Source organism: Medicago sativa, chromosome 8, assembly GCF_051527215.1.
Source record: "Medicago sativa cultivar Bolivia chromosome 8, Bolivia_mono, whole genome shotgun sequence".
Lineage (NCBI taxonomy): Eukaryota > Viridiplantae > Streptophyta > Magnoliopsida > Fabales > Fabaceae > Medicago > Medicago sativa.
In genome coordinates this window covers 69,399,015-69,526,297 of record NC_140756.1, presented here as the reverse complement: position 1 = coordinate 69,526,297, position 127,283 = coordinate 69,399,015, and the positions used below count along the sequence as shown (strand labels likewise).

General features: G+C 33.8%; 8 protein-coding genes and 1 pseudogene across 9 annotated transcripts; 3 read left to right on the top strand and 6 right to left on the bottom strand.

Moving 5' to 3' along the window:
• The first annotated feature begins 7,799 nt into the window (after window positions 1–7,799).
• On the top strand, window positions 7,800–8,605 carry LOC146900978 (LOB domain-containing protein 25-like). The gene has a single exon (XM_085738393.1). It carries the CDS (start codon window positions 7,800–7,802, stop codon window positions 8,454–8,456), a length of 657 nt encoding a protein of 218 aa, XP_085594519.1. The 3' UTR covers window positions 8,457–8,605.
• A 9,447-nt stretch (window positions 8,606–18,052) lies between these two features.
• Window positions 18,053–22,587, top strand: SNRK2.3 (sucrose nonfermenting 1(SNF1)-related protein kinase 2.3). The gene is made up of 9 exons (XM_085733791.1): window positions 18,053–18,428; window positions 19,144–19,218; window positions 19,300–19,401; window positions 19,511–19,564; window positions 19,711–19,803; window positions 20,461–20,553; window positions 21,447–21,551; window positions 21,638–21,736; window positions 21,956–22,587. The coding sequence occupies exons 1-9, from the start codon at window positions 18,252–18,254 to the stop codon at window positions 22,247–22,249; spliced, it is 1,092 nt and encodes a 363-aa protein (XP_085589917.1). The 5' UTR covers window positions 18,053–18,251; the 3' UTR covers window positions 22,250–22,587.
• Window positions 22,588–26,856: 4,269 nt separating this feature from the next.
• Window positions 26,857–30,365, bottom strand: LOC146900976 (putative disease resistance protein At5g66900). The gene is made up of 5 exons (XM_085733790.1): window positions 29,627–30,365; window positions 28,946–29,358; window positions 28,182–28,543; window positions 27,848–28,047; window positions 26,857–27,764 (listed from the first exon to the last, which is right to left on the bottom strand). The coding sequence occupies exons 1-5, from the start codon at window positions 30,219–30,221 to the stop codon at window positions 26,959–26,961; spliced, it is 2,376 nt and encodes a 791-aa protein (XP_085589916.1). The 5' UTR covers window positions 30,222–30,365; the 3' UTR covers window positions 26,857–26,958.
• A 5,806-nt stretch (window positions 30,366–36,171) lies between these two features.
• On the bottom strand, window positions 36,172–42,622 carry LOC146900975 (putative disease resistance protein At5g66900). The gene is made up of 6 exons (XM_085733785.1): window positions 42,501–42,622; window positions 39,480–40,082; window positions 38,340–38,743; window positions 37,834–38,195; window positions 37,430–37,701; window positions 36,172–37,299 (listed from the first exon to the last, which is right to left on the bottom strand). Exons 1-6 carry the CDS (start codon window positions 42,526–42,528, stop codon window positions 36,485–36,487), a joined length of 2,484 nt encoding a protein of 827 aa, XP_085589911.1. The 5' UTR covers window positions 42,529–42,622; the 3' UTR covers window positions 36,172–36,484.
• A 10,663-nt stretch (window positions 42,623–53,285) lies between these two features.
• LOC146900974 (putative disease resistance protein At5g66900) lies at window positions 53,286–57,629 on the bottom strand (annotated as a pseudogene). The gene is made up of 7 exons (XR_015023236.1): window positions 56,759–57,629; window positions 56,259–56,511; window positions 56,137–56,214; window positions 55,594–55,954; window positions 55,260–55,459; window positions 54,392–54,588; window positions 53,286–53,411 (listed from the first exon to the last, which is right to left on the bottom strand). The product of XR_015023236.1 is annotated as a putative disease resistance protein At5g66900 (transcript).
• Window positions 57,630–61,727: 4,098 nt separating this feature from the next.
• Window positions 61,728–63,767, top strand: LOC146900973 (uncharacterized). The gene has a single exon (XM_085733789.1). It carries the CDS (start codon window positions 61,790–61,792, stop codon window positions 63,464–63,466), a length of 1,677 nt encoding a protein of 558 aa, XP_085589915.1. The 5' UTR covers window positions 61,728–61,789; the 3' UTR covers window positions 63,467–63,767.
• An 809-nt stretch (window positions 63,768–64,576) lies between these two features.
• LOC146900972 (putative disease resistance protein At5g66900) lies at window positions 64,577–68,186 on the bottom strand. Its single transcript, XM_085733788.1, has 5 exons — window positions 67,267–68,186; window positions 66,551–66,963; window positions 66,032–66,396; window positions 65,627–65,826; window positions 64,577–65,525 (listed from the first exon to the last, which is right to left on the bottom strand). Exons 1-5 carry the CDS (start codon window positions 67,865–67,867, stop codon window positions 64,711–64,713), a joined length of 2,394 nt encoding a protein of 797 aa, XP_085589914.1. The 5' UTR covers window positions 67,868–68,186; the 3' UTR covers window positions 64,577–64,710.
• Window positions 68,187–70,632: 2,446 nt separating this feature from the next.
• On the bottom strand, window positions 70,633–74,303 carry LOC146900971 (putative disease resistance protein At5g66900). Its single transcript, XM_085733787.1, has 5 exons — window positions 73,664–74,303; window positions 73,076–73,479; window positions 72,257–72,618; window positions 71,862–72,124; window positions 70,633–71,742 (listed from the first exon to the last, which is right to left on the bottom strand). Exons 1-5 carry the CDS (start codon window positions 74,262–74,264, stop codon window positions 70,928–70,930), a joined length of 2,445 nt encoding a protein of 814 aa, XP_085589913.1. The 5' UTR covers window positions 74,265–74,303; the 3' UTR covers window positions 70,633–70,927.
• Window positions 74,304–96,833: 22,530 nt separating this feature from the next.
• Window positions 96,834–101,136, bottom strand: LOC146900970 (putative disease resistance protein At5g66900). The gene is made up of 5 exons (XM_085733784.1): window positions 99,875–101,136; window positions 99,287–99,690; window positions 98,468–98,829; window positions 98,064–98,335; window positions 96,834–97,944 (listed from the first exon to the last, which is right to left on the bottom strand). Exons 1-5 carry the CDS (start codon window positions 100,473–100,475, stop codon window positions 97,130–97,132), a joined length of 2,454 nt encoding a protein of 817 aa, XP_085589910.1. The 5' UTR covers window positions 100,476–101,136; the 3' UTR covers window positions 96,834–97,129.
• Between the last annotated feature and the right edge of the window lie 26,147 nt (window positions 101,137–127,283).

Here is a 127,283-nt window from a genome sequence, read left to right as displayed (position 1 = left end):
AAAAAGAGTTGAATGTAAATAAATGTTCACATATTTGGTCAAAAAAAAAAAAATGAGAACATTTAATTATAAATAGCACAAGAAGGCTTTGCTTGTAACATCTCATCCTTCATAGCACTTCTCCTTCTCTAAATTAAGTTTTCCATCGCTGTTTTGTTCTCCTACAAATTATCATTCATTTTCAAAAACATTTTTCTTTATCTCTTTTGTAGTATCCTTTGTTGGTTTTTCATGACAATCTCTTCTTCATTTCATTTCAAGATCTTCCCTTTTATTTATTTATTTTTTAAATTTTGATCGTTGAAAATTGAGATTCCGTCATTGTTATATATACATGGTTTTGATGCCATTTTTTGGGCCACAAATTTATTTAAAGTGCATGGCACATCAAGAAAATGGCATCAAAACCATGTATATATAACAATGATGGAATCTCAATTTTCAACGATCAAAATTTAAAAAAATAAATAAAAGGGAAAATCGTGATATGAAATGAAGGAGAAATTGTCATGAAAAACCAACACAGGATACTACAAAAAAGATAAAGAAGAAATGTTTTTGAAAATGAATGATAATTTGTAGGAGAAGAAAGCCGCAATGGAAAACTTACTTTGGAGAAGGAGAAGTGCTATGAAGGATGAGATGTTACAAGCAAAGCCTTCTTATGCTATTTATAATGAAATGTTCTCATTTTTTTATTATTATTTTTTGACCAAAATATGTGAACATTTATTTACATTCAACTTTTTTTTTTATTAAAACAATATCACATATCTAGAATGGTCGTATATGCAATGTAAAAGTAAAAGCAAACATTTCATATTTTAAAGTCAAATTTAAATATCCTTTGAAGAAAAAAGTCAGATTTGAATATAAAATTTGTACTCTTCAATTTTTTTTTTTATCTATTTGAATCTTTAAATATAACATGAACTTTTAATAAATTATATACGATACAAGTTTACTTGAATATAAAAAAATATTAATAAAATAATTTTGGGAAAAAAAAAACAGTGGGATGGAGAGAGCGAGAATGAAAGCTGGATTTGTTTTGTTTCTTGACACACCCCATAAAAAATGTTGATTTTATTGATTTTTTATTAAAAAGAATAGATAATTAATTTTCAAAAATATTAGTACTAATTATAATTAGTAAAATAATAATAATAATAATAATAATAATAATAATAATAGATATAAATTATGAACAATAATATTAATGCGTATAAAATAGTAAAATAGTAGTAGTAGTAATAATAATAATAATAATAATAATAATAATAATAATAATAATAATAATAATAATAATAATAATAATAATAATAATAATAATAATAATAATGTGTACTCCATGTCAAAATAATAATCGTTTACTCAAGAGCGCGTAGATAAGATGACACAAAATCTTATAGCTTAACCAAGATCTTGGATTCGAATCCAGCATTGAACATGCAGCAACGTTAAAACTCTTAGGACGAGTATGCCGTCCATTTGCCTCCCACAAAGCACGAGAGATTAGTCTCCGCAAGTTGCGTGGGAGGATACCCGGTTTACACAAAAAAATCGTTTAAGATTTATGCACGATTTTTAAGGAAATGATTAATTGTGTTGTTTTGAATTGTAAAATTAGAATCATTTACTAAAATACATTTATTAATTTTAGTTAGTGGAGTAATTAAGTTTGATGAAATTCAATAAATAAGGGTATAATAATGGAAAAAAATTATAAAAACGGCATCGGTATCCTAAAGTGTCAATTATCTTGAGACAAGTAAAAAACAATTATTTTAAGACGGAAAGAGTATAAGTTTTCATTACCAATATTATATTTACATAAGATAATTATGAATGCATACTTTCAATTCAAGGTGTTGTCTCTATTGATTTTCTTCATGTGACTGTAATTTTTAAGTCGTTATTTATGAATTTTTAAGTCGTTAATTGTGACTAAGTTATACGCCAATTCATTTAGTTGAACCTTGAACAAACACCTTCTACAGTGTTTTTATTTGAGCAATTTGATTGTAGCTCTATCTTAATTCGAGTAGTTTAAAGCATCTGAACTCATAAATTGAATGTCTTGCCAATTTGATGCCACTTTAAAATATTGTCTGTGGCTTTAGAAGAGATTTTTTAATTTGTGCTCTCCAAATAATACTACTCTTGGTCTCTGCTCCTTTAGTTTTCTCATATATAAGTTTGAATTTGTTTATTCCAAACTTCACGGATGTTGTTGAGCTTTAAATGCATATTTTTCCCGATAACATGTTTCCACAATTCTAGATGCATATTTTTCCGATAACATGTAATTTCGGTGAAAAACATACTACATCCGTCCCATATTATAAGCAAAAAAATAATTTCACACTTATTAAGAAAACTAAAACATACTCCATCCGTTTCAAAATATAAGCAAAATTCACTTTTTAGGTTCATTCATTTAATGATGTATGTGGTCCATATTTAATGATGTATGTGATAATATGGACCACATACATCATTAAATGAATGAACCTAAAAAGTAAATTTTGCTTATATTTTGAAACGGAGAGAGTAGTAGTTTGTAACATAGTTTTTTGTGTTATCCTTGAAATAAGTTTTATAGGAAGATGTAAAAACAATTTTCATTGGTTGTTGATTATAAAGAAAATGAAAGGGAGAGCAAATTGAATGCAAATTGCATTTAATTTTCATTTGGAAAAGATGATTTTTTGAAATAACATAATTAAATATGATAAAAGTTGATTTTTTTTTGCTTATAATTTGGGACAAAAAAAATGAATTTTTTTTGCTTATAATTTAGGACGGAGGGAGTAATTGTTATGCATCAACTGTTCAAGAGATTAGTCTATGTAGCTGCGTGGTGAGGATAACCGGTACATACTAAAAAAGAGGTTTTACATTTAAATAAAGAAAAAGACTAGTCACAAATTAATAAACTATCAATAACTTTTTTTTAACACTTTGTTAATGAAAAAGATAGGATTGGCTCCTATTTTCTCTTTAGAAATACATCGTTTTATGGTTCGTTTTTCAACATTCACACTTTTAATGGATGAAATCATATATGTCATAACACTCTATCTGAGGTCCAATTTTAAAGTTGTATGAATTTTACCCGATAAAAAGATGAATATTTAAAAGAGAGTGTTCTTAACATTTTCTCATTGCATGACTCATGTTTTGTGCGAGGAGCAACCGGAATTTGGATTACCTCTATTTGCTAGGTGCAACCTCACCTTTTCAGTTTGGTATGCAATGTGTAGTTGGATTTACAAGAATTTGTAGCTTTTTTTTTAATATTTTGTTTAGAAATTTGGCACATGTTGTCAGAAATGTTTATTAGGAATCAGAGGACCATGAGAGGAAAAAGGATGGTAAGTTAATTATTTTGAAAGATATGTAAAATGTATATAAGATGCTTTCTATTGTGAAAATCAAGATCATGGCATAGGTTGTTACACTATGGTTTCCTAACCCTAATATAGTTCTAAGTTAGGGTCTACTACAACTGCCATGAGGCCGCAATATAAATTTTTTAGAGGTCATCAACGGTATCACAACTGCAATTACAGCCGCACCGACTATATTTGCTAGCATTTTAATGTAGAACTGTAAAGGGGAATTATGATATTAATATGATTTATTCTGCAGGCAATGTATGTATGCCCAGGATTGATACTTTTATCAATCTTTTGCAAACATGATTATAAGTTATAGCATGTTCTCCTGAATATTTACGAAAATAATTCTTAGGGAAATGATATTCATAGCGAACCAACACAACCCGACGATGTCACGACACATGTGGCATGATTTCCACTCACCACCATTTACTGTGTTCCAATTTTTACTCCCAACCTACCGTGATAGCCGCTCAACCCTGGATTTTCATTGGCTGGATATTGGTTCGGGAACGGTTCCCATTAAATGTTTCGGGATGTATAGCATTGCTGTAATTCTTAAACACCTAATATTCAATCTACTACTAGAGAAAGAAAGAAATAAAGAGAGTAAAATGATAAATGTGATAAATTGATGATGTGATAAGAAGAGAAAGATAAAGAGGAAATAAGATGTTGAATGTGTGTATGAAAGTAAGTGCTCGAATATTTAATTTCCTCATTCATGTGACACTAGTTAAAATAGATAGTGATCTACACGTAAGATCTACTTTCAATTTTTTTTTAGTTAGATATTTTATTCTCCTTAATAAGAAAGTTGCAGTGGCTCACAATAAGCCAGCTTCTTGTTGCTGGTGCACTTCGGAACTGGAAAGATCATTAGCAGGCTCTCCTTTGGTAGAGGATCCTAAATAGATAAAACAAAATGTATGAGTACAAAATGACATATAACCTCATTCACTAAAAGCAAAAACACAAATTTAATTGACATGGGTAAATACGGTATAACCCAATGAGTTAAGAATTCCAAATGGGTAACTCATACAATACGATACAAACATATAAGAGCTAATTCAAATTCAGAGCTAGACACCCATGCACCACATGCATAATCTACCAAGTTGGCATATGAGCACAAAACGAAATCGTAAAAAAATGTGTTACGTAAACTAATCGAACTTTGATCCTTGGTTGTTCACCAGCATAACTTACTATCATCTAAGGTGTCGTCAAACACAATAGAGTTGGTATCGATACATCAAGACATGGCATGTATGTTACATGATTAACCTATGCATATTGAGAACTTACCCATGGCTGTTGCATCGGGTAATCGAGAACCAGGCGTTGAATCCTGCTGCTGGGCCGCAAGCGTATCCTCCAGCCTAAGTGCTCATTTGCATAGCACTGCCAAAAGGCGAAATTTGTAGCATGTCAATGTGTCATACAACCTCAGTTGGCATCCATGCCATATGGATCGACCTTCTTGTAGGTTAACTTGATTATAAGCATCATTCACCACTTGGTGTCCCACCAGGGTTAGCCGTGTCAAAAATTCATCGTTGGGAATAAGGTGTAACATACGCTAATTGTAAAGGAATCAGATGAACCTGTTGAGGTCCTACCGATGCAATAATCATCTGTGTTTGACCAACAACGTCTTTATGATATTGGCATCCTTGCGTACCTTGATGAATATTTGTTATTGAATTGTCACCATAACTGTCCCGCACAACCACCTAATCCTTGGCTTGTTGAAATTCATTTTGGACCAAGGGATGTCAGAATGTCAGCAAGTTGTTTGGAGACTTGTTACATGATGTCATGTATCCCCATGTTAATATGTTGTCTGTTGAAAGACGGTGTCATTACAACCAAAGTCTCATGTGTTTCAACCGGTTGTCCCTAAAAAATGCTAGGAGTCATGGAAATTGGCATTCCCAACATTGCGAAGGTTCGTTCGGTCGAGAATGTCATGACTTTCTGATTGAGGTCGAGAATGTCATGACTTTCTGATTGAGGAAGATGACGATTGTTCCATACTACTGAAATCTTTCCAGACCTTAGATGCATACATTAGACGTAATCCTAACCTAGGGAATTAATTTTTTTTAGTGGTAAAGGTCGTATTGTCCTACTAGGGATGCCAAATTTTGTTGATAAAAGCTGAAATTAGTTGAGGTCAGCTGAGTTTCCTCAACTGTGATACAATTTGCTTCAAGAAAATGACTCTGAGAGAGGAACTTTGTCCCTCATCTATGGGTTCCCTAACTTCTCTAATAGAGTGTTAGGAAAGATTTTGTTTGGGTTTAAACTACACAAAGAAATGCATAAATAAAAGCATAAAGGTAAATAGATAAACAAAACGTGAAATGGGCTTGTTCGATTGATTGGATGTGTTAATTATGATATATGAACAAAGTATTTATAGAGTGACTATTATCTATTAGCCAAACGACACTGCGTAACGTTCTTAAACCTTTGTTCGGCTTGTTTTGTGGGTGTTGTGTAATAACTCCATTATTAGTGGGATTGTGGCACTTCATGTTCCACTTCAGTCTTACTCGTCAACAAGTTCCTTTTGTACACAATTCCTCTAGATGTTGTGTCTTCCCCCTCGTTTCTCGATGTTATTGACGTTGAGAGTAAGGATCGTGGATTTGTCACATCATTTTTCAGTTCCATTACTTTTTGACTCAGTTCTAAGCCTTTATCGACCCATGTCTTTAGTTAATAGCCTTGACAAAGAATCATCTCTCTTGCTAGGCTGCTCTAGCAACACTAATCTTTCACTCGTCTGAGTGACTTTCTCGCCTAATAGTTTAATTGTCTAACATGATAATTATTTTTTCGGTGTAAACACACACACGCGCGCACACACACATAAGTCAAATATAATTTTAGTTCGTACAAAATCACAAGCTATTAAGTTTAATCCCTCACATATTTTTTTCCACTTTTATTCCATATTTGAATTTAATAAAAACTATTTTGAGGACTAAAAAGATCAATTTTTTTTTTGTAAAAACTTTATAAAATATGGACTATTCTTAAAAACTAAAATATTATAGAGCACCAAATTTGACTGATATTTTAATATTGAAAGCTCTTGATTTAATAGAGATTAAAATATATTTAACTATATTATTTATGTGTGACAATATGCTTACATCTATATCAAATGTATGTGTGTCATAACTACTATTTGGATTAGAGAAAACTTATTTTTATGTGTATATAAGTTGATTGCACATGAGGTGCTAGCTCAATGTTAAGAGTTTAGCCTTATAATTTTATATGAGGTTCCTACAAAATAAAAATTATATGAGGTAAATATAAAATTATAATCTTGACCAAAAAAATATTAAAATTAATAATTTTTATTTCTTTTGTCAAAAAAGAATTAATAATATTTATATCGTGTTTGATAAATTATAATTAATAATATTATAATCTTTAAAAAAAATATTCAAAATAATTTTCGGTCAAACCAAAATTATAATCTTGAAAAAAAATATTCATAATAATTTTTGGTCAAACCAAAAAAATTATAGATTTTCACTATAAATATAGGATAAGATGAAGGCTCACCCTCACTTAAGATTTTCACTATAGTCAGAAGAAATATTATTGTACTTCTCCATCGCTTAAGTAATTTTTTATCTCGCTGCTTTCTTTTCCTTCCTATAAATTCTCATTGCTAGGAAAGTTGATATATTTATCGTTTAAAATTGAGATTTTCTTCTTTTCATTTCGTTGAAAATCTTGATCGTTGAACGTGACATATTTTCTTCTTTTCATTTAAAAATTTACTCTTATTCGTTTACTTTTTAAATTCTTGATCGTTGAAAGTCAAGATCCAAGATCGTATTGAATCGTTGCAAATTATGTCAAATCCACAAACCTCAAATTTTTTATATTGTAGTGATCACTTGTGTTTTTTTTTTTTTTTGGTCAAGATCACTTGTGTTTTCACTGTTGCTCTTTTGTATGACACAGTCGGTTCGAGAAAAAATATGTTTATTATGGTCACACATTTAATTTATTTTTCTTTATTCAAACATTTTCGTCGACTTCTTTAAAATCCTAAAAATCAATCAAATACTTTGAAATTTTATAAATATCCCGATTGTAAAATGTTTTTTAAAAAAAATCTCTTAAAATATCATAAAATCAATATAATCTCACAAAGTATTAAAATCTTAAAAACTTTTTCTGTACCAAAATAATCATTTAAAATTGCAATCCAAATGCACCCATTAATTAAATTATTACTATAATTTATTATATCACTCATTTTGATAACATAGATTTTGTATTCGCTTTTTGTGTGTTTTGTTGCTGCTATTGTTGAATGAACTGAGTAATTGAATTTGTTATATTTAATTTGCAGTTATGGCAGAAGAGATTATTCGCCCGTGTGCAGCGTGCAAGCATCAACATCGAAGGTGCAACGAAACAAGCTGCAACCTAGCTCCTTACTTTCCAGCGGACAACCCACAACGTTTCAACCTCGTACACTTGGTGTTTGGAAGGAGCAAAGTGTCCAAACTATTGCAAGAACAAGACATTTCCCATCGCAAACAAGTCGCTGATTCTTTGGTGTATGAGGCCGAGGCACGTTTGAGGGACAATGTTTATGGATGTGTTGGTTCTGCATCCTTTCTTGAAAAGACATTGAAGGATGTTCAAGATGAACTCAAGAAGGTGAAGAATGAACTGACTAAATACCTTGATCCTGAGATCATTCAAGAGGTTCTGTCCAATCCTGATCGTTTCGGCTTTGCACCAAGCCCTAATCAAAATCCACAAGGAAATCTTGTTTCTCAGCAGCCGCCAACTCTTGATCAGTTGACGACTTCTCTGAAAGAAAAGATTGTTAGGCCCGACACCAGGATCAACTCTATTGGTGGTGGAGAGGGACACCATGTTGGTGCTCCTGCTGATGCTGTCATTGCTCCTTCTTTTGACAATGGCAGCACTAGCGGTTGCCAGATTAAAGTGCAGGGGGAACAACAACAAGTTCAGCAACAACCAGATCAACAAGAATAGTTGAAAACATATCGGTGTAGTAGTTATTTTGTAATATTTACCGTCTTGGCTTAAGTGTTTTAGTTAATTATTATTGTCTTAGACGCATATGAGAAAATATATATTTGAACATCTAAGACTAATATGTATGGTAAAATAAATAAGCTAGCTTATAAATTTGTATTATTGATGCTATTTTTAAGGATATGAAATAAGTTTGTTTTGTTAAATAAAAACCTTTAATATTATTTTTATAAAGAGAAAAAAAATGTTCAGCTTATCATTTTTTTTTATAAACGAACTCTTTGTATATTGTATTTCTTTTCTTCATTGTTATTTTTTTTTTTTATCGGGTATATGTATGTGTAGTTGCAAAGACTAATCATTTAAATCGGATAATACTTTAGTGGATAACAATGTTCTCCCTCAAGATATTTAACACAACCCCAGGGATATATTCGAATCTATAACCTCTGGTTAAGTTGAAAAGGTTCTTTTATCATCTAATTCAAGTGCTCTTGAGTCTTTCTATTGAATTCATATATATATATATATATATAGGGGGTTGTTAACTTGCACCCACCTAAAAACACTAAGGTGCAAGTTAACAAGCTGCACCTACTAGTTATTTGCCAAAACACCCATGTTTTTCTATTATAAATAAATATTATTTATGCTATTTACAAAAATGTCCTTTTAATTAAAATAAAGTTTAATAGAGACAAAAATGTGTTTTAGTAAAGTACAAGTAGGTGCAGCTTGTTAACTTGCACCTTAGTGTTTTTAGGTGAGTGCAAGTTAACAGCCCCATATATATATATATATATATATATATATGATAACGAAGTCAAACAATATATGTTTAAAGAAGTCAATTTCATATATCACATTTATGACAATGAGAAACACTTTGAAATAAATTCAAATATTTAAGATATTTTAATTATTTTGTTTTTAAACATAATTTTAAAAAATTAAACATACATGTACTTTTAAGTTATTTTTTTATTCATCCGTATTTGATCAAATATTTTAAATTCAATCAATTAACTTTTTCAGCTATAAATCAGCTTTTCAATTATCTTTATAAGTTTGCTTAGCTTATAGCTTAATTTTATCAAACGGACTCTAAAACTATGACACCATATTTTGATACGGTTTTGACTCTTATATCATTTATTTTTTCTCCTTACATCAAACCAGCACTAATTCTAGATGAATTTTATGCGGTGTCCAACATGTTGTCTCCATTTTTCATCTCAAAATAACAGTGCTCTGAGTTCATTATCTTGAACACATTATGAAAATACTTATATTTTTTGGTAGGGTCCTGGGTTCGAACCCCAGACCATGCATATATTATGTATTGGCCTTATCAACTTAGATAAGCTCACGGGGACATGAAAATACTTATATATTTATAAGTTTTTTTATTTTATTTCTTTATAATTATTCTCAATAAAAATAATAACAAATAACAACAAAACATAATAATATAATTGAAAGTAAAAAAAAAAAAAGATTCAGTGACCAATACTAAAGTGCAAGGACCAATATCAAAAAGTACTGAAAGTGCAACGACCAATATCATTTGTACTGTCAAAATTCATCAAGGGGGTAGACCGGAAATCTTTAAATTACAAGGATGGAATCTATCTTTTATAGAAGGGGTAAACCGAAAATGACATATACTACGGGGAGATAAAATATTATTAACACAAAATTTTATGTATCGATATGAGAAAGTTGGTATGATAAAACTTTGAAAACTCATGATATATTTTATAAATATCCACATTAATGTAGTATTTCTCCTTAAAAAATGTAACAGCCCGATTTTTCGCTAGATTTGTTTTATTATTTATTTATGTGTGTTTATATGTGCTCGCATGTGATTATTTGCCTTTGTGTGTATCCTTGGTTGGGAATTGTAGAATTCAGTGTTAGAGGGTATTTTAGTCATTTTGGACTCAGGGGTATTTTGGTCATTTTGCGAGTAGGGGTAATTTTGTGATCTTGATAAGGATTATTTTTAGTGCTTAGTGAGAGTTGTTATTTTACTAAGTTACTAGAGAGAGTGTAGTAATTATTTTATTACCGGTAAGTATTAGTATTACATTTTACCGTTAGGTGAGTAGTAACATTTTGGATTAGAATAGAAATGGGTTAGGTCCATTAAGGATTGTGAGTTGAGCCCAATTAAGTAAAGTCTATTTAAACACTAGTGTTAGTAGGGAAATAGGGTTTACCAACATTTTCACATTTGGGAAGAGATAGAGACAAGAGAAGAGAAATGGTTTGAAGGAGGAGAGCTAGAGAGAGCTAGAGATCCAAGCTTTGGGAGCTAAAGTGAAGCCTTAGCTTGAGTTGTGGAGAATTAAGGTAAGGGAGTTAGTCTTTGATCATAATCACTTAGTTGTAGCTCCTACCCTAATTTTCTACATAAGTGTTTATTTGAATAATTGATTATTTGTGAAATTAATTGTGAAATTCGTGCTTATGTTGTGATGCAATGTTTGAGTATGTAAATTGAATGTTAATTGAGTTGTTGATGATGAAATTGCAAGCTTAAATCATGTACATATGTATGCTTTGTGTTTTACCCAAAAATTGTTGATAGGAGATGTTGTTGTTGATGAATTGTAATGAATTCATGATTGGTTGTTGTTGTTGATGTTGTGAGGTGTTGTTGTTGATGAATGGAACCCTGGGTAATCATAATCTTTGAGCTTGTGATGATTTGTGTTGTTATTTTTGAAGTTTTATGAAATGGGTCAAATGGTGAATTTTGTTAGGAGAATATTTTGGGTCAAATTTTATATCAATTTGAGTGTCTTTTTATGTTTGGAAATGTTTAGACAAGCCTTGGGATCAAATTTGGGCATTGGGAAGTCAAAATTGGGGTTTTGGGGTGAAAATGGAGGTTTTCCCGAGACTGAACTGTCACAACTCGCCACAGCGCTTGCGAGGCGAGTTGGACTCGAGCAAGGAGGCCTCCCTGGAGCTTACTCGCCTCGCGAGTAAAGTTACTCGCAACGGCGAGTTACACAGGGCAGCACCCCCCTGTTTCGCATTCTTGCGTCTTTTTCCCTCGTTTCTGTTTTGATTTGGGTTTTTGTGTAAACATGAAAGTTTTAGATAATCTTGTTATCTTTCCAAAGGATTTTGTTTGGCGTGAAAATGATTTTTTGTTTCTAAGTTATGGGGAAAATACTCTTAGTAAATTTTACGGAACTTCCGCATAACTATTCCTAAGTCGACCCAAACCTTGTGGATTGTTTCCTAACTTCAAACTTATGTTTTATGAGTTCATTTAAAGTGTTTAAATGGTTCCTAAACTGTGATATAGTGGACCTAGCTTGTTTTGATTTGAAAATGGAAAATTCCTTAAAGAGTGAGACGAACTTTGAGTTTTTATGATTTCGTCACATTTGGCCGGTGAAACGCCAAAGTATCCTCTACTGCACTCACATGTGGCCTAGAGGTATACTTAGTTGAGGCATTGAATCTTATTTACTTGGTTTGGTTCAATAATTTCAATTATTTTGAAAACGGGATAAGATAGACGAATTTTGTTGAAAATGGTTCCTTTGGACCAATTGCCTTGTGAATCTCTTGTGAATGACTTTATATGATTAATTGAGGATATATGACTGGTTGTTGAAGGTTGAATATGATGTTTATCCTAAATGTTGAATTATTCCACTTTGCTTGGTTTATGAGAAGTGTGTGGATTGTTGTGGGATATTGTGTAGTTGATGATGATTTATGTGATGATGACTCATATGTGAAATGTGATTGTTGAATATGTGGACGTGTATACTTGATAATGCAATGTTGTTGAGATAGTCAATGTAATTGGAGGTGTACTTTTACATTGTCGTTGTTGTGGTGAAGTTGTGCATGGTCGTTGTTGTATGTCCATGCATCATAATCATATCGAGTCATAAGTGAAATGTAAAAGAGGAGGTGTACTTTAACATAGGTGAATTGTAAGAGAGGAGGTGTTCTCTTACATATGATGTTTTTGTTGCATCATGGGTGACGACCTTGAGGAGATTTGGTACCACATGCATATACGTGTCGAGTCTAGACGCATTGCATATTATAATGATGTTGTTGTGGCATGTGAATGATATGGTTAGTGATGAATGTGTTGATAAATGCTAGTTGTGATACTTGAGTTGTTGTATGAATGTAATCATGGGAGTTAATTGTTCATGTAATCTAATTGAGAATTGAATTTGAATTAATTATGTTATTTATTGTTTATTGATTATGATTAATGTAATGCTTACCCCCAGTGGTTTTTGCCGCCTACCTGTCAGTATGGATGAGTAGACGCTGTGCAGGATTAGTTGCTTGGTGGATGTTTGGATGGCGGGAGCTTTCTCCGCTGTCAAGTCTTAGAGTCTAGGACAGGCTCTGATTAGGCTAGTGTCTTATGTCTGTTTTCGATTCTGGTTTATTTGTTCATGTGTTTAGGACTTGGAGGATTTATATGTTGGTGTATTTTGACCATGACATGTATTTGGGGAGTTATATGTTTTGTTCCGCTGAGACTGCTGATATATATATATATATATATATATATATATATATATATATATATATATATATGCATGTTGAGTTTTGGATTGTGTTAGACGTAGCGTCTATTTCTTGAATATTTGTTATATTCGCGTGTTTTATCGCTTTAATAGAAATAGGGCGTTACAAAAAACATTAATGTAGCATTTCTATTAATTACTTTTTATTTTATATGTAAATTAGTGAGATTAAGTGATTTCACAAAGGGTCAGTTTGATCCTTCTTTGTGTTGAAACCGTGGACTACTCCGTGTTCATGAATGAGGTGCAAGTGGGTCCTCTTGTTCCAGGCCGTGGTATTAGACAAAGAGACCCCTGATCTTTGTATCTTCTTATTTTGTGTGCTAAATATCTTCCAGCTTTAATTCATGAAGTAGAACGGTCCAATGCCATTCGTGGTACTATTATGTTTACAAATGCACCTACTGTATCTCATTTATTGTTTGTAGACGATTGTTTTATCTCTTTTTCAGTGCTCAGGAAAGTTGGGCTTTAGCAATGAAAAATTATTTGGCTACGTATGAGGAGGCTTCTGGGAAAGCAATCAACTTGCAAAAGTCATATATTTTTTGTAGCAGAAATATGTCCGGCGAACTTTGTGCAACCATGATGCAAATTCTTGGTGTCAGACAAGTCTTAGGTACCGATAAATATCTTGGCCTCCCATCTATGATAGGTCGGAGTAAGAAGCTACTTTCAAATATGTGATGGATCATATTTGGAATATAATCAATTCTTGGAGCAGTCGATGTTTGTCTTAGGCAGGTAATCTAATCAAAATAGTATTACAATATATTCCCCTTATGTAATGAGTGTGTTTCTTTTTCCAATAACTCTTATTAATGAAATTGAGAAGACGCTAAATTCCTTTTAGCGGGGCCATACAAAAAGTAATTCTAGAGGACTACATTGGCTCTCATGGAAACATTTAACTACACCTAAAGTGTTTGGTGGAATGAGGTTTAACAGTATGAAAGCTTTCAATTTGGAAGTGCTTGGCAAACAGGCTTGGAAATTTATTTCAAATCCAAACTTGTTAATGAATCGACTACTAAAAGCTAAAGATTTTACTCTAAATGATTATGTTAGTGTAGGTCTTGGTCATAATCCAAGTTATGTTTGGTGTGAACTCTGGAGTGTGAAGGACGTTCTTCGGTGTGAATTCAAATGGAGCATATGTTCGAAATGAAAATGTACTATTGTGGAATCAGTCATGGTTGTCTGCTGGGGGGGCGTATCTCTTCGGTTTCCCAGCAGGAATTTACATGGCCACATATTATTCTATCATAGCTATTAGCTCAACATGCTAAGAAATGAAATACGGGGTTGATCAATACTATCTTTGTTTATGTTACAACTAATTGAATCATCAAAATCCTTTTGTTTGAATATGTATTGTCTGATGCTCCAACTTGAAAGTTTGAAAGGATGAGGAGTATACAATGCGTAGTGCTTACCGTCAGATAATGAATGCTAATAATGATGCAATTAATGCAACATAGGGTGGTAGGACATTGGAATCTCATGTGAAATCTTAAGCTACCTCCTAAGGTTAATTTTTTTTATTGTGGGGAACCTGTCGCTATTGTCTACCTACTTGGTTACGATAGCAAATCCAAAAAAGATCTTTGCTAAGGTTTTTATGCGGTTTGTACGGTTAAGGACGAAGATAGCTTCCACCTTATTTTTTGAAAGCAACAAAAGTGTTTGTTGTTGACTACATACTGGTATTTTATCCTCCCTTCTTCCCCTTGTTGATCCTACTATTAGTCTTGCTTTAGTTGTGGTTTGCTTCTTTACAACATCTAGATGCCCAACAAAAGCAAATTTAGGGGGTGACTTTGTGTAGTATTTGGAAGCATGTAAATAATAACGTTTTAAGCAATACTATTGAATCTACTTCGATGATTTATGAACGGGCGAGCACTCTTTTCAATAGTTGGGTCAATGCCCAACTTTTCAGGACCCTGTCCCTCATCAGACTCATCACACTGAGACAGTTGCATGATGCAAACCAAGTGTGATTCGCTATAAATGTAACGTGGATGCTTACTTCTTTCATGTGTTGAACAAAGTTGACCTTGGTGTGTGTATTTGGGATGATGAGGGTCATTTGTGTTGGTTAAAATAGAGTGACCATCACCATTACTTTATGTTTACTTGGGAGAGGGGCTCAAACCGTTGTTTGCTCTTGAGTGGATACATGACCTTCAGTTGACCAATGCAGATTTTGAGATGGATTGAAAGGTAGTGGTAGACATTACCTATGGTCGTACACTCGATGTCTCGAATTGTGTCAATTATTAATGATTATCGACACCTACTTTCTTTCGATTTAGCAACCTCTCTAAAGTTAAGTTTATTAGAAGACAAATTAATAAAGTTGTTCATAGTTTAGTTAGGATAGTTTCATGTCATGCTAATTTCCGAATTTTCATTTGAATTAACGGAAATTAATTATAATTGTTGGTCTACACCGGTTTTTTATTTTACATTAGTTGTAGATATTACTCAAGCGTGTGCGTGGCACTAAATCATTATCAATTTTCTCATTTTCTAACACGTTGACCACGAGACCGTCCTCTTATCTTTCCCAGCTCAAAAGCCCCTTTTTCTTCTCTCTAATCCATTAGAAGCCAAAAATCCCTTTAATTGGTTGGTTGTTGTTGCCGTACCTTGACAGTAACACACACCCAACCCATTCCCCAATCTAATTAATCCACCATTTTCTTAAAAGTAACCAAAAACTAATTAATACTTGTACTTACTTCATCCGGCCACTATTATAAGCAAAAAACTACTTTTTAGGTTCATTGAATGAGTGATGTATGTGGTCATTAATATAGACCACATACATCATTTATTCAATGAACCTAAAAAGTAGTTTTTTTGCTTATAATAGTGACCGGAGGGAGTAATTTTCAACAGTGACAAAGTACATATCATTCCCTACAAATATCTTTTTGGGTATTGACCAACTATTTACTCTTAGAAATTAGAGTCACTACCTATGAAGCCCGGATACGTAGTGTGATACGGATACGATACGATACGGGTACGCAAATACGCGAAATTTTTAAAATTTAGGATACGATACGGTTAAGATACGTTAACAAAATATTTATATTAAAATTTATATGCGTGTAAAATACTTAAAAAAAACATTGATTACTCATACTATATAATCATAAAAGTTACAATTTACAAAAAAAAAAAAAATACTTATGATCAAAATAAAAAATGTAAAGTTTTTGTATAAATCATATTCTATTTTCATTCATATGTTAGGATATCAACAAATGTATCAATAAAAGAACTCAAAACAAAGTTTGTTTAATGTTGATTGATTAAATCTCCCCTCTCTCGTTACTTTCATCCACCAAAATCATAATATTTAATTTGTTAATTGAAAAGTAATTATAGTGATTCGTATATTAAATTTTCACAACACAATCTCATTTTTATAATATTCATTTTTTGGATATTCGTATCTTAAATCATAATATTCGTATCTTATAATTACAGTGATTCGTATCTTAAATTTTCACAACACAATCTCATTTTTATAATATTCATTTTTTGGATATTCGTATCTTAAATCATAATATTCGTATCTTAAAGTAATTATAATATTCATTTTTTTTGGATACATCTGTGTGAAGTATCTTATAAGTATCTGTGTGTATCCGTCGAGTATCTTTTAAGTATCCGATAAAATATATATTTTAAATTAAAATAATTAATTCTGATACTTCTGGGATACGGTATCCGGAGTATCCGCGGAGTATCGGTATCCGATACGTATCCGACACGGGTACGACACCATTTTGGAGTATCCGGGCTTCATAGGTCACTACACACTCGAACTAAATGAGATTTTTTTTCCTTTCCAATGACATAACAAAGAGCTAGTACAAAACTCATTTTCAATAGTTTTAACACTACAACATTTTGTGTCTGTGTTTGAATCACGTGCTAAGTTGAAAGAGACTTAAACTATCTCATTTAAATGTTATTAGATGTTTTATAATACTCCATCCGTTTCACAATATTTGTTCATTTTGAAGAAATTACACGTATTAGAATCAAATAAATGTTGTCATTTTTGATGAAATTCTTTATGTTTTTTTATAATACCCTTACTCATTTATTATTTCATTCTATTATTTCTCTCTCTCTCTCTATAATAAATAAGTAAGGGTATTATTAATAAATCAATAATTAATGTTGCATTGAAACTTGATAGTGATAAGTAAAGTGAAACAAAATTATTCTCCAAAATGAACAATTGATTACCTTTATTAATAGATATTTTCTTTAAGAATACCTTTACTAATTTATGATATTTGATGAATTTACTTTATTTTAAAAATGGATAAATAATTAAAATAAATTATGACTCATGCTAAGAATTGTTTGTCAAAGAAGCAAAAAATAAAAAATTTGTATTAAAAAATACGATTTTTAAAAAGCAGATCACATATATTTCCTAAGTTAATATTTCTATGAATTATTTAATGAGACAAAGATCATTTTTTTTTGGAGTAGAGACAAATATCATTAATAGAGAAATAAAAATGAAGTTATGCAAATCATCAAAATTTAAAAGTAGGCAAACTTACGTACCAAAAAAAAAAAAAAAGTAGGCAAACTTAATGTCCTTTTGCTCTACATTTACTTGAAAAAAGAATATAAGTTACTACAACAACTAATTTGATTAAAGTTTATAAATTTAATCAACTAATTTATCCACTATCAGATTTCTACAACTTTTTTTTTAAACAAAACCTTAATCTAAATTTTTGCATCAAGAGGAGAATTCTAACTCAAGCCTAATCCCTTACTACCAAAAACTAAACCAATCTTAAACAAATAATTCATCTTTTTCCAATCTATTTCACACTTCAAATAAAATTTCACCATTAAAAAAAAACCAAGCAAAGAAGAAGAAAAAAATCAAGAAAAATAGAAAGAAAACAAACAGCAAAAAAAACGTCATAAAACCAAAACGGCGCCGTTTTCTTCTCCACTTCTTCCAGTTGCTTACCTTTCGTTCCAACCCAATCCATCCAAATATATTTTATCTAAACCAAACCACCATTTCTCTTTCTCTAAAATAAAAAAGTCTTCTATTCTCTTAAACGATGCCGTTTTCTCACCCATAACTCAACTCAAATCACAAAACCCTTTCTTTCTCGTTCTTTTTCCCGGTTCGGTTTTTTTCTTGATGGATCGAGCTGCGATGACGGTCGGACCGGGTATGGATTTACCGATCATGCACGACAGTGATCGGTACGATCTGGTTCGTGATATCGGGTCCGGAAATTTCGGTATTGCTAGGTTGATGCAAGATAAACAAACCAAAGAGCTTGTTGCTGTTAAATATATCGAACGTGGTGATAAGGTTTTAATTAATTTTTATTTTTTTGGGTCTTGTTTTGGAAATTTTTATCTTTTTCACGTTTTTTTAGTTAGTATCACATGATCATCGTTTTTGCTTTAATTGTTCGTTGGGTGAGTTTTTAGGTTGTTAGTTACGTGACGTGGAATGCTATTTATATCATGTTTTCTGTTTCCATTTCTGTTTTAAGTTTTACCTAATTATGAATTACTATTTTTAATTTATTTTTTATATGCAAAAAAAATTAATTTTTCTTTTTATTAGTTTATTTATGTTTATGAGGGTTGATATTTCATTAAATTAAGATATTTAATTTATGTATATATTGCTTTTGATTTTGTAAATAATGGATTTTTGTGTGTGTTAAGTCTTTGGTTTCGAGAGGAAATGGACCCTGGTAAGCCGGAGTTCGGTTTGGAAATAAAAACTGACTAATAATTGTTGTATTTACGAACTGAAGTCGGGTTCTTTCGAACAATTCGTCCTTTGCAGTTTTGTAAATTTGCTCATTTCAGTTGGGGGGAAAAATAGCCTGGTTTAGGTGTATTTTTTGTTTAGTGTTTTAGAGTTGAATTTTGGAACATTTAAAATTGTTGAGAATCACTAGGATCATTAAGATGAAACTAGTATTATGCAATTTTTGTTGTAATTTATTAACTTTATGTTATGACTGATGGACTAATCTAGTATTTTTCTATAATGTTATTGTGTTTTGCAGATTGATGAAAATGTGAAGAGAGAAATTATTAATCACAGGTCTCTGAGACATCCTAACATTGTTAGGTTTAAGGAGGTTAGTATGCATTTTTATATTTCTATAGGCAGAAGAAGGGTAATCACATTTATGTGTAATGCTCTGTAAAATTTTACTCAGGTCATTTTAACACCTACTCATCTTGCTATTGTAATGGAGTATGCATCTGGAGGAGAACTTTTTGAGCGAATCAGTAATGCTGGCCATTTTTCTGAGGACGAGGTTCTCATTTAATTTTCTTACTTTTGCGGCACTTGTTATTTCATAGAGCGTGAATTTGTACTTGTAATATGTTCTCTGTAGATCATGGTAATTTATTGATATGATGCAGGCTCGTTTCTTCTTTCAACAACTCATATCTGGGGTCAGCTACTGCCATGCAATGGTAATTAAACTTTTTCTGTTCTCCACTGTCTGATGTAAATCATGTTTAGCCTATACCGGAATGTAGTGTAGGTAATGAATTAATTTTCTGAATATTATGCCTGATGCATCAGTCTTATCTTATGTGTAATGTGTCTCTTCATGAAGCAAGTATGTCACCGGGACCTGAAGTTGGAAAATACTTTGTTGGATGGAAGCCCAACTCCTCGTTTGAAGATATGTGATTTTGGTTACTCCAAGGTAATCTCACTAGTACTACATGGTTTGAGTTCTGTGCTTAAACATTTTACTAGGATGTGTTTGGTTTAGTAATGTTTACCTCCAACTATTTCCTGCATCTGAGTGTTTTGTTGCTTTTGTTCTTCCTATGTGGACTCTAATAACGATCGAATTAAGTAGCTAGCTCCTTAAGTTACTAAATTGTATTTTCAGTAGTTTCTGCTTCATTTTGCATCCTCATGTGCTAGAATTTAGCTTGTCAAAAGCTTTATGCATGTAAGGTTGTCATATATAGTTTTCATTAAAAAACTAATGATCCATCTATTACCAACTGATGAATGGGGTGATAACCCACTTGAGAGGAGGCAAAATAACTTTTGAATTTTGATGAACACTTGAATGGTTGTTTGGTTCAGCTTAGTTTTGTGGAAATAATCGCGTGTCTCTTTTAAAACCTTTTCAGGAAGCTCGAAAAAATATTTTCCCAAAACAAACAAATCTAAACACCTATGATTTACTTGAATTTTAATGTCACCCTTTTAACAATTTTTTTCGATTTTCTTCTCTTCAAACTCAAATTATTTTAATTAAGTTATATATCTTATTGCTATATGTTGCAATCTGAGTTATATACTTCTCAAAAAAATCTTGCAATCTGATTGCTGGTGTTATTTTCAGTCTTCAGTGCTTCATTCACAACCGAAGTCAACTGTGGGAACTCCGGCATATATTGCTCCAGAAGTATTACTGAGACAAGAGTATGATGGAAAGGTAGAGTGTTTAACCTCATGGTATTATTCTTTTTCAGTAGGACTATTACTGTCAAATTTGATTAGATGAAGAACTCTTTTGTCAATAACTTGTCATAGTTTGTATGCTTGTGAGTTCTTGATTTGCTCTATATAACTAAAACCATGATATTTTGATAGCCAGACTGTTTTCACCCTAATCCAATGATCATTTTGGTCTGCAGTCGAAACAAGATCATGTTTCTGTTCTAGTTTTCATCTCCATGTAATTCAGGTCTTTTGGCACTAGTTGAAAAATCTTTACTTTATTGACTGTTTACAGTATTGTCGTATATTATTAATTAATATTAATTACTCCCTCCGTCCCTTAATATAAGCACCTATTGCATTTTTCACTCTTATTAAGACAAGTTGGTAGTGTCTATTTTATGTATGAATGTACCTAAAATGCCCTTTGTAAATATGTGTAGTAAATTTTGACTTTTCCACACCAAAGCACTTAGTGGTATTAATTAGGGGTTTACTTGAAAAAGAAGCAATAAATGTATCTAGTAATTTGAAAAGAGGCTTATATTTAGGGACAAATTTTTAGTAAAATGAATGCTTATATTTTGGGATGGATGGAGTCTTAATTAAGGGAATGGGAAGTAAGTTTCATCCTAATCATTTTGTGCTTGAAAACTATGAAGCATGGACTTTGACACAGACACAAACACGACACCAACTCAGACACCTGGACACACCCATCAAGGAGTGTCCGTGCTTCATAGCTTGAAAAGCTACTAAAGGTTCTTATTCTGGTAGTAGTATCTTCTGGGTAGATCAAAATAAAATTATGAGTTTTTTTTTTTTTTTTTTAAATGTAGGGTTCTTGTTCTACTAAAAATGTTTGTGTTATCTTGCATTTAATATCAGATTGCAGATGTTTGGTCTTGTGGGGTAACCTTATATGTGATGCTAGTGGGATCGTATCCCTTTGAAGATCCTAACGAGCCAAAAGATTTCCGGAAGACAATACAGGTACGTCAGATCTGTCTGAAGATAATATTCATTTTCTTAACGAGTAGTGTCTGATTGATAGAGCACTTGTGGTTGCTTCCTTGCAGAGAGTACTCAGTGTCCAGTATTCCATTCCAGACAATGTTCAGATAACTCCAGAGTGTCGCCACCTTATCTCAAGGATCTTTGTTTTTGACCCTGCAGAGGTAATTCTATTTCAAATAAATAACCTAATTTTGCATGCATAAATTTGAGACTACTGTATGTCTATCATAATTCATAGCACAGGAACATATTATAGGCATAATGTTGAATACATATTGTGACTTAAGCCTATGCCCTATTGACTGCAATATATAGATTTAATTTGTAATCTTGCTAGTAATTCTATGTCAATCTTATGCCTCTGGCCGTGTACATGACAGAGAATTACCATGCCTGAAATCTGGAAACATAAATGGTTTCTGAAGAATCTTCCCATGGACCTGATGGATGAGAAGATAATGGGTAACCAATTTGAAGAGCCTGAACAACCCATGCAGAGCATTGATACAATCATGCAGATAATTTCAGAAGCTACTATACCAGCAGCTGGAACCTGTTCTTTAGACCAGTTTATGGCAGATAACATTGATATGGACGATGAATTTGATGACTTGGAATATGAATCCGAGCTTGATATAGATAGCAGTGGGGAGATAGTGTATGCTATGTACTAATTTGATCATTACCAGTACTTGAAATACATGTTAAAAGGAGAGCATTCTTAATATTGGGCTATATAGAATTTTCAGCCTCAAGAGAAATGTGTGGTGCATGCATTTTCTGTAGATTATAGTATGAACAACAAAGAAGTACATGTTAATTTTTATGTGTGCGTGCTTCTTGGAGGTTCCTACGTCCACATGATTTACGAGTATCACCTTTCTAGAAGCGAGGTTGGATGTTTTCTTACATACTAAAATGGTTGCTACTGGTTTAGGGATGAAATGATTGTTATACTTTACTCACTTCCTGGTGAATACTTGCTTAATATATTATATTTACATTTACACTAGTTTTGTTGTTGTTGCTTGTCCAGTTAAAACTGCATTAGGTGAAATCATATTTCATGTCGATACTTATATTATATGCATCAACTCCATGTAAACGGTTGATTTTTATTAGATACTTCCTTAGTTCGTGTATGCATGTTTTAGGCACTTTTTCTTTCATGTGTGATGAATTATGAAGCCCGGATACATAGTGCGATACGGGTACGCGAATACGCGAAATTTTTAAAATTTAGGATACGATACGGCTAAGATACGTTAACAAAATATTTATATTAAAATTTATATGCGTGTAAAATACTTAAAAAAAAACATTGATTACTCATACTATATAATCATAAAAGTTACAATTTACAAAAAAAAAAAAAAATACATATGATCAAAATAAAAAATGTAAAGTTTTTGTATAAATCATATTCTATTTTCATTTATATGTTAGGATATCAACAAATGTATCAATAAAAGAACTCAAAACAAAGTTTGTTTAATGTTGATTGATTAAATCTCCCCTCCCTCGTTACTTTCATCCACCAAAATCATAATATTTAATTTGTTAATTGAAAAGTAATTATAGTGATTCGTATCTTAAATTTTCACAACACAATCTCATTTTTATACACTTCATTTTTTTTTTGGATACGTCTGTGTGAAGTATCTTATAAGTATCTGTGTGTATCCGTCGAGTATCTTTTAAGTATCCGATAAAATATATATTTTAAATTAAAATAATTAATTCCGATACTTCTGGGATACGGTATCCGGAGTATCCGCGGAGTATCGGTATCCGATACGTATCCGACACGGGTACGGCACCATTTTGGAGTATCCGGGCTTCATAGGTGATGAAGCATATTTTGATCTAGTATACTTTTTTGATGCTTTGCTCCATTAATAGATGTACCTCTTCTACTCGATTCCTCTAAATTCACTGAAGTTATTATTACGAATAAGATGGAAGTTGTAAATATTATTTGCCAAACCACAAAGTTTAGGCAAAGAGTAGAATCAGACTTTTTTGTTCACCTAAACTAAAACCATGTTAGATTGTTTATAATATTTGGTTGGTTGTGTGTCTGTAAGGTTCAATTAAGTTGTTCACAAAAAGTTATAATGTTTGATTTTTTTTTTTTTTGAACAAAAGTTATAATGTTTGATTGTTTACATCTAGTTCCTTCCCTGCTTATTTATAATGATAAAAAAGTTGAAAAGACATGATGATAAAAGGTAAAACACATTTAGTCAAAAAAAAGGTAAAACACATGAAGGAAGCATATTTCCTGCTGTTACAACAGGATGTTGTAAAGCATGTAAGCCATCCAATCAAAATTATACGGTCATGATCATTTTAATTAAAGGACACAGTTTTCAATCTTAACCGTTCGATCTCAAATGAACGGTCGAGATTGAAAACTGTGAGTAACTGCGTGGATTTGTTACAACGCCAAATCCGGGTCCAATTCCACACAAGTCCTCCAAACAACATTTTCACTAAATTAATACACGGGTCCATGTCCAACTGTAGGAAGCCACTTCAAGCTAACATCTGTTTTGGGGTGAGGTTTAGTATGGGAAAGGAAAGTTCTTTCCCATCATGGGAAAGTTTAACCTGGACCGTAGATTTAATAGTTTTTTATTTAGATGGCTGAGATCTTTTACTTGGTAATTGTTGCAACTTTTTGATGGTTATTGTGTAAAAAAAAACCGACCCCACCAATTCATTATAATTCATCATCTCAGGAAAACCAGCTTCCTCCTCTTCCTCTTGTTCTCCATTCACAAAACAAACCTGATTTAAAACTCAAAATGATGAAGAAGAAAATAACTCTGCATCAAGAACCAAAACGGTGAAGAAGTTTGGTAAAGAAGATGCAAAGAAGATGCAGAAGCTGATTTAAAGATCCAAAATATTGAACCCAAATCTGTAAATATTGAAAGCCAACTTCAATTTGTATTTAAGAATGTTAAAAATAGTCCACCATTAAAATTTCTGATTCAACAATTTTCTGCATGCTGAAAAAAATTAAGCAATGTCCTGTTGAGAAACATCAACACTCACTGAGAAATAACAAAGGTACCCATAAGCATTTCTCTATTTTTCTCCCTTTTGATTTCACTATTCTTTTTGTATCAGAATCAATTTGTGTCAAAAAAATCAGAATCCCAATTTTATTGTGCCTGAAACAACAACCGCCGGATCCAAATTCTGATGAGTGAAATATGGTGGAGGAAGAAGCAGAGAAGAGGAGATAAGAAGGATGCAAACATTGAACCGTTAAATATATCGCTTTCATTAGAACCGTTTTCTTTTAATTTTTTGTTTCAATAGTGTGCAATTGGATTGGGATTATGGCAACAGAGGAGTAATTTGTTCTCAGGAATGCAATTGGATTGGGATTATTGGCATTTTAATATGTTTTAATTAATTATTATTTTTTATTATTACAACAGGTCATGACTGTCAGCTGTAGGTAAAAAGCAAAGTTTCCCATGGTGGGAAACAAGTTGCCTTACCCAGGCTAAACGTCTCCATATATTAGAAAAGCTAGATAAATTTTCACACAAAGCAGTCACTTCATCATTACAGATAACATACATTACATGCTTTAATAATCCACAATTCATGACAGAATGTGGAACTTCGCTTAACCTTCAGCAACCCAACACATAAATTTTTTCAAGACTAGATGTAAACAATCAAACATTATAACTTTTGTTCAAAAAAAAAAAAATCAAACATTATAACTTTTTGTGAACAACTTAATTGAACCTTACAGACACACAACCAACCAAATATTATAAACAATCTAACATGGTTTTAGTTTAGGTGAACAAAAAAGTCTGATTCTATACTCTTTGCCTAAACTTTGTGGTTTGGCAAATAATATTTACAACTTCCATCTTATTCGTAATAATAACTTCAGTGAATTTAGAGGAATCGAGTAGAAGAGGTACATCTATTAATGGAGCAAAGCATCCAACTTCAGTGAATTTAGAGGCATGGTAATTCTCTGTCATGTACACGGCCAAATCCACAATTCATGACAGAATGTGGAACTTCGCTTAACCTTCAGCAACCCAACACATAAATTTTTTCAAGACTAGGAAAATCAACTGGTAAAGTTGATTTCATGTGACCGTAAGGTCACGGGTTCAAGTCCTGGAAACAGCCTCTTGTGTAAAAACAGGGTAAGGCTGCGTACAATACACCAAATGGTGGGACCCCTTCCCGGACCCTGCATATGCGGGAGCTTCAGTGCACCGGGTTGCCCTTTTTAGGAAAATCACCAATGTCTTTGGCCGTGTACATGGAGAGCATTCTTATTATTGGGCCTTATAGAGGAATATGTGGTGCCTGCATTTTCTGTAGATTGTAGTATGAATAATAAAAAGAAGTGCATGTTAATTTTTATGTGTGCGTGCGTGCTTCTTGGAGGCTCATACGTCTACATATTTACGAGTATCGCCTTTGTAGAAGTGGGGTTGGATGTTTTCTTACATGCTGAAATGGTTTCTGGTTTAGGGAAGAAAATGATTGTTATACTTTACTCACATCCTGGTGAATACTTGCTTAATATATTATATTTACATTTACACTAGCATTGTTGTTGCTACTTGGTCGGTTAAATTTGCATTAGGTGAAATCATATTCCATGTAAACAGTAAATTTTTATTAGACACTTCCGTAGTTAGTGTATGCATGTTTTAGACACTTTCTCTATCATGTGAGGAATAGCTGTCCCTCTTCTATTCCATTCCTCTATAAATTCACTGAAGCTATTAGTAAGAATAAGATGGAAGTTGTAAATACTATTTGCCAAACAACAAAGTTCAGGGAAAGAGTATAGAATCAGGCTTTTTTGTTCACTTAAAATCGTGTGTGTGTGGGTGTCTGCGCATGCATGCGCGCTCGCGCGTGTGGTTTAATAATCTACAATTCGACAGAATGTGGAACTTCACTTAACCTTAAGCAACCCAACACAAATTTTTTCAAGACTAGGAAAATCACCAATGTCTTCAGGTAATTATGCGATGTTCAGAAGTTCGATACATCACAACATATAGATTCTTCCAATTGATTTTGGCATCTCTACCAAATTAAAACATGAACTACGCCTTGACTCTATCAAATTCTCTAGATTTCCAATTTCTTGTGGCAGTGTAGAAAGCTTGTGAAGTTGGTGATGCCAAGTTTCTTCAAGGTGGTAATTTTACAGATATCAGAAGGAAATTCTAAAATATCATTACATTAGCATACTCAGATATCATGGACGTTATTGATACAATCATGCACAAGGATATATACAAATGGAAATTGAAATCATTGAGTTCAATACAGATATTACCATGACAGCAAACAAATGAAATAATATATAGCATCATACAATAATGAATAAGTTAACTGCAGCCTCTTCTATTTTCAGATTGGGAAGGCTAGGCTTGAAATGTTCCCAGCATACAGCAGTCTCTTGGTCACATATTAAATGCTTTAAATTCTCGAGTTTTGTGACTGACCCTGGCAATGTGTCTAATGAGAAACCAGTCATGTGAAGCTCTTTTAGATTATGCAAGTTTCCGATTTCTTCTGGTAAATTGGGAAGGCTTGCACAACCTGATATATCAAGAAAATGCAGTTTAAGAAGCTTTTCAATTGAAGCTGGTATCTCTCCCAACTCAGCACAGGAACTAAGTCTCAATACTTTCAAATTCTCGAGGTTTCCAATTTCTTGTGGCAACGAAAGAAAATTTATGCACCTTGTGATACTGAGCTTCTTAAGGGAAATAATATCACAGAGTCCGGAAGGAAGTGCCACTAAATCTTTGCAATAGTCAACACATAATTCTTCTAGATTTGGTAGTATGTCCGAAATTGAAACAGTGTTACTTTGAAAAACTTGTTTCGTTTCGCAAAAGTAAAGGGACAATTTTCGCAGATTAACCAATTTGCAAAGGGAAGGAACTGAAACCTGTTGCAACCTGATTCGTCTAAGGTTGGGTAGACAGCCAAGTATCTCAAAATTGTCTAACTCAGCACATTGGAAACCTTTATAATTGGTAATTATCAAGACTTTTAGTTTTGTCATTCTCTTTAGGCACTCTGGTAAGGTGTACTTATCAGTAAGGAGATTCAAGATCAGAACCTCAACTTGTTCAACATTGCTCCAATCTGGAGTCACCATTTTGTCTGCAAAAACAACATTTCATTTGGTGTCAAGAGTGAAAATAATATATATGTGTATGCATTTTAGAGAGGAGAGGTTAACTAACCAGAGTATATTGACAATGTGCGGGCAATGGCATTTTGTTGGTTCTGTTGGTCCCAACTATTTTCATTGACGTCGAAAATCAACCTTTTTCTTAGTTCAAATGGTTCCTGTCTAGCTTGATGAACAGCGATCTCCTTAAGAAGGTCATGTTGAGTAAGGAAATGGTGGTTGTAGTAATGGTCAACGTGAGTTGTCACTTCCCTGGTTAATGATCAAATGTTATATGCAGAGATATAACTATACATAGCCCTAAAATATATTCTCTAGATTAACGTTTTCTGTTTCTTGATCGGCATGATTGTTATAAAATGAAAATAAATAGTTAGTTAATGTACCTTGAAACTACAAGCTTAACCAAATGCCGGTTGGTTAGCTTATGAACAATGTTCATTCCTTTTATGTCGTCGTCTAGGTCATACAGTTCTGTCCACATGTCAATGAGAGCAGCCACAGGTATTTTTTTGTCTTCAAAAAATAATCCAAGGTCCATGAAGCACTCCTTGATGATGTGATTATCTTGCAATGCATTCTCCAAAACTTTTTGCAAGCGATCACGCAACTCATCATTAGAATCGACAATAGAACCACCTTTTGACAACATGTTCACCATTTCTTTCCACGCCTCAATATGTTGCCCATTGAGTGATCCACCAATCGATTCAAGTGCCAGTGGAGAACCCCAGCAACCCTTTGCTATCTGCAAATGAGTGCAAGCAAATTAGGTTAGCTACGAGGACTTGATCATATTGACGTCTTGCTACAATTTAGTAACCACCAACACTTTCTTTTATTATATATTTGAGAAAACAATTATATACACACAAGATGAATTTGACAAAATCTGATGGGACAAATATAACAAACCATGAAAATTACTTATTATTAATGATGAAATACAAAAGAGGGTGTAACTCTGGTTATAAAATTTGACAAAAAATGTTAAGACTATGACTATATATACTTTTTGAAGAAGCCAGACTAGTCCACCAAAATTGGCACTAGGGAGAATCAAAACCTGAGACCTTGAGAGGAGCACACTCCAAGGTTCCAAGCCGGCTTTGTTAAGATATTGACTATTACTAGGATGAATATAACAAACCTGCTGTACATCATCTTCATCAGGAACGTAAGATCCTATGGTTCCATCATTTGGTAGTGCAAAGTGACGGAAAACGATAACTGCATCTTCATCTCTAAGTGGCTTTAAGAATAATGAAGTTCTAAACCGTGGAAACTTAACTCTAGAAGTTATCAGAATTTTATAATATGGAAGTTGAACCTTGAAGGCATTAACAAAGGATTCTGAGTCTTGGAAAACATTATCTAGAACCAACATCAATGGACAACTTCCCCCAATTTTGTTGAGCAAACATCTCAAGTTCTTAACCGCATCATCATGGTCTACAAGGTAAGGCTTTTTATGTCCACAATGTTTAAACAATGTTTGCACGATGTTCTTCAAATCTGGATTTTTTGCCACAGGAATGAACAATATATTTTCCCCAAATTTTCCTAGTCCAAACAAACAAACAAGATTCTTAAATATCAAAGTCTTCACGACAACAATTGAAGTTACATCAGCTATTTTCAATAATATCAAATATCGCGATGCGACCACAACAATTTCTGCAACTTTGATTTAAAACCTTATGAATGAAGTCAGTTGGCGAGTTAGTTAAAAGGTATTTATGAAGTACTAACACATATACAAAGATCAGACACTACACTGATACGTAGAAACAAGTAATAAAAGTGAAGCGTAAATAGTTATATATGTTACCTATCACTTTGTCATCCCAACATAGCAACGTCGCCAAAGTGGTTTTCCCGGATCCAGCCAAGCCAGTTAACACATGTACAGAGTCTACAGACACATCACTACTGAGCACCCATTTCTTCAACTCACGCAGAGGCACATCCAACCCAACAGTGAAATCAGGTTTTACAGGAGCATTGAATTGTCTACCCTGCATATCTTCCATTCTATACAATATCTCTTTAACATCCCTTCCCATGATAATTGCGTTAACAAGGGTAATGGACCTAGAAATTCTCTCTCCCATAGCATGAAGTTCTCCTTGGTAAATAGATAGAAGAAAAAACTTCTGCCAGGGGACATTGGAGTATTTGTTAACTAACTCTCTCCCTTGTTTCAGTTCATCTATTAGAATATCTATCTCTACGTTTGAACGATTCGATTTCTCGTTTAATAGTTTCGTTTCTTCGGCAACTGGCATGACAAGATCTACTAGATATTTGAGGTTTTCACGAGTGGTTTTGAAATTCCAAGCTTTGGATATCTGGTTTGTGAATGGTTTTGCTGCTTCTTGAAAAACTGCTCCAAGAGCAGCCCCTTCAATCAACCCTCCTATCATAACTGGATGAAGAAACTTTGAAATTCAATTATCTCTCTAGATTTGGAAAGTGTTCTTTTGATTTCTCTGGGTTTTTTCTTCCTCTCAACTCAAGCTAATAAAACCAATATTAATTGTGAGAAAGGTAGCTTCCAGGAAATGATTGTCTATTTCTTCTCTATTAAGTAAGATATACACTTGTTTTTGACAGAATTTCGTAAGTGGAAAGAAAAAAAGAAAGTAGTATGTGTGAAAGCATGAAACATAGTCAACTAATGTGTGAACTTTTGAATTTTTTTTTTTCGACCCTGTTCCCAAAAAAATTTCCAAATCTGACCCCCTTTGACAATTATATACAGAAATGACCCCTTTCTGGTATTTTTTTTTTTATTTTGTCGTTTTCCTCATTACCGCAGTTTCAAATTGCGGTAATGAGCCACCTTTCTGACACACATGGCAGGCTCGGCAGAGGGGAGCAGGTTTTGTCTATTTTTTTTAATTTTTTTTATTCGTTACCGCAGTTTGGAATTGCGGTAATGAATTTTCATTTATTTTTCGTTTTTTATATTTTTTGCACAATATTTTTTTTAAAATTAGATGCAAATAATAATAAATAAATATAAATGATAATTGTAAAAAATATAAATTTAAAAACACTAATTATATTATTCATTGTGTTACAAATAAAAACTACTTTCTCCGCGGTAACCATTTACGCCAACCTAAATTTAAATTATGACTTCCTGTAGCACATAATTTATCTTTTTTTCTTCGTACAAGTCGTTGGTCTTGCTCTTCCTCTTCCTCGGGCTCTTCCTCTTCCTCTTCCTCTTCCTCTTCCTCATCCACCTCCTCATTTTGAATTTCAGCATCATTAGTTTCCATATCCACCTCATTTTGCACATGTGGAACAGAGTTCGTCCAAATTCCATTAACGAAATCATCTTCGTTAAACCCTGCAGCCAGACTTTCTATGGTAGTATGTGGTTGTGACCATTGGGGTACGTAGTTTGTTTGAGGATAGTGTACATTTTGTGGAGGGGTTGGTAGGTTGAAAGAGGTGTATTGTGATTGGTCTGGGTAATTGGTTTCTAAAGCGTTTTGAGATGGATTAAAGTCAGCAAAAGAATAGTTTGATATTTGGGAGCTTTCTCCATGATGACTATGTTGAGAGTAGGTTGGATATGGAATTGGGGAGTTTTGAAAGAATTGGTTTGTCGGTTGTGGTGGTGGTTGATAAGTTTGGTCGTAGTTGTAGTTGGTGGATGGGTTAAAGCTTTGGTCAAAGTAAGGGGGCGGAGGTGTCATGAATAGGCTGTTAGGTGGATGTGTATCTGACCACATGTCTGCATCTGGCACATATTGGTTTCTGGTGTTGCAGGATAGTTTGACGGTATATCTCCTAAAATTCTTCCACATCGTGCCATTGGGTTTGCCAATAGTGCTTCTCTAGAAAGATACAGGCGTTCTCCAAAAAAGTTCCAATACCATTGAAAGTATTGACGATTGGGATAAACCTCATGGGTATATCGGACTCCGTCTAGTGCAAACTCATGGCGTTGGTTCCACTTGTGGACATGATACTGAAATTTATCTCCCCACGAGCTTTTTATTTTGTTTTTTCTGCAACAAATCTTGTGGAGATTTGTCAAATCATCTGGTATGGCAGGTGGATATTGAGGTAAGCCAAATTGAAGCATTACTCTATCTGTCTGATGTCTTTCAACTATCTCAAAACAGATGAGATATGTGTTTGCAGACCATATCTGGCTTTCTTCTTCGTTGGTGTAATGGAAGTGGAGATATGGCCTCCAGGAAAACTGTTTAAAAGGAGAAAAGTTAGTCTTTTAATGTTGAGAAAAAGCATTCACGAAAATAAAAAAGTGTAATACCTGAACATATGTCATCTTGTCGATTTTTGAACGTGTCGAAATGAGATTATGCCGAGGATTTTCGGTAAATTTACTCCCACGTTCTAGCCATCTAAGTATTTTTAAATTGTTATAAATAATATACTTGATAATCATATTTAAAAATTAATAACAAATGACATATTTATTTAACTTACATATTTGCCAACGGAGGTTGTGTTCCAACTTGTGTTGGATCCCTGGGCACGGGAGATGTATACCTTCTCTGTTCGTGAGATGTATACCTTCTCTGTTCGTGAGACCATCAACTACAGGGAGGGAAGGCCAATGTGAACTTTCAAGGTTGACCTACAAGCGGAGTGGTGTGATTGTGGGAAATATCAAGCCTTGCATTTACCTTGTTCTCATGTCATAGCTGCGTGTTCTTCTTTTCACTATGACTACACAACCCTAATTCCAGACGTGTTCAAAAACGAGAATGTTTACGCCATCTATAACAAAGCATTCAAAGTAGTCCAGGACAAGAGTTATTGACCCCCATACGAAGGTCCCGAGCTTTGTCATAATCCAGACATGCGAAGACTAAAGAAAGGTCGACCCAATAGTACTCGCATTAGGACTGAAATGGACGATGAGGTGGAAGAAAGAACACCGACACCGAGACTGTGTGGGTTGTGTCGGCATCCTGGTCATATTAGGAGAAATTGTCCGACCATTCAAAATCGGTAGTTTATATAGTTATGTATTATGTGTTCAACCAATCTTTTATAAGTATTTATGACCTTTGTTTTTTTTACCTTTAATCAAATTTCGTCATTTAAAAAAATTAAGCAGTTTTGTGATTTTAATGTTTATTTTTACTATGCAAAAGAAGTAGAAATGTATGAAAAAATGATTGTCAATTTGGATGAATTTTACATTGTTTTTATAATGCCAAAAATATAAAAAACGAAAAATAAATGAAAATTCATTACCGCAATTCCAAACTGCGGTAATGAATAAAAAAATTTTAAAAAAATAGACAAAACCTGCTCCCCTCTGCCGAGCCTGCCATGTGTGTCAGAAAGGTGGCTCATTACCGCAATTTGAAACTGCGGTAATGAGGAAAACGACAAAATAAAAAAAAATTACCAGAAAGGGGGTCATTTCTGTATATAATTGTCAAAGGGGGTCAGATTTGGAAATTTTTTTGGGAACAGGGTCAAAAAAAAAAATTCTGAACTTTCTATTTAGGAAACAAATTCATGTAGACCCTTTGTGGGACTCTATAGTACCTCATAAATAAAAGTGAACAACAGTTCATCTCGTGTATATGGTCCCACATTTCCTAGAGATATGACATGTCTAATGTTTATAAAGTTTAGACAACCCTCGTCTTACAAGTCAGTTCTATGAAGCTGAACTAAATTATGCTCAACCCAAATTCTAAGACATAGAAACATGATTATTCATGTATAAGAACAAATTAGCCCATATTTCATGTATAATATAATAAGAACAAATTTGCCCATATTTATCATGCATGACAGAACCAAAGAGGAGTTGGGCTTACTCTTAGCATGTTCATCCCAACAAAGCTTTGTAGCCAAAGTGGTCTTCCCCAATCCTCCTAAACTAGTGTGAGGAGGCATGATGGGCTTCTAGGAAATTCTTGGCTAGTATTGTTACTAGTGAAAAATTAAAATGTCTATTTATTTTTTGGCAGAATTTCTTAAGAATTAAGAAAAAAGAGACCCACAAGCGTGAAAGCACATAACATAGTCAACTCAACTGAGCAAAAGTTTCCGCGTCTAAATATCATCCTACAAATCTTTATCTTAGATCACATCCCACAAATCTTTTCTATTATTAACATAGATTTTACTATGTGCAATTTATGGTATCAATGTTCTCGTAATCTATGATATGACCACGTTTGAATGTTACATCATTTGTTACTGGAACAGGAATATCTCCAATTCTTCATTAGCAAACTTCACTTTGTTATTTGAAAATAGCACCTTCATTGTATTTTAACCCATTCACTTTGCTATACTCAACAAATATATTTCACAAACTATTTCTTCAAAATTAGTGGCTATTTCAAATTGCGGTGATCTAGGTTTATCTTACACAAGATATGTTGCATCTTTGCCGCATAGATTTTTAATGTTATTTCTCAACAATCAAAATTAAAATGAAGGAAGACATGCAAAGGTCGGGGTTCGAACCCCGAACACCCCACTTCTCCACATTTAAAATGTGTTAGCTTCGGCCACTAGATTACTTGACAAAAAAATAAATGATGGAAGATAAAATTCAAAGGGGATTAACTAAGAAAAACAATTCAACAATGTATTGTCAATGATGACAATAAATCATATAGAGTATTTAGTCCACTTTAAGAGATATAGTAGTAATTTATGTGTGTTTTGGTTGAGTTTTGGTAAAAGAATAGTTTAAAAGTCATGAAAGAGCAAAATTGTGAAAAATACCTTGAAACACGTCAAAATCACCGAAATCAGACAACTCTACGATCGTACTATGCTTATTACAAGGTTTATAATGTTAATTTTTGGAGTATATTCGTTACAGATAGGTGAGAATAAATGGAGGCAATGAATGAAGAAAAGCAGAAGAATCAGCTACCGCCTAACTTGAGCCGTGTGCTATTGAGTCACATGTCGTGGCCTTAAGACGCATCGCAGGGGCTAGAAAAATTCAAAAGAGTCTCGTCATTGCTCAACTTGCATCGCGTTCTAAGAGCCACACGTCGCAACAACTAGTTGTGAAAGTGAGTGCAAATAGAAATGTTTTCACTTATTTGGACTATTAGACCTTATCTGGCTGATCCAAATAGAGCATTAGATTGCTTAGAAATTAAGTTAGAATAATCCTATAAAAATAAATACAAGAAGCAAGCAACATAAGAAAGCATCCATTAAAAGAGAATAGAAGAAATACAAACTAGGGTTTTAGAGAAACCTCAAGAGGAGGTAGCCTCGACAAGAAGAGTAGGAAGAATGGGTTAAGTAGAGGATCTTCTTTGTAATTGTTTGATCGTGTAACTTTAAATTAACCTATGGATTTTAGTTGATTACTTGCTATTATATTTTGTTAATATTGTTCTTAATGCCTTTTATGCATCTACGAATGTCCATAAATTGGTCTAGGTCGCAATGAGTACTAACCCTAACTTTGTTGGTTGAACTTGTTTTAATCGCTCTACGACATAGACGTAAACTAATGATAGTTGTTACTTAACTTAGTTCTTAAACCTTCAAGGGTTATGAGCTTCACCGAGACATAGGGAGGCCGTAACCGTTTACAGAGATTTAGTGATCAAGACATTGGTCTAACTATTTTGATCAAATGTATTAAAATCTAGTAATTAGTTCAAACCGTGTTCATATTTTTTGTTACCTAACAATTTAGAGATGGGAATTGAATTGACTTAATCATTTTCCTTACGTTGATCTCATTCTTTTATTTCGTTTCTACAAACAAATTTTGTTGGTTGAACTTGTTTTAATCGGTCTACGACATAGACGTAAACTAATGATAGTTGTTACTTAACTTAGTTCTTAAACCTTCAAGGGTTATGAGCTTCACCGAGACATAGGGAGGCCGTAACCGTTTATAGAGATTTAGTGATCAAGACATTGGTCTAACTATTTTGATCAAATGTATTAAAATCTAGTAATTAGTTCAAACCGTGTTAATATTTTTTGTTACCTAACAATTCAGAGATGGGAATCGAATTGACTTAATCATTTTCCTTACGTTGATCTCATTCTTTTATTTCGTTTCTACAAACAAATTTTGTGCCTAGTGCAACACACCCCCCCCCCCCCCCCCCCCCCAAACAATTGATATTGTTGAGTAGAAATTTTACAAATCCCCGTAAAAATGAACTTTTTATAGATATTACTAATTGTCGACACACTAGTACACTTGATAATATTTTGTCATCGGTCAATTATATATATATATATACACACACACCAACTCTCCTACCTATTTTAAGCAACAAAGTAGCAAAGTATTAACAAGAAACTTTTAAATATATACTACTAGATAACTACGGAAACATGGGCTGATATTCCAGCTTCTCACAATCATTTGCAACACATCAAAGGAACATATTATTAGAAACTAAAGAAAGAAAAACAATATTGGGCGGACTAGGCCAAACCCAAGGGAACAAACATTGTAGACAACCGCCTCATTAAAAACCTTACCACTGTGATAAAACCTGGTGAAGGAAAAAAGAGTGCAGTGCATTTATTGAATACATAAAGTGCATTTATTGAATACATAAAATTCTAATGTAATTTGAAATTTAGAAGATCACATTTTGTATGAGTATCATACCTATTTTAAGCAACAAAGAAGCAAAGTATATACAACAAATAAGAGGTCTTAGGAGATCATTTACTGAAGCCAATTTAAGTTAACATCAACATGAGGAACCTCTATCTTCATATTGGGAAGCATAGGCTGAAAATCTTCCCATGAAGCAGCCGTCTCTTCATCGCAAGTTATCGTCTTTAAGTTCTGAAGATTGACAACTGAGAATGGCAATTCGATACTTGCACAACTTGCCATGTAAAGATTTCTTAGATTGCAAAGATTACCCAATTCCTCAGGAAAACTTGAAAGGCTTATGCAGTTTGAGATGTCAAGATGTCTTAAATTTAAAAGCTTTCCAATGGAATTTGGTATCACTTTCAAATCAGTACAGGAGCTGAGCCTTAGAAGTTCTAAATATTTCAATTCTCCGATATCTTGGGGAAGTTCAGAAAGTTTATGGCAATTAGTAACACTAAGCTTCTTTAATGAGATGATATCACATATACCAGTAGGAAATCTCACCATATCTTTGCAGTAATCAATGTTCAATTCTTCTAGATATGGAAATGCATCTGAAATTAGGACGCTACCCTTTTCGAAAGCCAGTCTTGTATTACACATGTAAAGTGATAGTTTTCTCAGACTCTTCAATGTGCCGAAGGAAGGAACAGAAATTCGCTCCAGTCTGATTCTTTTCAGGTTGTGTAAAGAGTCAAGTAGCTCAAAGTTATTCAGTTCAGAAGGATGGAAACCGTAGTTTGTGATTATCAGAACTTTTAGTTTACACATTTTCTCCATCAACTTGGGAAGTATGTACTGCTTGGTATGAAGATTTAAAATTAAAACCTCGGACTGAGCTGGTTGCATTTGGGACCAATCTGGAGCACAAGTTTCATCTGCAAACATGAAACATACAAGATCAATTGTCGAAAAATAATGAATGAAGATTACAGAATGTTTTTTAATCTCACTTTTTAGTTTTATGTAAGTGAATATAATTTAGATGAAGGTACAGATATTACTAACCAGTTGATACAGATAATATGCGGGGAGCCAGCTGTTGCAGATTTTGCTTAACACACAATGTCAGAAGTTTTGACAATATACAAGTCGTCAGGCTTTGATGCTTCTCCCCGAAATACCGTTCATGTTTGTTTTCATTCATGTCAATAATTAGTCTTTTTCTCTTCTCAATTGGTTCTTTGATGCATTGGTAAATTCCAAGATCTCTTAGAAGATCATGAAGGATGATGAAATGGTTATTGTAATTGTAATTGTCTGCGTCACTTGCATTTTTCCTAGTATATGAGCAGAGTTTAATTGCTTAATTAAGATAAAAATTTCTCACACAAGATTTTTGTATAATATCATTCTTGTTATATATTTAAGGATCTAAGTTAGCCTAGAAGAAAATATCATTGTCATTGTACCTTGCTATTATGACATTAGCCAGATTCATGGAGCCTAATTTGTTGATGATTTCCATTGCTTCTATTCCATTGTCATCTAGTTCATACAACTCAGCCCACATATAAATGAGAGCAGCAACAGGAATTCTATGGTCTTCGGGAAATACGGCTAGGTCCATGAAGCACTCCTTGATTATGATATTATCTTCGAAAACATCAAAGATCTTTTGGAGGCGAGCAAGTAACTCAGTATTAGAATCAAGTATAGAATGACCTTGTGACAGATCCTTCACTATCTTTGTCCACAAGTCATAAGGACGATTTATGAGTGATGTAGCAATCACTTTAATCGTAAGCGGTAAACCTTTGCAATTTCTAACAACCTGCAATTGAGTTCAATGATTGTTTTGTTTAACAAAAAAGAAGTTCCAAATGGTCATGTACAATCTTGTGGTGTCTATCTGATATGAACAACTTAAGACAAAAGAAAAAAACAGATAGATATGTAACAAAGTAAGAGCAAGTACATTTTCGATTAGATCTTTGTCGACAATATTTGAGCTATTTTTTTCAATCTGAGCATATTGTCTGAAAAGTGTTACTGCATCTTCATGAATAAGAGGTTTTAAGATACATGTTGTGCTAAGCCTTTGAAATGCAACCCTTGAAGTCACCAGAATTTTGAAATCTGATATCTGGAATTGAAGTTTCTCAACAAGGGATTCTGAGCTTGGCCAAACATCATCCAGAACCAACAATAGCGGACTTCCCTCAATTTTTTTCAACAAAAGTCTCAATCTATTAACTGCATCTTCATCACTTTGAAACTCAGGCACCGGATGTCCATAGTGTTCAAATAGTCTCTCTACAATAGCTTCCAACATGGGTGTTTTTGATAAGGTGACAAATATAATGTTTTCCTTGAATTTACCTAGTAAAACCAAAACTGTAAGACCAAAAAATTGATGTTTCATACGTTTAACATACTAAGCTAAATGAGCACTCATATAACAACAACAACAATCAAGTCTTGTCCCACTAAATGAGGTTATCTACATTGATCGTAGATATTCAACAAAGTTTTACGTTGGTTGCACCACCCTAACACAACCCTTTCCTTGAAACTAAATAATTCAAGTCAAAGGAAAATGCTTTTTTAAATTGTTAAAGCAGCATTTGCAAAGAATATTAGATGCCTACAATGTGTTCCAATGACGTAATATGGACAATAATGAACCCTTTATAAACATAATAACTTATCAAAGGACAAACTAGAGTGAATAAGCACGATCTAAAGCATTTACATATTATTGAGTACCACCTGAGGAAGTTGGAAAAGAATTCATAGCAAATTCTATAGTAGACACAGTGTTGGAAATTTCCCCTTCACTTTTGTCCGGTCCTAAACGCCTAATTGCGGAATTTGGGTTGCTTTCGTTGTAGCCTCCAACACCTTCATTGTGTTGGGTGGATTCAGTCCTACATTTTCTAGAGATATGACATTTCTAGTGTTTATAATGTTTGAGATCACCATACAGAGTTGGTTTTGTAAGGTTGAACCATGCTCAACCCAAATTCTAAGACATAGAAACATGATAATTCATGTATAAGAATAAAGTAGCCCATACTTATCATGCACGAGGGAACCAAATAGGAGTTAGACTTACCCTTAACGTGTTCATCCCAGCAAAGCTTTGTAGCCAAAGTGGTTTTCCCCAATCCTCCTAAGCCAGTCAACACAAGGGTGGAGCTACCATCCCTTAAAAGCTCCATTTTCAACTTGCTAAATGGTATATCCAACCCAACAGTGAATTTTGGATTTTCAGGAACATCAAAAGAACTCTTAATTGATGGTCCATCTTCTTTGAGTTTCTGTTCAAAATTTTCATTGTTAAGAAGCTCAAGAATTTCTCTGACCTTGTATAGTGTCTCTTTAACATCCTTGACATTGAATGAATCATTCCTGAGCCAAGAGAGGCACTTGTTCCACAGTGTATTCACGGAAGAGCAATTGCATGCACATTCTTCTAAATCATTTACATTGATAAGATTCTTTATTTCTTCTCTGGGTTGATCCAAGTCTTCATTGTATTGCTTTATGTCTTTAACCACAGTAGTTAAATCCTTTAAGATTGACCTCAACAATCGCCTTGTACTTTGGTTCTTTCGTGCTTTTTCGACAATTTGAGATATCTTGTTCAAGATATCATTAAATCTTGTTGTAAGGGAAACAAACTGTGTGTCGCTTCTCATTAATTTGATTCCTTTCTCTGTTTAATCAAAACAAGGAACACAAGTTATGAACGGCAGAAAAATTCATGACTTTGCATATTCATTTATAATTTTTTAGGGACACAAAGCACCCATAACTGAGAATCCTCTTGTTAGGGACTTCAATCTTCCAAACAAACCAACCATTTATAATTTTTTAATGAAAATACTCAACAAACATTTTATCTCTCCAACCTAGTAGTTCAACCCTTAAAAAAAAACCTAGTAGTTCAAAAAATTTACCAAATGGATTATGTTAATAACTATATCATCTATATAAAGGTTTTAAATACCAGTCATGGTTCAGGTTGTATCAAGGGTTTTGCGATTTCGATTGTTAGTGATGGTGAGTTACAGATGACAGACGTGGCAATGCGAATTAATCACAACTAGAGGTGGAATTAGACTAGTTCGAGCCTAAGTCTGACCTGCATCCGGTCATATGTTTATTTTTTAGGCCTCAACACAACCTTCTAAAAAGTTGATGTGGTCTGCTAACTTGTTTAAAATTATATTTCAAATGAATATCTTTAAGTAAATAATGTGATCGATTGATTTGCTAAAAAATGAAGAACATGACAATATAACTCCAGTTGTACAATGTTTGATTTGTAAAACTGTCTATGAGACAACACAAACCGGGGCAAGAGACAAAACAAAAACATAAATTTTTGTCCCTCACTAAGCTACAACACAACTTTTTGTCCCACATACAAGTTATCTAAAATACAAAAATAGTGTTTTGTCCACCAAAAATCCTATATGACCAAAAATAATTCAATATCATAAAAGTTTGTCCTATGTTGTTGTGCCTTGTGTTGTGTTGTTTTGTATTGTGATGTTTTGTCCAGTACATACTGTTTAGCAAATCAAACGCAGTCTAAGTTTAAATAGACTAGTGAATTAATAGATCAATGAGATTAAACTCCCTGTTGATATTTAAGATGAATTTTTGAGAATTTCACTATATATTATATCATGTTTCCATTCTAGTTTATAATAATAAACTTAAATATGTGAAAAATTAATGTACACCACTAAGCTTAAATCACCAAAAAGATTAACAAATTTATAATTTAATTCAAAGTACAAAATATAATATAATAGTATTAGTAAGTGTTAACGTTTGAAAATTATGAACTTAGTTTTTTTTTTTTTATTTTATGAAATTTTGATTTTGATTAAACGATAAATATAAATGCTTGTTGCTTTCAAATTATAAGAAAACAAACTAACCATGTCTATCTATTTCAATGCTATCAACAATATAAAAAAAATCTAAATTCTTATTTTTTTTAATGACATTAACAACAATCATTATTATAGAAAAAATAGTTTAATAGTATTAATGAAAAATCCAACCCAAAATCCTCTATTTTCTTTATATATAGTATAAATAGTTTCTTAACAAATTATTTGATGTTCGTAGTTATTGTTCGTGAATAGATTGTTACATTTTTTAATACTTGAATTTACTCTTATCTATTTCTTATATATATGTGCTATTTATATTGAAAATTAAGGGCAATTTAGGAAAAAGAAAAAGTCAGCCCAAAAGAGGCAAATATTTTCTTTATATACAATATTGATTTACTTAAGTAGACAGGCCTGGTAGGTCTAATTATGCTTCTAAAAAAAATCTAAACCTTTTCTATTTAAGAAAAAAGTTTGGCCTGATATGGTCTGTCGTAAGCTAGACCAGTCTAGCCTTTTATTAAAATTATTTATGCTATCTTCGTATATTGTGTAATAACGTAATTTCTCAAATCTCATTTCATTAGAAAAAGAAAAACTTAGAGTCTGATTGTTTCTTCAAAATTTCATAATGTAACTAATTTTATGATTTTTTTAATGAATTTGTTTCTTCTAACCATTAATTAATAAATTCAGGTTTTAATGTTTTTAGAAGAGAGAAGAGCATTAAAAACCAGATGATACAATAAACCATGATTTTTGTTTATCAAGTTAATTAAACAGAAAGACGATAACTGTCACCACTTATGCTTTTTATGTCGTGGCCATTTTCACGTTAACGGCCATTTTAATTACTTATATCCGCAATGTCCAACTTCACAACACTTAAAAATAAACACAAGAATCATATAACATTGTATTTGACATCAAAATTACATTTTAAAAATACTCACAAAAATCAAAGAACTTCGTGATTTGATGTTCAAACATAATTTCTTTAACATAGAAATGTTTATGTGTAAACTATTTATGCAATGAAAAGATAAAATAAAGTCTCTATTTTGATATAAATTATAATATGTTTCCAAAATTATTCCGAAGAGTTTCTTAAAGTAAGTGGAAACCTGATACACATATCATACTACATTTCCAGAAATTTTCTTAATAAGTTTCACAAATATTTATGTAAATTGATAACCTCAAATAAAACTTTTATATCGAACCTTTGATTCTGTGATTCTGTTTCTGCATGTCCGTGTTCTTTGGCTATGCAAGACGTGATATTACAGGTATTGTTGTACGTAGAAGATGATATCAATTGAAACTTTGGAAGTGATATGTGCATATATATATATATATATATATATATATATATATATATATATATATATAGGAATTAGGAACTAACACTACCATTTTCCTCGGTTCTTCACTGTAGTTTGCCGTTTTCTATACGCGCTATTGAATGGTCTTTTTTTTATTCTTTTTTTTTTTTTTTTATGAGTCAAGAAGACTTTTTGATTTTTTTAAGGGGGAGTCAAGAAGACCTATTATACACTCCCTCGGTCTCACGATAGATGTCATATTTGAGTTTAACACAATTATTAAGAAAATTATTAATAGTGTTGATTTTAATGCCAAAATGTGTATCATTTACTAAAAAAATCTTTACTAGTTATCGTTAGTGAAATAGTTATAGATGATTGAAATGCAATAGAAAAAGTTACGTTAGTGAACAAAAGTAATAAATGTTGTATTTCAATCATCTATAATTATTTATATACTATTCTAATGTATCTAAAAAGATGACTTTTTTAATGTCTTTTTTATAAATAAAAAATAGTGTATATAAGTGCAATACAATGACATTCTAAAAGAACATCCTATTTTTTTTTTTTTTTTTTTAAAAAAAGAACATCCTAATCTTAATTTAAGTTCTACGGTAAACAAAAAAAAAATTTAAGTTCTACACAAAAAAAATGTTCTCTAACACATTCACGTTTTGAACGGTTTCTCTTTATGTCCCTCTAATATCTCCAAGTCCCCCTAAATATGCGTCTGATAGTTTTTTTTAAGGAAAATATACATCCGATGGTTATTTACTGAGGTACGTTTTCAAAAAAATGTACATGCGGTAGATAACTATCGGCTGTATATTTTGGGAGCCTTAAAAATATTAAGGGGACCTAAAGTATAACACCCTCACGTTTTTTGCAGTCGCAGTTGTTTTTGGTGGATCAGTTTCAAATGAGCTGAATGAAACAAAGCCAAATGGATTGTTGTGGTTGACGTTGGGTTCAAGAAACCATACTTGCAATTAATCAAACCCCATAGATTTAGGGGTAGAAAAAAAAGGGTAAATACTTCTTTTGGTCCCTGTAATATGAGCGAATTTCGGTTTCAGTCCCTGTAAAAAAAAAATTAGATTATGTCCCTATCATTTGAGATTCTTCCACTTTTGGTCCTTCCTTTAACCCTGTCAGCAGAATCTGCACTTGTGGCACGCTGACTGTGTAATTTTTTTACTTTTATCATTAAATTTATTTCCACGTGGCTTTTATTTTGATTTACATTTATTTAATTAAATTAAAAACAAATTTTAGAATTGAAATAAAATAACTTAAATTAAAATAACTTAAATTCATCTTCATCTTTCCCATGTTCTTCATGTTCATCTTTCTCTTCCCTTCCCATCCCAATTCTCCTTCTCCAGCTTGACCTAATGCCCCAAAAATCTCGACCCCATCATCACCTTCCTTTCCCCCATTAAACGGATTTATGCAGAAAGAGAAAACTTTGTTTTTAAAGAGATTTGTTTTTAAACGAATTTATGCAGAAAGAGAAAGCTTTCAATTTCGAATTTGTGGATTTCTTGTTGAAGCTTGTGTTGTAGCTGTTCTTGTTTTTGTTGTTGATCTTGAAATTTTGTGGATTTGTGAATCTGTTTTTTTTATAAACATGAAGCTTGCTGCATGTTTTTTGTTCTTGTTGCTTGGGTTTATGATGAATAGGAAGAAGAAGAAGTTGTACCATGTGAAGAAGAAGAAGAACGATGGAAGAAGAAGTTGGAAAACAAGGGCATTTGATTTTTGTGGTTTTTTTAATTGTAATTTTAATTTGTTTTTATTTGATTTTTAAAATAAAACAAACAATTTAATCTGATTCCTTTTAAAAAAATTTAAACTAAAAAAATTACACAGTCAGCGTACCACATGTGCAGATTCTGCTGACAGGGTTAAAGGATGGACCAAAAGTGGAAGAATCTCAAATGATAGGGACATAATCTAAATTTTTTTTACAGGGACTAAAACCGGAATTCACTCATATTACGGGGACCAAAAGAGGTATTTACCCAAAAAAAAACCTAAGTAAAAGACTCATTTTTACTTCAAGGTCTATAACCATATGTTTACACCTAAAAATAATTGTTGTGTTAATGGAATTCAATAAGTAGAAGATTATGATAATCAGGCGAGGAACCCCGACTTAGTCGAGTCGAGGATATGCGGTGTGATGCTGGGACAACAGAGGGAGGGAGTTTATTCTTTCAGAATGCCACTAACTTTAAACATGGGTCGTTGGAGTCTCAAAATTATGTCAAAAGCATAGTGGGATTGAACAATCATGCCCACGATTTGATTCCCTCAATGACAATAATTAATATGAGGAATAAGGTACTGGACAAGATCGGTAATGGAGTTGTGCAAAAGGAGATTGTGTCAACGAATCAAGCTGAGGATAGGAGAATAAAGGAGAACACGAGGTACCACAATCCCAGTTATCACGCACACCCGTGAGAATTAGCGGAATAAGGGTTACATATTGTTGACCCAAAAGAATCCCCCATGGCTGCTCTCTAAGTTTTGATCACCATTGTTTATCTGTTGAGTCTTTTGGGATAACAAAGTGTTATATTGATGAAGTGGATTCATGATCCATGTTTGTTCACTAGTACAACTCCCTGCTAGCTGAGGTATCGTCAAACCCACCAGAGAGGATATAGATATACTAGGTCGTGGCAGATATCTTGCATGATTAGTCGATGTAGGTGGAAAGCTTGCCCATTGCTGCTGCATTGATAGTCCTAATCTTGATGTGCAATTCTTGCTATTGGGCTGCATGTTTATCCTCCAACGTAAGACATGTTTCTCACATGCATATGACTTCCTTAAGGTAGAAGTTGCGGTATGCATATGTGTTCTACTGCCTAAGGTTGCCTTCGCTACAAATGTATCTGACGTGCTTGAAGGTTATCCTAATTTTAAGCATCATTCGCCAATGGGTTCCCCCCAGGGTTAGCAGTGGCAAAAATATTTGGTTGGGAATAAGGTGTGGCAGGTGCCAATGGTGTAGGAATCAATTAGACCTGTTGAGGCCCTACTGATGGATGTATCAGCTGACATTGCTAAGAAACACCTTCATGATATTACCTCCGTTGCAGATTTTATGGAATTTTAGTCACAGAACTGTCACCATAATTGTCTCGCACAACCTCTAAATCCTTGGTTTCTTGAAACTCATTTTGCACCATGAATTTTAAAACGTCAACAAGTTGTTTGGAGACTTCATGCTTGGTGTCATGTATCCCCATATCAATTTGTTGTTCAATAAAATATGTTGTCATTAATATTGGAGTCTCAAGAGTTTCAACTGGTTGTACCTCAGAAACACTAGAAGGATCCATGGAAGTTAGCATTCTCTATGTTTGCGAAGGTTCATTCAATCGAAATGCCATAACTTCATGGTTGCTAAAGATGATAGTTGCCTCATACTACTGAGACTCTATCCAAACCTTAGGTTCATACATCAAACATAATACTGATTTGGGGAACTGAATTTTTCAGTGGTTAAGGTTGTATTATCCCACTAGACTGGTAGAATTTGTTGATGGATTCTAAATTTAGCCGAGGTCAGCTGAGATTCTTTAACTATGATTCCCATGCTTCAAGTGATTAACCTATGGAAGGATATTTGTCCCCCAATTGCGGGTTCCCTAACTACTATAGTATAGTGTTAGGTTTAATTGTTTTTGGGTTTTTGAGCTACACTAAGACATGCATAAAAAACATAAAGATAAAGGGATAGCTTGCAATTTTTTTTATTGATAGGATATGTTAATTACAATGTTTGAATATAGTATTTATAGTGAAATTATTTCTTATTAAACTAACAACGTGGCTAACAGTGCTTAATCCGTATTCGGCTAATTCTTGCGGGAGTGTGTGATAACTCCCATGTTAGTGGGATTATGGTGACCCAAGTTTAGTTCATTCTCCTTGACATGATCCTTTGACACATTCTCTTTATGCGCAACTCCATTATTGATCTTGTCCAACCCCTCTCATTATTGGTGTTGAGGGTATCAAATCATAGAAATGCGTTATTGTTTAGTCCCACTATGTCTTTGCTTAGTTCTGAGTCTCAAACGGCATATATTCTGAGTTAGTGGCCATGAGAAAGAATCAGCTCCCTGACATAGCTTTCCTATCATTGTCTACCCTTCACTTGATTTAGGGGAATCCTCGTTGATTATCATAATTGCCTACCTGGCGAATTAACCTAACATGACAATTATTTCTAGGTGGAAACATGGTTCTAATTGATGATATGGTAGTACGACCAAAATAAGTTAGGTATGCATTCTTTATCATTGTTGGAAAACCCTCTCACTCTGTTATCCTTGGAAGGGACTTGATACACGCACGTGACTGTGTTCCCTTCATCAAAGGCTTATTCTCTAGGTAGGAGAAAGGGTGGAAGTTGTGGAAGCTGAGAGCAATCCCTATTCGGTAAAAGTAGAGATTTATTACTCCCTCCGTTTTAAAATGAGTGTCGTTTTAGGTGTTTACACACATATTAAGAAATGCAATGATTAAAAGAAAGAGAATGATTATTTTACCAAATTATCCTTATTAACTATTGGTTAGTTTTAAAAGTAATACTTTGGAAATAGTGTGCAGAGTATTAATTGGAGGGTACAATTGAAAAGAAAAAGTTATTATTGCATTGGAAACTGAAAGTGACATTCATTTTGAAACAAATTTTTTTTGGCTAAAGCGACACTCATTTTGAAACGGAGGGAGTATAATTTTTTTGCAGTCAATTCATTTAAAAGTTAAAGTTTAAATGTAATGCACGCATTTCAATAAACTACTTCATCCGTTTAAAAATGATTGCCGTTTTAACAAAAATAAAATGTTTCAAAATGAATGTCACTTTCAGTTTCCAATGCACTATTAATTACTTTTTCCCAATAGTACCCCTAAATAATTACTATGCACACTATTTCCAAAGTACCACATTTTACTTTAGTTTATAATGATGAGAAATGCACCAATAGTTAACAAGACTATTTTAGTAAAAGTGTCATGTCTATAGACAATATTATTGCATTTCTTAATATGTGAGTAACAACCTTAAACGACACTCATTTTGAAACGGAGGAAGTATTTTTATATTTGATTTATTAACTTGTGCTCTCTTGAGGGCACAAGTTAATATTTCCCGATAAATAATGAATGGAATTAAATATTACACATCAAAACAAAAGTGCATTATTCAGCAATTGGTTGGACAAAGTAAAAGATGGGTGGGGTTTAGTATGGGAATGGATAGTTTTTTCCCATGATGGGAAAGTTGTATTTTTAGCCATTGATATAATAGTTTTTTATTTGGATGGCCAAGATTAATTACCTAGTAATTGTTAATACTTTTTGATGGTTATTGTGTAACAAAAAAGCAGACCCCACCAAATAATTAAATATCAATTTTGCATTTGTTTTATTTATTGATTTTTTTTTGTAATAAGACGTGGACCCCACCTCATTCTTTCTACTCACAGAGTCACAATGTTGTTGTTCTTCATTTACCATCTCATACTCTCCTGAGTTTTTTTAAGAGAAATGATATTTGTATAACCATTTATTTCCCAACAACTTTTTGACAACTTTCTCTCTCATATTCACAATATGTTTTTATTCTCTCTCTTACTTTTTCTCTCTTTTTTATTTTCAACCAATAGAAATAGAGGAAAATGAAGTTGTCATGAAAGTTGTCTATTAATGGTTGTTCATATATCATTGCTCTTTTTTAAAACTCAAACTCAAACTCAAAGCACAAACAAAATAATTAAAAGAGGTGAAGCCATAATTAAAATTATAAAAAACAATTAAACTTAAGAACTATGCATCAATTTTTTTTATCAGTTTCATCTTCTATTTTTTACTTTCTTGCTATATTCAATCAAATTCAACTTAAAAAGAGAGAATTACTCCCCTTATAATTTTGTTCCTGAAATTTATACTTCTTCAACCACCATGAAAGTACATAGGAGCATCATCTTAAGAACAGAACCAGAGTGGCACATAATAACTATGAGAACTAGACGTTCACATTGGAAAGGTGGTGGAAATAGCGATAAACAATAGACAATGGAGGTGCAAATTGTACTGTGCAAACTATTCAACCTATCAATTGTAGTGTGCAAACTCAGCAGCAACATCACAAACTATCAATTGTAGTGTGAAAACTCAGCAGCAACATCACCCATGGCAAGATGATTGAACGTTAGAGATGTAGATGGAGAAAGGGGAGGTGCAGTAGTAATGTATTAAAAAACTAATTTCATTTTTATTTATTTTTTTTCCTAAGCAGGTTGCCTACTGCCAGCTGTCCTGAAAAATGGCACTTTCCCATGGTGGGAAAAAAGTTTTCATTCCCAGGCTAAATTCCACCTAAAAGATGATGTAAGACGACTCCGTTTTATACATTACGTAATAATGACATTGTTCACTTGCAGCTTCAGTAATTGCATGACATCATCTCATTTCTTAGATATCAACTGATAATTCAATGCAAGAGGGAATTTTTTTTACACATAAAATAATTGTCTTGTTTGGAGAATACAACAAGTAGGCGATTATGATAATTCAGCGAGGAAACCCCCAGTCGAGTAGAGGACATGAGATGTTGGGACAATCGAGCGAGAGAGGTGATTCTTTCTCAAAGCCATTAACTTATAACGCAGGTAATTAGAGGCTCAAAACCGAGTCTAGAACATGGTGAGACTGGACAATGACGCATACCCACGATTTGTTGCCCTCCAACGCCAATAACTGCTCTAAGGAATAAGGGACTGGGCATGATCATTAGTGGAGAACGTAACTGAGCATCGGGGGCCACAATCACAGTATCACACTAACATGAGAGTTATCACGCATATCCCCGAGAAGATTAGACATGGTCGTTTTTTAGCATTTACAAAACGTCTTGATTCATGCAAATATTATTTCATTCTATTAAATCATATGAAAAATGTCGTTGTGAATATAGTTCAATTGATAGACACATTGTATTATATATAAAAAAGACCGGGGGTTCGAATATCAGATTTTTCATTTATTCAACTTAATGGTGAAGTTCTAGTCATTAGATATCGACCTAATTTACCTTCAAAAGTTACAATAAATTATGACCTTCAATAAAAAAAATATCAACCTAATTTATAGTAATTTTATTACCAAAACTATCATATCCACTTCATTATCCACCGGAAACCTTCATTTGAAAAAAGTATACTTACCATCCTTCATAGTAGATGCTTAGTAGTGGTTGATGTTTAGTTGAACAAGATGATAAATGATTACTGCCAACTGCCTCATTGCTATCAGGTTTGCTGGAGTTAGGTAACCGCTCTTGCTAGCTACAATCGTACATAGAAAATTGGCAGGAAGGAATTACCGAGTTATTTCCAAGAACATGTTGGTCAAGTACCTATCATTATTCTTAAGGAATTTTGCCAACAAGAGCATTTTCAACAAATACCACTTTTGGAAATGGCAAAGATCGAAACGTGATTTGTCAGCTATTTACTCTCTCAGCTTTCCTAGCAATTCTGCTTTAAAGTCCGCTTGAAGGAAGTTGCAGACTTGAGCTTATAGTATTATACGCGGAAAATAATTGTGTGACTTGATTCCATGTAAAAAATACTATAATTATCAATAATTGTCAACTTCCTTCAATAAAAAAACTATGTTAACTTGTGCCCTAAGGACACATGTTAAGGAACAAAAAAAAACAACTTTGTATTGGGAAACATGATATTTTAACTTTTTAGAAAGTTGATTACACGACTTTTGATGCGTATATTTCTATAATGAATTCCTTAACATGTGCCCTCAAGGGCACAAGTTAACATTTGCCAAACTATAATTATCAACAAATAGAGAGAGTAAATAGACAAACTATTATAGTGTCTCGAAATCAATCATGGATGGACAACCAGGGTGAGGGAAAATGGATGGACAAGTAAGGGTGGGAACATATCAGACTGTTTAATAGGGACCTACAACCTTACTTATTTAAAGAGTTTAGTCCAACTCGTTTAATAAGAAGGCTATCTAAACAAAAGCTTTTTATAAAGCATATTTAATTAAATAGATTAGGCTAAGACTTACATAAAAGCCTATTAAATCTATCACGTAAACCTATTAAGCTTTTTATATATAATATCTTTTCATCCTCGTGAGCTTAGTTCAGTTGGTTGAGACAATGCATAAAATATGCAAGGTTCGGGGTTCGAACCCCGGCCACCACAAAAAAAAAAAATATATTCGGGGTTGGAACCCCGGCCACCACAAAAAAAAATATAATTTAATATCTCTTCTATTCGGGGTTGGAACCCCGGCCACCACAAAAAAAAATATAATATAATATCTCTTCTATAAATTGTTGTATTTTTATTTTTTTTATATATATATTCAAGACTTCATATGATTTGGTTATTTACTAGCTAATATATTGGTGTGATTAGACCTTCATAAGATTTCGTTATTTAGTAGCAGACATATTCATGTGTTTTAAGCCTTTAAAAGATTTGACCTATATAGTAGTAGGCTTATTGGTGCAACTATGTCTTAGTGTAAAATAGTAGTGTTGTATTAAAAAAAAATGCTGAATTAATGTATTTTTAAATAATTATATATTATTTTTTTCATTGTATCTTGTGCACTTAGCTCTATAGCTTCTGAATTTTTTTTTTATAAAAAAGGTTTCTTAATTCTAAAAATTTTAATCCTTCGATCTGATTCTACCAAACCCAATCGTCAATTTCGGATTTCGGGGTGAAAGAGATCTTGATGGTCAACATGACACCTAGATAAACCGTGCTTCGTTGCAGCGCGTTGCCTTCCCTGTTGACCGATCATATAACCCCTGAGTTTTCAAAGTAGCCTCGTTTCATGAAAGGCCAACGATGAAAACACATTGTGAAGAAGGAAGAGGAGGAGAGAGTGTGATGGTGTGAAACTTTGGATCTATTTATAGGAAAACAAATTGCCTAGTGCCATTAATTTTGGTCAAAAACGTTCAAAAAACTTGTTCAAAGGAGTTTTACCAGCCATTAATGTTGGTAAAAACCTTGGAAAACGTGTTTCTTGTGGTGCAGACCACCGGCCAAAACAAACTGATACAGTTCGGATTGCATAATCCGGACAACTCAAATGGTTTCCGGATTATGAAATCTGAATTTTTTACGATATTGGGGCAAACTGAAGGAAGTTGCGCACCTTCTGTGGGGTGAGGGACATAACCCCTCAGTTTATTTTGGCCGGTGGCGTTTCACCAAATGTTTGGCCGGTTAGTAGAGCCATTAATGCATTTTTGGAGGTTAGCATTTAAAAAACGTTTTTATTGACTGAACTTATGACCTTGGACTTGTTTAAGGCTATACAAAATCTTGGATCTTCAACAATTTCATTCATTCTTCACTTCATCTCATTTCTTACATTTTCTTCAAAAAAAGTTAGTTTTTTAGATAGTTTTTTAGGTGTGTCAGTGGTGTTATGGTCATTGTTGACCGTTCATATGACCCTGCAATTGCATTGCAGCTTATGTGGTGGTTATATAACTGTCAACAGAGACTTTGACATTAAAGAAAGACACAAAAATTGCATATCAATTTTGTCCAGATTTTATTTTCCGGAAACACTAACAATCTGGTTCGAATTATATTTTCCGGACCAGGGGTAATTTTGAAATTTTTGTAGGGCGCAGGAGAACAATGTAGATGGGAAAAGTAACTCTCATTCTGAATTGGATCAAATTTTCTTCTATCCCATTAATCGAATTAAACCAACTCTTTACACCTTTGCACAAAACTATATCTTACTCCCTTCAAAAAAAAAAAAACTATATATTACTCCTTTTGATCTAATATATTCCGTTCGTCCTTATTTATAAGACTCTTTAACACATTTTATGCATGTTAAGAAACGTTGGTGCAATTAAAATGAATATTTTGGTGCAATTAAAATGAATATTTGGTGTTTTTGTGTGTAACTATTACTAATTAAATTACCCTTTATTTAGTGATATATTAATTCATTTTGACTTTTCATCTTTTAGTAAGAATTCGTAATATTAATAAAGAATATATTTGAAAAATGACTTATATATCTAATTTCTTTTTTGTTTTTTTTTTTGTCAAGTAGTCTAGTGGCTAGAGCTCATGATTGTTTTTTTTTGTCAAGTAGTCTAGTGGCTAGAGCTCATGACTTATATATCTAATTTCTTTTTTGTTTTTTTTTTTTTTTTTGGTCAAGTTGTGGAGAAGTGGAGTGTCTGGGGTTCGAACCACGGCCCCTGCATATAATATGCAATATCCCTACCAACTGAGTTAAGCTCACGTCCCTACCAACTGAGCTAAGCTCACGGGGATATCTAATTTCTTTTTTGAAATAGACTTATAGTATATCTAATTATAAGCTCAAAGGTACTTTAAATTACAATAGAAATACAAAGTAACTTCTACCCTACGGTCAATGTTAACATTATGTTTACAACGACTATGTTTCGACAGGTTATCATAACAACATTCCTTGATTGTTCAACTGCTTACCGCATCGAACACCCTCAGTATCTTCAAGTATGTAACTTTGTTTCTTAGAGTGGTTATCATAACAACATTCCTTGATTGTTCAACTGCTTACCGCATCGAACACCCTCAGTATCTTCAAGTATGTAACTTTGTTTCTTAGAGTCATTCATATTTTAGAATAGAATTTTTCAGATTTGACAAATAGAATTTTTCATCCAAAAATATCATACCGTAAGGAACAAGTTAACTTCAGCCTCTTCTATTTTCAGATGAGTAAATAGTCAATTACCCTCCTGAAATTGTAAGTTTCGTCAATTACCCCCCTGAAATTAACAAAACTTCAATTACCCCCCTAAAATTGCACAACGTTAATCAATTTACCCCCTCCGTTAAATTTTTCTGTTAGTCAACATGACGTTTTGCAAATACCCCCTGAAGTTTTGCACTTATGTGCAAAATGCCCCATAAACTTGAAAATTTATATATTTTTTTTCTTATCCTTAAAAGTGATTGCAAAAAATTTATATATTTTTTTCTTATAGTTATGGGTCATTGTTGTTCCAATAACCATCATACAAAAAACTCACATATGTGGTTCCCCTGCACATATCAATTGATGCCAAAATTGAAGGTTTGAGCATGAACATTACATTTTAATTGATTTTATCTAATTTAAATTTGTCTCACTCATTAATGTTCTGAGAAAACTATAATAGGTTCACTCAATTTGGCCACACGTGGTAAACAATTTTTATTTTTTTACCAAACGAATCAACGATATTACTTATACATATTAGCATTTGATATTAATATTGGCATAACAATGGATTACATATTTTAACATGAGTGTGTGGTGTATATTCTAATATGATTCTTTCAAAATATGTTTGCAGTCCATGGTGGCTTTAACCACTAAACTTTAAAATATTTAATCATACAAGGTTTAAAGAAGTTTGATTGCCATAAACTATGGATCGGGAACATATCTTAGATCACATTTTATGAACAGCTAACATACTTAGCAAGTTTATATAAATTTTCAAGTTCAGGGGGCATTTTGCACATAAGTGCAAAACTTCGGGGGTATTTGCAAAACGTCATGTTGACTAACAGAAAAATTTGACGGAGGGGGTAAATTGATTAACGTTGTGCAATTTCAAGGGGGTAATTGAAGTTTTGTTAATTTCAGGGGGGTAATTGACGAAACTTACAATTTTAGGGGGGTAATTGACTATTTACTCATTTTCAGATTGGGAAGGTTAGGCTTGAAATGTTCCCAACACACAGCAGTCTCTTGATCACATATTAAATGCTTTAAATTCTCGAGTTTTGTGACTGACCCTGGCAATGTGCTGATGAGAAACCAGTCATGTGAAGCTCTTTCAGATTAAGCAGGTTTCCGATTTCATCAGGTAAATTGTGAAGGCTTGCGCAACCTGATATATCAAGAAAATGTAGCTTAAGAAGATTTTCAATGGAAGCTGGTATTCCCAACTTGGAACATGAACCAAGTCTTAATACTTTCAAATTTTCAAGGTTTCCAATTTCCTGCGGCAGTGCACAAAAATTTATGCACCTTGTGATACTGAGCTTCTTGAGGGAAGTAATAGCGCAAAGCCCGGCAGGAAGTGTTAGTAAATCTTTGCAATAATCAAGACATAATTCTTGTAGATTTGGGAGTACCTCCGAAATCAAAATGATATTACTTTGAAAAGCCTGTCTCGTTTTGCAATAATAAAGGGACAGTTTTTGCAGATTATTCAATTTGCAAAGAGAAGGTACTGAAACCTGTTGTAATCTGATTCTTCTAAGGCTTGGTAGACAACCAAGTATCTCAAAATTGTCTAAATCCGCAAAGCGGAAACCATTATAATTGGTAACTATCAAAACTTTAAGTTTAGTCATTTTCTTTATGCACTCTGGTAAGGTGTATTTATCAGTATGGATATTCAAGATCAGAACCTCAACTTGTTCAACTTTTACAAAATTGCTCCAATCTAAGGTCAACATTTTGTCTTCAAGAACATTACGTATGCTATCAAAAGCGAAAATAATATATACAGGTTTGCAATTGTTTATGCATTTTAGAGTAGAGAGGTCAACTGACCAGTAGTTATGGACAACGTGCGGGCAATGGTATTTCGTTGGTTCTGTTGATCCCAAGAATTTTCATTCATGTCAAAAATCAACCTTTTTCTTTGTTCATATGGTTCCTGTCTTGCCTGATGGATAACTATCTCCTTATGAAGGTCGTGCTGAGTAAGGAAATGGTGGTTGTAGTAATTGTCAACATGACTTGTCACTTCCCTGGTTCATTAGAAAATGTTACATGTGGAGAGATAACTAAATATATCCCTAAAATATTTTCTTTATATTTACTTTTTCTCTTTATTGATCGACATGATTGTTATCAAACGAAAATAAGTAGTTAACTAATGTACCTTTCAACTACAAGATTAACCAAATGCAGGTTGTCTAACTCATGGACAATGTTCATTCCGTCTATGTCGTCGTCGTCTAGGTTGTTCAGTTCTATCCACATATCAAAGAGGGCAGCAACAGGTATCTTTTGTCTTCAAAAAATAATCCAAGGTCCACGAAGCCCTTTATGAGGTGATTATCGTGCAATGCATCCTCCAAAACTTGTCGCAGGAGATTATGCAAAGCAGCATTAGAATCAACAATAGAACGACCTTTGGATAAAAAGTTCACTATATTTTTCCACGCTGCAATAGGTTGTCCACTGAGTGATCCACCAATCAATTTAAGGGCCACTGGAGAACCCCAACAACCCCGTGCTACCTGCAATTGAGTACAAGAAAATGAAGTAAACCACCAACACTTTCTGTCATTATATATTGAGGAAACACTTCCACAAAAACGACGAATTTGACAAAAATTTAGGCCTAATGGAAAAAATATAACAAGAGACGGTGCAAATTTGGTGACAAAAAGTTTAGAGTAAGGGGACGAATATAACAAACCTGTTGTACATATTGTTCATCAGGAACATACGTTCCTTTTTCCCATCATTTGGTAGTGCAAAGCGGCAGAAAAGGTAACTGCATCATCAATGGTAAGTGGCGTTAAGGATGATGTGTCAAACCGTGGAAACACAACTCTAGAAGTTATCAAAATTTTACAATCTGGAACCTGAACCTGTAACGTCTCAACAAAGGATTCTATGCCTGGGCAAACATTATCAAGAACCAACATCACCGGACAACTTTCCCTAATTTTCTTCAGCAAACAACTCAACTGTTTAGCCGCATCCTCGTCATCTACTAGGCAAGGCTCATCATGTCCACAACGTCGAAACAATTTATGCACAATGTTCTTCAGATTTGCAGTTTTTGACACTGTAGAACAATATATTTTTCACAAATTTATCTAGTCCAACAAGCAAACAAGTTTCTTAAGTATAATTTTTCATGCCGTTTTTAAAAAGACTCATTATTATGAATGAATGAATAACGTCTTCAAAAAGTCTTCGACTCTAATATGAGCAACGATATCATGGTTATCGAAGCCGTCACGACAACAAATGATGTTACTTCAACAGTACTTTATCATGATTCTCAATAGTCAATAATATCAAATATCATGATGAGACCACAACAAATACTACAACCTTGTTTAAAACCTTATTGACAACAACACTAGCATATATTCCAACATCAGACACAACATTGACACTCATGAACATGTAATAAAAGTGATAGGTAGATAAAGAGTTATATATGTTGCCTCTAACTTGGTTATCCCAACATAGAAGCGTAGCCAAAGTGGTTTTCCCGGATCCAGCCAAGCCAGTTAATACATGTACAGATACGTCTCGATTAAGTATCCAATTCTTCAACTGATTCAAAGGCAAATCCAATCCAACAGTGATGCCGAGTTTTACAGGAGCATTACATAACCGGTTGAATTGTCTCCCCTGATTAATATATATCACTATAGAAAGTGTCTCTTTAACATCCCTTGCTGTGTTCATCGGAGTAACAAGACTAGTGGATCTAGCAATTTTCTTTTCCTTATCATGAATCTCTCCTTGGTAACAAGGTAAACAACAGCATTTCCACCAAAGGGACTTTGGAGTGTTTGTTCATCGTGTCTTTCCCTTGTTCCAGTTCATCTATTACCCTATCTATTTCTTCCAATGGACGTTTCAATCTCTTGTCCAATAGTTTCATTTCTTTGGCAGCTGGCATGACACGATCAACAAGGGAGGCAAGGTTTTTGCGTGTGGTTCTGAACTTGAGAGCTTTGGATATCTGATTAGTGATTGGTTTCGCACCTTCTTGAAACACTGCTCCAAGAACAGACCCTTCAACCAAACCTCCTGCCATAACTGGATGAAAAGAAATCAACACTAGTTGATGAACAAACTTCAAAATTCAGTTATCTCTCTACGTTTTGATATTGCTATTTTGGTTTGTATAGTTTTTTTTTCTTCATCTAAACTCAAGCTCAATGAAACCAATATAATATGAGAAGGTGGCTTTCAGGAAGTTCTTGTGTATACAATTAGTCAGCGTAGATTACAAAACAAATTTCAACATTTAGTGGAAAATACACCATATTTGTTACAGTAGTCAAATGCAGAAAATTAAACCAACTGTTGGAGATTGATATTTTTCTGTCATTAATTAATTGTGTGTTGCTGTTTTTTGTCATAATTAAATGTTGCTTGTTTAAGTTAGTGTCATAATTAGATTGTTGCTTATTTAGTAAGTAAAGCAGTCCTAGCAGTCCTAGTTAATGATGCCTAGTGTTCTTAAGTAATGATGACTAGTGCTTAAGAGTAGATTTAGTGCAGATTTTATGTTTAGTCTTACAAGCAAGCTTATGGCTTGGCTCTATATATTTGTAGTGTATGCTTAAGTTTAATGTATCAAAGTATCTTAGCTTTTAGTACTTTGTTCTCAAAACTTTATTATCTTTTGATTTTCTGGTTTTTTCTTCTTTCTTCTCCACCATTTTGAACCTTAATTTTCTGTCTTGAGCTTATTGCTTCTGCTGCCTTTGCAAAAGCTAACAGTGGTATCAAGAGCCCCATTGATCTTAACGGGTCTGTGAGGTTAGAAAACTAGTGTAAAACTTTGAGGGTGAGAGAAAACCAGCAAGAAAACCTTCACAAAAACCTTTACAAAAAACTTTTAAACACCAAAAATGGCTTCCAATAATGGTTCTTTACCTCCACCTCCTGTGTTTTCAGGAGAAAACTATGTTGTAACTTGTTTTGGGGGTCTGCTGCAATAACTTGACCAAGAAGATGATGAAGATGACTATGATGAAGTGTGCACATAAATTCCAAAGATTTGTTGTATATCTTGATTGTTGGGAAGATGTTGTTGTACTTGAAACCTGAAAAGATTAATGGTTATGCATGCAAACTCAAAGCGTATGGGGTTGCCATACTAACCTTTAGGTTCGATTCGCCCCCACCAATAACTGTATATTGGATGCAATAAGGAATGACCGGCGAATCCCCTTCAGGATACTATGAGTTCCTTGACGTGTATTGCACAACCACACCAAGCGTATCTCCTAACAGTATTTTACAGATTTATGGTTCCAGCAATTCACTCATGCATTAGAGAATTGATGGATGATTTAGAGTAAGAGAATGATGGAGAATTATGTTGTTGTTCTTTTTTGTGTGTCCAACTAATGCCCAAATGCCAAGCATTTATAGTGCATTATATGACCCTTCATATGAGAGAAAACACCCCTTTGATTTGAAACAATGTTATGGTTCATTAAACATCCCTTTGTCAAAGGTTATAATCATATACACTTGAATCAATGCAAAGGTTCATTAAGCACCCTTTTGCCAAAGATTATAATCATATACATTTCAATCAATGCAAATGTTCATTAAGCATCTCTTTGCGAAAAGTTCCAATGTATATGAATGATTCCCATGAAGAGTTACAACTTTTGATTTAAAGTGATTCCATTATTTTGGAAATCACCAACAATCCCCCACCATTTTCAAAATACTAAATCACATAAATCCGAAAATTTCATGCCTTCAGATAATGGTATCTCGCGATTTGAACCATTACTTAGTAAGTTAAGTTTTCGCTCATTCCCAAATAGTATGGTAGGCAAGCTTTGAACCAACTATTCATTAGAACAAGTGTGCATAACTTACACATAGAATCTCGGTACCATTGATAAAGAGACTTGTAAGATGACACATTAAGAAAGCCTTGTGTCATATATCCCTTTTCATGAGAATTTAAGAGCAAACCCTTGAACTCCGTGAAGCGGCCAAACTTCATTCTCACATAGGTAGACTATATCGGAAATGCCCCATAAGTATGCATTCCAGCAAATATATGCTATATGTCCATTAAGAGGAAAACCTCATCCTACCCTTTTTCTTCTTATGGTCCAAGTACTTTTTCCCCTTGGGATGTATCTATTGTCAAGTACTTCAATTACTCTAATAGTGTACTTTCACCATTGAACCCAAGACTTGATGCTACTCAAGTGTGGGTTGAGTTTCCACCATTGGTAATCAATTAGATTTGGGTTTGTACCACATCCCTAATAATGTCTTCAATGTATTCAACATCATTTTCCAAAGACATCATTCCTTGTCAATCATTTCGTCAAATAATTGCAAGATTTTCTTTTAACTTTTATAAACTTTGAATATTCAATTCTTCACATAGATTTTGTATTCTCATAACTATGTTTATGGATCAACTTATATACTCTTGATAGTATTCACCAACTGTCATCAAACCATGACACACTTTTGTCAATTGAGTATATTGTAATAATGCACAAACTTTTATGTCATTACACCTTTGCTATAACAATATTTAACATGCATTTCAATTTGAACTTCAACTTTTCTTTTATATCTAGCCAAGATATATCATACATTGAATGCATTAAACATACATAGCAAAATAAAAATTGATCATAAAAGAATGTCATAACCAAACTTCATAAGATGGGATTAAACATGTAAGTCATATACTCCACATAAAATTAAATATAACACAATCATTTTGATCTTAGTTATCATATAACTAATACATATATCATAAACTCATTGTGTTAAATTCAAGTTTATGTTTAAATATGTTCAATACTAAATTTCAATAAACAATGACATAGAAGAATAAACAATGAACCAAAATCATTAATATTTTCTATGACTTTCTTCCATGAACATATATCAACTTACAATAATTCAAAACATACCCAAATTATTTTAATATCATGATAAACAAGAAATTAACCATTACTTTTCATATTATCATGTACATATAATATCAACACAATACTAATGATAATAATCTCTTACACAAAGTAAATAATATCATTAAAGCAACCACTTGATATTTTGGCAATTTATCTACACTACTTTCATAAATAAAATAGTGTTTAAACATTTTTAACGTATTACTATACTCATCAAAATTCATATACTTGAACAATTTCTAAATCATGCATATATATGTCACCACATGTTAAATCTAACATATTCATATTTTACTTAGATACTATACACATGCATTTAGAACACTAAATATTTCATAATACGTCATCACCTATATGGATATTATCTCATGTTCAAATTAACATTAAACAGATTTCAAACGATAAATTTTATACATATCAAAATTTATCATGCATATATTATCTACAACCACATGTAAATTTAACATAAACACATCACATATGAAATATTTATCCATAAATTTCCATAACATATATTCATAAAAGGAATTTGTTTACCGTTCACCGTAGTCATGAATGAAAATGTAAGCTTTCATCTCACCCAAAATTGCAGCCATTAATCACAAGTAAATCATAAATCGAACCTAAAGATTGTTGGAACTTGTGTTGGGGGTCTGCTGCAATAACTTGACCAAGAAGATGATGAAGATGACTATGATGAAGTGTGCACATAAATTCCAAAGATTTGTTGTATATCTTGATTGTTGGGAAGATGCTGTTGTACTTGAAACCTGAAAAGATTAATGGTTATGCATGCAAACTCAAAGCGTATGGGGTTGTCATACTAACCTTTAGGTTCGATTCGCCCCCACCAATAACTGTATATTGGATGCAATAAGGAATGACCGGCGAATCCCCTTCAGGATACTATGAGTTCCTTGACGTGTATTGCACAACCACACCAAGCGTATCTCCTAACAGTATTTTACAGATTTATGGTTCCAGCAATTCACTCATGCATTAGAGAATTGATGGATGATTTAGAGTAAGAGAATGATGGAGAATTATGTTGTTGTTCTTTTTTGTGTGTCCAACTAATGCCCAAATGCCAAGCATTTATAGTGCATTATATGACCCTTCATATGAGAGAAAACACCCCTTTGATTTGAAACAATGTTATGGTTCATTAAACATCCCTTTGTCAAAGGTTATAATCATATACACTTGAATCAATGCAAAGGTTCATTAAGCACCCTTTTGCCAAAGGTTATAATCATATACATTTGAATCAATGCAAATGTTCATTAATCATCTCTTTGCGAAAAGTTCCAATGTATATGAATGATTCCCATGAAGAGTTACAACTTTTGATTTAAAGTGATTCCATTATTTTGGAAATCACCAACAAACTATGATTTGTGGGCTGTCAAAATGAAAACTTATTTGAGAGCTCAAAGTTTATGGGATGTGGTTGAAAATGGCAGCAACCCACCACCTCTCCCAAACAACCCAACATTAGCTCAAATAAGAAATCATAGTGATGAAGTGGCAAAAGAAGGTAGAGCTCTTGCCATAATACATGCAACTCTACATGATGATATTTTTATCAAGATTTTGAATCTTGAAATAGCAAAAGAAGCTTGGAACAAGCTAAAAGAGGAGTACCAAGGAAGTGAAAGAACAAAGAAAATGAAAGTGCTGAACTTGAGAAGAGAGTTTGAAGCACTAAAAATGAAAGAAACTGAAACTGTTAGAGAGTTTTCTGACAAAATTTCTAAAGTTGTTACACAAATCAGATTGTTGGGAGAAGATCTCAGTGATCAAAGAGTTGTGGAAAAAATAGTGGTGTGTCTTCCAGAGATGATTGAAGCAAAAATTTCATCTCTTGAAGAAAATAAGAATTTTTCTGAAATCACATTTGCAGAGCTTGTTAATGCTTTGCAAGCTTCTGAACAAAGAAGATCTTTAAGGATGGAAGAAAATGTTGAAGGTGCTTTTTTGGCTAGCAACAAAGGCAAAAACCAAAGCTTTAAAAGTTTTGGGAAAAAGAAGTTTCCACCTTGTCCACATTGCAAAAAAGATACTCATTTAGATAAGTTTTGTTGGTACAGGCCAGGAGTTAAATGTAGAGCTTGTAACCAACTTGGTCATGTGGAGAAGGTTTGCAAAAAAAAAAAAAACCAGCAGGAACAACAAGCCCAAGTTGTTGAGCACCACCAAGAAGATGAGGAGCAATTGTTTAAGGCTTCTTGCTATTTAGCATATAGTAGCAAAGAAACATGGCTAATAGATAGTGGATGCACCAATCATATGACTAACAATGTCAGTTTGTTTAAAGAACTTGATGAATCCTTTTACTCCAAAGTTGTCATTGGCAATGGACAACATGTCGAGGTCAAAGGCAAAGGAGTTGTGGCTGTTGAAACTCTCTCAGGTATAAAATATATTTCGGATGTTTTATTTGTACCTGAGATAAATCAAAGTCTTTTGAGTGTTGGACAAATGATGGAGAAAAATTATTCTTTGCTTTTTAAGGATATGAAATGCACTATTTTTGATCCTTCTGGAACTAAATTAATGATTGTTGAAATGAGAGGCAAAAGCTTTCCAGTAGAGTGGAAGCAAACATCCTTGCGTGTTTTTCCAAGTAGAGTTGAAGCGAGTTTTTCAGCTCAAAAAAGGGGAATTTTGGATGACAATTATGCTAGATGCAATATTGCTATGTTAGAGACTGCAAGGTATACTGAAGCTGCTAATTTTGAGGGCTGTAAAGTTACCATGCAGGAGGAGAAAAAGATTATTGAGAAGGATGTTGGTTGTAATGTTGTTGATGCCTTTGTGCATGACTTATGTGTTTTTCAAAATAAAAGTGGTGACGATGTCAAGACTACATTTGATTCTGTTTTTTCATTTGGTCATGTTGTGTATGTTTGGAGTTTGAAGAAGCAAGAAGGGATCACCCAATCATCAACTAAAGCTGAGTGTGTTTCCGCTGCAATAGATCAAAAAACTTGGCCAATGAAGTTTTGTCAGATGAAGGTTGGAAAGATGAGACCAATGCTTGGAGTTTTTTCAAGAAAAATATCAAGGAGGAGTGTTGGAGATTGATATTTTTCTGTCATTAATTAATTGTGTGTTGCTGTTTTTTCTGTCATAATTAAATGTTGCTTGTTTAAGTTAGTGTCATAATTAGATTGTTGCTTATTTAGTAAGTAAAGCAGTCCTAGCAGTCCTAGTTAATGATGCCTAGTGTTCTTAAGTAATGATGACTAGTGCTTAAGAGTAGATTTAGTGCAGATTTTATGTTTAGTCTTACAAGCAAGCTTATGGCTTGGCTCTATATATTTGTAGTGTATGCTTAAGTTTAATGTATCAAAGTATCTTAGCTTTTAGTACTTTGTTCTCAAAACTTTATTATCTTTTGATTTTCTGGTTTTTTCTTCTTTCTTCTCCACCATTTTGAACCTTAATTTTCTGTCTTGAGCTTATTGCTTCTGCTGCCTTTGCAAAAGCTAACACCAACATACAAGTTTAGAAACGTAGTCAACTGAGTTAAGAAATTTAATTCATACTTCTTATTGGACAGAATTTGATGAGTTGAGAAAAAAGAGAGTAGTATGTGTAAAAGCTGAAATACATAGTCAACCTTTGAGAGAAAACTACTGCTGTGAACTTTCTTGGCGTGTGTTGCAGTCAAGAGTTAAGAAAGCAATATCTGCTGACTGATGAGTACTCATACGTCGAATGAATGGATTCTAATTTTAATTTCTAAAGCTATGTTTCGCAAGGCCAATTTTTTACTTATAAACTCAAAGGACCAAAATAATTCTGTCTAACTAATAACTTTTTTTCCTCACGAGCTTATAATATTTTCCTCATGAGCATATAACATTTGTAAACTAACCCGCTAGGATTTAGATTAACTATAGAGAGACTTAAATACACTAACCTCTGTTCACCTTAGCTCCTTTAAATTGATGTTAGAGAAAGAAAACAGAAGAATCATAAAAGACATTCTCCGTGGAAGATCTTTTGTGAACCTGAAGTCCATTTGTTACTATTAAAGATTCAAGTTTATTAATCTTGTTGATAAACTTCGGTTATGTAATTTTCTTAGAGCATTATATTTTTTTCTCACACTGGCTTGTTGAAGCTACGTAAAACACACACACACATAAGAAAAAAAAAATAATTAGCTAACACAAAATGACAAAGTTGTTCCAAATAAATGAGCACGCATAGACGTTATTATACAATCGTGCTTAAGGATATATTGTATAAATGAAAATTGAAAACAATTGAACTCGTTACATACAGATGTTGCCATGGCAATAGACAAATGAAGTAATATATCATACAATAATGAATAAGTTAACTTTAGCCACCTCTATTTTTAGCTCTGAGAGGCTAGGCTTGAAATGCTCCCAACATTCAGCAGTCTCTTGGTCACATATTAAATGCTCTAAACTCACGAGTTTTGTGATGGACTCTGGCAGTGTGTGTGATGAGAAACCAGTCATGTGAAGCTCTTTCAGATTATGCAAGTTTCCAATTTCTTCTGGTAAACTGTGAAGGCTTGCGCAACCTGATATATCAAGAAAATGTAGCTCACTAAGCCTTCCAATTGAAGTTGGTATCTCCTCCAACTCGGCACAGGAACTAAGTCTCAACACTTTCAGACTCATGAGGTTTCCAATTTCTTGGGGCAGCATTCGAAAAGCAATACACCTTGTGATACTAAGCTTCTTGAAGGAACTAATATCACAGAGCCCGGAAGGAAGTGTCACTAAATCTTTGCAATAATCAACGCATAATTCTTCTAGATTTGGGAGTACCTCCGAAATTGAAACTGTGTCGCTTTGAAAAGCTTGTCTCGTTTCGCAAAAGTAAAGGGACAATTTTCGCAGATTAATCAATTTGCAAAGTGAAGGAACTGAAACCTGGTGCAATCTGATTTTTCTAAGGTTTGGTAGACAACCAAGAAACTCAAAATTGTCTAACTTAGCACAGAGGAAACCTTTATAATTGGTAATTATCAAAACCTTTAGTTTAGTCATTTTCTTTATGCACTCTGGTAAGGTGAACTTATCAGTATGGAGGTTCAAGATCAGCACCTCAACCTGTTCAACTTTTACAACATTGCTCCAATCTGGAGTCACCATTTTGTCTGCAAAAACAACATTTCATTTGGTGTCAAGAGTGAAAATAGTAGATATGTGTCAGTGTGTGCAATTGTATACGCGTTTTAGAGTAGAGAGGTTAACTGACCAGTTGATATGGACAATGTGCGCGCAATTGTATTTTGCTGGTTCTGTTGATCCCAACTATCTTCCTTCATGTTGAAAATCAACCTTGTCCTTTGTTCATATGGTTCCTGTCTGGCTTGATGGATAGCTATCTCCTTAAGAAGGTCATGTTGAGTAAGGAAATAGTGGTTGTAGTAATTATCAACGTGACTTGTCACTTCCCTGATTAATGAGCAAATGTTATAAGTATATACATAACCATAATATAATCTTTATATTAACATTTTCTGTTTCTTGACCGACATGATTGTTATAAAACTGTGATTCAACAATTTTTAACCTTGATTCTCTGTTATATCAAGAATTGCAACATCAAATAAAAACCATAAGTATGACTAAAAGAATGAAAAGTAGCTAGTTAATGTACCTTGAAACTACAAGATTAACCAGATGCAGGTTGTCTAACTCATGAACCAAGTTCATTCCATCTACGTTGTCGTCGTCTAGGCCGTTCAGTTCTGTCCACATGTCAATGAGGGCAGCCACAGGTATTTTTTTGTCTTCAAAGAATAATCCAAGGTCCATGAAGCACTCCTTGATGATTGAATTACCTTCCAATGCATCCTCCAAAACGTTTTGCAGGCATTTACGCAACTCGTCATTAGAATCAACAATAGAACGACCTTTAGACAACAAGTTCACCATTTTTTTCCACACCGCAAATGGTTGTCCACGGAGTGACCCCCCAATCAATTTAAGGGCCAATGGAGAACCCCAACAACATTTTGCTACCTGCAATTGAGTGCAATCAACTAAGTTAGCTTTGTGGTTTTGATCATATTGACAATTTTAGTATAAGTAAACCACCAAAACTTTTTGTCATTATATAAGAAAACAAACCTGTTTGTGACAAAATGTTAAGACTAATGGGATGAATATAACAAACCTGTTTTACATATTTTTCAGCAGGAACATAAGTTACTCTTGTTGCATCATTTGGTAATGCAAAGCTACCCAAAAGGGTAACTGCGTCATCATCTCTAAGCGGCTTTAAGAATAGTGAAGTACTAAACCGGGGAAACTCAACTCTAGAAGTTATCAAAATTTTACAATCTGGAACTTGAACCTTAAAGTCCTCAACAAAGGATTCTGAGCCTGGGCAAACATTATCCAGAACCAACATCATTGGACAACTTTCCCCAATTTTGGTCAGCAAACTTCTCAAGTGTTTAACTGCATCATCATCGTCTATGAGGCAAGGCTCATCATGTCCACAATGTCGAAACAATGTCTGCACAATGTTCTTCAAATTTGGAGTTTTTGACACAGTGAAGAACAGTATATTTTCCCCAAATTTACCTAGTCCAAACAAGCAAATAAGATTCTTAAATATCATGTTTCACGTCGTTTGCAAAAAAGACTTGTCATTATGAATGAATGGGTTTGGTTTCAGAAAAGTGTACAATTACATTTTGAGCAGCAATATCAGAGTTATTGAAGTCTCCACAACAACAGAAGTTAGTTAGTTAGTTAGTTAGTTAGGTAAGAGTTTTATTAAGCACCGGCGCATATATAGACATCTGACACAATCTTGGCACACATATATACACACTTTCAATAAAAATAAAAAGTGTAGATAGAGAGTTATATTATGCGTGTTACCTCTAACTTTGTCATCCCAACAGAGCAACGTAGCCAAAGTAGTTTTCCCAGATCCAGCCAAACCAGTTAAAACATGTACAGACACACCGCTACCGAGTAACCAACTCTTCAACTGATTCAAAGGAAAATCCAATCCAACAGTGAGATCAGCTTTTACAGGAGCATCACATAACCTCTTGAATTGTCTCCCCTCCTGCCTATCTTCCAATATAGACAGTACCTTTTTAACATCCCTTGCCGTGTTCATCGGAGTAACAAGACTACTGGATCTAGCAATTTTCTCTTCTTTATCATAAATCTCTCCTTGGAAACAAGGTAAACAACAACATTTCCACCATGGGACTTTGGAGTGTTTGTTTACTGCATCTTTCCCTTGTTTCAGTTCATCTAGAACCATCTCTGTTTCTTCCGTCGGACGACCCGATCTCTCGTCTAATAGTCTCATTTCTTCAGCTGCTGGTGTGATCCGATCCACAAGAGAGTCGAGGTTTTTGCGTGAGGTTTTGAACATGAAAGCTTTGGATATCTGGTTTGTGACCGGTTGCATCCCTTCTTGAACAACTGCGCCAAGAAATGCCCCTCCAATCAACTCTCCTGCCATAATTGGATATGAAATGAAATCAAATCAACAGCTCTTGATGAAGAAACTTTTCAGTTCAATGATTTCTCTAGGTTTTGATATTGTTCTTTTTCCTCTCAAGTTCATTGAAACTAATATAATATGAGAAGGTAGCTTCTAGGAAATTCTTGGCTAGTATTGTTACTAGTGAAAGATTAAAGATATCTTTATTTTATGGCAGAATTTCTTAAGAATTAAGAAAAAAGAGACCCACGAGTGTGAAAGCTCATAACATAGTCAACTCATTAGCATAGTCAGCTCATAACATAGTCAACTCATTAACATTTCTTAAGAATTTCTTAAACAAGTCTATTAAGAATTTCTTAATATATAGTATGGTACCAATGTTCTCGGAATCTATGATAAGACCACGTTTGAATGTTTCATCTTTTGTAGCTGGAACTGGAATATCTCCAATTATCCATTAACAAACTTCACTTTGTTCTTTGAAAACAGCACCTTCTTTTTGTTATTTTGACTCATTCAATGGAGTAGCAATAAAGACTTACCATGCTTTGGGTATTCTCCAACGTCACACTTTTTGAGCCAACTTGCTTAACTAACTTGGAACATCCATAGAGCAATATATATCTTCTTCTTCTTTCTTTTTTTTTTTTTTTTTGTTGAAGGAATAGAGTAATATATATCTTAAAACTATCAAATATTGTTAGAAGAGCAACTCATAAAAGAATAAAGCAACATAAATAGCAAACAATGGAACAATAGTTTGTTTGCACAAATTGGCCAACTGTGCGTACCTTGTTGTAAAATACGCTTGGATCTCATCCCAAAATCTAACTCAAAGGATGAGGGTACTCGCACATATTTATACACTCAATAGTTGTGGGACTAGAAACAAACTACAAACAACTTCAACACCCACCCTCAAGCCTAGCATGGGTCTGGGTCCAATTCACTCATTACGTTACATAACCCAACTCGGATACCCTATTGGGTCATGAGGGGAGCCCGGGGGACCACCCATATATAGGCTCGAGAACCTGAGCAATGTGGGACGAGAAACAAGCTACAAATAACTTCAAAACCAACTTCAACATTTGTGACAATAAAGTTGCAAGTTCTGTATATTACTTGAATGAATTACAGTTCGTGATGCTTCGCTCCTTGCTCCTCTTTTGTGCCTATAAGAGTCATACTCAATAAAAATATAAATAACTGCTCAACAAACTATTTCTTCAAAATTAGTGGCTATTTCAAATTGTGGTAATCTTGTTTATCTTACACAAGATATGTTGCATCTTTGCCACACATTTTTTATTTTATTTGTCAACAATCAGAATTAAAACGAAGGAAGATAAAATTCAAAGGGGATAACTAAGGAAAACAATCCAACAATGTATTGTCAATGATGATAAGAAATCATATAGGATGTTTAGTCCACTTTTAGAGTCATTTTACAGATACAGTTGTTAATTTATGTGTGTTTTAGTTGCGTTTTGTAAAAGAATCGTTCAAAAATTATGAAAGAGCAAAAATGGGAAAAATACCTTGAAACATGCCAAAATCACCCTAACCAGAAAACTTTGTGACTGTACTATGCTTATTACAAGTTTTATAATGTTAATTCTTGGGGTATAGTCTTTACAGACGTTTTGGTGAAAAGAAAGAGGACGATGAATGAAGAAAAGCAGAAGAATCAACTACTACCTAACTCGTGCCGCGTACTACGAGTCACGTGTCACGACATTAAAGGAATTAAGAGGTATTTCGTCACTGCACTTGCATCTCAGACCATAAGATCGCATTGTGGGAGCTAGAAAGAATCAAAAGAGTCCCGTCACTGCTTAACTTGCATTGCATGCTAAGAGCCACGCTTCACGACAACTAGTTATGAAAGGGACTGCAAATAGAAATGTTTTCACTTATTTAGGCGGGCTAGTGGTATGTTGGTGATTTCCAAAATAATGGAATCACTTTAGAACCAAAAGTTGTAACTCTTCATGGAAATCATTCATATACATTGAAACATTATTATTTATTGATAGATAATGAACCATGACATTGATTCAAGTGTATATGGTTATAACATTTGGCAAAAGGGTGCTTAATGAACCATAACATTGATTCAAGTTTATATGATCATAACCTTTGGCAAATGGGTGCTTAATGTGAAGAGTCATATAATGCACTATAAATGTTTGGCATTTGGGCATTAGTTTGACACAGCAAAAACACACAATTTTGGACAGAATTTTGTTACATTAACAACATAATTCTTCATCAATTCTCTTACTCTAATTCTCTTACTCTTAATATTATTCTTAGTGCCTTTTTTGCATCTACGAATGTCCATAAATTGATCTCGATCAGAATGAGTACTAACCCTAACTTTGTTGGCTGGACTTATTTTAATGGTTCTACTATTTGATAAGATTTAGACATAAACTATAAAACTAATGATAGTTGTTACTTAACTTGGCGTTCTTAAATCTTCAAGGGTTATCAGCTTCACCCAGAGGCAATAACCATTGAAGAGAGTAAGTGACCTAGACATTGGTTTATTATTTAGATCAAATGTATTAAAATCTAGTAATTAGTCCAAACCGTGTTCATAGTTTTTAGTTACCGAACAATTCATAGAAGGGAATCGAATTGACCTAATCATTTTCCTTACCTTGATCATATTTTTAAGCAACAAACAACCAAAGTATTAACAAGAAATTTTTAAATATATACAACTAGGGAACTACGGAAACATGAGCCGACATTTCAGCTTCTCACAATCATTTGCAACACCACAAAGGAACATATATTATTAGAAACTAAACAAAGAAAAACAAATTGGGAGGACCAGACCAAACCCAAGGGAACAAACATTGTAGACAACTGCCTCGTTAAAAACCTTACCAGGAAAACTCAGTGTGATAAAACCTGGTGAAGGAAAAAAGAGTGCAGTGCATTTATTGAATACATAAAATTCTAATGTAATTTGAAATTAGAAGATCACATTTTGTATCATACCTATTTTAAGAAACAAAGAAGCAAAGTATATACAACAAATAAGAGGTCTTAGGAGATCATTTACTGAAGCCAATTTAAGTTAACATCAATATGAGGAACCTCTATCTTCATATTGGGAAGCATAAGCTGAAAATCTTCCCATGAAGCAGCCGTCTCTTCATCGCAGGTTATCGTCTTCAAGTTCTGAAGATTGACAACTGAGAATGGCAATTCAATACTTGCACAACTTGCCATGTACAGATCTCTTAGATTGCAAAGATTACCAAATTCCTCAGGTAAACTAGAAAGGCTTATGCAGTTTGAGATGTCAAGATGTCTTAAATTTAAAAGCTTTCCAATGGAATTCGGTATCACTTTCAAATCAGTACAGGAGCTGAGCCTTAGAAGTTCTAAATATTTCAATTGTCCGATATCTTGGGGAAGTTCAGAAAGTTTGTGGCAATTAGTAACACTGAGTTTCTTTATTGAGATGACATCACATATACCAGTAGGAAATCTCACCATATCTTTGCAGTAATCAATGTTCAATTCTTCTAGATATGGAAATGCATCTGAAATTAGGGTGCTACCCTTTCCGAAAGCCAGTCTTGTATTACACATGTAAAGTGATAGTTTTCTCAGACTCTTCAATGTACCGAAGGAAGGAACAGAAATTCGCTCCAGTCTGATTCTTTTCAGGTTGTGTAAAGAGTCAAGTAGCTCAAAGTTATTCAGTTCAGAAGGATGGAAACCGTAGTTTGTGATTATCAGAACTTTTAGTTTACTCATTTTCTCCAGTAACTTGGGAAGTATGTACTGCTTGGTATGAAGATTTAAAATTAAAACCTCGACCTGAGCTGGTTGCATTTGGGACCAATCTGGCGCACAAGTTTCATCTGCAAACAAGATCAATTGTTGGAAAATAATGAATGAAGATTACAGCATGTTTTTTAATTTCACTTTTTAGTTTTATGTAAGTGAATAAAATTTAGATGAAGGTACAAATATTACTAACCAGTTGATACAGACAATATGCGGGGAGCGAGTTGTTGCAGATTTTGCTTAACACACAATGTCAGAAGTTTTGACAATATAGAAGTCATCAGGCTTTGATGCTTCTCCTCGAAATACCGTTCAAGTTTGTTTTCATTCATGTCAATAATTAGTCTATCAATTGGTTCTTTGATGCATTGGTAAATTCCAAGATCTCTTAGAAGATCATGAAGGATGATGAAATGGTTATTGTAGTTGTAATTGTCTGCGTCACTTGCATTTTTTCTATTATATGAGCAGAGGTTAATTGCTTAATTAAGATAAAAAATTCTCACACAAGATTTCTGTATAATATCATTCTTGTTATATATTTAAGTATCTAAGTTAGCCTAGAAAAATATATAATTGTCATTGTACCTTGCTATTATGACATTAGCCAGATTCATGGAGCCTAATTTGTTGATGATTTCCATTGCTTCTATTCCATTGTCATCCAGTTCATACAACTCAGCCCACATATAAATGAGAGCAGCAACAGGAATTCTATGGTCTTCGGGAAATAAGGCTAGGTCCATGAAGCACTCCTTGATTATGAGATTATCTTCGAAAACATCAAAGATCTTTTGGAGGCGAGTAAGTAATTCAGTATTAGAATCAAGAATGGAATGACCTTGTGACAGTTCCTTCACAATCTTTGTCCACAAGTCATAAGGTCGATTTCTGAGTGATGTAGTAATCACTTTAATCGTAAGTGGTAAACCTTTGCAACTTCTTACAACCTGTATTTGAGTGCAAGCAAATATGGTCAGTAAATCAATGGATTATGACTTAAGCACCCTTTATGTGAATAAATGATAGGTCTGTTTAACAAAAAAGAAGTTCCAAATGATTATGTACAATCTTGCTGTATCTATATCAAATCAGTGATATCAATAGCGGATTACTGGAAATAGCTGAACGTCAAAAATACGTCTATCTTACATGCAGATTCTTCACTTTTAATATTTTTTAAAATCCTTAACTACTCTTTTCTCCACTATTGCAGCTACATCACCTAGCAGGAACTTGAAGCCACTATTGCCCTAATAGCGAAACTGGATTGCATCACGGTTTTCATAATGGATTCATCGAAATCCTCTCTGATTTAGCCTTATCACCGCTATGTGACAACACTATCTTAATGAACAACTTCAGACAAAAACAATTATAGATAACATCATATGTAAGAACGAGTACCTTTTCCACAAGATCTCTGTCGACAATATTTGAACCATTTTTCTCCATCTGAGCATAGTGGCAGAAAAGTATTGATGCATCTTCATGAACAAGAGGTTTTAAGATACATGTTGTGCTAAGTCTTCGGAATGCAACCCTTGAAGTCACTAGAATTTTGAAATCTGATGCCTGGAATTGAAGTTTCTCAACGAAGGTTTCTGAGTTCGGCCAAACATCATCCAGAACCAACAATAGTGGACTTCCCTCAAATTTTTTCAGCAAAAGCTCCAATCTATGGACAGCATCTTCATCACTTTGAAATTCAGGCCCTGGATATCCACAATGTTCAAATATTCTCTCTACAATAGTCTTCAACATGGGTGTTTTCGATAAGGTGACAAATATAATATTTTCCTTGAATTTTCCTATTAAAACAAAAGACAATTGTAAGACCAGAGAATTTGATGCCTTGTACCATTTCAAAATGCATGTGTATAAGGTAACCATCATTATGTTCATGTGCTACCACAAAATAATAGATTACTACATTTAACAAGTCAGCCCAAAATTATCAAGCATGAGAAAACCAAAGAAGATTTTACCACTTACCCTTGATTTGTTCATCCCAACAAAGATTTGTAGCCAAAGTGGTTTTTCCCAACCCTCCCAAACCAGTCAATACAAGGGTTGAACTTCCATCTCTCAATAGCTCCATTTTCAACTTGTTAAATGGTACATCAATCCCAACAATGAATTCTGGATTTTCAGGAACACCAAAAGCACCCTTGAATATTGGTGGTCCAGCTTCATTGAATTTTTGTTCAAAATTTTCCTTGTTAAGAAGCTCAAGAATTTCTCTAGCCTTGTAAAGTGTCTCTTTAACATCATTTACAGTAAGATATTGGTTATCATCAACAACATAGGAATCATTCCTGAGCCAAGAGAAACAATTGTTCAAGCAAGAATTCTTGCATGCACTATCTTGTGCAACATTTTCTTCTATTAGAGTGTTAATTTCTTTGCTGGGGTGATCCATGTTTTCATTGTATTGCTTTATGTCTTGAATCACAGTAGTTAAACCCTTTAAGGTTGACCTCAACAATCTCCTTATACTTTGATTCTTTCTACCTTTTTCAACAATTTGAGATGTCTTGTTCAAGATATCTTGATATCGTGTTGAAAGGGCAACAAACTGTGTCGTGTCAACCATGATTATGTTTCCTTCCCTTGAAAAAGGAACACAAAGTAAGTATTTATGATTTTAAAAGACATTTTTTTTAATAAAAAATCTACTGAATTAAAAAAGAAAAACTATTAAAAAAATAATAAAAATCCACGTTAGCATTATTAAAAACCACATGGCAGTACCACATCACTTGACATGTACATGTCAGCATCCATAGAGAGGAGTTAATGGTTGGGACTATTTGCATGGTTGAAATTTTTTTTGGGTCCAAAACTCTTAAGGTGCGTTTTGTTTCAAGTTTACTAAACTTATTCTTAGAAATGTTTTTTTTTGGTCAAGTAGTCTAGTGATTAGACCTCACACATTTTAATTGTGGAGAAGTGGGGTGTTCAAGGTTTGAACCCGACCCCTACATATAATATGCAATATCCTTATCAACTGAGCAAATTTCACGAGATTATAAAGAAGGGTTTTATTCCAATGCATTTTAATAAAAATGTTTGATTAATATTTATTTATTCTCTGGAACCATTATACTAGGAAAGTTAATGGGTAGTAACACATTAATTTATTCTCATGTTCATGAGAACTTTTATTCCTACCATTTTTTATAGGAATGTTTTTCTATCATAGGAATCTTTTATACCCAAGAATAAAATTTAAAAAACTTGTAACAAACATTAAAATATATATTTCTATCATTTTATTCTTAAGAATATATAAATATGACTTGAAACAAACACACTCTTAGAAATATTTTGGGGTACTAGAACAAAAAATTGGTACTCCTATTTAAGTGGACCATTTACTAATGGAAAATGTTAATTGGTACTCCTATATTAGTTAAAGAAACTAATATAAAAATTTTACATTTAGAAGTGGAGAAAAGTAGAATGTTTGATTTTATGAAATTCGAAAAAGTTATTTTTAATGAATTTTTTTTAAAACTTTCTTAACTAGTATCATGGGGCACTAGTTAGTATGACTCTTTACTTATTTAACCTAAGATTTTAATAACTTTTAATGTTTTTTTTTTAGATTTTTATGATCAAGAATTGTAATTAGTATGGATAAATCACTAAAATTAGTAAAGTTTTAAGGCGTTGAATACACCATTCCCAAGATTAAATTTATTGTTTGGAGTTCTTTGTTTTTAGAGGCATGTTTAGACTTCTCAACAACTGGCTTGAGGGCACTTGTTAAGGCACTTGCTAGCATTTTTCAATTTAAAATGTAAAAATTGAAATATAATAAAAAGTTGATAAAAATAAAAAATAAACAAAAAAGAATTTGATATTAAATTTCAAATATAAATAATAATATTAATAATTAATTTATCTAAATATAAATTTTTAAGATTTGTGTATTTAAATGAAAAATATAATATACAACATATTTTTTTGGTGTTAATCTTCCGGTCCCCAGTAAAAGCGGAGTGATCCGTAGTTCAGTCAAAATTAAATAAAGTATGATCAACAATCCTTTCCACCAGAAATATTTTTATTTAAATATCTTTGTTTGGCTTATATTGCATATATAATAGAATTGTTTTTTTACTCGTGATTTTTTTTTTTAAAAAAAAAATTGAAATTATTTATAAAGTTGTGTCAATGTAAAGTTCCAAGAGACAATCAAATTGGAATAATAAGTTTGAAAGAAGTAAAGTAAAACCAATTCTATTCTTCCTATTTAAAACTATGTTAGCCATCATTATTCTATCAACATAATCATCAATGATATATATAATGATGGAGTCCAATGGACAATTCATTTTCATTTTGAGGGTTGTTACCCCTATATGCAACATTTTACTCATAATCATCTCGATCACATTTTTCAAGGATGTAACAAATATATTATTATAGTGTATTTTTATTTTAAGAGATATTACCATGATATGCAATATCTTCAAAAGATTTTATCGTACACCTTGAATTGGAGTGGAACTAAAACATTAAACTCATTGTGAAAAACTGTTTTGCTTTTGTTGATGCTATCTTTTTTTGGTACGAGTTAGGTATTTACCGTGTGCACATGCAGAAACGGAAAATAATTAGGTGACATAATGTCACCGTGACATTAAAATCTGGGCCACACAAATGTACTCATGGATGTGTTGTGTGGTCCAGATGCAAATGGTAATGTGTGTTGTGTGGCCCAGATTTAATGTCATGGTGACATTATGTCACCAAAGTGCTGCCCTGCAGAAACTAATTGTTTGAGTTGGATAGAATTATAATGAGTATTATATTTCTTTGTAACGATTCTTCATAGAAAAAAACTATATTTGACTACAGACAAAGGAAAAATTAGCTAAATTATTTCTAAGAAATATAAAGAATTGAAAAATGACAATATCACCTATGCGCTTGTTCGGGAGGGAGAACCAAAATAATTCTTCAAAGAATCCCTAAAATTTCATGATTTGAGAAAAGACTTTTTAATGCTAAAAGCTCGTTGATAAATCCTACAAAGTCCATTAAAATCCATTATATTAACCAAATGGTTAATAAGCTCCGCCAAAGAACGAATCGTTTGGAGAACCTCGAGTTTGGTTCTTGAATAAAACAATGCTTGATCACTCTATACTTACCTCATAGGCGAACTTTAAATAATTAACAAGAGTCTCTTTCCCTAAGAACCTAATTAAAAAAGTCTATTTTATTAAACAACCCATCATTTTTTAATACCACAGGCCTTTTTTTTTTTTTATTTGCAAGCCTTTGTAAGTTCCAAAATATCTTGATTAATTGAATACCTTTGGGCTTAGTATTTTTATGATTTGTTTAAAAATTTAGATTATCCTAATCGAATACCACAAGAGTTACTCATGTGTATAAAGAATGGAATAGTTGTGCTGATGCATTAGCCAATATTAATTTATCTCTAAATCATCTTACTATTTGGTTAGAAGTTCCACCTTGTATTAGGGGTCACTATGTTCTAAACAGACTAGGTTTGCCTTGTTTTAGATTTGTAAACTTTTGAAGAGGTCTTGGTGCAGTCCCCCTCTTCTCCTTTGTTCTTGCACTCATTCTTTTTTTATTAATATATTTTGGATAGTCTTAGCTCTTTGCTAAGCTATCTTTGCATAAAAAAAATAAAAAATAAAATTACACCACAAGACTTATTTAGATCAAATAAAAGTGTTGATCGAATCTCACTAGCTAGGCATTTTTATCATAAAATAAGTCTTTTAAAATTCTTTCAAATCATAATTGAAAACACCTCCTAATTAACACTAAAAACTCATTAGAAACCATAACAAAATCCACTAAAATCTCATTTATTTAACAATCCATCAAAATTAGACTTTTGTAAGTTTTAAAAAGTCTTTATTAAATATCACAAGATTTCTAGACTCGGATTTAAAAGTCTAGATTATCCGAATTAAATATGACTAAATTGTTACATAAACTTTTTTTTTTGAGGGAATAAAAGCCATGAAATAAAAGCCATAAGAAGTATATTAAACTTTTTTTTGAGGGAATAAACTAAATTGTTACATAAACTTAGTTAAATGAAATAAAAGCCATGATCGAATACAACCAAAAAAAAAATTATCATAAGAAGTATATTAAAATCATAAATAAAACACCCTTAACATTGAAAATTTAGAACATGAAAAGTGTTAGAAAGTTACCTTTGGTTTTGTGTTTCTGTTTTAATGTGTCTTTGCTTTTGTTAATAGCACAACTGAAATGTTTTGCTATACAAGAAATGAAACACACTATCTTCTTGCTAAAGTAATTTTTTAAATCTCTAAAATATTCACCTTACAATTATCGTTGTACGTAGGAAGATTATTATTATTAGAATTGAAAGAATGAAAGCGCGAAACATATGTATATATGTATGCAAGAAAAGAAATAACGTTGCAATTTTCCCAGGGAATTTCTCGTTCTCTGCTTAATGCTAGCTGGAAGCATTGAAACGGTAAAATTAGGTAATTTGGCAATTTTACCCAAGAGTCAAGGCAACTCATCGTCAATTGCTGTCTTGTCAGAATTTGGAAATCATTGAATGTGTATACTTCGAGAAATTACTCGGTATTTTATTTCAAGATTCCATTCACATTAAATAATTATATTTGACGCGTATCAAACATTAAATATGGATACCTTCGAACATCCGGTTGGACGTATTGTGGAAGTCTAGTCCCTTCCGCAGACTCTTAGATGAAGTCTAACGGAATAAGTTACACTTTCACATCGTTGACGAACAAATGTTTGATTTTCAACTAGGGGAGGTACTCATTTTGCATCAGACATTGTCTCGAATATGCGGCGAAATTTACGCACGATAAAAGCTGAAGAGGGAAACCTCCATCCAAATATATCAAATATCTCCGGAAACTTTTATCATATTTGAGGTGTATTTACCGGATATTATCAATGGATTATTTTAATACCACTATATTATATATACTATCAATTTGATATTATATATATTGATTAGATCAACGCTAAGTGTTTATTCCTTTTCTTATCAAATTTCTGGAAATTTATATATCCTAGTATAGAAAAATAAAATGAAGATACTATCATTTGTTTCTTCTTCCTCAGAAGAAAAATACCATCATTTGTTTTGGATAAACCAATGTATTATCGTGCAACGAAAAAATAAGGCAAATGCTAACATGTTTCTAAAGGTAGATGCTAAAGAATTTAAAATAGAAATAAATGTCGTAAAAGTTGTGCATTTGACTCTATTCAATTTTTTAAAGTCAATTTTTTTTTTTTCTATGAAAAACTTCTAAGTTTGGATTCATTAACTTGTGCCCAAAAGGCACAAGATAACAAGACCTAAAAATGAAACCCAATGTATTATCAGCACGCATACGGAGATACTAATTATTCGAGATAGCTAAGATAACAATATAGAGCTGCTAAATTTCACCGACCTAAACCACAATCCTAAGACGTTTTATATATGAATCATTGCTTTTTTTTTTAGCAACACTCAATCTCTATAAATCAACTCATTTTAGCTAATCAACTAATAATTAGGAGTATGGTAATCAACATTACTTTGTGTGAGATCAATAATTTTATTACACGATAAAATCGCACACTTGCAGCCCATCACTCTCTTCATGTGGTGTTGTTAATGATAACGGATATTCAACGGTTTTATCATTATGCAAATATTTTGAAACTTATTTATTATTGTATTTATATAAAATTTTGGAATTCATTTAGTATTACCTTACTAAAGATTGAATCATTTATATTCATCATATCATTTAGGAGGGTAACTCATGTGCAAATATTCTTACTAAGCTAGGAGCTAACAGTTAAAACCATCCTCTTACTTTTAATGAACCGATGTCCTATTTATCGTCTGTTATGTTAGGCGATGTTTTAGGTGTGTCCTTCTCAAGAACTTGGTCTTCCTCTTTTCTTACTTTTTTTCTTTTTCTTATCTCATGCATGTAAGATATAACCAAACAAATATAAAGTCAAATTCTTTAAAAATATCATGCTAAATTTCAAAATAGAACTTAATTACATTGAGATATTAGTTTGCTAGTTTATTTAAATCTATCTCAAATTATTTATTTTACGACTAATATGAAATATACTTTTAAGTTGGTAACTCAACATACTGATGTTAAGCTTAAAAAAAATTATGAGAAGCCGAGCAAAACTTTGCAAGTCAATCTTAGTTCATCTATAATTTTTTTTTTTGAGGGAAGTTCATCTATAATATTTGACATGGTCATTTTTCAGCATTTACATAACGTCTTTGTCCCTTCGGAAACATTCGATGACGTCTTGAATTTTTTTAAATGACAAATATTAGTAGTTAATTTGTTAGATTAATATTTATTTATTTGTCTGGATTTAAACTCCCGATCTCCAACTCTTTTTTTTTTTCCTTACAAGTTGAATTATCTATTTTTCATATCACGGAAACTTGTTTTTGGCTGGTTATAGCCGTTGCATCCGGTCTTTTACAAATTAGAATTGCATCCCCATTAAATTGAATACGAGTGCAAAGTCCCATGTTTTATCTTTAATTAACACATATGTTATCTTTTTTTTTTTTTTTGACAAACACATATGTTATCTTTTAAACACAAACAAACAAACCTTCAATCGTAAGCACATTTCTTCCTTTTATACCCAATCCTTCTGCCTTTCTCAGCAAAGAGATACATTATCTACTTAAAAAAATTCATCCATTTTCGTAAACTACTGTCACGGAATAATCTCTCTTTATTTGACAAAAAAAAATATTTACCATAACAAATACAAAATAAATTTTAAATGAAAATAATAAAAACATTCAATACAAAAACCTTGTCTTTTCACATTATCTAATTGTAATTCTTCTCTCTCTGAATTTTTGTGGTGAAATATTAACTATTTAACAATGAAATTTAACGTTTGTAAAAAAAAGAATGAAATTTAACATAATAACTACTTTAAAAATCCTTTATATTGTACAATTCATATTATATTTAACATAATTAAGTCTAACAAAATATCAAATTAATGTTCAAATCTTATAATTGTGAGAAACATACACATTTAGTGTTTCATGCAACTATACAATTGAGGCCGGTGGAGATAACCTCAGTGAAACAAAAAAAAAAAATACTAATCAATGTAAAAAAAAAAACTACCAGACTTTACCAAAAAAAAAAAAACTATCAGACTGTTATACTCCCTCCATCTCAAATTATAAGGAAAAAACACATTTTCTTCTCCACAAATTATAATCTAAAAAGACCAACTTTAATCTTATTTAATAATGTTATTCCAAAAAATTATCTTTTCCAATCTTTTACTTATTTCCATGAAATTAAAAGCAAATTATATTTGATTTGCTCTCCCTCCAAAAATCTTCTCTATAACCAATAAAATATATTTTTACTTCTTTTTATGAAACTTATTCTAAGGAAAAAACAAAAAAAAAAAAACCACACTTCAAATTATTATGTTTTGGTTTTCTTAATAAATGTGAATTGTTTTTTTCTTATAAACGGAGGAGAAAGTATATAATTTTAAAATAGAAGTTAAACCAGTGAATATCGACCGGAATAACCTTCATTTCATTTTAAAAAAGATTTATCATCCTTTCGAAGAGGCTTAGCAATGGTTGATGTTTATAGTTGGCCAGTGGCCACTATATTGATTGGTTACTGCCAACTACTTTCACTGATATTGGTGGCTGGAATTTGGTAAACGCACTTGCTATAATAAAAGATATAAAATTGCCAGGAAATACTCAGATTTTTTTCATGGAATATTTCGGTCGAAGTACATTAATTATTTTGTAGAGAAAACTCCCTTCCTCCTATCACTATTATAAATTGGGTTTTCATGGAATATCATATGCATTTTATATTAAATATGTAGCTTTTTAATAAATAAATGTTGTTTTTCAATGAAAAATTACTACTTTTAGATATCTTAACATGTACAATATTGCACATGTTTGACAAACCCTTATAAATAAATAAATAAACTATATTTTAGTTTCATTGATTAAGTGTTGTACACCCTCAGGTCACTGTTATAAACAAAAATCAACATTTTAGATTTATTTATAAATGATGTATGTAGTAGTATATAATAAAGACCACATACATCATTAATTCAATGAATGTAAAATGTAGATTTTTGCTTATAATAGAGACTGGAATGTGTATTTGGTTTATAAATAATGTATTTGATCTATATAGATTAGATACATCAGTTATTTAATCAATTTAAAAAGCAATTTTTTTGTTTATAATAGTGATCGGAGAAAATATATTTTCGACGCATTATTTGCACGTCTGAAAAGGCCAAGAAACTTGATTTTTTTTTATTCCATAGCTTGAACCAAGCCGCGGTTAATATCTTTTTATCTACTTTCTCTTTAAATTTTTCCTAGCAATTCTGCCGTAATATACGTTGAAGTTGTAGACTTTAATGTGGCTAACATATATAAATGTGTAGCGGCCTAAAAAATTCGAGGGTTGCTCGAAGAAAGTGAAGTCGCCACCAAAATTTATTATAATAAGGAAAACATCGGAAAAATCCTTTAAAACGAAAAAATGGTCTTGAAACCAGATTTTAGGTTCGGGAGTCGATTATGCATGGGAAAGATATTAGCATCCTATGACATCCGTTAAAAAACGGTTACCTATAATTAATTGTTCAAAATGTTTGTTAACTTTATAAATATTTATTTCTCCTTATTAAAAAATGCGAATAAAAATTAAATATTTAACTGAAATTGTAACGTGTTTAATTAGAGGAAAAAATGTTTTGTTATTATTGTGGTTGACAAGAGTTTGAACTTGCTCCTACGTATCTCCTGGTACGAATGAGAATTCAAAGCTACGTAGTTATAGGTAGAAAATGCTTGTTTATTGGTTGTTTTTAAAGAAAATGTTTTTGTTGTGATAAATGTGAGTGAAAATAAATTGATTACTGAACCGTCATAATATTCCTAAAGGCTAAGAAGCCCTCCAGAAAGGCTCTAAAACCTACAGAAGGGCTCAGGCGCCCTCCAGAAGGGCTTCTGAGGCCCTGGCACGCTCGTTGCAAGGCACCGCCCTTCTAAGCTTCTAGAAACCTCTAGAAGCCGTCTAAAATGCACAAATGCCCCTGTTGCTTGGGAACCAAGCAACCGAAACCCAAGCCCATAGCAGGCTATAAATACTACTCTTGAGAGCATTCTCAAGGCATCCAATAATCAGTGAAAACCCTAGAATCCTAGTATTCCTTACCGTACTTTTTGCAAGTACAGTTGGCGCCGTCTGTGGTAAGAGGTAAAACTTACCTTCACCACGTTTCTGAATCGTAAACGGCGATTTGGAAACCCTAAACCAGAAATTGTGAATCGTAGCCTCCAACTACGGTTTAGAAACACCATTCAACCACAAAAACCCTAAATCACATCTTTCATCGTCAGGATTTAGGAACCCAAACCTCCTATTCATGATCGAATCCTAGGTACATGACGCCGTCGATGCGATTTAACTTCAAGTTTTGCATCGTGATGTGGTTGCCGCACAATTGTTAGTCCGACTTGTTTCACCACAAAACTACAACAAAAGCTCAAACGAAGTCGCAATTGAATTGTTTTCGCAGAGTATTAAAACCTCTCAACGAAACCACCGATTATCAGGTTTTGTCTTTCTTTGGTATTATTATATGAATATCACTCATGTCTGTGCGTACTGTTGGATATTTGATTTTGTAATTCGGTCTCTGGTTTTATGACCCTGTGTCGTGTTCTAAAATATAAAAAGAAGAATAAATTCTTATCATTCTTCAAAAACGTAATCGTCAATACGATCAAACTCACGACTCAAGTTTTCTTAGAGGGCCGAGTTAGCAATATTCTTATCCTATCTGTGCGTACTAATGGTTATTGAATACTAATTATTGATCTTCAATTAAATTATCATGTTAGTATTCATATGCAGTTCTCTATCGTTTAATTGATGGCTACAAGGATATGCTTATTTAGAAGAGCACATATAGGATCTATGATGACACGTTTCAAAGTTATAGTTATCTTATTGGTTTTTTATAATCAAGGTTTTTACAGTATGGTTAATAGTTCAATTATCATATGCCTCAAAAGGTGTTTCTTATTTATTCTACTAGTTATTTAAGTGGCTCAGGACGAAGAAAATTAGAAGCTATCTAATTTACTAGTTATTTAACAAAAGATTGGTCAAATGGAAATTGTCTTTTCACCAAACGAAGGACGAGGTATAGAATTATTTAGCTGTAGAATGAATTTTCCTAAAGATTATAGTAGAACATGATTGCTGAAAATACCCCGAGTTGAAGAAGACGAAACCCTAATATACATCATGACCTCCTTTACCATCTTCCTTGTATATGAAATCATAAGGCACTGGTCACTGACTGATATATATATATATACAATTAAGGATATTTCTTTCGGTTAATGATTACTAAACGCTGAGATACATGCTAGTTACTCACAGGGAAACATTCAACTTCCATAGATATTAAGTTTGGCAGTAGTGGAATCCGGCGAAAAAGTATTTCATATTTTGTTTCAGGGAAACATAACTTGTATATAAAGCAGCAGCAGGGGGAAGGACTTCACAGTCAGAATTAGTTGTCAATTCATATACAATCACGCCAGGAAAAATAAGCCCGAATAAAGCTCAAAACGGCGAGGACCTAATAGCCAGAGCGCCTTCATTCAAAAGAAAATTAACGACCAGGTTCTATTTTTTACAAATTATATACAGCCTGCTCAAATTTACATCGGCTTCGTTATAGAATATTACTCTATAGTTTTTCCGTTGTTGTAAAATGTGGCACCATATTGAATTATATTCCCCGAGCTACTCAACATAGTTAAAAGTGATCACTGTAACATCAAGTTATTAAACCCTATTAGAAATACATCAAGATCAATGCGAGAACAATTTTAAATCATTTACAATGGGCGTCTCCGTAAAAATTGCATCAGTGATGATATCAGGATTCTTATTAAACAACGTCAAAGACGAGCATATGAATTAAAACCAAAAACCAGTCTGCTAAGTGTAAGGATACACCATTAGGCAATTAATTGGGCGACCTAGTTCTGAATTAATAGGCGGCAGAAGAGAGTAGCTCATCAGACAATTGAATGGGCGAGTTAGTTCCAATTTAATAGGAAAAGAAAGACAAGTAGAAAACAACATAACTAAGTAGAAGAATTAGTTTCAATCTAATAGGAGAAGGAATGGAATAATACAACTGTAGTTATATCCAACAACTTTAGGTAGCCATGGCAAAAGTAAAGTGCAGTATTGTCAAAAGGTCACATATGAGGGATTCTGACAAGGAAAGTCTTGGTATTTAAGTGGTCCAAGCGACCCACCTCTCTTTCCTGGGAACCCCTCTCATGTACCGTTTGCTTTGCGAGCTGGACTAACTGTTTAGTAAGAACATAAATAATGGAGTGTTAAGCCAGATTGGACAAGATCGACACACATAGAAGAATAAAGTAGAGTAGGAAACTTAGGTCCAACTTCATAGAAGGAAATATATACATAGAGGGCAATGGAGTGAGCGAGATAGTTCGGATTTAATAGGAGAATGATAAGTTAATAGGCGAGGTATTCAATTAGAAGAATGGAGAGGAAAAGGAAGAGGAGTACAAAGCATAGGCGAGCTAAATAAAAGCTAAATAAAAGAAGACAGAGAACAGTTAGTTCCCATTGAATATAATTGCATATGATTAAAGACTCCTTTATTTATGATACTAATTACTTTGGAAACGTGGAAGAATTGTTATGTTTCAGATAAATCAAGGATGGGATACTAACGAACCCGCCAAGGGCTAGATGAGCGAAACGAAATAACTCGCCAAACAACACGCCATAATTAAAAGAGCATGGAAGCAACAGTCCCGCCATTGAAAACACAAAGATGAAACGCGGAATTATATTCTAGAACAACTTTTTCGACCTTTAAAATTTATTTTGCAGGTTTTCTAGTGAGACACATTAATCTCTACAAATACTTTGCAATTTCAGTTTGTTATTTTGTCCAGGTGCTACTACTACAATATCCGCGGAAATCTACAAATCGACTAGGTGCCCTAAACGTCAACCTCCGTGAGAGGCTCTGGCGGGGCTCGACATCAAAAAATCTGCACTCTACAATGCGCCCAAAACGCCAACCCTGTAAGGGCTCTGGCGGGGTTCGACTGGAAATTACATCAACCCTGGAAGGGCTCTGATGCTCGCCCAAAACGCCAACCCTGAAAGGGCTCTGGCGGGGTTCGACTGAGAAATACATCAACCCTGGAAGGGCTCTGATGCTAGCCCAAAACGCCAACCCTGTAAGGGCTCTGGCGGGGTTCGACTGAAAATTACATCAACCCTGGAAGGGCTCTGATGCTCGCCCAAAACGCCAACCCTGTAAGGGCTCTGGCGGGGTTCGACTGGAAATTACATCAACCCTGGAAGGGCTCTGATGCTCGCCCAAAACGCCAACCCTGTAAGGGCTCTGGCGGGGTTCGATTGAAAATTACATCAACCCTGGAAGGGCTCTGATGCTCGCCCAAAACGCCAACCCTGTAAGGGCTCTGGCGGGGTTCGACTGAAAATTACATCAACCCTGGAAGGGCTCTGATGCTCGCCCAAAACGCCAACCCTGTAAGGGCTCTGGCGGGGTTCGACTGGAAATTACATCAACCCTGGAAGGGCTCTGATGCTCGCCCAAAACGCCAACCCTGTAAGGGCTCTGGCGGGGTTCGACTGAAAATTACATCAACCCTGGAAGGGCTCTGATGCTCGCCCAAAACGCCAACCCTGTAAGGGCTCTGGCGGGGTTCGACTGGAAATTACATCAACCCTGGAAGGGCTCTGATGCTCGCCCAAAATGCCAACCCTGTAAGGGCTCTGGCGGGATTCGACTGAAAATTACATCAACCCTGGAAGGGCTCTGATGACGCCAACCCTGTAAGGGCTCTGGCGGGGTTCGACTGAAAATTACATCAACCCTGGAAGGGCTCTGATGCTCGCCCAAAACGCCAACCCTGTAAGGGCTCTGGCGGGGTTCGACTGGAAATTACATCAACCCTGGAAGGGCTCTGATGCTCGCCCAAAACGCCAACCCTGTAAGGGCTCTGGCGGGGTTCGACTGAAAATTACATCAACCCTGGAAGGGCTCTGCCGATGATCCTAAACGTCAACCCTGAAAGGGCTCTGACGAGTTTCGACAGATTGAGCCTTTACCACGTTTAGGCGAGTCGTGAAATGCAAAGGGCGTCCTGCATAGCTCGCCCCTACGAACAAAAATATACGAGGCCGCCTTCAGGCGACATCATTTGAACAGCAAAACATGCACAAGACAACCATAGGTCACAAACCATCTCGCCTTGTCCCAAGACTCATGCTTGGGGGGCTACAGACACCGATAGTGCACAGTACATGCACCCTCGGGAGCTATTAAAGCATTTCATGATAGCCTCAGTATAATGCTCCAGGTTCGGGACACACATCTACTCTCGGGGCCTCCAGAACGCTCTGAAACCGCCCTGAGAAGATCCTTCGAAATAACACGCTGTATGGCATGATTTCGCGAAGCCAAGCACTTCACCTTGTTCCAAGACTTGTGCTTGGGGGGCTGTGAACCGTCATAATATTCCTAAAGGGCTTAATGACCTCCAGAAGGTCCATCTCCATGTCATCATCACTTCGCCTTGTCCCAAGACTCGTGCTTGGGGGGCTGTGAACCGTCATAATATTCCTAAAGGCTAAGAAGCCCTCCAGAAAGGCTCTAAAACCTACAGAAGGGCTCAGGCGCCCTCCAGAAGGGCTTCTGAGGCCCTGGCACGCTCGTTGCTGTGAAGAAGATTTCCTTCTTAGACTTGGCTGGGTTTTGATGATAACAAACCCACATCACAAAAGAAGAAAAACTATATGGAGGCTCAAGTTGAAGAATGAAGATAATGGGACTTAGGCTTCATTGTTATATTTTTGTAAGTATGGTTCTTATCTTTGACACTATCATTCTTAACATTTAACAAGACTTAGAATGCTCAGAAAATAAACACAAACATTTTTCTAAGTCCCCATATGAAGCAATTGAAAATAAATCACACACTCACAATGATTTTCATATAGATGTGATTTTGCATTAAAATATTTTTGCATGAAAAACTATAATTCATTTTTGGAAAATTGTATAAATAGTATTTTATATTTGGCATGATTTGTTCTTGGACTTGATTATATAGTGAAAAATCAAATTTTCATTCATAATGGTTTCATTTCTCAAGACATATTATATTATATTTACTTGGTTAATTGGCAATTAAATTTGTAACGTTGGAATGAAATCATGTTTTAATATCATTGCCTAATTGATCAAACATGTCACAAACGGCATATGTTTTCATAAACATGCCTTTTCAATTTAATGTGTGCATGGCAACGGCTTTTTCTTAAAACAGAATTTTCAATCAGTAGGAATGCTTTGAAGCCATGTACTCGTACCTTTTCATGAGTTTTCTTTTTCCGTTGAAACTAACAGCTTTTTTTTAATTCATATACTCAACGGGTATTTTTCTAAAAAATTGACAACGGCCTTCTCTGTAAAAAGAATTGGCAACAACTATTTTTTGAAAAGTAGCATTGCTTCATAAACATCTTTTTAGCCTCTATAAATTCAATTGAGAATCAAAGCAATTTACACACACAACAACTTTCATTATCTCAATTGACATTTTTCAATATCACTTGTCTTTAAAACTTTCATTCAAATTGTTTGGAAAACTTTGCATACACTTTAACATTTATTAAAAAGTTTTCTGAGCACTAAGTCCATATTGTTAAAGTGATATTGATCAAGATATACAGCCATACAATTTTATTCTTCAATTCATTTGTAACATTCTCATCAATTGTTGGTGGGAATTATTCTTAAAGATAGTGGGGTGCTATCTTGTGATTGTTGTAAAAGGTTCTTTGATTCTGGGAGATTCAAAGTCCACCAAAAGTGTTTGGTGTTTGTGTTGTAATCAAGAGAGAGAGTTTCTTTCTTGTGTTTATGTTAGAAAGATTGTTAGGGGGTCTTGGGGTGAGATTGCTTGTAACAAAGATTCTAACATAGTGAATTCCTTCGCGGGGTGTGAAGGGAGTGGACTGACCCTAAAGTTTAGAGGGGAACCACTATAAACTCTCTTGTGTCTTTTCTTCTTCCCTTACTCTTTTATTTTTCCGCATTCATACCTTCATCATTATTTACCGGAAAAATTATCAAGAACGCTAATCTCTGAAAAATTTACCAATATTCCTAGAAACCTAATTCACCCCCCCTCTTAGGTTACAATCTGAACTTACAGTTGCAAGGCACCGCCCTTCTAAGCTTCTAGAAACCTCTAGAAGCCGTCTAAAATGCACAAATGCCCCTGTTGCTTGGGAACCAAGCAACCGAAACCCAAGCCCATAGCAGGCTATAAATACTACTCTTGAGAGCATTCTCAAGGCATCCAATAATCAGTGAAAACCCTAGAATCCTAGTATTCCTTACCGTACTTTTTGCAAGTACAATTACGAAAAGTTGATTGTGGTGAATTTGTTTGACTTTTTTTGAAAATGAGTTTTAGAACGAACAAATTGTAAAACTTGTGTCTTGACAACTCGAGGTTTAAAGAGATGTACATGATCCAATTAACCCTCTAATAAATGATTTGTTTTGAAAATGAGCTTGAGAACGATCAAGTCGTACAACTTATATCCTGACAACTCGATGTTTAAAGAGATGTACATCTAATTAATCATTTTAAAATCATTTGTTTTGAAAATGAGTTTAAGAACTTTGTGATGACCAAACCAAAAATGGATTTGGAATGTCACCGACTTTAAGATTTTTGCAATAACCAAACTAAAAATAAATTGGCGTGGCATCGACTTTTGAAAGGTTTGCGATAACCAAACCAAAAGTGGATTGTTTACTGCATCTTTGGAGTGTTTGTTTACTGCATCTTTCCCTTGTCTCAGTTCTTCTATTAACATCTCTGTTTCTTCCATCGGATGATCCAATTTCTCGTCTAATAGTCTCATTTCTTCAGCTGCTGGTGTGATTCGAGACACCAGAGAGTCGAGGTTTTCGTGTGTGGTTTTGAACATGAGAGCTTTGGATATCTGGTTTGTGACTGGTTGCATCCCTTCTTGAATCACTGCGCCAAGAAATGCCCCTCCAACCAACTCTCCTGCCATAACTGGATATGAAATGTAATGAAATCAACACCTCTTGATGAAAAAACTTTTCAGTTCAGTGATCTCTCTAGGTTTTGATATTTGTTCATTTTCCTCTCAAGTTCAATGAAACTAATATAATATGAGAAAGGTAGCTTCTAGGAAATTCCTATCTAGTATTGTTACTAGTGAAAGATTAAAATGTCTATTTATTTTTTGGCAGAATTTCCTAAGAACTAAAAAAAAAAGAGACCCACAAATGTGAAAGCTCATAACATAGTCAACTCATTAACATTTCTAAAGAATTTCTTAACGATGTTTATTAAGAATTTCTTCATATAGTATGGTGCCAATGTTCTCGTAATCTATGATAAGATCACGTTTGAATGTTACATCATTTGTAGCTGGAACTGGAATATCTCCAATTATCCATTAACAAACTTCACTTTGTTATTTGAAATTAGCACCTTCCTCATTGTATTTTGACCCATTCAATGGAGTAGCAACAAAGACTTACCATGCTTGGGTATTCTCCAACGTGACACTTTTTTAGCCAACTTGCTTAACTAACTTGGAACATCCATAGAGCAATATATATCTTCTTTTTTTTTTAAGGAATAGAGCAATATATATCTCAAAACTATCATATATTAAAAGAATAAAGCAACGTAAATAGCAAACAATGGAACAATAGTTTGTTTGCACAGATCGGCCAACTGTGCGTACCTTGTTGTAAAATACGCTTGGATCTCATCCTAAATTCTAACTCAAATGATGAGGGTACTCATCTATAAATAAACCCAACACGATTTTCATTCCATTCACTTCCAAAAGTAGCCAAACTCTGCCAAAATTTTCCCAAAACCCTAACCTACGATTTTCTAACCCTTTTCTACTACAAACCTTCATCTTTTCATCTTCTAATCACCAAACAATCATCATCTACCTCCATAATCACCAACAAACACCAAAACTTCATGATATTCTTCATCTCCACCCTAACCCTAACCCTAATACTCATCTTTTTCCACAAACCCTAACTTTCACCAACCCTAACCATGGTAGAGACACGCAACAATGGCAAGTCCCAGGCCACATCCCAGCCATCCAAAAAGGCCAAGACCGCCCCCAAACGCAAACAACTCGTTAAACCTAGCCCTAACACCGCACCACCACCATCTGCCAACCACCGGTTTTATAATAATGCTGCCCGAGACCGTTTCAAAGACATCCGTGGCTTTAGAGTGATCCCAGAGAGAGGTTTTGATTTCACCAAACTCATCTCCAACACTGAGTTCCACCAAGTGATCACTGAGAGAGGGTGGGAGTCCCTTGTGAGTATGATCTTCGAGCAGGCCAACAAAACTATTGGGATAGAATTCTATTCCAATGCTAGGTATATGGGGAGGAAGTATGTGTCGTATGTGAGGGGGAAGGAGATTGACTATAGCCCGGAGAGAATCAACCAGTTGCTTGAGATTGTGCCACCGGAGGTATGTGATGCAAAGAGGAGGATGAAGGAGTGCAAGAACTGGGATGATGATAGGTGGGAGGAGTTGCTTTTGCAGATTTGTGTAGAGGGTGCGAAGTGGCATGGAGGGTCACACATGTTGCTGAGGGCTGACTTCAAGCCCTATGCTAAGGCGTGGGCATCTTTTGTGGTGCAAACTATTGAGGGCACCTCTTGTACTTCAGAGATTTCGCTGCCCCGCGTGCTTACCTTGTCTGCTATTCTTGATGGTGCACCCAACAATGTTAGTGAGTTAATTGCCAACAATATTTATATGTTTGCTTCAGGTACTAAGAAGGCGCTCCCTCACTTGAGCCTTATCAATTGGCTTTGTGAGGAGGCGGAGTGTGATTTGTTTGGGAACGATCTGAGTGCAGCAATGATGAAGCCTATCAATGACACCTACATGGATGGCTTTGTCAAGGATTATCATGAGCGCATGCATGCCATTCAGGTTGCCGAGGCAGCAGCAGCAGGACAGCCACAACCGCCACCGCCACATCAGTCTCAGCCACCACCTCAGAGTCAGACAGTTTCTGGAGAGGGGAGCAGCCAACAGGGTACCTATGCACCCATTCATCCTATGATGCTGGACTACATGTTCGGCCATGCCAACTGGATGAACGAGGTGTCAGACCAGGAGTATTGGAACCGTCCGAGGCTTGGTCAGGAGTTCACTGAAGCGGTCTGCCTCAATAGGAGGAAGATGACAGGCTCTTTTGAGCGATTTGATGGGTCCGAGGAGGCTATGGACCACTACTTTGATGTCACCAGAGGTCGAGCTCAGGCTAGAGAGCAGGAGATCAGAGCTGACTTTGCTGCTCGTGGCGCCCAGTCTAGATATCACTTTGGGGAAGACACCTATGAGGAGGAGAACCCCAGCACATGGATTCCGGAGGATCAGATGCAGGATTGAGTGGGCTACTGATGGCCCATCTTTTATTATTTTTCTGTTTTTGTTTCAGCACTTTGGTTTTGTAACTTTAACTTTTATGTTTGAACAATCTTATTTGCTTTGGTGATGTTTAACTCGGTTGTACCCCCCGTTTTTGTAATTATTCCTGCACTTGTTTATTATTGATGAATTTGCTTGTTTAGTTGACTTTTTACAGTTTAGTAACAAATGTTTGTTCAAGTGGTATTCCAAAAGTTCAAAAGGAGGAGTGACTTGTGATTTCAAAGGCGGAGTGTACGACAGTTAAAGATAGGTAGTCACAACTCCCAGATATCTAAACTGTAAGGATTCATGGCCAAATTTTATTTTTCCAATTTACTTATATAGAGTGTTCCATGCATTTACATTTCTAGAACTTGCAATTTTTCTCTATTGTTGATTGATCTTTGTCATTAGCACATTGAGGCAAAAGTGCTTGGTCCTGTGAGCCTTTTGAAGCCTACCCTGATTGTTAATTGTTATATTTTATCCTTTTCTTAACCACTTTGAGCTGGTAGGATTAGAAATTTTTGTTCGGTGACAAACTACATTACAAGCTTAGAGACTTTTAGGACTTGTCCATTATTGTTTTTCTGAGTAGGCATTGTAGAATGTTGCTAAAGATTAAGTTTGGGGTTGCTATTGGAATTTGCAACCAACTAAGTTTGGGGTGGGGGTACTAGAGAACATAGAGAACAAAAGAAAGAATTTATCATGAAACATATACACAAAAATGGTGTATCAAAAAAAATGAATGATCAAAATATAATGAAAAAGGGACAAAACATTGAAAATTCGAGTAACTTCAAACTCGATTGTCCCAACTGTTATAAATATTCTCTAGTACCTTTGCAATTGTTGTTCTATAAGGTGAATAAATGTTGGATTGAATTTTGTGCTTAATTTCCGTAGGAATGCCTAACTCAAATTTTGTGTAGCCTACTTATCCAAATATTATCTCACCTTCACCTAAGCCCCGTTATAACCCTTAAAGACCTCAAAGTGTGCATTGACATTGATTTTGATTGACGTTTAGAAACTTTTCAAGCGTATGGTAATATGTAGATTGCATGTCGACTGTGTGTGAACCCTTTTCATATTGTTGCGTGGAGTTGTGAATTGGTGGATGCGTACAAGTCAAACTAGTTCCTCTTTAGCTAGTAAGGTGTTGAACTTTTGGGTACTATCGCTTGATCAGGTAATTGTTATTTTACTGTCGATTGTCAGCTTTGCAAGTAAATTCCTTGAGGATAAGGAATAGTTTAAGTTTGGGGTTGTGATGACATCTTGTCATTACGTAATTTTATGTGTATTTTTATCACAAAATGGAGTTCACAAGAAGACTTATGCAGTAAAAAGAGCAGAAAAACTGAAGAAAATGTAAAGAAAGAAAACGTGTCACGATTTGGTATAAACGTGACACGATTTGGGAAGCATCAGAAGTTTTGGTTCGACATTCAAGAACGTGTCACGATTGGTAAAACGTGACACGATTTGGTGAAACCCTAATTCAGTTTCTTGCTCTACAAGGTGAAAACGTGTCACGATTCACTTAAAACGTGACACGATTTGGGCGATATTCTGTGCCTATTTAAGCTGAAGTCTATTCCAAAAACAATGGTTATGAATTCTAGATAGCAAAGTGCGATTTTGTGACTGCAAGGAAGCCAAAGAGGACGATTTCTTCATCCTTCAACCACTTTGTGTATGTTTTAATACCTCTAATGATTATGTTATTTGTAAACACTATTATGAGTAGCTAAATCCATTAGAGGTTAGGTCTGAGATGATTCATTGTAACCCTAATTGATACTTATGCTGTGAAACTCTATTCAATGTGAATGATATTCTAGTTTTTATTCAATTCAATTGTTCTTAATGCTTTTTATATCCTGATCAAATATAAACATGATTTTGTGAGAATGAATGACTACTGACCATAGCTTTCAACTTAGACCTATTGAATTGTTCTAATAAACATGGTTAGTCTAGGAATATATAATCGTTTATTAGTGATATTAGGTTAACGTAATTCAAACCTTCAAAGATTATTAGACCACCTAAGGGATTGGGGGCTGTAGTTTGAGAAGAGGGTCCTAACTCAAGGGATTGATTAAGACTATTTTGTTAACTATCGTGGGACTAGAAGATCATTCATAAGAATAGGTGCAGCATAACAATTAGGGGAAACATCGATGATTCAAAAGACCTAAACTCATCTCTCTCTTATTCTTAAAAACCAATTTTATTTTCAGCAATTATTTTATTTGAAATCAAATCAATCTACTGCCTAGTGGCAAATCAAAACAACTTTTACACATCCTAAAGTACAACGTAGTTAAATTATTGAGATTAAAAATAGTCCTCGTGGGATCGATATTTTAGTACTTCGATAGTATTTGGTGCACTTGCCAAACTTCTATCAAAGACAAACCAAGCTAATGTCATCAAAAGAATACCCATGCCTCACAACCTGCTCCCCGCAAAGACTAGGAGGGAAAAGGCATACCAAAAACAGCACTTGTGCAGCAGCAAAGAGGCTCAACAGCAACAGAAAAACAGCACCAGAACAAACAACCACCTCTAAACATAGCAGCCTGTCAAACAAACAAGACACTCCCTCACACACCCGACGGCTGAAGCCTGACTGCAGCAACCAACGACACCCAGCAGTGCAGAACCGAACTACTGCATCAAACAGTCCCTAGGAAACATACACATTATAATCTAAAAACATAACAGAAGTCACTAGGCCAGAGAAGTCCCTAGGAAATGGTCCCTTGAAAAGATAAGTTTCCAAAGTAATATTAGGCTAAAAACATACCAGCCGAAGCCAGGGAAAAATGACAAATTGCCAATTCTTGAACTAGAACCATAGATTTAAGGTAGACCAATCAACCGTTACCACTAGGTCTGCCTAATATTAACGTAAGATGTGCAAAAAAGATTTCCTGTCGGAAACAGCTAGGTCTACCTTCTCAGTAGTTATCATTACAGCTTTACGTTTGTTTTCTTCGGCAACATGTTTTTGTGCTTTTCTCATTTGATCCTACACGAATTATGATATTAAGACTAAATATAGGATTTCACACATGAGCAAATAGCAACGAAAGCACAATCATAAAAAACAGACAAAAGTCGAACAGGGGAAAAAGTATAGATCCTGCAATGCAGACTTATTCCAGATATATATATACCTGAGGTAGGACTATCTCGATCTTGTTTTCAGCTTGGGAAAAAGTATAGATCCTGCATCATGAGCAAATTAGTTGCGTTTTGTAAAAGAATCGTTCAAAAATTATGAAAGAGCAAAAATGCGTAAAACACCTTGAAACATGCCAAAATCACCCAAACCAGACAACTTTGTGACTGTACTATGCTAATTACAAGTTTTATAATGTTAATTCTTGGGGTATAGTCTTTACAGACGTTTTGGTGAAAAAAAGAGGACAATGAATGAAGAAAAGCAGAAGAATCAACTACTACCTAACTCGTGTCACGTGCTACGAGTCATGTGTCGCGACATTAAAGGAATTAAGAGGTGTTTCGTCACTGCACTCGCGACACAGACCATAAGATCGCATTGTGGGAACTAGAAAGAATCAAAAGAGTCTCGTCACTGCTCAACTTGCATCGCGTGCTAAGAGCCACGCGTCACGACAACTAGTTACGAAAGGGAGTGCAAATAGAAATGTTTTCACCTATTTGAGTTATTGGACCTCATTTGGCTAACCCAAATAGATTCCTTAGAAATTAAGTCAGAATACTCCTATAAATATATAAATACAATAGGCAAGCAACATAAGAAAGCATCCATCAAAAGAGAATAGGAGAAACACAAATTAGGGTTTTGGAGAAACCTCAAGAGGAGGTAGGCGCGATAATGAGAGGAGGAAGAATGGGTTAAGTAGAGGATCTTCTCTGTAATTGTTTGATAAAGTAATTTTAAATTATCCTATGAATTTAAGTTGATTACGTTGCTATTTTATTTTCTTAATATTGTTCTTAGTGCCTTTTATGCATCTACGAATGTCCATAAATTGATCAGGTCACAATGAGTACTAACCCTAACTTTGTTGGCTGGACTTATTTTAATTGTTCTACTATTTGATAAGATTTAGACATAAACTAATGATAGTTGTTACTTAACTTGGCGTTCTTAAATTTTCGAGGGTTATGAGCTTCACCCAAAGGCAATAACCATTGAAGAGAGAAAGTGACCAAGACATTGGTTTATTATTTAGATCAAATGTATTAAAATCTAGTAATTAATCCAAACCGTGTTAATAGTTTTTAGTTACGGAACAATTCATAGAAGGGAATCGAATTGACCTAATCATTTTCCTTACCTTAATCTTATTTTTAAGCCACAAAGAACCAAAGTATTAACAAGAAACTTTTAAATATATACTACTAGAGAACTACGGAAACATGAGCTGACATTTCAGCTTCTCACAATCATTTGCAACACCACAAATGAACATATATTATTAGAAACTAAAGAGAGAAAAACAAATTGGGAGGACCAGACCAAACCCAAGGGAACAAACATTGTAGACAACTGCCTCATTAAAAACCTTACCAGGAAAACTCAATGTGATAAAACCTGGTGAAGGAAAAAAGAGTGCAGTGCATTTATTGATCACATAAAATTCTAATGTAATTTGAAATTTAGAAGACCACATTTTGTATCATACCTATTTTAAACAACAAAGAAGCAAAGTATATACAACAAATAAGAGGTCATAGGAGATCATTTACTGAAGCCAGTTTAAGTTAACATCAACATGAGGAACCTCTATCTTCATATTGGGAAGAATAAGCTGGAAATCTTCCCATGAAGCAGCCGTCTCTTCATCGCAGGTTATCGTCTTCAAGTTCTGAAGATTGACAACTGAGAATGGTAATTCAATACTTGCACAACTTGCCATGTACAGATTCCTTAGATTGCACAAATTACCAAATTCCCCAGGTAAACTTGAAAGGCTTATGCAGTTTGAGATGTCAAGATGTCTTAAATTTAAAAGCTTTCCAATGGAATTTGGTATTGCTTTCAAATCAGTACAGGAGCTGAGCCTTAGAAGTTCTAAATATTTCAATTCTCCGATATCTTGGGGAAGTTCAGAAAGTTTGTGGCAATTAGTAACACTAAGCTTCTTTAATGAGATGATATCACATATACCAGTAGGAAATCTCACCATATCTTTGCAGTAATCAATGTTCAATTCTTCTAGATATGGAAATGCATCTGAAATTAGGGTGCTACCCTTTCCGAAAGCCAGTCTTGTATTACACATGTAAAGTGATAGTTTTCTCAGACTCTTCAATGTGCCGAAGGAAGGAACAGAAATTCGCTCCAGTCTGATTCTTTTCAGGTAGTGTAAAGAGTCAAGTAGCACAAAGTTAATCAGTTCAGAAGGATGGAAACCGTAGTTTGTGATTATCAGAACTTTTAGTTTACTCATTTTCTCCATCAACTTGGGAAGTATATACTGCTTGGTATGAAGATTTAAAATTAAAACCTCGACCTGAGCTGGTTGCATTTGGGACCAATCTGGCGCACAAGTTTCATCTGCAAACAAGATCAATTGTTGGAAAATAATGAATGAAGATTACAGCATGTTTTTTAATTTCACTTTTTAGTTTTATGTAAGTGAATATAATTTAGATGAAGGTACAAATATTACTAACCAGTTGATACAGACAATATGCGGGGAGCGAGTTGTTGCAGATTTTGCTTAACACACAATGTCAGAAGTTTTGACAATATAGAAGTCATCAGGCTTTGATGCTTCTCCTCGAAATACCGTTCATGTTTGTTTTCATTCATGTCAATAATTAGTCTTTTTCTCTTATCAATTGGTTCTTTGATGCATTGGTAAATTCCAAGATCTCTTAGAAGATCATGAAGGATGATGAGATGGTTATTGTAGTTGTAATTGTCTGCGTCACTTGCATTTTTTCTATTATATGAGAAGAGGTTAATTGCTTAATTAAGATAAAAAATTCTCACACAAGATTTCTGTATAATGTCATTCTTGTTATATATTTAAGTATCTAAGTTAGCCTAGAAAAATATATAATTGTCATTGTACCTTGCTATTATGACATTAGCCAGATTCATGGAGCCTAATTTGTCGATGATTTCCATTGCTTCTATTCCATTGTCATCTAGTTCATACAACTCAGCCCACATATCAATGAGAGCAGCAACAGGAATTCTATGGTCTTCGGGAAATAAGGCTAGGTCCATGAAGCACTCCTTGATTATGAGATTATCTTCGAAAACATCAAAGATCTTTTGGAGGCGAGTAAGTAACTCAGTATTAGAATCAAGTATTGAATGACCTTGTGACAGTTCCTTCACTATCTTTGTCCACAAGTCATAAGGTCGATTTCTGAGTGATGTAGCAATCACTTTAATCGTAAGTGGTAAACCTTTGCAACTTCTTACAACCTGTATTTGAGTGCAAGCAAATATGGTCAGTAAATCAATGGATTATGACTTAAGCACCCTTTATGTGAATAAATGATAGGTCTGTTTAACAAAAAAGAAGTTCCAAATGATTATGTACAATCTTGCTGTATCTATATCAAATCAGTGATATCAATAGCGGATTACTGGAAATAGCTGAACGTCAAAAATACGTCTATCTTACATGCAGATTCTTCACTTTTAATATTTTTTAAAATCCTTAACTACTCTTTTCTCCACTATTGCAGCTACATCAGCTAGCAGGAACTTGAAGCCACTATTGCCCTAATAGCGAAACTGGATTGCATCACGGTTTTCATAATGGATTCATCGAAATCCTCTCTGATTTAGCCTTATCACCGCTATGTGACAACACTATCTTAATGAACAACTTCAGACAAAAACAATTATAGATAACATCATATGTAAGAACCAGTACCTTTTCCACAAGATCTCTGTCGACAATATTTGAACCATTTTTCTCCATCTGAGCATAGTGACAGAAAAGTATTGATGCATCTTCATGAACAAGAGGTTTTAAGATACATGTTGTGCTAAGTCTTCGGAATGCAACCCTTGAAGTCACTAGAATTTTGAAATCTGATGCCTGGAATTGAAGTTTCTCAACGAAGGTTTCTGAGTTCGGCCAAACATCATCCAGAACCAACAATAGTGGACTTCCCTCAAATTTTTTCAGCAAAAGCTCCAATCTATGGACAGCATCTTCATCACTTTGAAATTCAGGCCCTGGATATCCACAATGTTCAAATATTCTCTCTACAATAGTCTTCAACATGGGTGTTTTCGATAAGGTGACAAATATAATATTTTCCTTGAATTTTCCTATTAAAACAAAAGACAATTGTAAGACCAGAGAATTTGATGCCTTGTACCATTTCAAAATGCATGTGTATAAGGTAACCATCATTATGTTCATGTGCTACCACAAAATAATAGATTACTACATTTAACAAGTCAGCCCAAAATTATCAAGCATGAGAAAACCAAAGAAGATTTTACCACTTACCCTTGATTTGTTCATCCCAACAAAGATTTGTAGCCAAAGTGGTTTTTCCCAACCCTCCCAAACCAGTCAATACAAGGGTTGAACTTCCATCTCTCAATAGCTCCATTTTCAACTTGTTAAATGGTACATCAATCCCAACAATGAATTCTGGATTTTCAGGAACACCAAAAGCACCCTTGAATATTGGTGGTCCAGCTTCATTGAATTTTTGTTCAAAATTTTCCTTGTTAAGAAGCTCAAGAATTTCTCTAGCCTTGTAAAGTGTCTCTTTAACATCATTTACAGTAAGATATTGGTTATCATCAACAACATAGGAATCATTCCTGAGCCAAGAGAAACAATTGTTCAAGCAAGAATTCTTGCATGCACTATCTTGTGCAACATTTTCTTCTATTAGAGTGTTAATTTCTTTGCTGGGGTGATCCATGTTTTCATTGTATTGTTTTATGTCTTGAACCACGTTAGTTAAACCCTTCAAGGTTGACCTCAACAATGTCCTTATACTTTGATTCTTTCTACCTTTTTCCACAAATTGAGAAGTCTTGTTCAAGATATCTTGATATCGTGTTGAAAGGGCAACAAAATGTGTCGTGTCTACCATGACTACCGTTTCCTTCCCTTGAACAAGGAACACACAGTTATAAAATGTAGGAAAAAATCAATTTTGCTCAATTATATTGGATTAAGGTTTTAAAAGACATCTTACTTTAATAAAATAATCTTCTGACTTTTAAAAGACTATAAAGATTTTAATAACTTTTTCTTTTGAAAAAGACAAATTAACCCATCTAAATTGGGACAAGGAGATTGAGAGTAGCACACTTTAATGTTAAGAGTACTCTCTCTAACACTCATCTAGAGAGTAGCACACTGTCTCATTGGATGAAATCTATTGGGTCTCACCATTTTATGTGAGATCCATTTCTAAAATGTGGTACTAAAATGAATTTCACCAAATAAGAAGGTGGGTATTAGAGTAAGTGTTAAAAAGAGAGTGTTGATATCACTCATCTAGATTTATGACTTGCTTGGTGGTCAGGAAACATGATATGATAACTAAATCATGTATCTTATCTAAAGTCTAAACGCAGTGTTCGATGAAATAACATGATATAATAATTGCTCTAAATAAAACATGATATGATCAAGAAATCAGCAAAATATGCTAAGAAATTAAATTCTAATTTAAGCAAAACAATCCTTAAGGTACTCCCTCAGTCCTAAATTATAAGTTGTTTTGGAGAAAAAAAAAATTCGAAGTCATTTTATAAATCCTTAAAAAACATCATTTTATGAACGAATATTAAATGTCACTTTTTCTATTATACCCTCAACTATTTCTCTCTCTATCTCTCTCTCTCTCATTTTAATTCTTTAATTTATTTTTTCTATACCATTAATGAAGAATAATTTTGTAAACTGTCTTATAATTTTCATTTCAGTAAAAAATTAAATACAATTTTTTATTTGTGTGAAATGATCAAAACGTCATATAATTTGGACGGAGGGAATATTTTTTGGTGGTGTCCGGGGTTTGAACCTCAGACCTTGCATATTTTATGCATTGTCCTTACCAACTGAGTTAAGTTCACGGGGACGGACGGAGCGAATATAATTTAAAATATAAAAATTGAAATATAATAAAATATTGATATAAATGAAAAATAAACAAAAAATAATTTGATATTAAATTTCAAATATAAATAAAAAACATTAATAAATAAAAAAAATTGAATATAATATTTTAAAATTATATTATTTAAATTAAATTATAATACACACACACATATAAATAATTAACATATTTTGTTTGGCTTATATAACATGTATGATAGAATTATTTATTTACTCATGATTTTTTTTAAATAAATAAATTATTTAATTTATTTAGTAGTATTAGTCTTTTTTTTAATTGTATAAAACTAAAACTACTTAATTTTTAAGTGTTTTTAGTTAACGTATAAAATTTAATAAAGTTATATGTAATAATACAATTTATTTAAAAAGTTATATTTAACACAATGGTGATCTTGTCATTTATATATGATATATATCTTATCGTATCATGGTTAAAAACAAAAATGTAACATATTTAAACCAAAAAAAGTAGATAATGTTATCATATTTCTTATCATGTTTCACGAAACACATGAAAGTATGTGTTTATCTTGCCAATATTATACCATATTCTTAATTCAACTTCTTATCCACTCATGTGCACCAGACATGCCATTCTATGATTTAAACCAAATTTATAAGATTTTGAAAGATTCGGTAAATTTTAAGTAAACATGGAAGAAAAATTATTACAATTAATATTCTCAATAAACACTCTTTTATTTGTTTTGTTTTTATGCAAACTCTTTTATTTGTTAAAGTTCAAATTATTTCCACTAATTTTCATAAAATAAAATAAAAAGATCCTACTAAATTGGGGTTCCATATAAATTTGATGAAATTCATTTGAATTGAAGAAAATAAAGAAGAGTGTGTTTTTAACCGTGTAAAGTTACGAGACAAATTCTTGTAAGTATAGTTTAGTTAATAGAGACAATGCATTGTAATATGCAAGGGGTTGGAGTTCGAATCTCATACACCTCATTTATTCACCTTAAAAGGTGAATTCTAGCTTCTAAAATATTTGAAAAAAAAAAAACACTGTAAGAGACGATAAATTTGTAATAATAAAGTTTGAATAAAGTAAGGTAAAACCAATTATATTATTCCTATTTAAAACTAGGTTAGCCATCATTCTTCTATCAACATAATCGTCAATGATGTAAATAGGGATTACCAATTCATTTTCATTTCCTTCAAAAAAATAAATCATGTTCATTTTGAGGCGTTGCTACCCTTATAGGCAACATTTTAATCATTATCATCTCGATCATAATTTTTTCAAGGATGTAGGAAATAGATTATTAATAGTGTATTTTTATTTTAAGAGTTATTATCATGATATGCAATACCTTAAAGATTTTATCATACACCTTGAATGGAGTGAAACTAAAATATTAACCTAATTTTAAAGAAGTGAAACAAACTGTTTTGCTTTTGTTGATGCTGTATTTTTTTTATGAGTCGGATATTCTTTGAATACAAGTGCAGAAATTAATCATTCGAATCAGATAAAATTACAATGAGAAACAAAGTTTGTCTTTGTAACAATTCTTCAAAGAAATAACTATATTCTACGGCTGACAAAGAAAAAAATATAGCTAAATATTTCTGAGAAATATAAAGAATTGAAAAATAACAATATCATTTATACGGTTGTCCCGGAGGGAGAACTATAAAAATTTCATGATATGAGAAAAGACTTTTTAATGCTAAAATCTAGTTAATAAATCCTACAAAATCAATCAATTTCATTTTATTAACCAAGTGATTGAGATTATGTGGTGAATAAGTTCCACCAAAAAAACAAATCGTTCAAAACAACTCTTAGTTAGATTTCTTCCTTCAAAAAAAAAAAAACTCTTAGTTAGATTTCTGGGTCGAACAATTCTTGACCATTTTATATTCATCTTACAGTCAAATTCCCAATTAATAGAGTCTTATGTCCCTAGAATCCGGATTAAAAAAATCCATAATTTTTTTTCCTGGAATACCACATGCCTTTTTTTTTAAAAAAAATTGCAAGCCTTTTTTTAAGTCGCAAAATATCTTGTCTTGATTAATTGAATACCTTAGGACTTAGGATTTTATAATTAGTTTAATAAATCTAGATTATCCTAATTGAATATGACTAAATTGTTACATAAACTTGATTAAATTAAATAAAAGCCATGATCGAATACAACCAAAAAATTATTTATCATATTAAAATCATAAATAAAACCCTTAAAATTGAAAATTTAGAACATGAAAAGTGTTAGAAAGTTACCTTTGGTTTTGTGTTTCAGTTTTAACGTGTCTTTGCTTTTGTTAATAGCTAGCACAACTGAAATGTTTTAGCTATACGAGAAATGAAACACACTATCTTCTTGCTAACGTAATTTTTTTAAATCTCTAAATTATTCTAAAAATATTCACCTTACAATTACTGTTGTAGGAGGATTATTAGAATTGAAAGAATGGAAGCGCGAAACATAGGTATATATATTTCTCCAGACAAAGAAATAACGTATCAATTTTCGCAATGGAATTTCACGTTCTCTCATTATCATATTTGTCAGCTTTTTCAGTTTTCATATGCGAAATTATGGATGTTACGAAAAGATAATTTCGTTGCACTGCATGACCACGTATTGTATAAAAAATGTGTTGAGTTTTTTTTTTATTCTTTTCATTTTTTATATATACCTCTGTAGACTAGTAAACTAGAAGGGGACTGCTATGGTGCAGTTGTTTTTATGACTTTTCTGGAAAAGTCGCTTATGTGGACGTGGATGTCTTTTTAAATCGGTTATTTGGAAAAACGATTTTAAAAAGCTTTTGTTTTATATAAAAAATATTTTTTAATTTCTTTTTTATTTTTATTTTCATATTTATCCCTTAGGATTGTGTTTCCTGCTCTGATACCAGGTTTGGAGTGGGGTTTTCAGCGGAATTTTCACGAACTTCGTTTAACATTTGTTCGATTTTAATTAATCCTTGAAAAGGTTTTAAGAGTGTTTTAGCTCTTTGTTTTTGTATTTGAGTAAGATTTTCTAAATCTTCTGTATCTTTTAATAGATCTTCAATATATTCTATATGATACATAACAAATTCTCTAGAATTGTAAAGAGTTTGTTTAAAAACAATTCTTTCATAATACAATTCTATTTCACAGACTATGTCTTCTAGTCTTTTCTTAAAGAGTTTTAATTCTGTTATAAGACCTAATCCAGGCATTATAGATTTTCAGCAGAATTACCAGCGGAATTTTCTCGATTTTTATCTTTTTCTCGAGCTTCGTTTATAAGGTGTTCAATTCCTTCTAAACCCCAAAAAGGTTCTAAAAGAATTTTTGCTCTTTTCATTTGAATCTCTGTGAGATTTTCTTGCATTTCTTCTACCAAATCTTCAATTAAATCTATATGAGTTCTCATTAAAGTTTGAGCTCTATAAACTATTTGTTTGAATGTTATTAGATCATAATACCATTCTATATCACTTACTAAGTGTTGTAACCTAGTTTTAAACAGTATTAATTCCGATTTAAGAGTTAAACCAGGCATATAGACTTTTTATAGTCTTTGATTAATCTTATTAACCTGTATCGATAGAGTTTTTATAGAATCATGAAGATCCTTAAGCTCTTTTTCTCTACTTATTTCGAAATCCTTTCTAGGTGGTTCGAATGAGGATGAAGTATCATCTTCAAATATAGTTTGAGAACTTAATGATTTGCTAAAATCTTTTTGATCTTTGTTCGGTGATGTTATTCGAAGACTTTGGCTTCTAAACAACGGTTTTTCTGTTTCTTCAAACATATTCTTTTCTGCTTCTATCAGAGAAAAACTATTTCTCGTGATATCTTTAAATATTGGTGTTTCCAAAGTAATTAATGGTGTAAATAATTCATCAATATGAATTGTTTCTTTTCCTATGAATTCTATGCTATGATGTGAATTACTCAAAGCATAATTAATTCTGTAGTAAATTGTGGAAGGATGATTACCTTCTTTCATAAATGTTGAATCTTTTAGTTTATAATGAAAAACTATAGATTTATTCAAATCTATATCTTTTAGGGATAATCCCATCTGTAAATTTATATCAAATTTTATCTTTCCATATTTTAGATTACAATTTCCTTTTGCAATTACTGCTTGTTTTTTATTTCTAATTCTAGAATCTTCTAGAGCTATTTCTAGAGGTGAATCAATACCTTTCATGAAGGTACTTTTGATTAGAATTTGAATGGTTGATATATGAATATAACCAATCTTTTTTCTCTCGTTCTCAGAAAATTTTCCAAGTCTTTTATCGATTTGTTGTTTATCTATAGTTGATATAACTATTTTTCCATTAGTTGTTTCAATTGGAATTGCTTCCTCTCCTACCATTATTCCGAATTTTAGAATATTTTTTCTTGACAGAAATTCCTTAAGTTTACTAAACTTTCTTTTGAAATTTTCTTCAGCAGTTAAAGATAAATCTGCTTCTTCAATTTTATTATCTATTATGCTATCAGCATGATAACTAGATGTTCCTTCAAAATATGAAACTTCAGACATATTTTATAATAATTCTTGATAAATTCATACCTGATTTTTCTTCAGAAATATGGGTTGTTTTGCTTCAGCAATCTGATCTTCTTCAGCAGTTTTTCTGCTTGTGTTGAGTTTATCCCAACTCAGGGCGAATTCCTCCAGAGTATTACCTCAAGAATTCTCAACTATAGTGTTTTACCACTATAGGACCACTAGTTCTTAAAACTAAGAGGCAAGCTCATATCAAACGATATAACTTATATTGCTTCAAAACATGGTGAATACAAATGAGCTTCAAGGCCCTTATTTATAGGATGAGAGACTCACAAGTTGGCCTTCATAGTTGGCACAACGTCCCTTTCCTTTACAGCACACAAAAGCAATGACAAGACAAAAAGAAAAAGAAAACGTAGAAAAATATGTTACATAATTGCCTTAGAGATAAGGCTTATCTCTAAATGGGTCCCATGCCCACTAACTTTCTACATTTTCTTCGTTATTTGGTGATATGTCACTGTCATACAACGATTCTTTGTCGGCCACGTTTTTCATGTCCTTTGCGCACCACTTGCATTGGTGTCCTTTGTATTTTTGAAAGTGTCGGCAACACTCCTGTTGGATTGGGTCGGGTAGACGGCCCAAGTCTGCTTCAAGTCCACTAAAGTTTTCTTCAAACTTTAGGATTTGTTGAAGATGCTCTTCTTTTGCTTGTTTCCTTGAATCACTATAGACTAGAAAACTTTCTTTTGCAGTAATTACCCTGAAGTTTGGTAATTTTACTCCAAATCTGATAAGAGCATCATAGAATTTTTCCATTTGATGCAGAAAACATTCTGGTCTTGGATCTACATCTCTTCCATCATTTGTTGGATATGAATGATTTGAAATGCCAATCTTGATTAAGTGTCTGGCTTTAATAACTTCATCGTCTTCAAACCATGGATAAGTTGAAGTAAAAGATAAAAAGAACTCTTTACCTTTTGCGAAGCTATTGTTGAACTTATAAGCGATTTCGCCTATATCTTTTGGAAGAAGTTCTAGTTCATGAATTTTTCTTCCTGCATCTTCTTGAAGATACATTGTTTTAATCATTCCACAATCATAGAATGATCTGACTAATTCTTTTCCTACGCCTGGGACTGTTACAGCTTTTACTTCTATCCCGTTATTGCTAGGATAAAAACATTCTGTTTTTAACTCTTCTGAGTAGTTAGTTAACCATCTCCAGTTTTTGTAGTAGTCTCCAATGGTGACTTCTTTAAAAAATTTGCTTTCTCCATAGATAATTCTATCTACAGATATTTTCTTCTTAGTCTCCATTTTTGATGGCTGGACTATATTGTTTGCTGTTGCAACTTCCTTGTAAACAGCGTTGTAGGCTGTTTTTGCTTCTTCAAGGGTCTCATACCCTTTGTATCTGACATTTTTGCCGTTTGTATGTAACTTTGTGGTTTCCCAGTTTTGGTAGATACCTTTCATAGGTCCATCAAAAATTACATAAGCTTTCTTTTTGCCTCCAAGTTGACTGTCAATCTTTTGGCTTGTTTGTTGATCAATGGGTTCTTTTTCTTTTCCATTTTTTCTTTCATCTTCTTCGACTTTATCAGCCCAAGATGTTTTTGGTAAATCTGCAAGGACAGTTGTTGGGGATTTCCATCCTTTTGGTTCTATTGACTCAATTGGGATGTTTGACTCTTTTGGAGCTGAGTATTTTACATAGTAGTTGAATTTTCCAGAATCTTGACCTAGCAGATCCCAGTTTTCAGTATTTTTGGATTCTGAAACTGTTGATGTTTCTTTTTTGCATAGTTTTTCAAGGTTTTGAATTGTTAATATCATCTCCCCCTCTTCAGAAAGAAGAGTTTCTAGACGATTTTTTGCAGAGGCAATTTGCTCCTGCTTTTGCCTGAGAGAATTCTGTAATGTCTTTATAGCTGCTTCCATTCTCTTGTCAATGCATCTGCAAAGCAATTCTTTTCAGATTTTATATATTCAATATATGGGTGAAACGGTTGGAGTTTCATCTGCCATCTTACAAGTCTTCCATATTTATAATTGACGCGAAGGTCATATTTCCAAAATCCAGTTACATATTTGGAATCTGTTCTTAGTAAAAATCTGGTTGGAATTAATTCCATTTGCCATTTTGTTAAAACTTTAACACAACTCAATGTTTCTAATTCATGAATTGGATATCTTGTTTCGGTATCTGTAAATGATCCTGAAACATATTTACAAAGTAAAAGATCTTCATCTTTTATCTTATTTTTAATATTTTCATAAGAATAATCAATCTTAGTATCTTTTGATACTAATTTTTCTGATGAATCAGAGAGTTTGTCGAATTTCTCTTTCGAGCTACTAGACTTAGCGTACTGGGTTGCTCCAGTATCTTTCATTCCTTGTTGATGGGTTACATCACCAACATAGTTTCCCGAATCATCAAGATTCAGTATCGCTTTACCATTAGGTAGAGCTCTCATACAACCTGCCCAGGTTGTTTTATCAGCATCAATCTCAACAATTAAAAAATCGTTTTCTGTTGGATTGTATAAGCTGGGTAAAACTTTAATTTTTCTTTTAATAGTTTTTACAGTTAGAGTATCTTGTTCAGTCCATGACCATGGAACTTTCTCAGATATCTTTTTCTGTAAAATCTTTCTTTCAGTCGCCAAGTTTTTGAAAAATCCTTCATTGGCAATATAATTCAAACATCCTAAAAATCTTTGAATTTGTTTTCGATCTTTCAATTCATCAGGGAAAGCTTGAATCTTTTCCTGAACATGTGGAGATAAATCGAGGGTGCCATTTTCTTTAAAAATAAGGCCTAAATACTCGATTTCCTTTTTGGCTAATTGTGATTTCTTTTTTGAAATGACAATTCCCTTTTCTGAAATTCTATTTAAAACAATTTCTACATCTTTAAGATGTTGTTCTTTAGTTCCTTTTGTAAAAACTAAAATATCATCAATATATGCCAAACATATATGTTCTAATCCTCTAAGAGCATTATCCATAAATCTTTGGTATATAGATGGTGCTTGTTTTAGTCCAAATGGAAGAACATTCCATTGGTAGTGTCCTTGTGGACATGAAAAAGCTGTTAAAGGCTTAGTTCCTTCTGAAAGTCTGATTTGATAGTATCCTGATTTTGCATCAAAAGATGAAAACCAATCACATCCTTTTATTTTTTGCAAAATATAATCCTTTCGTGGTAATTTATAAGAATCTCCGATTGTAGCATCATTGAGTTTCTTATAATTTATCACCATTCTAGCTTTTCCTCTTTTTATTTCATTGTGATTTGTCACATAAAAAGCGGGTGCTGAATGTGGACTTGCAGATGGAGTAATTAACTTCTTTTCTTGAAGTTCTTTTATATCCTTTTGAAATTCTAATTTATCTTGTACTGAATAAGGCATTTTATATTTTACATTAATCTCCTTATTAGGATCTCGTAATTTGATGGTAACAAGTTCATGATTTGTATTTTTCAGATTATCCAAAGGATCTTCTGAACATACAGTATCAAGTTTTTGTTCTATTTCTTCAAGATTTAAAAAGAATTTTCCTTCTTCCCAAATACTTTTTAGGTTTATAAGATTTTCAGAAATTAATTGAATAATCTCATTTCTAGTTATAATTTTTGTTGTTATAACTTTTGTCTTTTCTTTGGGGTTTGCTAAATTCTTCCAAAGTAAAGAAATAGTTTTAACATTTTGCACAAACGGTGCATATAACTTTAAAAAGTTATTTCCAATGATTAAATCTAATCCTGAATCATGGAGATAAATTGTTGGTATGAAGAATTCATGACCTTCTATAGTAATTGAGATGTTTTTCAAAACAAACCATATTTGATGTTTTGACTTATCTGCAACAATTATTTCTTTGGGTTTTCCTAATCTTTCCCAATTTCTTGATATGTTTCGTTTTCCAAAACATAATGTTGCGCCTGTATCTAAATAGGCTAGAATCTCCTTCTTACGAAGTTTTATTTTAATAAAGGTAGCACTAGGGTTTCCTTTACTCAAAATCTTGGTTTTGCTCATCTTCGGAATCTGTACAAAGTTCATAGAAACTTTGTTGCTCCCAATCAGAATCTGAGTCTGATTCTACTGGTTCATAACCTATTCTATAGATCATGTTTAAAACTTGTTTCTTTTCTTTAGAAACTTTCTTTGGACATTCATTAGCATAATGTCCTGTTTCATGGCATAACCAACATGTACATGATTTTTTACCTTTAGGACAGGTTTTATTTTTCCTAGGGTATTCTCTTTTTCTTCTATAGAATTTTTTCTTCCTATGTTTCTTTTTATCATAGGAAAATCTTTTAAATTTCTTCCTTCTAGGATATTTTCTTCTTTTCCTAGTTTTTTCACAACCATATGCTCCAATTTTTCCTTGGATTCTATCGCAGCACAAACCTATTCGTGCATCTCGTTTTGATTGTTTCTTTAGGCATTGTTCTTGTATCCAATTTCTAAGAATAGAAATTCTAGCTCCTAAAGTATTTTTAACCGTTCCTGAGGATACTGCACTGTTAAATTCGTTTTGAATTATTTGGGACATAGACATAGGTAATTTTTGGTAAAATAATTCGACAACCTTTTGGTTTTCTCTAGTGTCTTTATTTAAATCATAATATAATTGTGAAAATTCACAAATATAATTTTCTATGTAACAAGGATTACATATGGATAAATTCATTATTCTCCATAATTTTTCAGTGTTAAAGGCTGTATTTGAGTCTACCGTATCTTGCCATCCTTTGAATTCATTTAAAAGCCATTCAAAGATTTTATTAATCATTCCCATACTGTTTTCTGCAGTTTGTTCTTCTTCAGGTTTTTCGGCCAGAAATTTATATGCATTACCTTCTGTTCTACACAAAAGATAATTAAAAATTTGTTTTGGGCTTAGACCTTTTAAGTCACTATCTAACTGTATCTGGATAGTATTTTTATTATACCAACTTCTTATGGCTTGGACAAGATTGTCAACGCAATCAATATTTAAAATTCCACTTCCATCGTTTACACTATGTTTGGGAATATAACTCATAGGAATTTTTTGGTATTTAGCTTGGGAAAATTCCCTATGGAATTCTGCATTCCAATTATAAGAGGGTCCTCTTTTTGTTCCTGAGCTTTCGCCCATTTCTAATTGTTCTATTTTAACGAAATTTCCATCGTCTTTTGAATCATCATCAGAACTAAAGTCGTAGACAAAATCTTCTAGATCTTTAGGTTCAGGTTCTTCCTTAATGGAATCTTTTTCACTTATGTCTAAAGTAGCCATAAGTTGATCTAATTTTTCGAGTTGATACTCTATGTTTTCTTCTATACTCATCTTTTATAATTAGCAAATAAGGTTTTTTCTTCGATTTCGATTTTTTCCTTATTCTTCCCCCCTTCTTGAAGAGAAAGATGTTGTTTACAACAGTTTTTTATTAGATAATTAATCATATCAGTGATATTGTTTAACTGAGGATTAAAAGAATGATATATATGAGGATATTTATTATTCTCATTTTTATTGTAACACGGAAAATCTTTTTCCATATTTACCCAAGTTTCATGGGGTCTTTCTAATCCTTGCTCATAATCTTTTGTAAACAAATTATTTTGTTTATAGATTTGAGGTAAGGTTTCAAGAAAAGAAATCTGTCTTTCAAATCTCTCATTTAATTTCTTGGTTTCGTCAAGCAAAGCTTTAACTCTAGTTGTGAGGGTATTATTTTCTTCACTCATCTAGCTAATTCTTTAAGTTTATTCCTTAAATCTTGAGCTAATCCTTTATATTCATTATATAAAAAATGATCTATATTTTCATGGCTTTCATATAAATATTTATCTAAAAAATATTCAGCCGTTGTATTGCACCATCTAATTTGTGCTTTAACTAGTGTAATATCTTGATAGTTTGGACATAATATAAAGGGTTGTAAAATACATTTCCCTGTTGGTCCTTTAATAAATTCCATTTTTATTTAGACTTTTAAAGCCGGTTTTCCACAAACTGATTTAAAATGTTTGACTTTATTGGAAAAGTCATTTGGGTGACTGTACCGTAGAATTCTCCAAACTAGAAACGTATTAAACTTACAAAATAACGTATTAAACTATAAACGTAACCCACATCGTCAATTGCTGTGTTGACTTAGGTCATTGCCCGTGACCCACATCATCAATTGCTGTGTTGTTAGGACCGGATACACTACGAACTTTCCTGGTATAAAATAAAGATATGACTTGACCAAAAAATAAATAAAAATAAAGATATGAATCATTTGCTGTATATTCTAATGGTAATTACTATGTCTTTTAGTTCAAGACAATATTTCATTCTCATTAAATATAGACACCTTCAAACATTGGTTCAACGTAAGGTAGGAGTCTAATTCCTTCCGCAAGACTCTTCGATTAAGTCTAATGAAATAAGTTACATTTTCATAACTCATTTGGGTTAGTTTGATGGTATTGGTTTGAGATTTAGGAGTGTGCTCCTCCTCGAGGTCTCAGGTTCGATTATCTCCGGTGTCAATTTGAGTGGGCTAATTTAACTTCTTAAAAAAAAAGTTACACTTTCATATCGTTGGAGAACAAATGTTTGATTTTCAATTAGGAGAGGTATTCATTTTGTATCAGACATTATCTTGAATATGCTTATCTCTAGTAGAAAAACCTATGAAAAATAAAAATAAAATTAGCGGCAAAATTTACGCATAGTAAAAGCTGAAGAGAGGGACATTGTGGGTTCGAACCCCCACCCAAATATATCAAATATCTCCGCAAGCTTTTATCATATTTGAAGTGTATTTACCGGACATTATCAATGGATTATTTTAATACCACTATACTAAATCAACTTGATATTATATATATTCATTGGATTAACACTAAGTGTTTATTCCTTATCAAATTTTTGGAAATTTATACCTCCTAGTATAGAAAAATAAAAATAAGATACTATCATTTGTTTTGGGTAAACCAATGTAGTATCTTGCACCAAAAACTTGAAAACCAATGTATTATCAGCACGCATATGCATATACTAATTATTCGAGATACCCACGATAACAATATAGAGAGTTGTTAAATTTCACCGACCTAAACCACAATCCTTTTTTTTTAACAAAAACAAAATGATATTTATTCATTCAAATCGACAGAGTACATCATTTAACACCGCTAAAAACATAAATGATGAATCCGCAAACAAACTCACAGCATCCAAGTTAATAGCATATAACGACATAATGCCTACAATAATATATGATAAAATTAAAGTGACCAGAATACCCATGCCTTTGGATATACAATGTTGACGCCCAAATCTTTGATTGAATAATCGATCTTTCAATATGAATCAAATGAACACCGCAACAAGACGAGAAATCAAACAATGCCGCACATGACGACGAACAACACACCACCACCACACTTGGATGACAAAATCACGAAGTAAAAACCTAGATCTATATGAAAATCACTTATAGAGAGAAGAATATGAAGAGGGTGATTTTAGGTCAAAAATTGATCCAAAACCACCCCTCAGTGAAGAAACCGGAAGAGAAAACCTAGAGAGAGAAAACTAGGGTCGGCTTGTTGGAGAGGTCAAGAAACTTATTATTCACCAGCCCATGACAACATGTGAATCTAAACCACAATCCTAAGACGCTTTATATATCAATCATTGCTTCTTCTTTTTTCGCAGCAATCAACTTATATAAATCAACTCATTTTCGCTAATCAACTTATAATTAAGAGTATGGTAATCAACATTGGTTTGTGTGGGATCAAATTATAATAAAGATTAGATTATTTATAATCATCATATCATTCAAGAGAGTATGTGTAAATATTCTTACTAAGCTAGGAGCTAACCGTTAGAACCATCCTCTTACTTTTAATGAACCACTGTCCTATTTATCTATCATTTGGTGATGCTTCAGGTGTATCCTTCTCAAGGACTTGGTTCTTTTCTCGCTTTTTTCTTTATCTTATCTCATGTAACCAAAAAAATATATATAAAGTCAAATTCTTTAAAATGTCATGTTAAATTTCAAAATAGAACTTAATTACATTGCGATATTAGTTTGCTAGTTTATTTAAAGTTATGTCAAATTACTTATTTTACGACTAATATGAAATAAACTTTTAATTATGTGTTTGAATTTGTGGTGCTGAAGTTGATCTCGCATCCCAAAACATAAATGAACGTGATTTGTTGAAGCTTTTAGTTGTAGAGTTAAGGAAAACACACGACGGCGTCTGGGAAAATGCTAGGCCAAACACAGGCTAAGTTGGTAACTCAACACACCAGATTTTCAAGATCACACTTAGACATCCCTAAAAAAACAAAAAAAATCACATTGAGACGTAAAAATAAGTATGTGATAGATAACATGTAAGGTGTTAGAGAATAAGGAAGATGATAGTGAAGGTGAGAAAAACACAAGAAGGGGGGGTTGAATTGTGTTTTGAAAAATTCTTCGTTTCTCCTAAAAACTGAACACACTGATCAGAAGCTAAGTGAGACAGCTTCTGAAGTGATGATCAGAATCTAAATGCAGCGGAATAAAACAGAGAGAGAAGAAGAACGACACAAAGCAATTATACTGGTTCCTTCCACAATCCGGAAGTAGTCCAGTCCCCCTTGCACTTCCAAGGAGATTTCACTAAGAGTAATATCTGATTACAAATGCTCAAGCACACAAGCAAGAGACTTCCTTTGCTCAAGCACACAAGCTAGAGACTTCCTTTGCTCAAGAACACAATCAAGAGACTTCCTGCTCAAGCACAACTGCAAGAGACTTCCTAACTAAACAAAATTACACAGAAAATTGTTTAAGGTTGAACACTTGATATACAATCAGAGGTGCTCACAATACAAATTAGATACAGACTCAATGGACTTAAGAATTTCTAAGATATGATTTTGAGACACAGAAATTCTAAGTGAATGCAGAACAATTTCAGCAGAGATTTGGCACTTGTAAAAGTATTGAGAGTCTGTTGTTCAGCATTAACCAAAATCTCTAGGTCTTCACTCCTTTATATAGAGGTGTGAAAGAGACGTTGTGAAATTGCCAGCACCCAAAGAGTCGTTGTTGAAGCTTGATCTTTCACCTTTGATCTTTTGCCTGATTTGGTTGTTGTCCTATGAAGAACTAATTTGAAATACATTCCTTATCCAAAGGAACATCTATGCAGGCGAAGCCGTATTCTGGAGCTGTTTTCTTGTCTTGTAGCGTGGACACAAAACAGAGTAGTGGAGAACGTGGTTGTACAATTCGTACAAATGTCAACGCTTTCGTCCAAATTGCAAGCACAAGCCTTCAAACACCTTTGAAATGACCGTTGCAATGTTCCACTAATTTTCTGCTGTGTTTTCGAATCCAATAGACAGCTTTTGCAATGTAGATTCTTCAATCTTTGAATCTTCTGCAAATCCAGTTGATATCCAGCTTCTGGTGAAATAGCTTCTGATGAGGCAGCTTCTGATGATGCAGCTTCTGATGATATGACTTCTGGACCTCTTGTCTTCAGGAGCACGTTGCCTTCAGGAGCGTCCAAGCTTTAATTATGTTGTTTCCTTTGCTCTTTATTTGCTCATTCAGAACCAATGATGATGTAACTTTTTAATTATGGTCCTGTACACTTGAACAAATATTAGCTAGTCCAATTTACAATTTTTAATACCTTGTTATCATCAAAACTCTTTAAGGTTCATTGTTAAACACATTTTGTTCCAACAATCTCCCCCTTTTTGATGATGACAAACAAAAGTATTTAAAAATTGATCAATTGTTGTTAATCTAATTAACAAGTTGACTTTGGGGTTCTGAGGTTTGTAAGCTCAGAATCTGAGGTTTGTAAGCTCAAACTCCCCCTGAGTCTGATAGTTTTTAAGGTGAGGTTTGTAAGCTCCCCCTAAGTTCTATCCAGGTTATTTAAATTCATTTTTCGCACAATAAAATTATCAGAGCTTTAAAAAATGAATCATTGAAAGAATTAATTTAGAGATAAGAGGAATGGTTCAATTAATTTTACTTGAATTTTGATACTCCTTCTTTCGTTCATAGCTTATACCAATAAGGTAAAAAAAATGATAGAAGTTTTTCAAAAAAAAAATCAAATGCCCTTAATGGGGCTCAGAGCCTTTAAATACTTGTCACATATACTCCCCCTTTTGTCATTATCAAAAAGATTAAAATAAGCATAAAAGACAAAAAGATTTGAGAAAAACTCAAACATGAAGAGAGTATAATAGGAAAATAACTAAGTCAATCAGAGCAATGTAAATGAACAAGAATATTCAGGCATTATACATAAATCAGAAGTAGCTAAGCAGTCAAAACCATTAAGCATTCAGAAGCATAGAGAAATAAAACAAGATGGTTTCAGAAGCAAGGACTAAGAATATAAAACGAACAACAAACAAAAGATAACACTAAGGTGTGCAACTAAGGGTTGGTTTGTTGTTGTTTCTTCATCTTCTCCATTTCTTCAATTTTCTTCTGCAGCTGTTCTTCAAGAAATTGTTGCCTTTGGAGAAGAGCCTGTTCCCTTTCTCTAGCCTCTTGCTGCTGTTGTGCCATCTGTTTCTTCAGAAGCTTACACAACCTTGCTTCTCTGGTCAAGTAGTCCATTTCTAAGAAGAAGGGCTGGTTTGCCAGGAGCAGTGTAGGATTTCTAACTCTGAGACTCTGATTTAGATTTTCCATAAGCCTTCTGACTGAAGCTTGCTTGACTCTGATGCACTTAGTCTTTATGTTTTCAATAAGCTCAGTTGCCCGGTTCTGAAGTGATGTCTAGGAGTCTTCATATGCGTTGGTGAGATCAATTGTCCTCCTTTGATCCACCAAATTATGCATTTGAGAGAGAATAGAGAGTAGTTCAGCATCAAGATATCCAGATTCCAGGGTGTTTGTGGGCGGTTGTTCAAGAATTTCAGGATCAGAATCACTAAGCTCAAGGTCTTGAACATGGCTAGAATTTGGAATGGTGATGTGTTGAGTTGGGGTTGAGGTTGATGGCTGGTCAGAAGCAATGTGTGCGGTAGAGGTTAGGTCTTGGACATGGACTTGAGAGTTGTCAATATCCATGGGAGTTGGTTGGGGTTCAATGTGCTCTGGTTGGGTTTCAGTTTCAGTTGGTGGTTGTTGTGGTGAAGTTGATGTTTGAGTGTTGAGTTGGGGGTCAATGGTAGTTGTTGGTGATTGTGGGGGTGTTGTGGGTTTATGTGGTTCAGGTGTTTGTTGATGGGGGTTTTCTGAAACAACACTTTCAGAAGCAGCTGCTTCTGGAGTTGTTTTAGAGGCTTTCTCTGAGGTAGATTTGTCTATAGGTAACTCACCTGAGTAGTGGAGAGCAAGACTGTCTAAAACAGAAGTGTCTTCTTCTTGCTCAGTTGCTTGTGGTGAAAGGGTTGAAATGGGGGTAGAGGTGACTGGAATCTGACATACCTTGACTGAAGAGCCAGCTACTGAAGTGGTAGCACTAGGTGCTTTCAGAACCGCTTCTGAAGCTTTAACAGCCACTTCCTTGACTTCTTCAGACTTCTTCTTGAAGAATTCATCACAATTCTCCAGTCCTGAAGCCTTGAGCTTTTGATCCCTTTCCAGATTGTGCTGAGCTTCTTTCCTTTTTATCTCAGCTAGCATCTGAACAGCTTGCTCATCAGCTTCTTTTTCCATATCAGAAGTCACTACAACCATTGGAGTGAAGGTTAGTTCAGATGCCTTCTCCTTATGCTCATTTCCCTTTATCCCATCAAGAGCTTTGTTCAGATGCTCTTCTGTGATGATGGACTTTGATCTGTCCTTACTTCTTTTCTCGGGAATAGAAGCAGCCCTAATTCTCTTCTTCTCCTGTAAATCTGCTAACTTAAAAGCAGCAATTTCCTTAGCCATTCTGGCCTTGGCAGGAGTCAGCTCAACCATAGAGCTTTTTAAGTCAACAGGTGCCTTTTTCTTCTTCAGCTTGGGCTCAGCTTCCTCTTTTTCTACTTCATCCAAAGCTTCATCCAGTTTTTCCTTGTGATAAACTGTTTCAGCTTTCCCCCTCTTTCTTTTAACATCCTTCTTTTGCTTGCCCTTATCAGTAGCTGCTTCTGATGTAGTAGCACTCTTAACCTTCTTTACTTTAGCAGGAACAGCTTCCTCCTGAGTGCTTGCATCTTCTTCCAAGACATACTCAGCTACTGATTTAGCCAAGATTTCAGGATTACTTTCCTCAAAGATTGAAGGAAAGTTCCTGATAATCTCAGTTTCTTCTGTGGTCATGTGGTCATCTCCAACCACTTTTCATCTTCAGGAGCCTTCTTGATAAACTTCATAGAGAATAAGCTCCTGCTACTGATAGTCCTTTCAGCAGTAGACACTTCGAAGCAGTTATCAGAAGCACTCCTTGTATTTCTCAAGAAATTCAGCACTCTTCCTTGATGAAAGATCTCAGACAATAATCTTCCATAAGGCACATGCTTCCTTCCTCTGATAGTGCTTTCATTTATAGCCCAGCAGAGATGATCCATTACATATCTTGGGAAGTTTATCTTTTCCAGATTGGTCATGAAGTAAATTGCTAGCTTCTGTTGGTTGTTGGGTTGATCAGACCCACCTGCTCTTTGAAAGAAACAGTCGTTACTGAATTTCACCAACATCCTGTTGTGAATCTCCATTTCAGAAGGCTTAGCATCTTTGTTTCCACCCAGAAGAGTGTTGTAGTAGCTTTGCAGCAGGACATCATCCTTCTTAACTATTTCTTGAAACCTTCCTTCTGCATTCATTCTACAAGCTTTAGCTATAACGCCCTCAGTGATGGTTATAGGAATGCCCATCACTTCAGACCTTATTTCTAAGCTATCAAATGATGTAGGATTCATATCCATGGTCATTTTCCCTTTCTTTGACCCAGCTTGTTTGCTTACAACTTTTGCAGGCTTTTCATTGTACACTTCAGCTTTTAACCAAAAGTCTTTGACCAAGTTCACATATGTTGGCCCATTTAGCATCTTGAAATACTCAGACAGCTTCTGAGTTTCTATCAATCCTTCCATGTTTACTTCGTACTTCTTGAGTGAAGCAAAGTCCACCGGTGACTCTACTTGAACTATTAAGGATTTCCATGGAATATCCATAGTCTTTTCTTTGTAGACTGACCCAGATTCTGGTGCGCTTTGCATGTTTGATGTAGATTCTGAAACTTTTGAGCTTGATGATGCCATTTGATGATTGACAAAGATTTGAAGAAGATGAAGATTTTAGGGTTCTAAGGTTAAGGGAAAGCGCTTACTTCGCAAGAGGTTAGAGAGCAAATGTGTTTGTTGTGAGTGAGTAGTGTGTGAATTGACAAAGTGTTAAAAGTAAAACGATTGCAATTCAAAAGAGACAAACAAACATAACATTAATGACAAAATTGGGGGCGCGTGAAAAGTACTTTCAAAGCTAAAATCATCATTGCCCTTTTAGTTATACACCAATACATACAGGCCACGTAAGAAGTTCTCAGAGTAACTACCAAGTTAGTGGGCCAGAAGTTACTTTTTAAAAGGTAACTCCCAACGTTTCCACTAATTCAACTATTCAGAAGCAACAAATCCAGCTTCTGGACTTCAGATGCTGACGTCATCATCAGAAGCGAGTTTTCCTCAGAACCTCAATAAAGAGCTTCTGATGGACTACTGCTTCTGAACTAACTTCAGAACCTAAAAACCTATTCAGGAGCAAGCAAACATCTAATCAGACACGTAGTGCATGTTCAAATTTTTCTTTATAAAATCAAATCTTTCAACAGTTAAAGGCTTAGTAAATATATCAGCCCATTGATTTTCAGTATCAATGAATTGTATATCTAAAATTCCTTTTTGAACATAATCTCTGATAAAATGGTGTTTGATTTCAATGTGCTTAGCTCTTGAATGCAAAATTGGATTTTTAGACAAACAAATAGCAGCAGTATTATCACAATAAATGAGAATACTGTTAGCAGTTATCTGATAATCTTCCAACTGATGTTTCATCCAAAGTAGTTGTGTACAACAACTTGCAGCCGAAATGTATTCTGCTTCTGCTGTAGACATAGCAATAGTTGTTTGTCTTTTGCTAGCCCAGGATATAAGATTATCACCCAGAAATTGACAATTGCCACTGGTTGACTTTCTTTCAATCCTATCACCAGCATAATCAGCATCACAGAATCCAATTAGCTTATAATCTAAGGATTTCCTATAAAGGAGTCCAAGATTAGTTGTTCCTTTCAAATACCTGAAGATTCTCTTGACAGCAGTCATATGAGATTCTCTAGGATCTGATTGGAATCTTGCACACAAGCATACACTGAATAAAATATTTGGCCTAGATGCAGTAAGGTATAACAAAGAACCAATCATACCTCTATACAGCTTCTGATCTACTTTAGCTCTTTCATCTTCTTTGCTCATGGTGCACGTAGGGTGCATTGGAGTGTTCATCACTTTACAATCTTCAAGTTTGAACTTCTTCAGAAGCTCCTTTGTGTACTTTGATTGATGAACATAGACTCCATCTTTGCATTGATTGATTTGAATGCCAAGGAAGAACTTCAGCTCTCCCATCATGCTCATTTCAAATTCATCCTGCATTAGCTCAGAAAATTCCTTGCAAAGAGATGCATTAGTAGAACCAAATATTATATCATCAACATATATTTGCACAACAAGAATATCTTTCCCAAGGGTCCTTCTGAAGAGTGTAGTATCAACCTGTCCTCTTTTAAAATCATTCTTGATTAAGAAATTACTTAGTCTATCATACCAAGCTCTGGGAGCTTGTTTCAAGCCATATAGTGATTTCTTCAGTTTAAAAACATGGTCAGGATATTTAATATCCTCAAATCCAGGAGGTTGCTTGACATACACTTCTTCTTCTATGACACCATTTAGAAATGCACTCTTGACATCCATTTGATATAATATTATGCCATGATTAACTGCATAGGAAAGAAGTAACCTGATTGCTTCCAATCTAGCAACTGGAGCAAACGTTTCAGTGTAATCAATGCCTTCTTGTTGACTATACCCTTGTGCAACAAGCCTGGCTTTGTTTCTTGTTACTTCACCTTGCTCATTCAGCTTGTTTCTGAATACCCATTTTTTTCCAATAATGTTCTTGTGCTGAGGTTTGGGTACCAGATCCCACACATCATTTCTTTGAAATTGATTCAACTCTTCTTGCATAGCTAGGATCCATCCATCATCTGAAAGTGCTTCATCAACTGTTGTAGGTTCAATCATTGAGATTAGTCCAATCATTGACTCTACTTGTCTGAAATGTGATCTTGTTCTTCTTGGACTATCTTTGTTTCCAATGATTAGCTCCTCAGGATGTGAAGACTTGTGTTTGAATGTGTTTCTGGGAGGATCTGCTTGATGTGAGCCATCTTGTGCTTCATCAGAAGCAGCTTCATCCTGCGCTTCTGATGTGGGTTCAGCTTCTGGACTATCTTCAGATTCAGCTATCTGATCAGGTTCTGGAGTAACTTCAGGAACCTGTATCTCTGCAAAACTTTCATCTTGCTTTGAAGTTTTATCTTCAAGCTCCTTGTCATCAAATTTAACGTGCATAGATTCTTCAACACAGAGTGTTTCTGAATTATACACTCTGTATGCCTTTGACCTTTCAGAGTAACCTAGAAAGATTCCTCTTTGGGCCTTGGCATCAAATTTCTTTAGGTAGAGCTTGTTGTTCAGAATGTAACATGTACATCCAAATTGATGAAAGTAAGAGATATTGGGTTTTCTTCCTTTAAAGAGTTCATATGCTGTTTTCTCCAAAATAGGTCTGATATAGATCCTGTTTCGAACATAGCATGCTGTATTCACTGCTTCTGCCCAAAAATGTTTTGGTAAATTGTTTTCATGAATCATGGTTCTGGCCATTTCTTGTAAAGTTCTATTCTTTCTCTCTACAACCCCATTTTGTTGTGGTGTTCTAGGAGAAGAGAATTCATGGAAAATTCCATGTTTTTCACAAAAGGTTTCAAATGGCTCATTTTCAAATTCTCCACCATGATCACTTCTGACTTTCAAAATTTTTGATTCTTTTTCAGATTGAATTTGAGTGCAGAAGCTACTGAATACATCACACGCAACATCTTTACTCTTTATGAATTTCACCCAAGTCCATCTGCTGTAATCATCAACAATGACTAATGCATATTTACTTCCATATAATGATGCAGTGCTCACTGGTCCAAATAAATCAATATGGAGTAATTCTAAAGGTCTTGAGGTTGAAACAATGTCTTTGGTTTTAAAAGATGATTTCACAATTTTCCCTCTCTGACATGCACCACAGAGTGCATCTGAATGATAGTCAATGTCTGGTAGCCCTTTCACAAGTTGTAACTTACTAAGCTTAGAGATTAACCTCCAGTTAGCATGTCCCAACCTTCTGTGCCACATCCATTTCTTATCATTCACTGATAGTAGGCAAAACACCTTCTGATCAGCCAGTTCAGAAAAATTGATTTTATAGACATTGTCAACTCTCTTTCCTTTGAACACAATGGATTTGTCTTCCTTGTTGATTACTGTACAGTTGGGTTTTTCAAAAAGCACATCATAACCATTATCACAAAATTGACTAATGCTCAAAAGGTTATGTTCAAGACCATCTACCAACCATACATTATTAATTGAGGTAGAGGAATTACCAATAGTTCCTGTACCTATGATCTTGCCTGACTGGTTGCCTCCAAATTTCACATTTCCTCCCTCTTTCATTGTTAGGCTGAGGAACATGGACTTGTCTCCTGTCATGTGTCTTGAGCAACCGCTGTCTAGGTACCATGATCTTTGCTTTGGCACTGCTCTTAGACATACTTGCATCATTGACATTTTTAGATTTAGGTACCCATTGTCCTATGGGTCCTGGAAGGTTAGTACTTAAGGCTTTACTCTTCACTTCTTGTACCTTGTGCTGTGAGTTGGGTTGCTTCTGATTAACCATCACCTTAGGTTTTGGTACTTCAGAAGCAGTAACTGTCTTCTTCTGAAACTTAGACTTCAGAACCCCAGATTTTGGTTTCACCAGACTCTGAGGAATAGGTTCTGATTCAGGTTCTGATTGAACAACAGTTTCCAACTCAGCCCCTTCTGGTACAAAGAATGTTTTCAGACCTTCCTTGATGCATTCACAACAAGATTTTAGATTGGTTTTCTCAAGTTTCACTTCTGGAAAACCAATTCCTCTGCCATTGTTCTTGTAAATGCTATAAATCATAGAAGCTACTCTGCTTCTGTCAATGCCAGATATAATAAAATCTTCAAGAGCAATTTCATGATTACTTAAAGATTTTTCATTACACTTTTCTTGTAGCTTCTGACATAAGAACCTGAGCTGATCTTCATATGTTTTACACATGAAGTCAAAGCCCCTAAGTCCTTGTTCAGAAGCTTTCAGATCCAATAGAGTTGATTTTTGCTGTTGTACTAAATCAGCATATTTTTCTTTTAAATCCTTCAACTCATTGGTTCTTACTTCAAAGTGTGTAAGAAGTTCTTTAAGTGACTCAACAAGTTCATCTCTGGGAATTTTGGAATATACCTCATTTTCATCTTCTGAGTCTGAATCTGATCCAGCTTCTGAAGTTGCTGTTGCTACCAACCCAACAGCTACTTTTGCATCTTCATCAGCTTCCTATTTATCAGATCCAGATTCACTACCCAAATCATCCCAGGTTGCCATTAAACTCTGCTTAATCTGCTTCTTGAATTTGCTTGGTTTGAATGTAGACCTCTTTGACTTGTCCTTTGACTTTTCTCTTTGAAGATCAGGGCATTCAGCAATGAAGTGTCCCGGCTTCTTACAGTTGAAGCATCCCTTCTGATCTTCTTTCTTTGAGCTTCTGGAGTTACCCCTTCTGGAGAGAAACTTTCTGTTCTTCTTGGCCAGATATTGAAGTCTGTTTGAGAGCATGGCCATTTCAGCAGCATCTGGTTCAGAATCTGAACTTGACTGTTCTTCCTCTTCAGATTCAACCACTTTGAGAGCTTTTGATGACTTGCCTTTGGATGGAAGAGCTATTGATTTACTCTTCTTAGTAGACTCATGTTCATTAAGACTTAACTCATGAACTTTGAGAGAACTAACAAGATCTTCGACACTTAAAGTGTTTAAATCTTTAGCTTCCTCAATGGCAGTCACTTTTGGTCTCCATCTGGCAGGTAAGCTTCTGAGTATCTTGCTTACATGATCAGAAGCAACATAGCTCTTCTTTAGAATCTGTAGCCCAGAAACTAAGGTTTGAAACCTTGAGTACATCTCCTCAATAGTTTCATCATCCTTCATCTTGAATAACTCGTATTGATGTACAAGCAGGAGAGCCTTTGCTTCTTTGACCTTCTTGCTCCCTTCATAATTTGAACAGAGAGAAGCAAACATAGCTTTAGCAGTGGATTTGTCACTCATCTTCATGTATTCTGCTTTGGGTATGGCAGTGACAAGGGCTCCTCTGATAATATGATGCTTCTTGTAAAGTTTCCTCAGTTCTGGAGTATGTTTCTTTCTATCCACAGCAGCTCCTTCTTCATCAAGGACTAAATCACCAACACCATCTTCCAGAATATCCCATAATTCTTCATCTAGGCTCATGATGTAACTGTAAAAGTTGGTCTTCCACCAAGAGAACTCTTCAGCATCTCCATTGAATTTTGGAATCTTTCCAACACTGGATTTCTTACTATCACTATAATCATGTGAGACATGTTTATAGCTAGTATCACCAGACACAGTAGGAGAAGGAGTAGACATGTTTTTCTCAGATCTTTGACTGTTGCACGGTTAAGTGATACACAACAGACCAGGGCTCTAGATACCAATTGAAGGTGAGAAAAACACAAGAAGGGGGGGTTGAATTGTGTTTTGAAAAATTCTTCGTTTCTCCTAAAAACTGAACACACTGATCAGAAGCTAAGTGAGACAGCTTCTGAAGTGATGATCAGAATCTAAATGCAGCGGAATAAAACAGAGAGAGAGAAGAAGAACGACACAAAGCAATTATACTGGTTCCTTCCACAATCCGGAAGTAGTCCAGTCCCCCTTGCACTTCCAAGGAGATTTCACTAAGAGTAATATCTGATTACAAATGCTCAAGCACACAAGCAAGAGACTTCCTTTGCTCAAGCACACAAGCTAGAGACTTCCTTTGCTCAAGAACACAATCAAGAGACTTCCTGCTCAAGCACAACTGCAAGAGACTTCCTAACTAAACAAAATTACACAGAAAATTGTTTAAGGTTGAACACTTGATATACAATCAGAGGTGCTCACAATACAAATCAGATACAGACTCAATGGACTTAAGAATTTCTAAGATATGACTTTGAGACACAGAAATTCTAAGTGAATGCAGAACAATTTCAGCAGAGATTTGGCACTTGTAAAAGTATTGAGAGTCTGTTGTTCAGCATTAACCAAAATCTCTAGGTCTTCACTCCTTTATATAGAGGTGTGAAAGAGACGTTGTGAAATTGCCAGCACCCAAAGAGTCGTTGTTGAAGCTTGATCTTTCACCTTTGATCTTTTGCCTGATTTGGTTGTTGTCCTATGAAGAACTAATTTGAAATACATTCCTTATCCAAAGGAACATCTATGCAGGCGAAGCCGTATTCTGGAGCTGTTTTCTTGTCTTGTAGCGTGGACACAAAACAGAGTAGTGGAGAACGTGGTTGTACAATTCGTACAAATGTCAACGCTTTCGTCCAAATTGCAAGCACAAGCCTTCAAACACCTTTGAAATGACCGTTGCAATGTTCCACTAATTTTCTGCTGTGTTTTCGAATCCAATAGACAGCTTTTGCAATGTAGATTCTTCAATCTTTGAATCTTCTGCAAATCCAGTTGATATCCAGCTTCTGGTGAAATAGCTTCTGATGAGGCAGCTTCTGATGATGCAGCTTCTGATGATATGACTTCTGGACCTCTTGTCTTCAGGAGCACTATTCTTACTTCAGAAGCGACTTAACTTCAGGAGCACGTTGCCTTCAGGAGCGTCCAAGCTTTAATTATGTTGTTTCCTTTGCTCTTTATTTGCTCATTCAGAACCAATGATGATGTAACTTTTTAATTATGGTCCTGTACACTTGAACAAATATTAGCTAGTCCAATTTACAATTTTTAATACCTTGTTATCATCAAAACTCTTTAAGGTTCATTGTTAAACACATTTTGTTCCAACAGATAGTAGTATAGCTTGAGACATAGCTTGCATTGCAAGTAATAACACTAAAGTTGATAATAGCTTGATAAGCAAGTTACTTTAGCATGTACATAGGAGATTTGTATTCCTATAAATACTACTTGTATCTGTTATTACACTTAAGAGAAATGAATTTCAGTTTTCATATTTTCCATAACATGGTATCTAGAGCCTTTCTTTCTCTCTCATATCCATGAAGAAAGTTTGTTACAAAGTTAGTTACAACAACTTTCTTCATCTTCTTCTTCGATCCGCCATGGATTCTTCATGAATCTTCCTTGATTTTCTTCAGATTCTTCGTTTTTCTTCTTGATTCCTTGCTGATTCGCACTTGAATCAACTCGTTTGCACTTTATCTCGTCTCGTCTTGTTGCTCTGTTCTTCGCCATGCCTCGTAACAATAATCAAACTGATACTGAATCTGTTTTCTATGTACATCCAAGTGAGGGACCGAATTCTGTTATCGTTACACCGCTCTTGGATGGATCCAATTACCTTGCATGGAGTCGTTCCATGATTCGAGCTTTTGGCGCGAAGAACAAATTGAAGTTTGTTGATGGTTCTATGGAAGTGCCTGATGAGGATGATTTGAATCGCAGTTCCTGGGAACGATGCAATCATCTTATTCAATCATGGATTATCAACTCTATTTCGCCTCAAATTGCTCAAACCTTGGTTTTTCATGAAACCGCCATTGATGCTTGGCTTGACCTCAAAGAACGCTTCTCTAAAGCTGATAGAATACGCATAGCTACTCTTCGTTCAACAATCAACAACTTGAAGCAAGGATCTAAGTCTGTATTAGAGTATTTCACTGAAATGCGTGCTCTGTGGGAAGAATTGAACTCTCATAGACCTATGCCACATTGCACTTGTCCACATCCTTGTCGTTGTGCTGCTATGAGAGAAGCACGTAATTTCAGACTTAAAGATCAAGTCATTCAGTTTCTTACTGGACTTAATGATCAATTTGATGTTGTTAAGACTCAAGTCTTGATGATGGATCCTCTTCCATCAATT

What these genes read in the sequence shown, in the direction of transcription:
- LOC146900978 (XM_085738393.1), top strand. Translation starts at nt 7,800, where the DNA reads ATGGCAGAAGAGATTATTCGCCCGTGTGCAGCGTGCAAGCATCAACAT.
- SNRK2.3 (XM_085733791.1), top strand. Translation starts at nt 18,252, where the DNA reads ATGGATCGAGCTGCGATGACGGTCGGACCGGGTATGGATTTACCGATC. An exon ending in ATATCGAACGTGGTGATAAG is followed by an intron (nt 18,429 to 19,143) that starts GTTTTAATTAAT and finishes TGTGTTTTGCAG; the next exon opens with ATTGATGAAAATGTGAAGAG. An exon ending in GCCATTTTTCTGAGGACGAG is followed by an intron (nt 19,402 to 19,510) that starts GTTCTCATTTAA and finishes GATATGATGCAG; the next exon opens with GCTCGTTTCTTCTTTCAACA.
- LOC146900970 (XM_085733784.1), bottom strand. Translation starts at nt 100,475, where the DNA reads ATGGTAGACACGACACATTTTGTTGCCCTTTCAACACGATATCAAGAT. An exon ending in TTGGGATGAACAAATCAAGG is followed by an intron (nt 99,691 to 99,874) that starts GTAAGTGGTAAA and finishes TTGTTTTAATAG; the next exon opens with GAAAATTCAAGGAAAATATT. An exon ending in ACAGAGATCTTGTGGAAAAG is followed by an intron (nt 98,830 to 99,286) that starts GTACTGGTTCTT and finishes ACTCAAATACAG; the next exon opens with GTTGTAAGAAGTTGCAAAGG.
- LOC146900972 (XM_085733788.1), bottom strand. Translation starts at nt 67,867, where the DNA reads ATGGCAGGAGAGTTGATTGGAGGGGCATTTCTTGGCGCAGTTGTTCAA. An exon ending in GTTAATCTTGTAGTTTCAAG is followed by an intron (nt 65,827 to 66,031) that starts GTACATTAACTA and finishes CTCATTAATCAG; the next exon opens with GGAAGTGACAAGTCACGTTG. An exon ending in CACATTGTCCATATCAACTG is followed by an intron (nt 65,526 to 65,626) that starts GTCAGTTAACCT and finishes TTGTTTTTGCAG; the next exon opens with ACAAAATGGTGACTCCAGAT.
- LOC146900976 (XM_085733790.1), bottom strand. Translation starts at nt 30,221, where the DNA reads ATGATAGGAGGGTTGATTGAAGGGGCTGCTCTTGGAGCAGTTTTTCAA. An exon ending in GTTAAGCTTGTAGTTTCAAG is followed by an intron (nt 28,048 to 28,181) that starts GTACATTAACTA and finishes ATCATTAACCAG; the next exon opens with GGAAGTGACAACTCACGTTG. An exon ending in CACATTGTCAATATACTCTG is followed by an intron (nt 27,765 to 27,847) that starts GTTAGTTAACCT and finishes TTGTTTTTGCAG; the next exon opens with ACAAAATGGTGACTCCAGAT.
- LOC146900973 (XM_085733789.1), top strand. Translation starts at nt 61,790, where the DNA reads ATGAAAACTTATTTGAGAGCTCAAAGTTTATGGGATGTGGTTGAAAAT.
- LOC146900971 (XM_085733787.1), bottom strand. Translation starts at nt 74,264, where the DNA reads ATGGTTGACACGACACAGTTTGTTGCCCTTTCAACACGATATCAAGAT. An exon ending in TTGGGATGAACAAATCAAGG is followed by an intron (nt 73,480 to 73,663) that starts GTAAGTGGTAAA and finishes TTGTTTTAATAG; the next exon opens with GAAAATTCAAGGAAAATATT. An exon ending in CATATTGTCTGTATCAACTG is followed by an intron (nt 71,743 to 71,861) that starts GTTAGTAATATT and finishes TCTTGTTTGCAG; the next exon opens with ATGAAACTTGTGCGCCAGAT.
- LOC146900975 (XM_085733785.1), bottom strand. Translation starts at nt 42,528, where the DNA reads ATGCAGAAACAGAATCACAGAATCAAAG. An exon ending in CTGGGATGAACACGTTAAGG is followed by an intron (nt 38,744 to 39,479) that starts GTAAGTCTAACT and finishes TGGTTTTACTAG; the next exon opens with GTAAATTCAAGGAAAACATT. An exon ending in CATATTATCTGTATCAACTG is followed by an intron (nt 37,300 to 37,429) that starts GTTAGTAATATC and finishes TCATGTTTGCAG; the next exon opens with ATGAAACTTGTGCTCCAGAT.